Genomic DNA, 118,613 nt, shown 5'->3' on the forward strand with positions numbered 1-118,613 from the left:
TTCCCACCCAATTAGTTCCCCTTGAAACCTGAAAAAACTGTTTCACTTTCAGAGCTGAAAATAACAAAAGTTCCTACAAAGCTCACGTGTAGCAGCACTAGATCATTTTTTCCTTTGAGTGTGTTATCATAGTAGCAAAGATTTAATTACATTCAGGGGATAATTAATGACGACTTGGGTCTTATTTTTAATTGCGCAAACACAGCGAGGTGCAGACGAGTGCAAGCTGGTACAGTTAAGATCTTCATGAAAGATTGTATTTGCTCAGGAATATTCTGAGAAGACAGTTTATTATATGTTTTGTACTTATACTTCACTTACCTTCTTTCTTTATCATCTGTGGGTAAAAGTAAACAAGATATTTTGTAAAAAGTATATATTTTTTCAAATGATGATGATAATGTTGTTTTGTATCCATGGTGATCTGTAAGTTAGATGACTTATCAATGAATTGATGAAGGCAAGATAGCCAAAAACCAGTGGTGCACTGGAAAACACTGCAAAAGATCCCTCTTGGATCCCTTTATGGTAGATAAAACATGATTAAGTGCCCTCTACGGTGGTCCAATGTGCAAGAAAATGAGTTGGCCTCCACGTGCCTTTAAATCAGTGGTTCCCAACCTGGGGGTCAGGACCCCTACTAGATGTAAGAAAACTTAAGAAATATAAACAGTAGGTCTATATCTTAGCGTCCTGTTCATTTCTGTGAAGAAAAAATTTTTTTAAAAGTTTTTTTAGGTTCATTTCATTGTCCAACCTTATATTGTATAAAGATAAACACATTTCCTTGATGCTTAATCCTTTATGTGAATTGCTGATATCTCAGGATTCAGCAACATCACTAAAACGAACAACAAGTTAAGTATAACAAGATGATCAAACACTGTTTAACAAAGGTTAGTCAAACTTATTTGGGAAAAAGTGTAAAATTATTATTCCATCCATCCTTCATAAACATCCAAAGAGAGACCTGCTTCAGCTTTGCTCATACTGTACTTGCCGCAGGTACTGTTACAGACATTACAATAATCGGGCTAAAGTGTTGGTGTTGGTGACTGAAAATGATTGTTTCAGGATTAGAGGGGGAAAGATGGCGCTTTGAAAAGACACTGATCTGGGTGAAACTGGATTGGTGGCCTGGGAGTGATGATGGGTATATGGCTATTATTACAATGCAGCCAATATAATTACATTCAACTACAACATCCCTGAGAGACTCTGGGTGATTAACTGAAAAGAGTGGAAAAAAGTAGAGAGTGTAAACGAGACGAGGGGAAGGCAATACAGATGTAGATATAAATAAAAACAAGAGAGGGAGAAGACAAGAGCAGAGCCAGGAGAAAAAAGGGAGAGCCAGTGGAGACCCAAGAGAGGAGGAGAGAGGAGTTGCAGCATTGTGGTTTGTTGTTCAGAGTGATTAACTCCAGAGAAAGAAGCCTGCTGGAGGACTTACCGAAATAGCTGCTCCCTATTAAAATCAACTACTGCGACTGCCACTCACCTGTCTGCTGCTTAGCATTGCAAATGACAAGGTGGTACATTACAGCTTCTATAGGAAGCCTGATGCACAGTCAGGAAGAGTTCGTCCTTGTTCCAGTCAGATGGTGAATGCAAAGGTGAACCTTTACTTTCTCTGATTTATAGGTGTAGAATATTATACTGGGTTTATCTTGACTCATTAGTATAATTTCTGAGTGAAAGAGACAAAGTGAATCAGTTTTGGAGGGAAAATACGTAGGATTACTATACAGCACAGAACAGAAAGAAGTTCTTGTAGTGCAGGTTTAATCTGTTAAACAGCTACAGACAAAGCGAAACAGTTGAAATGTTAATGTAATACTGTATAAGCTATCTATCTATCTAAGTAAAGTTTCACCTGAAAATAAGATTTTTTTGGTCATATGTGACTCAGATCTGTTTTTTTCATGACAGTGTGAACAGCACAAATCACATGAATCTGATCTTTTCAATTCAGATTCAGGCCTGTTTCATATGCGGTCCTAAATCAGATTTTTTTTGCAATGTGACCATTCTGTTTTTGTTACTCGTTTTTATCTACATGCTGGGCCGCCATGTTTCTACAGTAGCTCAAAATAGACAATCCAAACGCCAGCTCTATATAGGGCCTTTTGTGTTTTTTACCAAGGGGTACTACACTGCTAGATGCCACTGAATCCTACACACTGGTCCTTTAAGGAACCGGGTTACAGTCGGCTTTTCCCAGTAAGCTGTTCCTATCCAAAATAGGCAAAAATCCCCCCGTCAAAGAAAACAAATCTATTAAAAAAAACAGAACAAATTCCATACAAAGTCCCACTAAAACTGAAACCAACACAAAGTAGCCTCTAGAAGTTTAAATCACATGGATTCTACAGCTGAACAGATTCACTCTGTGAAGAAAAGCTGCTCTGTCTATCTGTCTGTCTGTTTTCACACTTCCCCGACACACACACACACACATAGAAATAAAAAGAATAAGCGGTGTCTTGCATAACTACAGTTAAAATTAATGCTTTCACAATAAGGTCATGGGCAGGAGAGAAATCTGATTCCTGACCTGCTGAATGTACACAGGTTTTGTTTGGATCTATGATTGATATTAAGTAGTTATTGTATTTTAAACTTATATTTGTAGTCATTGCATTTGTTGTATTAGTTGTGTGCGTCTCCCAGGACTGCAGATGGAAATGAGCTAAATCTGATACAATCTGAACAATCTCTTCTCCTTGAATGAGATTACACACACACACACACACACACACACACACACACACAAACACACACACACACACACACACACACACACACACACACACACACACACACAGACACACACACACACAAACACACGCACATACACACACACTCACACACTGCATGAGAATATTTTTTGCACAGGTTATGTTTTCTGAGTTTTAGACAGAAGTAGCAAATCTCTTGTCTGGAGTTTCTATAGGTTTTAGGGTTCCTGCTTCTTCACTTTTTCATTCGTCGTCACAATGTGCTCCGTCACAGATATCAAAGCTTTGCATTCATCTACTAAGCTATCCCTCATTCTTCTGCTATATTTTCACTCCTTTTCTTTCTCTTCCTCCCACGAGTTGCTTTCAGACGCGCCTGTGTGTATATCCTTGTGAGGAGATTTATTTCAAGAATTATGTGGTTTAGATGATGCCCCATCCTAATATTTACATAAAATGTTTAACATTTTTACAGGATAAATTAATATCATATATAATCTAATCCAAGATGCCATTGTTATATGGCTGCACCGTTACATAATAAATAGAAGAACTTTACCATTTCCGACACACAAACACATACTGCCCTGTCTGTTCTTCCTCTATACAAAACAACATTTTTCTGCACCGACAAAAAGAAGCTCTGTGATTGGTTGATGAAATGGACAGTGTTGAAACCATGACCTTTTACAGCTACAGGTTAGAAAAGTCTCTGGCTGAGTAGAAATCGATGGCTTGACTTCATCAATGGATTTTATGTCTCTTGCTGTAAGGTTGTAAGGTCTTTTTTCCCCTCTGACATTCAAAATTAAACTTTGGTTGATCCATGTGGGGAAAGCAGAAACTCAAGCAGTGTCTAATTCATGAAAAGAAACAAAAGAGAAGAAAGGAATAAATATAAAATGTACGGGGTACATCATAAAAAAAACTCCAGATTTGGTCTTGAGTTTATGTCTTCCTTGTACAGCAGTGTTTTGTCTTTGATCCATCTATTATCTGTCTGTCCATCTATCCATTTATCTATCTGCCCCTTCATCTAGCCGTCTCTGTCTCACACACACACAACAACATACTAGAGGCCACCGGGTCAATGACATCTGAATATGTGTACTGGATATGATATGTGTGTGTGCTAACAACGTATTTGTTGGAGAACTGTAAAGCAACTGTCATGCAGGTAACACTTATCACAATATACTGTAGCTCCATTCACCTCTAGGCACCTGCAGGTGAGTCCTTCCAGCCCATTCAAATGTTTTTTTGGTTTGTTTTTTCTTTATACTTTATACCAGCATTGTATTGGATGTTGTGAAACTGTTAACTAACTGAAGTTGAAATCAGACATTACTCATTGAGAACAGGGTTGGGAGGGTTACTTTAAAAATTTGAATCCGATACAATTACTAAAATGTAGTCAGTAACCTAATCTAAGTATCATAATATTAAAATAACGTAACTTTATTACTTTTGGATTACCTCAACATCAAATACGAAACAAAAACAAGAGAAAAGAAATGTCAATAAGCAGTATTACTGTAAGTGTATTCTATAAGACAACAGAACTATGTAACTTTGGTACAAGTGTATTTTAAAATTGTAAACCTAATAAATAATCCCCATTTTTACTAAATGTAATTGTAATTACGTCTTTTTTCGGATTACAGTTACCTTTTTTTATATCCTGATTACGTAACTCAGTTACATGTAATCTATTACTCCCCAAGCCAGTTTGAGAAACACAACTCCTTCTCCTGGAGCTGCGTTTCTTGTGTGGTTTGATGTTAACATACAGTAACTGTTTAGCCCAAAAATACTCTGTGCCCAGTCAAAGTCATTTACGGCGCTGTTATGCACATCCATGGCGGCATAGGGTGTTTATTTAAATTTATGGTGATATAAAGACTTGATATGTAGATTTATGTTGAGGTAGTACTTTTATGTCTAGCGCTCGTGATTGTGGCCTTGCAGAACAGAATTATATTCAGTTCTCTGACCGGTAATGCTATGATATTGATAATTAATTTTGACCTGCATTTGGTATCAAAATAACTAGAAATGTGTGTAGCAACTTTAAAGTCACAGGTCCATCTTTTAGAGTATGATAATCATATAGTAGTGTGTTTTTTATATGGTGTCTTTTTTTTGGTAAAAATAAAAAACAGGACATGAAAGCTGTGGAAGGCGATAGAAGCAGAGCGGGGAGACACAAAGACTGTGGGGAAATGAGATTCATTACAATTCTCTGTAGAAATGATGCCATTAATGGACGAGGCAGCGTCAGGGCTGATTTGTATCTGTTGAGGAGAGTCGGGGCCGGGGAGAGGCCCTTCAAATTACTAATCAAAGCCGGCCGAGAAGACTGACAGGTAGTCTCACTGGGTGTCTGCACAGAGCTCATTCGCTCCTATAAGTCACTGTGTGTGGAGTTGTAATAGGCCCAAATGAAGCTGGATATTTGCATCTCCTTTGATTTGGTAAAGGTCACTGCTGACAGGGATGTCCAGAGGGGGAAGACACACACACATGCACACACACAAGTTACTCTGATTGGAGACAATACTGTTACACCCTTTCCTCTCCCTGTCTTGTGTCTAAATCATCCAAATGGAGACGCTTAATTTCTCTCCTTTTCTTTTGTACTCTTTGTACTTTTCAGTTTCCAAATAGCATATAATAATAGTGTGTGTCAGGGGAGGTTGTGGGTGGTAGCCCTGTGCTCAGATTCAGGCCCTCTGGGCTCTGCTGCCCTCTTTGTCTTTGTTTTTCTAATTGGCAGACTGAGTGCAGACAAACAGTCAGAGGAACATTACTAATCATTCACCTAACCGACTCTAATAACTCCGCTGTCCCTCTCTGTCGCTTTGTCTCATTCCACAACATGTTCTTTTAGAGATCATAGGGGCCACATTTGAAAGCCAGACTTCTACCTCATTGAGCATTTCTGGTGAGAAATTTGTTGAAATAAAAAATTGAGACCTGTGGGAATCCAGAGGCATAATTTGATGTTCCATGTATTTTGAACCCCAATATTGAATTGGATTGGGTTTTGAACCCTGGTATTGTGGCTCAAACATATTCCAACTATGCTTTTATAAAAAAATAAAAATATGAGTTCATCCCAGTCTTTGCAACAGGATGCAGTTTACATGCACCAACCTTTACTCCAATAGAAGGGTAAATGCACTTAGCAAAACAATCAATGTCACAGTTGTTTTATGGATTATGTGTGCAGCCATTCTGCAAGTTTTGCCTGGTATTACCCCACAAGTGACAGACATACTAGCCAGTCAGTGATCAATATGGAGCTGGGTAACCCTCAACTTAAAGGTCATGCTGTACCAATTAATATCTCAATTAATAATTGCACAATGTCACTAAGAGGGAAGAAATATCACAAGTTGAAGTCATTTTAGCAGCTGAAAGTTAAAAGTCCACCTTCATTCAAACATGTCTTTCAGTTGGTGTTGCTTCATGGTGATATGTGCAGAGTTTGACATTAGAAAGCTGTTTTCTCATTCACCTGCTGAGAGGACAATGTTCTCTGTGCTCGCCTTGAATTTCAGTTTAAACCTGTATGTAGGAGCATAATTTGTGACATCACACAAGCATGATGTGGAAACTTTTCAGTGAAGTAGCAGACATATTGTGTCCAGCAGTGAAACCTTTGCAATGAATGTTTTTAAATTAACAAGGTCATTTATCTATAATGTGGAAAACTTATTTAACACAAATGACCAGAATATTCTTATGTCTTGAAACACCTTATCAAACCTGTACCAACTTTGCATAATGGCAGTTTCCTAAAGGTAAATGTTTGAAATTTGTGAGATGTAAACTTTATAAAAATTGTGTATAAATGAAAAGTTCAAGCTATGCACGACCTTTGCTTTTTAATATTTGTGGTTGCACCTTTTATCTTGATAATCCCACCTTCAATAGGCAGAGATCATACAGCAAGACATCAATAAATGGCACGCTGGATGCTCATGTTTGCCAACTATATACTGTTAGTGTTCTGTCACAATCAAAGAAAACCAAATGAAAAAAATATATAATGTTGCTTTTTCTATGTGTCTCTGGTGCTTAGGGGACATTTTTCTAAACCTCTGAACAGTCATCTGCTGTGGACAGAAAAGTGACAATACAACATATAGACATGGATGACAAATGCTCAATTAGTGTAAAAGTGACACTTTTCTATGTTGCACTTAAAATAGTCTGGATTTACATGAAACCTTAGCTTATGCAAAGAATTTTCTTCAGCCCTCAAAATATGATGCATAAACACTAAATGCAAGAACTGAGAATTCTACAACGACCACCTTTTGGTGCATAATGACCATGACGCGATGTGTCACCTCAAGCTCCCTTATTAGAGCAGCAGCCAACGTATGACCTTATATGTACTGTGCTGTGTTACTGCATGAGGGAGCAGACAACGACGGAGGGAGAGGTTTAAATTATTCTCCAGGCAAACACAATGGAGTCGGGGCAAACATTTCCCAACGTCACATCTCATATCAACAAATCAAAGCCCACAACCCCAAGGAGAGCTGTGAAGTCAGCAACATTTACTCTGGTCAAAACATGCAGGGCGCTAAATGTCTTTGACTCTAAACATTGTGTCAGTCTGTCAGATTCTCTGCTGTGTTGTTGTGTGGATGTGCCGTCAAATGGGTTCAGTCCTGCAGCATCAGAAACATCAGACTCACTCATTAGCTCTGTGCTGTGAACTCACAGCGTGGGCTGACAGGGTGTACATACGCACACACACACTTCGCACATATGAATACACACATAGGCCGTATGAGATAATAGATAAAAGGATTGACAGCCGACGCCTCAAAATCAAGCATTTACTGTAAGCCAATGCAAGAGAGATAAGAGAATAAACCTCACACACACACAAACATCACTATGATGTAGCATCGCCACAACAGTGCAAGTCATACCATCACATTCCCTACCAAACGTCTCTCTATATGTGTGTTTGCGCGTGATCACAAGCACACACGTGCACACCGCTGCACAAACATGACAGGACATACATACCCCACCCCACCCCCCCCCATCCAATGCCTCACCAGGTAATTAGTAATTACCTTTTCCAGCTCCCTGGAGTATAAACTCTTTATATTAGAATGTGGTCCAATGAGACCTGCACAAATGAGCGCACAAACACACACACACACACACACACACACACACACACACACACACACACACACACACACACACACACACACACACATGCTGCACCCTGAGAAAAACACAGACTGCCGTGCGCACTCGTGACCATATAAATGCAGATAAGCAATGCCTGAATTAACATATGTAATTGGTATTCATTAAAAGTCCCTTGCACGAGCAAAGGCATTATCAAACCGAGTCCAGTAGAATAATATCGTTGGAGTTTTACTGAGAAGTAAAATCAGCCCTTTGACTTATGTGACTTATTGCACACAATATTCACTAAATATTACAATATAGGCCTATTTAAAACCAATAGATCATTAAATCAGGTGAATTATGAGACACAGATGCACATTGAGACCATCAGAAGACTGACAGCTTGGGTGTTTTTACATTGCAACACTGTCTGAGCTTCAAGTGAACACAGATGGTAATAGTAGTGAATGACTGGAGGAAAAATCACCTCTAAACTTATTATTATTCATCAGGGTTTATCAGAAATGTGCTCTTAACAAGTGCCTGCATTACCACAGAGGCTACATATCATCTCCACTGTGGTCTCATTTGTTTACAGTCGTTTTCATTCATCGATTCTCATCCATCGATATACTGTAAAAACATGCAAATGTATCTCCCAGGACACTCACACAAACCCTTAGTACTGTAGAGCTACTGAATACATTATTCCACACACACAGGCACGCAGAGCCCCAGTCATGATGCGGTTGCATGACATTACACTCTATAAGTAGAGATCGATGGGCTGATGTTAGTGATCCATCTGCTTCCTGTTTGAAGTGTGCAGGCAGTTTGTCCCGGAGGAGCTGACCTTATAATCGCCTGACCCAAAGCCCTGCGCCCTGTCAGACCAGCTGAGAGATACATCTGTCAGGAGACACTAATGCTACTCTCTCTCTGTGTGTGTGTGTGTTTGTGTGTGTGTTTGTGTGTGTGTGTGTGTGTGTGTGTGTGTGTGTGTGTGTGTGTGTGTGTGTGTGTGTGTGTGTGTGTGTGCATATGCCACATGTTCTTAACACTGTTGCTTAGACCTACAGTATGCTGCTGATAAATTCATCTGTTTCTTTCTACAAAATCTGACCTTTCAGTTCCAGGTTCCAGCTCCAGGAGAAGCGAGAACATCTAAAGGTTTTTTTGGTGAAATCAATTATAACACCTTTGTGGCTCTCAGTTTTTCTAAAATGAGTTACAGTTAGAGTTTTCCCATTTCAGTTCACTGTTGTGAAGCCACGGTGCGGCAATAGGACAGCAGAGTTGTTAAAAATAGGACTTTTATGATAACTGCATCTCCAAAGGCGCATAAAGTAGAATTTACTGGCCCGAGCAGACAGTGGAATGTGCACGATGGTGGCTAACACTCAGAATAACCTTTGATCTTTACGCACACACGTTGAGACTCGGCTGTGTTAGTCACCTGTAAATGTCGGGATGCACAATCATCACTCATGCAATGAAAAAGAAATGCCAGGTACAACGAGTGCCCTGAGACGGTCACAGAGAGGCACTCACACACACTCTGGTCTTACCTGTGGCTGTAACTGAACAAAACAACAGAAAACATCTTACAACACTGACTCATGTGAGGTAGTATACTGGCATCCTTGTAAGTACTTTTATCACTGTATAACAGTATATTAATAAGGAGTTAATTCATAATATAAGGATTAAAGCTAACTCATAGTGTCGTTTTTTAAATTTTACTTTTTCTCTTCAGTTGTTAGTATTTCCCAAACCAAGCTGAATTTTTCTCTATACTTTTTCTATCCATAGCCTAATGATGAGATAATCAATGCTCATTCAAAACCAGCTCAGAAATTAATCAAATATATTTTTAAGTGTCCTTCTACACATTTGTGCATCCATACAGTCAGACATTTTGTCTTAAAAATATAATTTCCTAGATCTGGAACCGTATTCCAAGAAATAATTTCCATTTACCACCTTAAAAAAGTGACCCATGCTTGCTAAAACACAAGTTTACAGAGTTCTACCACCACGCTAGCAGCTTTGTGAGGCTGTAGTGTAAATGCTAATGACAGCATGCTAAGATGCTTGCCGTGACAATGTTAACATGCTGATGTTTAGCAGGTGTAATGTTGACCATGTTAACACTCACACAGTGAGCATTAGCACAGAACACAGCTGGGGCTGATAGGGATATGTTGTAGATCAATGGTCAGAAATCAAAGTAAGCTCTTGGACAAATTGAAACCTTGACCTGGTGATGGTGCTAGAGCCTATATGAAAAGTTAATGAGTCACCAAAATGATTACAATTTAATCTGAGGGCAACATGAAGGTCTGAACCGAATTGTATCACAATCCATCCGATAGTTATTGAGAAATTTCAGTCTGGACCAAAGTGGTGGAGTGACCAACCCTGCCATGCCACTAGCATGGCGAAAAAATACAAACATTTTGAAGTGACAGAATGTGTTTACATATATTAGCATAAGAAAACATTTATTATATAAAAGACAGAATGGCAGCACATTCCTTTCACATTTTATAGCAAAATTTGGCAAGCCTGTCACACGAGGTAATCTCTGGACTTTTTGTAATGTTACCCAGTAGCACAAGTTTTATTTACTGATTGTAAAAGTTTAAAGGTCATTCTGCCATCCCACCTCCTCCCTTTGATTTCCCTGGATCCCCTGAGAAGAGCAGCATCAAAGCCTCGCCTAGATCAACTCATTAAGGGGCTTCCCTCTGATCACAGCCCTGCACAGCTCTTCAGCTTCAAGTGGAGCACTCGCTCTCTCATGCAAACACACTGAAAACATTCAACACACACATACACATCATCCACGAAGACAGAGACAACCCGGCGTTCAAAAGCACCAATTTAGAATTGCCCGGTTTTAGCAAAAGACATGTTATCTGAAAATGCTTTTTAATAGAGGCAAGATGTAATCTTATCTCCGCTTCCTGTACCTCTGTTTTATATCTGCTTAGCTGTCATGTTTAAATTAATAAGACATATATGTATTTAAATGACTGTAGTTATCTGTATAGTCTCCTCTAGATGAGAAACACTTACACTTCAACTTATTTTAAGGTAACAAAAACATCACGATTCTTATTTCCAGGTGATTTTACACTAATTAATTCATACCTATGAATATTATATTCCATTTCTAGATTCTCCTAAATGTAACACACTGGACCTTTAAGGTTCATTTTTTAAAACTTTTTCTGGGGTTTTGTATCTCTTCAGGACCAAACTTTGTCTTCTGAATAATTCCATTGGATGTGAAGCTATGGAAAAAGCCAGTAAGTGGACCTTGAGATTTTATTATTTATTTTTTCATTTTACTGTACTTTTTTGTTGGTCCCAGTTTCTCTCAACCTTCCTTATTGACTTGACTTCAGTTAGTGATTAAAGCTACTCCCAGAATGCCAAATTATTTAAGTTTGGTAGTGAAATACTAATATGAGAGGTACGTAGAAGTGATAAACATAATAACAGAAAAATAACCTGTTCTATTACAAAAAAATGCTAAAGTTGTGTCTGATTCTTCCCTCATTATTCACAAATGTACACTGACACGCTGCAGTGCTGCATCGCCTCGTCTACAACAGTTTTCTGTCTGTATGATTGGTGCGAAGAAAGAAGCACTTTGTTTTCATAGACTGACACCAACATCTGACACTTGCTGTTGATGTTTCAGGTCACTGACACTTTCTCCTGCGTCACACTCCTGCCGGAAATATTGTGATGTTACACCATCTCTGTTTGTCCATGGATGAGGATGAAGTTTAACAAAAAGGAGCACAGACTGCAACGTACGCCACCAGTAGCTGATGTGAACATGTGTTTTAGGATTAAGATTTTTTCCATTAACACTTATCAGTGGAAGCACACAAAGCCAAAATATGAATATTCATAGACGCTGTGAAGTCATCAAATGAAATATTCAACACATTCGGGATATTCAAAGAGTCTCCTAATGAAGGGGGCAACATTGCTCTGGTAAATCAGAGACCTGCAGGCACTTTGTGAATCTAGTTCAAGATGAACATTAATTCATCAGGATTATTTAGAATTCATGTGGCGACAACAGCCCCTCTGCATTTAAACCGTACCGACACTCACAAACACACACACACACACACACACACACACACACACACACACACACAAACACGTCATCTTTATTTTCCTGTTTCTATTAAATGCTACACAATAACACACCATGCTTTCTCATTTGGACACCTTGACCTCCATTTTCGCGAAGGTGCTAAGTTGGTAAAAACAGGAATGCAAAAGCGACATTTTCATCGGACATTTTTTGCACTCTCCATTTAGGATGAGAAGGCAATTTGTGCGTGTAAACTGTGAACGCTGCCAGAGCTATTGTACGCTGCCACAAAACAAGACGGTGTTGTACGGAAAACATATTAAATAAATAGAAGTCAAAAGCATCTGCACACTCATCCTTTCTGCAGACAATTTATTTCTGAAGGTTTTTTCGGTCAAAGTGGCATCATCAATTATCTATCAGCACTCCTGACGTGATGGAAGATAACTGCAAACACTCAAGAATAGCAGCGCATTAGATAAAAATGTGCACACTTCCAAATGTTTCCTAGAAAGGTAATGTAATGCAACTGTAGGACTTCACCAAGAGAGACAAAACATAGAAATGTATAATGAAAGCCCCAAAAACGTGGTTTCTGACCTTAAATATTTCTCTGTAACAATAAATATATATGACTAAATAAACAACCATCAAAGTTAAAGTTGGGGATAAAACTTCATTCTTTATTAAAGGGGCACAAAGGGGAAGTTCAATGTACTGAGAAAAAATCTTCTTGGACTCAACCTGAGACAACAAATTTACAACAGAACTTGGGGTGCAGAGTTTGAAAGACACAGTCGGTTACCAGACAGGGGAGGGTCTAGTTAAAGACACTATCCAGTTGCATTGTAGGAAATGTAGGATCCAGTGTTTTTGAGCCACTGAAGTCAGTATGAGCCAAGCTAGCAGCTCTGTGAGGCTCTACTTCAGCACACAGTTATGCTTCAAGCTACTGTCAACCATAATAGTATGCTGATGTTTATGTTTACCATGTTCATCATATTAGTTCAGGTTGTTAGTATGTTAACATTCACCGATTAGCACTAAACGCAAAGTATAGCTGAGGCCGATGGAAATGTCATTAGTTACTACATACTGCACGTATTTGGTTAAAGTAGTTCATGGTAATCCATCGGTTATCATGTCATGGATCAAAGTGGTGCACTGACTGACATTGCCATCCGTAGAGCAGCATAGTGTGGCTAAATGCTAATAAAGAAACATAATTGGCATGAGATCGAGCAGAATGTCTTGAAAAGTTTGTTTATTGCCCATCAAGAACGTCACTAGAACATCAGAGAGACCCAAGACTTTCATATTCCATATTTGCATGTAATGTCATGAACACTACTAATTGATTGTCTGATTGATTGATAAGTTGTGCTGTACACTCTGAATTTCCCTTCATAAAAGAGTCTCCTCGGCATAAAATGGTAAAAAAAAAAAAGCTTCCCTTCATCACCACCTCACTTTCTGAACACCTCTAATTCCTACCTGTCGCCTCTCTGCTCCCACCATCCTCACCCCCAAACTCTCTCCTCACACTCTTTCTGTCTCCTGCTTCTTCCTTCCTCTAAACCCATCTCTCTCTCTTTGTGTGTCTCTCCTCTCTCATCTTTGGTCCTCAGCCAATCGTTTCTCCCCCACTGTTCCACCTCTCCCTCCCCCACTTCCTTCCTTTCTTTCCTCCTTTCTTTCTTTTCTTGTCGGCCTCCTCCCCACTGCCCTACATTTACTCTCTTCTTTTCATTCTCTCTATTACACTTTCCCTCGCTCCGTCTCTCTCGCTCTCACTGATATCCAGCACGCAATAGAGTGAAAATCAGAGGAAAGTGGAGGAAGTGTTGAGTTTGCTCCGGAATGACAAGACATAAAGGAGGGGATTTTGGGAGAGGCGATTAGCGGAAAGCAAAACAAAAAGCCCCTTGTCAATCTAGCTTATAATTCCATTAAAAATGTACATGTGGTCGTTTACTTTGAGAAAAGCTCTTATAATTGGCCCCAGCAGTGGCATTGGGAGTGTGTGTGTGTGTGTGTGTGTGTGTGTGTGTGTGTGTGTGTGTGTGTGAGGGGAAGGAAAATACAGTTTATGCACACATGAGCAGGTGTTTATCTGCACTTTGTAAATTTTTTCTATGTGCATGTTTACTGATTTTTGTCTTTGTGGATCTGGTGTGTGCATGCGTGTGTGTGTGTGTGTGTGTGTGTGTGTGTGTGTGTGTGTGTGTGTGTGTGTGTGTGTGTGTGTGTGTGTGTGTGTCCGTAGGCTGCATGCTTCAGGAGTGTGTGTCAGTCTCAGCTTTCGGTTTTGGCATCCCCTGTGCAGGTTGGGATTTAAACAAAAGAGGAGGCGAAGCTGGAGTTGGACCCTGCTGACACCTGAATCCTTCTGATGCAAACAGAGACTCACACACACACACACACACACACACACACACACACACACACACACACAGACACACACATACACACATACAAACACATACATACACAGAAATCTGCAAACAAGTGTGTTATCTATGCCCAAGGCGCAAGGGGAGGGCTGGGAAGACACGCTAAGAGACGGGAGAAGATGGCGAAGTGGGAGATGAGCAATTGGGAGGGGGAAGAAGAAGGCGTGTGTGTGTGTGTGTGTGTGTGTGTGTGTGTGTGTGTTTGTGTGTGATTGTGCAGGAAAAGCAGGAGACAGAGACAGACGGGGACGAAGAGAGCAATAAGTAGATGATGAGCAGGAGTGACCGCAGCAGATGTTGACTGTCCTCCATCTGCCACATAACTACATCCGACATACAGTAAAACACACACACACTGACATCACACACACACACACACACACACACACACACACACACACACACACACACAGGAATGGAAAGAGAGAGGGATATACAACAAAACAAAAAAAAATATTTTAAAAAAGTGACTCCAATCACTTAGTGACAGTCCACATTTCTGTTTTTCATCCACTTTTCATTTTTTCCCCATCTCTCTCCTCCCGGGCTTTTTTCCTCTGGGAATGATGAGAGATGCAGCTGGATATACTCCCCCCCCCCATTACACACATGCACAAACACTCTCTCCCTCTCCTCCCTCCTCTCTCTCTCTCTCTCTCTCTGTCTATCTGGCACCGAGGAGAGGTAAACAGGGGAGGAGATCTCATTTGGTTCCTGAACTGTTGCAGCACTCAGTGCTGCCACACACACTCTCTCTCTCATTCAATTTCTCTCATAGACACATACACACACACACACACACATATATATATATGCACACACACACACTCACACAGGGGTCTTGGCAGCAGAAGATCCCTAACAGTCCTGGATTGGTCTGGACTCACACCTGCCAGCACAGACTGAGCAGCGCTTAAAGAAGAAGAAGAAGAAGAAGAGAAGAAGAAGAAGAGGTGATACGGGAGGAGAAAAGAGGGCGAAGAGGATAAGACGAGCGTGTCGTTTTCTGTTTGTTGAATCCCCTGGATCGAGCCCCCAGCTGACGATGGAGAACACATGAGGAAGAGAGAGAGATCTGTGGGGACACATTCAGGGGAAAAATGCTGCTGAGTAAAGTTTGTGGATATTTCTAGAGGGAATTATTAGCCCTTGAACTTTGGGGAAGAATCACAGAGGAAGGTCGACTGTGTGCAGATTGCCAAGAGAAAAAGGTGAGAACGCTTTTAGAAAATTCTCAACGAGTCTTGTTTGTTATTTCGAAAGAAAAAAGGGGATAATGTCTTATTTTGAAGGTAAGAGCATGTTGTGCTATTTTTGATACTTTTCCATTTTAAGAGAGCAAATAATCTATTACAATCATTTCTCAGTAGGACAGCTTTCTGAACATTTGCTCTTTTCAGTCCAGAAAGTTGGATAATGATCACGTCTCACTGTATGTTACAGTCTCCAACAGTGATTCTGGCTGACCTGTTTGGAACGCCCTCTACCGCTCTTTTCAATATTGATTCCATAAGCATGTAAGATCAATAGATACATCATGTGTTTAATCAGTCTAGCTAAAATCAATGAGATTTCCAGGAACTGTCAGGAAACGTCTGCTTGCTTTTGATTGGTCTCATACATGGAGCTTTGCATCTCTGAAACTTTGTGATGACTATAATGGACGTTACATTTGGAAATAACTTCAACTTTGCTTTAATGAGTTTGAAAAAGTAAAGTAAGGCTTCTGAAAGTAATTGAATTTTTTTCCGTTTCCAATCGTCTCTGTTTCCTGTCCAAAACCAGCAGGTGAGACGTCGGGCAGACGGGCAGCAGCATGGCAGCCACCAACCATTCTTCCTGCCACCTTTTCCTCTTCTTCCTCCTCCCTTTCCTTGTAACTCAACCTGCCCTTACCCAGGACGCATCTGTCACCACGGTGACAGTAACTGAAGGTGACCAGTTCGTCGTCCCCACCACACTGGCCAACCAGACAACTCCCAGCTATGTGGAGACCACTCAGAACACTCCTGCAGAGACAGGTCTGTCCACTCCCACCAGTGGCGGAGACGCAGACGACGAGGACGTCCCCCCATCTGGCGGTACACGTTGCCAGGGTTACTACGATGTGATGGGCCAATGGGACCCACCGTTCAACTGCAACGCCGGCGTCTTTCTGTACTGCTGTGGTACCTGCTTCTATCGCTTCTGCTGCCAGTTCCGCCAGCAGCGGCTGGACCAGAGAATCTGCTCCAACTACGACACACCAATCTGGGCCAACACCGGCAAGCCTGTGGCCACCATCACCGAGGGCCAGGAGGACCAGGAACGGGACCGCACACACCTCATCGTCTACATCATCTGTGGAGTGGTGGCCATCATGGTGCTGGTGGGCATCTTCACCAAACTGGGCCTGGAGAAGAGCCGTGGAGGAAGTGGAGGAGGAGGAGGAGGAGGAGCGGGGGCGGGGCACACTGACCTTAACTCCAGGTGAGGAGCATGAGGGTGTGTTTAAGTGTGTGTGTGTGTGGAGGCGGTCTGTACTGTCAACAACGTTTCATATAGATAATAGTTTTAAGCAGAGGTGGATAAAAGTTTGTGTGTTTGTGAATGCATGTATGTGTGTATTTGCATGCATGTGTTTTCTGATGCATTGAAGGGATGTTGGAAAGTTGGAAATTCTGACTCAGAACAAAATTTGTGAACACAGAGTAGAACATTTTCAAGATGCAGTTTCGTGTTTCATCAACATGTGAACACAAAACCTGCCAGCTTGGAATTTACAACTTCCAACTTTGAATGTGTGTCTGTCGGCCTACTAACGTGTGGCGTGTGTATGTTTGCTTGCGAATTAACCTCTAAGCCTTTTCTAACAACAAGTAACCAAGTGTGATGAGCTTATCCCAACCTCTCAAAGCCTTTTAGAGCAGAAGTTGATCACTTTGTCCTGGAGGTGTAACTGAAATGTTTGTCGACTTTGTGTCGGAGAGAAGGAGGACTGAATAACTGACAGAGAAAGTTGGTTGATCTTAACATGGTAATTTAAGATAAGTGTGTAACGCGTTGTGCTCTTACAAGCCATGTCTGAGTCACTGATCCAGTGTGTGTGTGTGTGTGTGTGTGTGTGTGTGTGTGTGTGCATGTTGTGGGTGAGACCATACCTGTATGGTACAAGCTCATATGTACCCCTACATCACATATATATAATACCCTTATTTTGATTTTTCTCATATTTTTTAATGTTTCTAATTTTGCATTGTTCTTCATTTTCATTTCCTTGTGCTTGTTTCTCTCAATTTTCTTTTCTTTTTCATATGCTTTTGTATTTCACCCCTTCTGTACCATTTGCTTTGCTTGTAAGCATGACTTATATTTGAAATAAACAAAAAAAATGAAAAAGAAAAATCAAGTTTTTGCTGCAGCAGGTGTACAGTAAGTGTAAAGCACTCTTGAAGGATGATCGTCTTTGTGCAAGAATCCCATCTTCCTGTTTCAAGTTTGCCTCACAAGGTTTTCCAGTGAGCACGGGTCAAATCACGTCTTACACTTTTGGATGTGAAACAAATAATTAATGGACTGAGCTGTCACTACATTTTGTCTCCATTAGCTGACAAAAAGATTATTTTCCACTTCAATGAACTCACAACCTTGTATTGAAAAAAAACATTTAGCATTTATACTCCCTCTATTGTAAACGTAATCTCTTGCTCTCAAGCATGCACACACACATGTAAACACACACTCTCGCTGCAGTGGGGTTCGATATGTGGTCCGGGGTTCAATCTGTTCGCCTCAGGAAATCATTACAGCAAACAGCGCACAGCATGGGCTCAAATTTCCCCGCTTTCATTCCAAACTATCTAACCCTCGCTGGCTGCCTCTCCTTATTCTCTTTCTAGAGCTATTTCTTCTTATCTCACCAAGCTTCTTGTTTTTGATCTCATTTTCTTCCACGAATCTCTGTTTCATCACGCGCCACTTGTTTCCCTCATGCTGGGTTTTCTTTCTCACAAATTACAATGTTCATGTTACTCAAAGTCCTCCTCACTGGCCTCCCTCTACGTCTCCTCTGTCCCTCCTCCTCCAGCTATCATCCATCCTCTTTCTTTTCATACCTTTTGTCTCTCCTCTGGGGCCCAAAAAGCTGAGGCAGGGGTCAGTTTCAACCACTCACATCTCTCTTTTTCTTATGCCTGTGTGCCGGCAATAGCTGTGGCCGGAGGCATTATGTTTCCGCGTTGTCTGTTGGTCTGTACGTCCCATTATTGTGAACGCAATGTCTCAGGAACGCCTCGAGGGAATTTCTTCAGATTTGGCACAAACATCCACTTGGACTCAAAGATGAACTGAGTAGAATATGGTGGTCAAAGGTGACCTTACAAAACACATTTATGGCCATAACTCAAGAATTGATGCTGTAATTATGACAATTTCACACAGATGCTTAATGGGACATGAAGGGAACGATGAAGTGATGAGATTTTTTTCCCCAGGACATCATAATGTCCAAAAACACTTTCTGGCCATTATTCAACACCATAACTCAGGAACAGAAGGGGAGATTGTGACCATATTTTACAGTTGGTCGGACACTAAATTGTGACCTCATAATAGTTCTTTTAAAAATAATTGAAAAGACCAGTGTGTAGGATTTAGTGACATCTAGCGGTGAAGTTGCAGATTGCAACTAACTGAACACCCCTCCCGTCTGAATAGCTGGTAATGAGAACAGACTGTGAAGTGTGTAGGAGAAACTACGGTGGCCATTAAAATCAAGAAAAACACGAAAGGCCATATCTACAGCCAGTGTTTGGTCCCTTCGGTTGGACTCTATTGAAGGAGACCTGCAGTGTCTGTAGATAAAGTAAAAAAAAAAACACAATTCCTATATTCAGCTGATTATACACTAAGGAAAACATTCCCATGAATATTATACTCAATTTCTGCCAATAGATCCTCCTAAATGTCACACACTGGACTGTTAAGAATGAATTGGGGAATTCCAGATTTCACACACATGGTGACTGGGACGACACGATAAAACAATAAGTAGGACATTACGCACTTTCATCTTTTCCAACACCTCCATTCTTCCTTTCACTTACTGCCTCATTCTGAATTTAAAGCGACTCCAAACAAGGTACTGGAGCGGACCTTGTTAGTTGTGATACACCTACAGCTCATATAGCCGTTGCCTCTAAAAATGCCAGGAGAGAACAAAAGCACCACATTTTGTATAGCTATACTATAAGAATCCATCTTTATATACAGTACATGTTTATCTATTTAGCCAATACATCTATGATAATCCTTCATCAGTCAGTTCAAACATGTACATTCACAGAAATTAACTCTTTAAAGTCTTCAGTACATACATTATGAGTCTGGACAGACATGGATATAAACTGGAACTTAACTGGTTGGTACAGGCATACAACCGCGAGGCGGTAATTCTGGTTTCTCCATCTCTTCCTCTGTTTCACTCTTCACTCACTATTTCACCTTTCTTGTCTCCTCCGCTCCTCCTTCCCATATTATTTTGTGGTTTCTTTGGGCCTTTTAAATTGAGAAAGTGGACACACTCCTCCGTCGACCAGCAGCTCTGCCTGTGCGTCTACCATTAACCTGAGCAACAAGAACTCATTCGGCGGATAACACACAGCCAGGATTAATATTTCCTGCAGGGTAGCACCTCACTGAAATAGAAACACTCCGGCTGCATAAACACCCTCCCTCTGTGAGCCCATCTCAACAGATTACCGCTCCTCCTTGCGATTAAACAAATTTCACCAAGATTACAGCTTTACCGTTTCTGGACTGCTCTGCCTGCACGCTCATTTAGTTATTAGCACGCTGACATAAATCCCTGGTCCAAAAGTATACGTGCAACTAAGACCTCATGTACTTGCACGCACTTCATGAGGTGAAATACATAAATGTGTACATATGCCCACCCCTATTCGAGTTGGATATTGATGTGGCGAAGCTCAAAAAGCAACTTCTGCACTCTGCCATGCACCTGCTCTTTTTTTAAAACTCCTTTCTTTCCTTCCCACCGTCTTTTTCTTCGAGCAGAGGATGATTAACACTCTGAAATCCCACCAGTTCTTCCGAATCAGCTTTGAAAGTTAAAATCCAAAGTGATCCTCCTCTCAGATTACCCTCCTCCTGCGCACACATACACCTTCTAATACACGCCCCCCCACCCCACCTCTTCTTCCAACCAAACCAGGTTCAGTGTGTTTGCATGCTGCAATAATCTTCAGCCAACAAAAGGAACGGAGAGCGCCGCCTTAGGTCACACATGTCACGTCTAATGAAAGGCCTCAACCGGAGAGGGGCTGGCTTTACACCCAGAGAGTAAACAAACACAGATGACCTTCATGATATTACACACACACATACACACACACTTGCACTCACAGTGATTTATAGTTCAATTAACAACAAGAATGATAGTGGTGGCATTTAGGCTGCGTGAGTATGGTTCAGATCACCACAGTGCGAGGTCAGGATAGCCAGCAGGCGACATGAACTGCAATACAATTTTCAAGTGTGAGAGGCCAAAGAGCAACATGGTGGCAGCGGAGGTCACATGGTTCAAAGAAAGTGTGTGTGTAAATGTGGGCAAGTACATTAATGCGAGAGAGTCAGAGAGAGAGAGTGTGTGTGTGTGTGTGTGTGTGTGTGTGTGTGTGTGTGCGTGCGTGCGTGCGTGCGTGCGTGCGTGCGTGCGTGTGTGTGAATGTATGTATCTGGCCATTTGTGTGCCCCAGCACTCATGATGCTGTCAACAGGAAAACCTTGTATCTCCAATTATTAGACAAATATTCACAAACTTCTTGGTTTGGTAATGTCCAAAATTTCTCTTCTTGAAGCTAAAACTACTATGTTTTTTTAACCGCATCACACTACATGCATATAGATCTGCATGTGTGTCTGCATTGGCAGTTTATCTCCAGTCTGTGTGTGTGTGTGTGTGTGTGTGTGTGTGTGTGTGTGTGTGTGTGTGTGCAGTGCAGTGGGCTTTTTAGCCATCATGTTATGTAATGAAGGACACTGTCACTTAAAGGGTTTGACTGCTCTGCCCTGATTCAAGTCAGACAGATAAGCAATACTCAATATAGTGGGTGCAAACATATGGGCCACAATTGCACGCAACAAATGGGATCCCTTTTCCATTTCACCCTCTCTCTTTCTCTCTGAAACACACATCATAATGACACCAGGATATGGTGTTATGGATAATATATCAAGGGCATTTTGGGCCTGTTGATGTGATTTTAAGCGACAGTTTGGTCCTTTTGGGGAAAATGGTGCAATTCTATTGAGCTGGAAAATCATACTTTTGCACTGACTATACCCTTAAATATATCAGTTCAATGCATTCACTCACCACATCTTCAGGCTGTGTTTTCATATGGTGATTCCACTTTCTAATATGACATGCTTTATAAAGGTTAATTAATGCAACGTTTGGTCATAGGAAATCCCTTTAGCTGGCGCAGAACCTTGCCCAGTACAACTTGCTTTGTTTTTTTGATAGCTCTTTAATCTCTCTTGATGGCTTATTAGAAAGCGAGAAACTCATGACTCTTCATAATGACTTCCATTTATAACTGCAGACTTGATGACTTATTAGAAAGTGATAAAGTCATTGACAAAGGGTCATGAGTCTCCCAGTTTTCAATTCGATATCATTAGGTCTGCAGTTACAGAAGTTAGTAAATCATAGTAAAGAGTTCTTCCATTACCGCAATCTGCGGGGGACTGCAATTATAGGGATTTATGGTAATAACTCTTTAATAAAGGGGTTTTGTTAGGCTGGTCTACAGCCCTGTAAGTGGTTGAACAATTACTGTATGATGAATTTAAAACAAAATCACAGGAAGTTATGCTTGAAGATAATACACACCAGCAAGAGGGATTTTTCACAACCTGGCAACCATAAACCTGTCAATAATAATGGCTAACTATTAATATATCATTAAAAGATCATTCATTAACCATTGATGAAGCCACTTAACTAATTAACCCTTTGTAAGGGTCTTAGGAAGTAATTTCTTCTCTCTCAGAATGCACTAGAGACACCACAGCATTGTTATCAAATATGAAGTTTAATTAAGTTTTCTGTTGTATGAAATGGTCGGGAACATTTTGTGGGGATGTGTACTTAACAGCTCCAGCTCAGTACTGGACTACAAGATCCCTAAGGTGGATCCACAGACATCAAATCAATATAAAACCTCCAGTTTGGGGAATAGCGACATTATCCTATACTCAAGTGACAGAGAGCAGAGACTGAGTTAGTGTGTCTTCAAGCATTTTTTAGATGTTAATTATTACAAATAACATTTGTAAATAGGAGGTCGGGTGTGCTTACAGTGCCATGTAATGATGATGTTCTCCATAATTTTACTGTGACTTCCTCTAGTTTTAAGTAAGAGTGAAAAAAGACACTCCAGGCAGGAAGCAAATCACACCAGTGTAAGCCTTAAACACCTGCCATGTGAGAAAATACGTTTGCACTAAGAAAGCAAGTTTCCTCCACAACTTTCTTAGCTCCCCTCCGTCTCCCCTACCTTCTGATCACCTCCAGGTCGAGTTGTCACTCTCTATCAACTCCTACCTGTCACCAGTGTGTGTGTGTGTGTGTGTGTGTGTGTGTGTGTGTGTGTGTGTGTGAGCATGTCTGCATGCATGTACGCTTGCAAGTAAATGTGTTCAAGTGTGCACACGTATGCATCTCCATCACCACTTGCCGCAATTCCTCCCAAAGTGAAAGGACATATAAGTTGACAGCTTCCTGCTTGCATCAGATGTGACAATTCCCTCCCTCCAGCTGCTTTACCTTCCTCTCTCCTCTTCTACTTGCTCCTCCTCAGTCCTGCCGGGCTTCACTGGGCCCACACACACTTAACTTTGGGTCAGCGCCCACTGACTCAAGGGGTTTGGCTGTGTGTTGTTTCTGTGTTTGTCTGTTTATCAGGGTGATGCTGAAAGCGTTGACATATGAGAAGTTGAAAGATTGGCAGCTTTTTATCTGTCACAACTTGAAGGTGCCATTTCCATTTTTAAGTCTGTGTAAAATAGTTGATTTCAAGATAGAAGTTTTGTCTGTCATAGTCAAACCCATATCAGTCACTAGTGAAGTTCATAAGACCAGCAGACACACAGTGAGTTGGCCCCTGTAGCTCCATTTCATCCTTCTTCCAAACTTCTAATGGGCCATCTGTCTACAGCTTCAAGCAGGCATGAAAACCAGCTAAAAACAACCCAGATAACTCTGTTAGCTACTTGGAAACTTTGAATTTAGCACAAAACTGCATTTCTTCCATTTTCAAGGTGGCTGAAAAAAGGAAAAATCACTTGGCAGCCTCTGTGCCAGAGGGAAAGGCTAAGTGAGCTTGTTAGTATGAAAACACTCAGATGATACCTGGATCAAACTGCTGAATAATACCCTAGAAATCTACAGTATATAGTAGGATACTTGAGGGCTGAAAATCACCATTCCACGTTTCTTTCATTTTCAACGTGGTGTAAGAAAAGAAAAAACAGCTCAATATACTTTAAGACCTTTCAAAGTGTTTTATGTTCTCAGCGATGTTTTTTCGGTCAAATGTTTAATGTATGTTTTCTGGGTATCAGTGGCTGAACTGATAGTTACCATTCAAACTGCATTTGAAGCGTCCACCTCCCGTATTCTTTAACCGTTTGAACTGTAAAGATAGCCCTTACTCATTACCAAAGTCACATCAAGGGATATACCCTGAGAACATAGGGATTTTTCAAGGTAACTGAAAAAATCAGAAGGGGAAAGCTTTTTTTTTTTTTTTAGCATAAAACCACAAACACTGGGATTCTGCCTGCATGGCGACTGTGGCTCAGAGGCAGAGCGGGTCGTTCCTTAATCGGAAGGTTGTGGGTTCGAAGTATCCTTGAGCAAGATACAGAACCCCAAATTGCTCTTGATCATGTTATGTGCCGTGCATCGGTGTGTGAGTGTGTATGAATGTTAGTTTCTGTTCGATGTTGTTCTGTTTCAGACTTTGCCATCAATGAGTAAATGTGTGTGAAAGGGTGAATGTGGCATGTAGTGTAAAAGCGCTTTGAGTGGTCGGAAGACTAGAAAGGCGCTATACAAGTACAGGTCTATTTACCATTTACCATCTAAGAGCTGAACAATAACCCATGTAGCTATGTAAGCTACTTGAAAACTGAAAAATCATTACATGTGTCTCCATTAATCCTGTTTGTCATGCATATTACAATCACAGCTCTCTATGTCTTGAGAAATGAGCAGTCAGATGTAAATGTAGGTGTAAATGCACATGAAAAGCATGTTTGACTTTCATTTATTTGGTGCACAATTAGAGTGTACAAGCAGAAAGGTTTCCATCAAACTAATTGTCAACCTTGTTTTTTAAAATAAATGTTTGCTACAGACTGGCTGTATAGCAGCAGTTTTAATTACTTCATCAGTTTAGTTGTGTTAACCTTCCCTTGGGCTAAGGCTACCAGTAGTCAACATTATTTTTTTAGAAAATTATCTCACCTAAATGCTGAATGTTAAAACATGTATAATTAATTTCCGAAGTATCATCTTAGTGCAGAAACACAAAACTACTTCTGTGTCCACTGTTCACAGGGTGTGCGTGCGTGCGTGTGTGTGTGTGTGCGGTTAAGATGTAAGCTGTCATCTTCTCAGTCTTTATCAGTAATCGTCAGTGACAGCGAAGCTGATTTTAACTGTATCTTTGATGAAAAGAGGAACGATGATTGACACGGGAGCAATGACAACAGAGGGGAAATAAAGAGATTGTGACACGGAGATATCTGACACAGTCTTTTTACTTTCGGGTGGATTATCTGAAAGCTTTGTTTTCATAGATAAACCTCATGAATGATGGTGTCTGGAGAAACTGGGATGTGGTTTTGGCCTGAACACGCGTATACACGCATCAGCCATTACATTATGACCACCTGCCATTTTGTGTAGTTCCCCTTTTTGCCACCAAAACAGCCCTGACCCGTAGAGGCATGGACTCCACTAGACCTCTGAAGGTGTGCTGTAGTATCTGGTACCAACACGTTAGCAGCAGATTCTTTAAGTCCTGTAAATTGTGAGGCGGGGCCTCCATGGATCGGAACAATGAAACAATGCTTAGGTAGGTGGTACGTGTCAAAGTAACATCCACATGAATGGCAGGACCCAAGGTTTCCCAGCAGAACATAGCCCAAAGCACCACACTGCCTCCGCCAGCTTGCCTTCTTCCCATAGTGCATCCTGGTGCCATGTGTTCCCAAGTTAGCCATGCACACGCATCCGGCCATCCACAAGATGTAAAGTAAAACGTGATTCATAAGACCAGGCCACCTTCTTCCATTGGTCCGTGGTCCAGCTCTGATGCTCACCATTGTAGGCGCTTTCGGCAGTAGACGGGTCAACATGGGCACCCTGACTGGTCTGCAGCTACACAGCCCCATACGCAACAAACTGCTCTGCACTTTGTGTTCTGACACCTTTCTATCAAAACCAGCATTAACTGTTTCAGCAGTTTGAGCTACAATATCTCGTCTGTTGGATCTGACCAGCCGGGCCAGCCTTCGCTCCCCACGTGCTATTGTATCCCACCAACTGACAGGTGCCATGATAACCAGATAATCAGTGTTATTCACTTCACCTATCAGTGGTCATAATGTTATGGCTGATCGGTGTAGTACGGAGATGAGAAAAACTAGAAAGGAGGAAGGAGACAATCACAGGCTGATGGATTGATGAGTCCAGTGGAGGGACTTCACTGACCTGTCCCCATGTGTTTTTATGTTCTGTGGCGGATAGTAGTGACTTTTATTGAGTGTAAACAGTGGTGCCAATTTTGAAAACTGTACTGGGATTTTGTCAGAAAAATTAAAAAAAATTTAATTTAACTGGAAGGCCAGAGACAAAACGATTATCTGTGAAAGTGCATCCACATGTGTAGTTACAGGATCAATACTGTGTGCATTAATGCATGAACAGGACATGAGAATGTACAGGAAACATGTACTGTGCTTAATGTATTCAGGACATTTTACATTTGAGTAATCAATAGTCATGCTGCAGAGACAGAGAGTGGATTCCTCTGTTTGGAGAGTTACACTAATATTAGTTGGAACTAATCACTGAGTGTGTGTTCTGATCTGGGTGGACTAATTGATTGTTACAGGACATTAGCAAAGTCTCATCTCAGTGTGGCTGTAATGTGATGGGAGAGCCGACGACCTCGCTGTTATATAACATGTTATCAAGTAATAAGGAATCGTGGGAGAAGTAACCTGGAGGTAACTTATGGAACATCAAGACCTACATATTTTATATAGGGCAAGTTTTTCTTGTTGCAGAAAAATTGAAATCATACAAATGCGTTTGTAATAATTACAGGACAAATTATACAATTTTCAGCAAAAACAAACCAAAACCGTCTTCTTGTTTGATTTTCATATCACGGGGAACCCTGGTAGCTGACAGTAGAGCGCCTATATTCGAGGGACCAGCCCTTACCACAGGGTCAAATCCAACCTGTGACCCTTTGCTGGTTTCATCCCCCCTCCCCTTTTATGTCTGTCTTCAGCTGTATCAAATTAAAGTCCAAAACAATTATTTAAAAAAAAAGTACTTTAACAGAGTAAAACATGGATATTTAAGGCCGTTATAGGAATGTTGGCTTGAATTGGACCCTTTTATGAGAAGAACTGTCTCAAAATATTTCAGGGACTGGAACTAATGTGTGCAAACTGGAGAATGATGTGAGAGCTGATTGAATTTGTGGTTATTGTTACAACTGAAATATCTCCAATTCCTGGAGGACTGATTATTGATTGATTTGATGGGACAAAGCATATCATTTTCTACATTTTGGCAGGATGTGATGTCAGCAACAAGCTGTCTGTTTATGATATATTGTGAGTGAAGCTAACAACATCTTGGAGATAAATGGCTCTAAGATGGTTAAAAAAAGCAGCAGCAGGATGACAAATTGACAGTATATAAAAACTGACCCAGTTCATTGATAATATCACTTCGTCATTGGCGGTCTCCACAAGCTATTTCTGTCAATCTACCCCACCCTGTCAGTGATAATCTTTTAACCAGCAGCGCGGCCATCTTCGCTCTTTCAAAGGCATCCGCAGAAACTCTCATGAAGCTCAGCCAATGCTCCATAAACACTACATAGCCTGGAGACAGGTGAAGTTTTTGTTGCAGATTAAAAGTCCAAATCAGCAAGTTGTTTGAGCGGCGAGCCAAGAGAAGAGTGCGTGGAGGCCCGAGGCGCTGTGCTGCAATGAGTCAGAGAGGGGATGAGGAGCAGAGAGATACTGGAGGAGAGGAAGACAAACGATATGATTTAAAGAGGGCGGGGGGGGCGATTTAGGGCTGAGTTTAGGTAAGGAGGGGGCAGAGAGAGAAAGAATAAAAAGACTGAAAGGAGAAATATTTAGAAAAATGAGATTTAGAAGGAGACAATTTCACGTCGTAATCTAATGCAGACTTTCACAAAGACACGCATGCACAGTGTATATAAAAGGATTGACAATAAGATGATTATCTGAATTGATTAGAATGAATGAATGAGTGAATATAATATTCTGCTGCAAAATAAGGATCCAGAAATAGAGTAAATGTAGCACAGTTTTTAGGCTCTTTTTCTTGTTGTACTTTATGTTTTTGGTGCTCCTTCCTTTGACATGTCTCCTTTACTTATTCTTTAGTTAATGATGATTTCCTACGTTTGCCAGAATTTCTTCCCTGAAACCCAAAAATGCTCCCAGAAAGACACAATCTGTAGCTATATTTTTAACAGAACTAAGGTGGATTACACACTCAAACAAACTGTACACACAAATACACCATTTTTGTACATGAGATACTTGTGGCTGATAAAACAAGCATGATTATAATATCTGACACCGAAAGTACTTCATGCCATCACCAAAGCCCCTGCAGGAGACACTTTGTGTGGCACCGTTACTCCCTGAGATCATCACACCCACAAACATTTTGTAGATGAGCAGAGAAGTGGCCAAAGGGACTCACTTTTCCATTTGGCAGGTTGAGTGTGAACAAGCTGCCCCTGGCTGTCGCTGTCAGGTCAGTCATACTTTAGGTTGTGTGTGTTTTGTGTACCTGTCCATATGTGTGTGTGTTTGTGTGTGTGTGTGTGTGTGTGTGTGTGTGTGTGTGATAGTAGGGGCTAAACACATGAGCCTTGTTAGCGAAACAGAGGCACCAGTGTTTGAATTATTGATCAAGGGAGTGAATACCATCAACACTGTAAATTCAGCAAATGCACAGGGAGCAGACACGTGTTTATTCAAAGTGATGAGTTTGCCTGTGTGTGTGTGTGTGTGTGTGTGTGTGTGTGCAGGTGTGCATATGTGTGTATGAGTATAGGTGTGAATGTGTGTGTATGTGCATGTATGCGTGAGTTGGTTGTGAGAAAAAAAGGGAGTTGTCAACAGCTGTGGGAAGGAGGTTGTAATCGTCGAGTGTGTTTTCAGCTAATAGTCAAATAAGATATATAGATGAGTGAATGTGTGTGTGTGTGTGTGTGTGTGTGTGTGCGCGCGTGTGTATGTGTATGTGTGTGTGTGTGTATGTAATGCTGTCATTCCTTTGCATTTCTTGCATCCAAACACAACAAGCCCTGGGTCCAAACATGACCATATTGCAGGAAATCTTGCCCGTATGTCGTTCAGCAAAAATGCCGCTAGTCAAATACAGCTGAGTGGAATGTATCGCAGAGGACACACACAACAAAACACACATAAACACACAGAAGGGAGATGAGCCGCTTTGAATAAAAAATTTGTCTCAGCAAGCACAAACTGACTAAATTAAAAGCAGTAATTCAGGAAGCTGACTATAAAATGCATGAAAAACATGAATGAACATAGAATTCTGTGATTCAATTTTATGGGTGTATTGAAATCAAACCTCTCTCAAATTTAAGGTCACATGACACTAATAGTTTAACTTCATCTTAACAAAGGCAGTGGCTCCAGTTGTCTCATATTGGAACTACAACACCTGAATTTGCGAGTGCATGTGTTCAGGATCAAGCTCAAGGTTATGGCTCAAACAGCCCTGCTTCATGCTAACACACTGTAACAGTCATATTAAAACCTATAACCAATCAATAATGGTTTTACAATAGGAAACTATGAAATTTAAATTGAACATCAAGTTCAAAATCATCCCAAAACTGGAACATGTTCATATTCAAGTATGTGGAAATCACAACCATTATGACAAGTGTCACTATTACTCTGCTAAACTTATATTATTTTTTAGCAGCTCCTTAAACCACCACTACCTTCTCTCTATGTGTTTAGTTTTTGGTAGTGTAGATTTAACAAAGATTTCATGTTCATATATTTTTTTTTAAGGCAGGATTCATTCTCCCAGCGGATTCTTGGAAAGCTTTCTCAAAGAGCAGAGCTTTTCCTGCCAAATCTAACTGCATAACTAGCTGAACAGCCCTAGAAACGATGGAAACCAAAAACCAAAGAAATCCTATCAAGATGGCTGTAAAAGGTCACTGAATATTGATATGACTGCAAGTGATGATTTCTGGTTATGTCTATTAACCTCTGTTAACCCAAACTCCACCACATACCCAACAAATGTAGAATTACACACTACCATCTCTTTTCACACGTACATAACTGCCTCCTGGGATGAAGGGATGTACTGTAACTGAACTGCGTGCGTTTGTGTGTGTGTGTGGAGGGGGGGGTTCCAGCTGTTCAGGAAAACCCTCACAGGGGACCAACAATGCACATCTTGCTAACAGAGGATGTTTGTTGTCTCATTCACTGACAGACTGATGTTTCAGAATCCAGCTGTGCAGCTACTCCAGTGTCAACAATTAGTCAGCAATGTTTCCGCTTCTTTTCTGTCAACCATTTGTTTGGGATTCAAACAAGTACAACATATCAAAAATTGGTGAAGCAATGCAATTTCATCTAAATGTGTAACCTTGATTCAGCCTGGTCTATCACTGGAGAGCAAACTACATGTTGAGCACTAATTTACATTCGTGTGTGTGTGTGTGTGTGTGTGTGTGTGTGTGTGTGTGTGTGTGTGTGTGTGTGTGTGTGTGTGTGTGTGTGTGTGTGTTGTTCTCCAGGACACTGACAGACCTGCTGAAGCAGCAGGGAGGTGAGGCGAGCACGGTGGAAAACGCCACGGCCAGTTCGCCCAACGGAGGGAGAGCCAACGGCATATCGGCCAGGATGCTGCGCAGCAGGAGTGGTGAGTGCTGAGAGAGAGAGCACATACACATACATAATACACAGGTACCTCCGGGATAACGCAGTACACTCGCAGTACTACTATCTGCATTAGAAAATCTCTACAGGTTGGCGTGAGAAAAACACAGTGAAATTGTGTGTGTGTGGTCAGTCATAAAACACAACTTTAGAGGAGCTCAACAAATGCAGGTTGGGTTCAGCTTGTTTTGCATGTTTCTCTTTTTAACAGAGGAGTTTTGAATCTACAGTTAAGGCTAAAACATTTACCCAGGATCAACAAATTAACCATCTCATATATCCATCCATCCATTATCCACACCCATCTAATGCAGGGTTGCAGGGCCGTAGCAACCAGAGATATAGAAACATAGATACCACATTCTCAATTTGATGTGTGTCTGCATATTCGCCATATTGGGGAGGTCTGCAGGCTCCCTACTGAGAAATCCAGGAGGAAATTTGTCCAGCATTAATATCTCTAAAAAGACATCTTCTACTTCTACCCAAATAAACATTTCAGAATCTATAAAAAATATGCAGATTTCAGGTTTCTTAAAATATCCCCAAACTGCTGACATTGCTCCTCCTTCATGTTGGGTCTGATACTGGTATCAGTATTGGTGCATCTCTAATTTTAAATGTTATGTCTGGGATACATTATTGGTGCTGGCTGCCTAGACGTATTTTAGGCAGGGCTTAGGGAAGAATGCAGAGTGAACAATAGAACTCCTCATCTGTAAGTAGAACACATGCTTGTTGCACGTGCAAAACTGGTGCACCACACACACGCACGCACGCACGCACGCACGCACGCACGCACGCACGCACACACACACACACACACACACACACACACACACACACACACACACACACACAGACATTAACTGTTTAATTAGTATGTTAATGTAAGCAGGCTGCACCCCTATAGGCAGCATGTGGTGTTTTCCATACGTCCTCTATACGTGCAGATACAGCGGTCTGAATATAACATTTTGACCAGGTGCACGCCACTCTATAGTATCACATTGTTAAGAGTGTCATCAGATTTTTTAAGTTTGAACCGTTGTTCAATTTGATTGTGATTGTGTGAATGTGTGTCCCCATGTGTATGCATGCTTGTGTGCCTGCAGATGAACAAGCAAGCGTGCATGTGTGTGTGTGTGTGTGTGTGTGTGTGTGTGTGTGTGTGTGTGTGTGTGTGTGTGTGTGTGTGTGTGTCACAGGGAGAGAATGGGGTGGAGTGTGTGATATGAGAGCACGCCTGCAGCGTCTACCTCTGATCTCTTGCAATGTAGAATTTCACACACTGCTAATGACATGATACGACATACTCAATGTGAGGGACGCTTTAATCCAGAGTGTTTCATTGATCGTATTCACTTGAAAAAAGGGCAACACACAGACGAGCTGGAACTAACAATAAAAAAAGAGGAAAACAGATGTTTGTGGGCAAACCAGCCACACTGGCAGAAGCCTTATTATTTCATCTCCAAGTTGCTGAGTAAATGTTGTTTGTGGCCAGAGAGCACAGAGTAGGCCTACAGTTAGAAGTGCATGCGCAAGAAATCTATAAAGCTGTGATGGAGTGAATGGAAGAAGGGAGTTACAGCAGTTCAATTCACAGCATAACCTACGTGGCTGGTTTGTATTCATCAGATACTACAGAACTTGATGGCCCTGCAGTTATCAAATCATTAATATTTATGGACACATATCAGTTGATCTCAGTAGATAACATGATCTCTGCTGGCTGACTGTTGCTGAAATTATCTGCTTGTTATGCTCGGTTGGAAATCTGCAGTTTTGTGTCTTGGCAGCGTGACTGACTACTACTGCTGCTAGTCAAAATAAAATGCACACACACACCCATGTACAGTGGCTGTCCAACTAGTACTGTAAATGATGTATTATGTAATTTGGTAAGATTTATGCAGGTTGTCATTTGGATTTGGATCCCTTGAATGGCTTAATTTAGACAGTTTTTAGACTTGAAACAATACTTCACTACAATACATATCAATCATTGAAAATATAATTACATTACTTTAGTCACTCAACGGAAAAGTAATTACTTAGGCTACATTACATTTTACTTTTATTACTCAGCAGCACAGCTCCTTTATCATACATACATACATATATAAAATCTCACATATTCTGTATTTAACGTGTAGAAACACATAAAGGAAAAAGAGGTGTTGGGGTAGAGGTGGATTGCAAAACGGCTTGTAGAGGAAGCAGCAAAGATAGGCAGGCTAAAGCAGCTTAAATAAGGCGCCATGAATGATATTTGCCAATTGGATGCTTGAGGGAATCAGCTGAGCTGTCAGCTGACTGTGTGTTTACGACTAGCTGTGATCATATGATATAGCTGGAATTGAGAGCTGAGCCTGACTTCGTGGCCTGCCTGAACTAACGCTATGCTTAATTTTTGGCCCTCCAGGGGAAAATGCCTCTAGGTTTAGAACAGTGGAGTAAGCCAGCTTTTCAAGTATACCCTAACCCTAACCCTGACCTTAAGAACACACAATATACAATTACCTCAACTTTGGAGTTACTAGGAAATGCATTTTGGTAGAGGATAGCCACCTCCACACACCACTACAGCTCCTGCACCATCAATATGAATCGGACCACTCTGTCCTCTAATATGCAGGGACCAAACTGATATCCATCAAACTAATTACTTAATATCAAATTATAAATATCAGATTACCAGATATAGGGTGTTGCCAACCCTGGATTTAGATCATATCTCAGTGTGCTTTCTGTCCCCTCTCTCCTCTCCTTCTCTTCCCAAATAATTACTACATATTTCAATCAGTCCTACAGGCTGAGCTCACTCCTGCTGTTCCTCCTGTTGCTGCCTTCAAAAAGGTTTAAGTCTTAAGGAATTTTAAATCTCCCACTGCTGAGAACCACCAACTGCTTGGGGATTGACACAATCATCCAGCAGCCCCTGGAGGGCCAGACGTCCTACAACTACTGGATGTTTTTCAAGCACATGGTAGAGTCTTGCAAAGTAAACAGCATGTGGCAGAAAATACTGAGTGAATGAAAAAAAAATATAAGTAAGTAAATGTAGGTGCACGAGTTAGTCCACTTCTTAATGTCTGTCACAGTAATGAAAGGCAGTGAAATCAATGTTGATGATGATACCTATTGATGCTAATGTGTTCCATATTTATTATTAATTATTACACCTACTTCTTGCCAGTGGAGGAAAAACAAAAATCCTCATCGAATCACATCGCTGTCACTATGACAGGTAGTTTGGGAGAAAAAGTTAAGTTCGAACTCAGAACTTTGCCTGAAGACTGGCTTACAACACGTCACCTAAGCTGTCTACACATGTATTCTCTTTGGTTGTAACATGATTTTAAGAAACAGGTTGACATTTGAGGGTTGACACGTCAGCGCTTCACATCATGAATCACCTCCCTCTGTCCCAGATCTTCATTCTCTGTTCACCCTAATATACTTGTTTCTGAACTGTGCAGGAGTCGTAGGAATCTCTTTGCTTTATTTGTGCCTTGAAGATACTGTGAATTTAAGCTGGCACACACTGTATGAAAATACAAAATGTAACAAAATATGTTCCCTAATTGAACCACGGGACAAAGTGGAACACTACATAGATTGCCTGGGCAAAAAACAGATGAACGGTATTGGTTTTTCCACAGTAGACAAGATGGCAGACAGAGGCCTTCGGAAAAAGTAATGCTCATTACACACACAGTAATTGAACACATTTGAACTTACTGGGTGCAAGTGTTAAAAGGCCTGCTGCCATTTTCTCTGGGGCTGACATTCACTTTAAAGTGAGAATGTCACACCAGTGTCTTCCTCTCACAAATGAAAAGTTGAATTCATAAGCATAAATTACACGCTTAATTCAATACACTCAGGGGTTTTGCTGCTACGACTGTTAGCTGATGTTGGCAAACTTTAAATGTCTATTGGTGTGTAATTGACATTACTCAGTCAGTTTGACGACTTTGTGAATCTCTTATTTATGATTTAGCACACATTATCCTATTAGATGTTATAGTGGTAATACTGGAACAAAGTTACATAGGCTCGCTAGAAAGACACAGAAATTAAATGAATAATACATTTTCCACCTTGTAATCCTGTCTCCCCATGTTGATTATTCATTTATCTCATTTATCATCAGGCTACCTTCAAATGCTTTCACATTCACAATTCACAATAATACGGAGGTCACCTCCCACGATGACTTGTGGAGCCTTCAAATTCAACGCAAGAGGGGTGATTATTTCTGCCGCTCGGGACAATGCATCAAGCATAAACCTAGCTTTATCGTCCTCCTCATGATCTTCTAATCATCCGAGGCATTTGATTTAAATTCCTCTGGTAAATATACCCCACCCACATATTCTGTTACTCTTAGAAGACTTTCTAACTTCTGTTTCACTGTGACTTTAAATTTTAGAAATGTCAAAAAGTCAGAAGCTTTAAAGTCAGAGACAGTTTTTGAGATTTACATGAACCATCAGCAGTTGATGTTAACTGAGGACAGGAGGCAAATATTTAGTCTCCAACAAACATGACTCATTGCAGAAAGAAAGCTTGAAGCAAAAAGGCGATGACCTATTTATCAAAGACGACTGCAGAAGTACTGTAGCATGACCCAGTAACAAATCACTCTTCCTAACACAAATTTCACCTTTTCTTCTCTCACTTTTTTTCTTCTACCCTAGCTGTCAGAGGAGTTGCTTTATGAGTGCTTGTCTCCTCCAAAATGTTTTCATGCACTCTTAACTCTTCCCTGGGGTCATGAGAGGCAAACTACTTATTCTTGTAAATTAATGATCTCAGGATGAATCTTTGCTCCCCTGCTCGTGTCATGTTGATTATTCTGACAAAAGGCATGTGTACGACCAACTCAGCAGATCGCACAGAGCGCGGATTATAAAGCGCGAGGGGGTGGGAGAGGGTTGTGTTTGTCTGCTTTGACTCTGCTGCAGATGGTAAAGGATGATGCACACAGACTTTCACATATGATCTCACTGATGACAGACGTGGTAAGAACTCCGATTCTTGCTTTATTCTCGTACCGCCGCTCACTCTCACACAGACTCACGGGGGGGACGTTCACATTTCATCTTGGTGATGACAGACGCCATGCAATGCACTCTCTCCTTCATCACTTTCCCCACAGCACTTAAGGCTCCTTTTATGTATCGTTTCACCCACAAACACACACACTCAGAGATGCACATTTATACACAAAACACACAGTATATACTGAAACACGTGTCGGCCTCACTGCTTTTCTTGGTGTTTTTCACGGTCATGAGCACTCACAATAGCAGGCCAGTGCAAACAGCAGGCAGATGGTATACCTGTGTGTACTTGTATGTGTGTGTGTGTGTGTGTGTGTGTGTGTGTGTGTGTGTGTGTGTTGAGAGAGAGAGAGAGAAAGAAGAACGAGAAGAAGAAAATGGACTAGAAGAAGAAGAATAAGGGCCTTTCAGTCGTTATTGCCATTTACTTTCAGTAATTTTACATGGACTGATTTGAACTTTGTCCTCTGCATTTGACCCTTCCTATACACTAGGAACAGTAGGAAGCCATGGTTCAGTGGAGTGTCTGGGTAACCAGGGAATCAAACCACCGACCTCATGGTTAGTGAATGACCTGCTCTGAGCCACGGCCACCCAAATCACATTATATCAAACGCTCCTTTAACTCCTCCTAAAAACTTGAACTCCTCTTAAGTTGCTGACCTGAAAATGGATCTAAATGTAAATGCTGGTGCATCATTAGTGTTTCTGCTAAAACTCACTTAACTGCTTCCAGATCAGCTGGGAAGTCAAAATTTCAGGCACATTATAAGCCTGTGCTTCTTATTTTATTGATAGCCTGGTATTTCCCATAATGAGAGAAAAATCTTTTTCATCTCAAAAAACTGCTAACCAGGGAATGTTTCGTGTCTCCATAGCATTGCTTTATTATTTATTATAAAGTTTTGTTATCAACTAAGAAAATCAAAAGGAAGAAATAGAGTAGCCAACAGTTCAGCCATTGTCATTATGGCACAATGAGAGGAATACTCTCCTTTGGTTTTCTGATTCTCTCTTTATTCTTTATAACTCTCATAAAGAAAATATGGCCACCATTAGAGAGCATTGCTGAGTTGCAGAGGAATTGTCTCATAGGGCATAATTATATAGAAATTGATATTGAATGCCATTTTGTTCAAGTTAAATCACTTCTAAAATAAATACATATATATATATATATATATATATATTCAAAACATGAATATAGCAGCAAACAACTATTTTCTATGTAAAGATATAGTGGAGTCATGGTTAGGAGAGAATGTCTACTGGGTAGAGTGACTGAAACTGCTGTTTTTCTTATACATCTGTAAATTAAGGATTTGTTTTAACATCTGACTCAGTGAATAATGGGTTTATTTCAACCAAGCTGGGGTTGGTGATTGTTGGAAAGACTGTGGAAGGACAAAGTCAGTTTTGCTGAGTTTTAATTTTTTTCTATCCTCTTATTTTGGTCTGAGGAGCTGGTGCTCTAGTGTGACATCCAGTGCCAAGTAGATTTTGTATGTATAAGCTTTAAGCAATATTTAAACTAATTAACATACTTTTCATTAGGTGGGATATGTGAATTGTACTAGGGGGTACAATAGAAATGTCAGACTAACACACACACACGTGACCACCTCCACTCTGGACCAATTCATTCTCTTTGTCCCTCAGATCCAACAGCTCGTTTCCAAACTCCTGAACTGTTCAGACAAATCAAACAAAGGAATCCCGATCTTCACCTTAATTGTCTGCTGCCTGCAATTCCCACTGAGAGAGAAGATATTACGTAACTCATTAAGCAGCCTTCCTGTCCTCTTGTTCTGCGCTTAAAAGATCCTGATGCTAGACATTCACTAGGTAGTGCTTAATGGAAAAATTAATATGGGCAAGCATGCTGCAGTTTTAACATCAACAACCCCCAAACCAGAACCTCTCCTAATTCCCTCAGTTCCTGTTTAATGTATTGGCTTGCACACACACGCACATAGCCTTACATACTTACTCCATTATGCAATCACTGAAACCTTGTACCCTAAAAAGGGTTTGGCCAAGCAGATGGGCTCATTAAATGGTATTGTTTGTATTTCTGTGTGAGTGAGAGTATATGCACATGCGCATGGAGACATCAGCACGAGTATTTTGTATTTAGGTTTTGGTTTGTGTACCATTTCCTGTGAATTTATTCATAGAGCCTGTGGCTTAAAATAGTAAAAATGTTAGTTATTTTTTGGAGGCATGTAAAGTCTTAATGTCCTAATTTTATCCAATCGTCAGAATCACGAGAATCCATCTTTCCAGGCTTCAATCCGTGTGTTTGTGGACAGTATAGTGGTACCGATCCAATCAGTGTCCTTCGAGTAGTACTTGCAGCTATGGAGGTGGGCGCTAGGTGTGACACAGCAAGAAGACACTGTTGGTTTAACAACAATGATGGCTTGCCTGTAGACGGTGATAGACAGATGATTCATCCAATCAAGTGCCTGCCCTTTCCTAAACAGTTTCCAATAGCGACTTCCCAGAGGGCTCTGTGTAATAAACGTCTGGCGTAGTCAGGTCATTACTCCAATGAAAAGTTCTTAAATATTCTGTGAGGGAGAGTCCTGTTGGCTCACCTCGTAGAGCTGGCTCCCCATGTACCAAAGTTGAGTCCTTGCTGCAGCGGCTTCGACTCTGACCTGTGGCCCTTTGCTGCTTGTCATCCCCTCTGTCTCTCCGGCTTTGCTGTCACTCTTCGGCTGTCTCTATCGATTAAAGGCAATATAGCCCCCCCTCCCCCAATCTTTTCTTTTTTTAGAAAGAAATATATTATGGGACTTTGAGTACAGCTATCTTACATGCTAGCCATGGCTATCCTATCGATAAAGGATGACTATATGGGAACCTTTTTGTATTTTACCAGAAACTCCACAAGTTACAGACATCAAAAACACTGGAAAAGTGGGATTTCATATCTCCATCATGGTCAAGAAAAATTATATTAAATGTAAAAAGTAAAAATCTCCAAAGGACAACCAGTTGTTTTTCCACCATTGATCAGTTAAGTGGAGTTATTAAATGTGAAGAGCATTGACATCAGTGCTATCAGACAGTGAGTTGACACACACACACACACACACACACACACAGTCCAAGCTTTTCATGACAGCCAGTGAATATACAGTAGGGTAGCAGCGTGTCTTGATCTATTAGTCATTTACTGTTGCTCCAACGACGTAAAATATAGGAAGAAGATGACGAGAAGATGGTAGTAGAAGATGATGATGAAGAAGATAGTGATAATGATGATGATGACCGTGTGAAAAGAACTATTTCCACATAATCCGCTAATCTGGCACATGCTGAAAGGTCAGCACGACTGAATCACAGACAGATCACACACACACTCTCCGTAGCTAAACAGCTTAAACTACAGCGCACAGCACATTAATGTTTGTGTGTGTGAACAGTGATTAAGGTAGAGGCTCAGAGTTGTAAGTTTAAATGTTGTTACTGTAAAGACTTACTCTTGACATTTCTCCACCCATCTGGCTTCAGCATCATTTTCTAATTTATTCCACCAAAACATCCAGGCATCCTCCATGTTTCTCCACTCTCTCTCTCTCTCTCTCTCTCTTTCACCAGCTCTTTTTCTCTGTTCATCATCTAAACCACACAAGTCTCCCAAACTCTCTTCCGTGAGTGTGCGTGCAATGATTAGTATTCAGAAGTTGTGTCGTGTACACCTCTTTCTCAGCACTGACAGCCACAGATGTGATGAAATCTTCTGTCTCTGATGCTGTGCTTCTCGCAGTGTGACACTGCTACACACATACACACTTGCGTACAAATAGACTTGACTTGTGCATGGCAAATCAGTTTGGCGAGCATATCAATATGCTTTACAGTTTCATTCAGTCAAAAGAGCTGTCAATTGAACACACATAGAGGCACTGACACACACATAAACATACATTTTAAAGGTTGATGATGTTAAAACAATGATGGCAATTACCACTGATTTTGCTGCTCTCATCCAGATTACCTTATAAAGCATATTGTCTGGTTGTGTGTGAGTCAGTGAGGACATTCGTGAGCAGTGCATGTGTGTCCATCCATCCCTGGGGCTGACATCAAGTGCGCTGGCTGCATCAGTGGACTTCATTAATGCTAATAGCCAAGGCTTCACTCTCTCAGCTAGTTTGTTCCATTGTTCATTAACCTCAGTTCATTTAGCATGGGGCTGGCTGGCTGGCAGGGTTGGGGCCGCTGTCTCACCCAAACTCACCGGCCTCGAGGTAAAAGAGAGATGCTTTTTAACTCATGTTAATCCAGTGTTTATGTGATACTTCCACAGTACACATTACCACCTGAGAGATTCCCAGTACAACTAATGATGAGCTTTAGGGCCATGACACACCGAGCTGAGGCAATGACAAAGTCCAAGTGATATTCCATCTTATGTCACCATTTAACTTCTGTTTAAAGTCGCATTTGAGTGGTTTAGATTCCAACCATGAACCGCAATGTTCCCAGTTCAAATCTGACCTGATAAAATCTCTTGCCACTGTCGCTAATAGTATTAAGTTTCACTGCAGAGAAAGCTAATGGCCAGTTGATTGCCAATATGCACGCATCTGCACCTGCTTGACAGCAAAATAGCTATTCAGTGTTCTGTATTATATAAAATGGGTAAAATGTTTTTACCAATAACCCCTTAGAGCAGGGTTAGGGTTCATCCATCTTGCCCCTCTCTATGATTGCCAGCTTTTCTCCCTCCAAAAAGTAGCCTTAGAGAGCAGCAACAACACTTTTTCCCATCAGTATAATGGGTATTTCCCATATAACATTTCATTAAACCTAGCTTGTTTCAATCATAGTATATCAGCCTTAAGCTCACCAGTTTTCTTGCAGTTTACCACGTTCACTGAAATCTTATCACCACATCTATGGCTGACTGGACAGTTGGAAAATTCTGCAAAAGCCTGTATTCTGTTCAGTGACGATGTCTCTGATTGTCCTAGATTCCTGATCAAAACAGGCAGCTGGACCCAGGCCCCAGACTCTGGAATAGGTCCCTAGATGTCCTTTTTACTGGAATAGTTCTTTATAAACGTAAAGCATTACAAAAGTGAAACTGAAATGGTAAGGGCCCAAAGACCCAGATTGTTAAAACAATGTCTTATGAAGTCATGTGTCACAATGTAGTTTTTCTAACTTTTTTCAGTTTATATTGTGGTCACATGTTGCTTATTCCCAAACAAATATGTGTAATCAAATTACCACAAATCAACTGGCGCACATCCAACTTTGGGCAGACAGTTCTATAGGAGCACTGGTTGGGCCTAGGGCTATAGGCCACTTATAATGAAGCTGCCATGTGTAGTCTGCTTTGTGCCTTGTACACGCTGGGTACTTGAAGGTGACAGGGTGCTTACAGACTGCACAGAGTGGAAGGGACTGGTCAGTAGGGCCGCACAGCTTACTTGTTCTCCCAGGCTACCCAAGGGGTTAATTCAGCCATGCTTCAATGCCAGTGTTATTTAATTGTATTTATCATCTGCATATAGCAACCACAGTATGGTTACGTAATTTCTAGAACTCTAAAGAAGGTTGTGGTTATGGTTGAAAAAAGCAAACATGAACTGTATGTATGGGACAGAACGCACACACTCTGGACTCTGGATCCCTTCTTCAAAAGAATATGACTGATTTCTGTGTTTTGTTTATTTTTCTTATCCGCACCAACTGACACTGCCTCTCTCTCTGCTTGTCTCTCACCAGAACAGTACCATCTGAATAACTCAGCTTACGGGCCGTTTGGACAAGGGCTTCCACACCCGCACAGCAACCACAGCACAGTGGGGCTCAACAAATATACATCCCTTAAAGCTGTGGGTAAGTCGAACACACAAGCACACACTAAATGATGCTGACTCCAACTGACACAGTAACCTTTAAAGTACAGTAAGCTGGCAGTACAGGAGCTGTCGACTGATGAGGGACTCTTTGCCTGTTGGCATACAGCGAGTTGATCTTAAAGAGGAGCCCACGCACGGTAACTGACCCTAAGTAAGATTGATGTAAACTGGGTTTCCTATACAGTCCTCCACAGTTCCTACACTGAAATATAATACTTATAAAAACCTTTTTTTGTTTGAATTCGCAAATATAATGAAAGCTATGTGACTGGTCTATGTCCTTACTTTGATTTTAACTACACCAAAATAAACTTAAATAAAATAACTTAAAGGTTATATACTACAAGAAAATAAACTTGTCACTGGATGGGACACCAGCATCTCAGACCAAAACAACAGGGCAAAAATAAAATGAAACTCACCAAAAATGACTTTGTAAGTCCTCTCACAGTCTTTCCAAAAATTACCAACTCTGGTTTGGTCAAAATAAACTTTTAATTCACAGAGTTAGATGTGAAAATATCCATGAAAAGGGCTGCAATGGCCGCAACGTAATCTAACACCAAAGTACGTCCACTAAAAGGTGCTTTTTTGTCTGATAAAATTAAGAAAAGAATCCCTACAGAAATAGACTTTTTGATTACCACTGCACTTTTATGATTCCTTAGATGGGGTTTTGTAAGAGATGCATGGTTGTTTGTTTGTCTGTGAGCAGGATTACGGAAAATAAAACCTGGTGGAGGGGTGTAGAATGGGTCATGGAAGAACCCATAAAATTTTGGAGTGGATCCGAATCACAGGGGAAATAAATGAATTATTTTTCACTTTTGATAACTTTGCAAGATCGGTTCAATGGTAACGCCAGTAGAAACACTGTTAGTGTGCTCTCCGTGTGCCCATCTAGCTCACTGTTGCAATGCTTATCAAGCTTTAAATATCAGGTGCCATGTAAGTTGCCATGTACATACAGTCCATTTACAGTTTTATCTGGCAACCATCAATTTTATGTGTATGCTTGACTTTAAAATGGCAATATTGATTTGTTGTTTGTACATAAAATCAGTAAGTTTCATCACTTTGTTTATGTGTAATAAATATAAAAATAAACATTCAGTAACTTTTTTTACTGCAATCTTTATTCTCTTAATGTTACTATGAATTACTTTATTTTATGTTTTATTCCCTGTTAATATGACAAAGAATTGTAAGCTCAAAAACATTAATTATTTCATTGTGTGAATAAAACAATTCCTCTGAAATTTCGAGTCAGATTTGGGTCATGTGATGCAGTTATTTTGTGTCTGTACCACACTAAAAGTTTGGTGTTCAAGCAAATTATATAAACTTTTAAGTGAATTGGGCTTTACAGCACAAACAACCTTCCAAAATTGTCTGCAAACAGGACATTCCGATATAATACAACTTCATATGACCATTTATTTACATTTTGGTTTGTATGAGTTTTAGTACCTATTTTTGAATAAAATCAAATGGGTAAAAAATAGTAGCTTTTGAAAAACAGCTGAAAACAAACAGCTGTTGTTAGTGGACTACGACAAAAGCATAAAGACACACACAGAGACAAGGTTACTGTTCATGTAGCCAGGACGCTGGCGGCAATGACCTCAGTTTTTAGTTTATTTAAATAATTCTCTGTGACATTCATGCAGGCCCATGACACACACACACACACACACACACACACACACACACACACACACACACACACACACACACATACATGCACACGCATTCACATACACGTGCACACTCCGGACTCAGGGCGAGGGTATTTATAAACCCTCACTGCTATGTCCCCACATCCTGACACACATACCTTTACCTCCATCATCTCCATAGAACTCCTCATTGTGCTCCCTGTCTTCTTCCCTCTCATACCACAGCAAAGGAGGAATACCGCCAGTATTTACCCTGAGGGCATACACCAATTGGAAATACTTAAATCACCAGCTTTCCCCTTTGATCTTCTTCAAACCCTCCCTCTCATCCTGACCGTCCTTCACCTTCTTCTGATTCTCTCTATATCTAATCTTTCCACTCGTTCAAAGTAATTTTTTTCAGAATTTCACATTTCCGGGACAATTTATTTGTAATGAAAGAAAGACTTTGGTGGCCCTTCCTACTAGGCACTGCTTTTGTACTTTAATTATTTTGTCACTCAACTTTGTTTTCTATACTATGTTATCAATGCATCCAATGTTTTACGTCTTCTTCCTCCTCCTACTACTACTCAGTATTTACTTACTCCTCGCTGTGCCACTAGTTTTACAACCTAACTCGTGTCTCTGTTCACTTCTGATCATAATGTGAACTGTTTTACTGTTGATGGTTGTTATAATAAAGCGGTAAGCTAACATTACCAACCATAAGCTACTGGTCACTCGAGACCAACTGAGGCTGAAGCAGCAAAACCCCTGACTTCACTAAATTTAGCAAGTGTCATGGTTTTACTTCATAAGAATTGAAGTTTTCATTTATAAGAAAAAGAATGTATAATTTCTTCCTTTAAAAGTTGCATGGTCTGGAAGTTTCTAAAATACTTTGAGGAGCAGAAGAAGATGACATTGCTGACAGTTTGGAGCCGGAAGGTCCAAGCATAAATGCAATCTTGGATTAAGTGTGATTCAGTCGTCAGCGTTCCTACAATGACAGACTCTGTGTTTGCACATTGACAGTTTGTTTTAGGCTACTTCTGCGTGTGACTCAGAACTGCATCAGACTGTGACAAATTGAAAATGACTCTATAAAGTATAAACAAGTTTAAAGAGGCTAAATTTGGCAGGTTTTTGCTTTACTGGCCTAATTGTTAAAGGTTATTTTTTAAAAAAGCCTTCTACCATAACTTAAATGATTATTCTCTGTAAATCCAAGTTCGGTTTTATTTTTGTATCTTTGGCAATCACTGCTATCAACGTGCTATCATCAGCAACAATGGGGCAAGACAGCAGCAGTCAGATGATCAGACATAATAGAAAATAATACCAGATTATCTAAATCATTTTATTTGGAGGTAAAACAAAAGTGAGCGTACCTAAAACATCTGTCTCCTTCAATGCACTTCCTGTGCAATGAGGTACAACTATAGTTAAGTATGGTAGGTCAGAGTTGGACCAGGACGTTGGCTAATGTGACAAACCTGCTCATGTTTCTTGTCTCATATGATTTCTTTTTGGCAATTCCGCCATGTTAAGAGATTTTTGCAATTATTTGAGATAGAAATTATGTCTGAAACTATGAAAAGATCCAAGTTGTAATAAAACAAATTTAAGTAAATAATCGATTGTACACTTTTTCTCACATGCTATTTTCACCCACCCTTTCCTTTGTTGCAGCACACAGTGCATCCCGTAGCTACTACAAGAGCTTCCCGCTAATGGACTTCTCCCAGTACCAGCCTGTGGCACCTCCAGCCTTCCAGCCAGTTCCCGTACAGCCTAAAGAGAAGTCATACATCCACCAGCCTGTGTCGGCACACCACGACCTCCACGCCCCCCTCTCCATCTCCATCCCCTCCAGTCACCTGGAGCAATCGCGCCTCCCCAAGACCACAACACACCCGCAGCTCTCCAGCTCGGCCTTCAAAGCCTGGGAGCCGACCGGCCGCCACGTCCACAGGCAGGCTTCTGCCCCGGGGCACACCTCCTCCTCCATGCACAGCTCAAGCCGGAGACATGGTTACTCGACCCGGAGGCAGCAGAGCATAGAGAACATGCCAGATCTCTTTAGCCAGCCTTATGGGGGCATGTATGGAGGAGCTGGAGCGGGTGCAGGGCAGGGGCAGCATATACAGGGGCAGCATGTACAGGGGCAGCATGTACAAGGGCAACATGTACATGGGCAACATGTACATGGGCAGCATCCATCTCAACCCCCCTACTACCACCACACTAGGCAGAAGAGCTACTCCACCCACAGTACGACTGAGGTGACCGTCTGAACACCAGCGGCCTGCTGCAATGTTAAACACACACGCAAAAAGTCTTTGGTGTTAGCTAAATGCCAGAGTTTGGACCAGATGGCCCAACAGGTGGGGGATATTAAACGTGAAGACACATTCAGATTTATCAGATGAAAAGGAATGAAATTCAGGAGGAAACTCTTACAGATAATGGGCTCAGCTGGTAAAGGTTATTATTGGCCTACAGCAAGGGTCTTGTACATTGATCATATAAAGTATGTATAGACTGTACCTGAAAGGTAATCTACCATGGTTGCTTAAAACCACTCTCAGGCTCCTATAGGTCACACAGTGTTCACAGATTCTTAACCACTACAGTTTGGGCGCTACAGTGTGGTTTCATTGTACAGGCTTTATAGCAATAGGGATAGGACAAGAGAAAAACAAAGATCTTACTTGCACCAGGGCAGGGGGCAAGCTTGATTTTGTCTGCGAAAAGGTTTTATATGTTAGTTTCCTGGCAGGAAGGAACAGTGAGTTTGTGTTCGCCAAGTTACTCCGGTTAGGTTTAGGTACAGTAGGTCATCAGTACATGTGGCTGCAAGACAACAGCCTGACTCATGGTCAGGTACGGTTGTTAAAAACATTTCACAATGAGCCTGAAGCTGACAAAAACTGCATCCAGGTCCCTCACAGGGCTCACACTATTTGATGTAAATGTGGGTCATAACCTTCAAGATCCATTTCTGTGGTTCACCTATGGGCTCAAGAGTTAGACCTCAGGAACCATAAACATAAATTTGGGGGGTAGAAAATCTTTCACCTTTATTGGCAACCACTGCTCCCTCCCCCTTAAAGGAATAAATTGAGAGATAGTTGAGAAATGTACATACTTTCTGGCAGAGAGTCAGATGAGAATATTTATACCACTCTAATATCTGTAAGCTAGGCTCCCGCCAGCAACAAGTTAGCTTAGCAACAGTGACAAAATACTGCACTGAGTCTTGTTGTATCATTATTACAATTTGGTTTTGCACAGATCAAACAAACAATATATAACGTGTTCATTAATGGACTTCAGAGGTGCTGGTCGGTGGATTTTGTTACCTTTAAACAGAGCTAGGCTAGTTGTTTCCCTATGTTTCAAGTCTTTATGCTAAGCTAGGCTAACTGGGTGCTGGGTGCAGTTCCATATTTACTGTACAGACATTTTAGTTACATCTATCTGCTCATCTAACTCTCTGTGAGAAAGCAAATAGGATAGGGTGACCATATTTCCAAATTCCCAAACCCTTAAATGTACCTAACGTTCATGCACGTGAATGTGCTAATGCACGCACCTTTCAACAGCATGGGCACCATGAGTGCAACAATTTAATCGCCAGATACTTTATAAAGGAGTAAGCCTCCTGGAGCTCTTTAGAAAAGACCAACTTTGTCTTAGGCACGACAGCTCCCCGCATACCGACACTAGCAACAGCCTCCAGAATGAAACATCAGTTGAATTGAGACGCATGGTGCATTGTTTATGTTTTCATATTGTGTTAGGTCATATTGAGCGCGAGACAGAACATGATAAACATCTATGTTAAGTCCTGAAAATAAGTAGAATATATTTTAGTGTTGTACAGATATTTGTCGGGACTCAGGACACCCAGTTTAAAACCAGACATTCCTGGACTAATCGGGACTTCTGGTCATTGTAGAACAGCCATTTTCCAAAATGTTGCACTGTTCCAGACATTCAACAGAAACATTAAGTAAAAAAGTTAATATATTGTTATGATAAATACTAGACTATAATAAGCTTCTTACCATTTTGGCACAAACATGACATTTATAGTATTTTCACTCAAATGCTTTGCAGTAGTGGTTGAGAAATATAACTCCCGTGAATGGGAGGTAAAAATCCAACTTATGTTTTGCATTAATGGAGCATAAGGGTTAAGAGTGATACCCCAGTTGGTGATAATATTTAAATTATATAACTATATCTTCGAAGGCTGATAAATTTACATTTCTCCCCTTATTTAACTGCATCACGGAAAAAATCATTCAGAAAAGGCATTAAATTAAGATTTAATTTAGAAGATTTAAGAATTAAGTTAGATAAACTCCATGTAATTTATATAATATAAGATTTTGTTTCAGTGTAATCATAAATCATCTCAAGGTAACACAGTTCAGGTCATTTCTTGGCCCTTTAGATGCCTTTTTGTGCAGTTCTTGTAAAAACAGTTCTACTATTTTGCATCTCTCGGTCTACCTCTGTGCACAGCTGTATTCTCCTCATTTCTCACCCCTTTCGGCCTTTCCCACCCTCTTTCCACGATGAAGCGCTTTGCATTCTGTGCCATCAGGCCAAGCATACAGGGACAGCATCCCTGGGGTCACATTAACTCGACGGTGAGGACAATGCCACCATCATGTCAGCTCCCATCAGCCTCCATCCCGACCAGAGAGAGGGAGAGGAGGAAAGAGAGGGACAGAGGAAGAGCCAGAGGCTGGGACTCTTTAGAAAAGAAGAGAAAGGGAGGAGAGAGAAGAGAAAAAATAGAAAAACAAACGTACATGGCTGCATGCTTTCCTTCCTCGGGGGAAGGAAAGAGAAGGAGTCACTGTAGATCTGGGTCTCTCACTACTGAACTGTCTGGGTCATAACTCAGAGTGTATGGACGTGTGTGGATGCCTGTGCGTAATTTCCAACCCCCAGGCACCATTGCAGGGGGATTCGCTGAGGCATTTCCAGGCCTAGAGCGTGAGACATTTCTCATCTTGTCTCAGAAGCCTGGACAGCAAAGGACACTGTGCAGAGCTGCTGCTATGAATGTGCAACAGTTAATGCAACACTTCCACTGTACTAGCTGATGAAAGTTTATGGCTGTAACACCCTCAGGAACTGCACAATGAAGTGAAGTGTTGATGATCGCACATGTGTCCAGAGACGCTTCAATGAGGTTCTGAGAAGAGATGATTTTATGATGTTAAACCTTTAATTTTTAAAGTGTGAGGTCCTGTGTATAGGTGAATTAAGAGTCAAATGAAAAGATAAAACAGGTAAAACAGAACCAAGAACAAACACAATTAATGGACAAATCACACAATATAACACAGCTCTACCAAATGAGCACTGGCTAAACATCTCTTTCCACATATTCCACATTCTCTACACATATAAACGCAAAAAAACACACTGTGGTTGCAGCAAAAAAGCACGTCTCTTTGTCACTGATGGCATGTAAATTCACCATACTTTTACCATACTAGCTTTGGAGACTGCAGTGCAGTGTGATTTACTGCCATCTAGTGGTGAAGTTGTGAATTGCAACCATCTGAACGCAGCTCAGCTTCCTAAGAGTGTAGGAGAAACTACGGTGGCCACAAAACTTGCCCTATTTAGAGTCAGTGTTTAGCTTGTCCATTCTAGGCTTCTGTAGATACATGGGGGTTCAACATGGCGGCCTCCATCAAATAGGACCCGCTCCCTCTGTAGATAAAACAGCTCATTCTAAAGTAACAAAACAACAACAATTCTTATTTTCAGGTGATTATACACTAATGAAAACAAAACATTATGTTCCATTTTTTACCAATAGGTCCTCCTAAATGTTACACACTGGACCTTTAAGTGCAATCGATATTCAATTTGTTCTAATAGTAGAAAGTGAGTGTTGTTTCCAGAAAAAGCTGGACTCACCAACATTTAGTAAACATTACATTTTTAGCATCTCTCTGTAACACACATGCAGAAGTGTAAGCTTAGACTTCACAATCCCACACGGTCACAAAAGTTATGCAGAAAATAATGTGTATGAGATGTCAAACTAAATTCAAAATGTCCTGTTAAGATACAAACCGCTTAAGTCTGAACTGCAGGCTTTTGATATAATGTTGTATATTAATGAAGTACAACAATAGAACATTGTTAGGTTTCTATGAATGATTGTAAGCAGCTCCCTGTTTACACATCAGATACAACGCAACATTATCATTCATCCAGCTCCTTAGTTGCTAAATGCTCCACTATGTTCAATCAGCTTCCTGCTGATAGCCTAATATGATGCTATGCGAGCAGTGAGAGTGAACCAGAACTATAAAGTTGTTGGTTACACTAGTCATCTGATTATTGGTTAAAAACATCGATTACAGCCCCTTTAAAAACGTACACAGTTGTTTTGAAAGAAGTTCTGATTCCTCCCTGAAGAAATCTTTGGAGTATAGCTCTCGAGTGCATAAAAGAGTCCATACTTTTTTTATTTTTTGGATTAAAACACCTCAATCAGATTAACATTATCAAAGTAAAGCTAGGCTAATAAAGTTCTTTTCATGACTCTGGCTACAACACATGTAGAAATAAAATTAATCTTAACTACACACCTCTTAAACCTTTGCTGCAGTTTGCTTTGTAGGGATAAATCCCATTTTGTTATTTTTTTCATGAATAGTTTCACGAGTAGAGGAAGGTATTAACACTCTCAGCTATATAAAGACTGCAACTAAAAGCATTTACTATAAAGTGCATCCTTGTGAAAGTTGTCATAAACTCAATGGACACAATCACTGATTTTTATATTTGAACAATGCCACTGGAAAAAATGAGTTCAATGGAAGACAATGGAATAAGATGAGTTCCACTGCCAAAATGTTTAACCTTACACAAAGAAATGTCTCTAAATCCCAGTAATTGACCAGCATGAATATATATATAGATAAACCAAATACCAAAAATGTTTTCCAGTTGTGGTTGAAGCCAAATAGTTTGGAGGTCCCGCAGATTAATCACCCAGATATCGAACGTAACTGTACATTCCATATTTACCCTCGTGACATCCAAGTCTCTCACAGTGCACCACACAGGGTCTCATCAAAGACTGATCTCAAGAGGTGATGTTTTATGAGCGCCTTGCTGCATGCCGAGCCCAATGCTCTCATCCATAAACATATAAACAAACATACTGTACCCGTTTCTTAGATTTTGACTTTCTATACAGTCACAAGTTCAATGGAGCATTAACAAATCGAATTCACTACGACTGATGCTGTGGTTAAGAAACCAAACACCTGTCTCTCTTCCACATAACACGTTGCTTATTCTTTGTTGGCTCATAATTTAACTCAAAAGTTGTCTGTAATTACTCACTGTCTCTCATTACCAATGCAGCAAAGCATCCTGGGCAGGCATCATTTCCTCTCCATGCTTTATGTTGTGAGTTAGAAATGTTGAGATCGGCTGGTTTAGAGACACAAAATCTGTATTTTTAAGCAATAGAAGATTGGCATTTCAGAATAATTGTTTTTGTGTTGAGAACCTGAACAAGCGCTTCCAGTGATTTTCTCCACCTCGAACAACGGTCCCCTTTGTTCTTTGTAGGTAAAACACATATTTCTTCAGACAAATGTTTCTGATTATGATTATGATTTAATCTTTTTGAACACATGACAACAACATGATGATTTTTTTATGTTTTATGTAGTGCAAACCATCTGAAATCATGTGTTCTGCTTTATGAATAATGTGTAAATTTGTTTATTTAATGGAATTTCCTATATATTTTGTTTGAATAAGGGCTGTATGAACTAAGTCATTTTAATTCTAAGAGTATTTATAATTGCTGTTGATGTCAGATTTTAACAGAATATTATTTAATGAAACATGATGCATAGAGATATATATTAGCTGAGTTGTGCAATTTCTAATGTGCAATAGAAGAGGATAAAGCAGGCCTACTGTACTGTACTATACTGTATGTCACATTATTGCAGTGGGTTTTTAACATTAGTGGAAAAAACAGTGGCACAAATTAAGTGTAGTGTTGGACAAAGTGACTATAAAGCAGACAGGTTGTCTAAAGCATTGATAATGTTTCTATAGTGTGATTACACAACACTGACTGGTGAATGGGACAATGTGCAAAAACAAGTAGTGTGAAAATTAGTGAGTATGAATTTGATTTGCAGTGAAACATTTGTGAGAATGCAGCAATTTGTTTCCAACTGGTTTGCACATGTGATATTTAGATGTGTATGGATACTGGACTGGACAGCAGAGAGAGATAGAAATAATTTCTTTGCACCAAGTGAAAGGAGGGAAGTCATCCCACTTTGGCACTATGAACCTCTGCAGGTTACCGTCTTGGAGTACTTTATATTATCTGTTTAACAAAAGATTATATAAGACAACAGAGCTATGATACATGTATAAATGCAAATATGATAGCCAAGTAAATCCAAAGTGTATTGGTGTGATATACAGTATGTAGCAAAAATTTGTATATACTGTATGTACCTTTATTTCTTATTACAACAAAACAACTAATTTATACCCCAAATGTTCTAGAAATATTCTTTGCAGAGGATTGTTTAGTAACTGGTGCCACTTTTGAAGATGAAACATTAAAGATTGTAAAATTCATACATGGTTTGGTTTGACTTGTGTTTGTATCAAAGAAAATTGGACCTGGGAGGACCATGTTGGAGAGGGGAAGTAACAAAGTACAAATATTTTGTTTCTGTACTTAAGTAGTTTTTTGCATACATCTTTGCATGGTTGCATATTTCCTGAATCTCAAGCCCGGTGCATAATACGTATGGCACAACATGATAAAACAGAAAAGTGAGGAATACTTGACACTGTTTAAAGTTTCGGTTAGCTTTGGAGTGTTTTTTACTTTTATGCGCTGACTACGTTTCAGAGCCTGTACTTTTTCACTTTTACTTGAGTAAAGAAGTTGAATCAGTACTTCTACATTTACTGGAGTCTCTTTTTTTCTTACACAAGTATCTGTACTTCTACTTGAGTAAAGAATGTGTGTACTTTTGCGAACTCTGACATCAAGACACCTCTTGATCTGCAATTCAGCAAATGAGTGTTTTCCTGACTTCATGATGAACAAGAAAGAACTCAATTTCTCATTCTACATAACCCAATTCATATTACAGGAAATAAATATTCCTACATAATGCTGGTGACATGAAATTTGCATTTTAGAACATGTCCTCATTTCACACAAAAAAACACCACAGAAGGAATGAACAAGTATCTGTACTTCTACTTCAGTAAAGAATGTGTGTACTTTTGCCACCTCTGTCGGTAAATACTGAACACACTGAACCAACAAAACAAACTAAAACAAGTTCCCTGTGGGATCAAGTTCATCGGTAAAGCAGTAACACATAATTAGTCAATATGGCTTTAAGATTGCCATTTGGAAAAAAACTATTACCAATTCTTTGTTAATAGTAAATAGTTTGTGTGTCTGTGTCTGTGTCTCATTGATTGGAATAAACCCCCAAACTGCTATAATTACCAGCCATCTATCGACAGGAGATTGAGAGCTCATGTGCTGTCTCACTGTCAGCCACAGAGCAGCTCCTCCTGCACTCAGGGACCATCTGACAGTACTTACAGTACATGAACCCAGCTGGGATCCCAAGCAGCAACAATCACAAACATGTCCCACTAACCACCAATTCACCCGGTAATTTTAGAAATGTAAACACACTGGAGATTTATGGGCTGCCTTGTTTTTATTGTGGCATGAACTAGCTGCCACCGCTGTAGTGAGCCTGTAGCGTCACCCTGTGGCTGCTCTTGATACTGCATGTACCCAAAGCACGTGGAGTCGGCGTCCTGAAATATTAACCGAATGGAAGATCATTACAAAACAGTTCACCGCACAATTTTAAGAAATAAAGGATATTTTATTGTCACAACTTCAGTTAGGTGTCACACATTTAACAAAGTGCAGGGTTTCAAAGTAATTTAGTACTGATAAGCCCTTTTTATTAATAAGTTTACAATGTTTGTATAAATAATGATAAAGGTTTCTATTGATTTCTCTCCACAGGTTAGTGTGACAGGTTGTTAAAAAGTTTAGTTTAGTTTATCTAGAACCTTTACCCAACAGGTTTACTTAATTTAAATGAAATCAGATTAAATATTTAAATAAAAACTTAAAATCCAAATATAAGCAAATTATCAGTGACTTTAGAGGCTTTCTGCTTATATATCAAATTCGTTTTTACACAATTCAATTCACTGTTAAACTACCTGCAGACGTCCTTTAAGCATGATAAAGTAGGCTTAATAGCAATAGGTTAAACAAAATAACAATTAATAATTTCAAGGAACCTTTTCAGGAAGGTAACTGTCTTGATACTAGAATAAACACTGATGGCATCAACAATATATATTTTTTTCTTAAGGAAGCACTAATGGCCCTGCAGTAATGCAGGTTAAGTGGCTGTTGGCATAACACGCTGTATTTAAAATGTACTGTGCCAGGCTTAGTCAAGTAAATACAAACTATAGAAAACTTCAGTACTGAAAGTCTTGGCAAGTGAAGAAACTGAACAATGTACACGATTGGTCCTGTATTTAAATAACACAATCCTATGCTCTGTGGTCATTAGATGTTCCTGAGTGAAGCAAGCATCTACACACACGTACACTAAAGATAACCCTTTAGATTTAAAACACTGAAAACAAAGAAAGGCCAGCACAACTGTGTAATTAAGAGTGGTTTTCTTCCTTTTAACTTTCACGTACTCTGGCCTTGCCCTTGGAGTGCAGTCCTTTCATATTAATGACACAAAAAATATGTTAAAAAGAAGAATGATTAGGATAATATTCAACTATGTGTATTTTGATACAGCTCCAGATGGAGAAAAATAGCTCTTAAAGTATGCATAGCCCTAGAGATATTATAAGACCCATTAACACACGTGAAAAAAAGCTAAATAAAGTATAATCTTTTCCTAAATATCGGAAGATTTGTGATAAATTGTGATGAACAGTAGGGCTACACAACTGATCGAAATATAATCCAAATCGCAATATGGCCAAGTGCAGAAGCTACAGTTTCTGATAAAGATGAATTTTGAATTTGAATTTTGGTATAGGTTTTTCTTTTAACGATATCGAGCAGCCCTAATGAACAGCATCCCTGATGTAGTGATGTGATCTAAACTCAGAAGTCCAGATGTACATGGCAAACAAAATCATATTAAGCCTGTGTGAATGGCCACAAGGAGGTGAAGTGACGAGGGGATACGGGGCATCTTATTAGAGGCATTAAACTCCACTCTCAGACACTGATATATTGAAAAAAGGGTGAAAGACAAGGCTGATGTTTGGTAAGAGCACGATAAGGCTAAGGAATGATAGGATTAGTCAGGCTTTGATGGATTTATAAGTTAATATACTGAGAAAACTAGAAAGGTTGTCCTTTTTTTAACAGGTTAACATTTTAAACAGCTAAGATGACACACATTCTTCTCATATCTGATTCTGTACATGTCAGTCAATTTCTGTTCTGGTTATCTAATCGTAACACACATCCTAATAGGCCGTCATTAAGAAGCACATTAGGATGAAGGTGTATATTTAAAACCAGTGCAGGAAAGGATGAATTCAGCCTCTAAAATAAAAATCTGGAGGATATATAATATATATATATATATATTTATAATGATTTGGTTAAACCAGGTAAAGTACTCTTTCTTTATGAACACACAAATGCGTAGCTGCATCTGATTTATCACATCCAGAGTAGAAATCTACTCTTTTTAGTCCCCTGTCCCCCAGTGGCTGGCACACCTTAAACCCTGTAACTGAATAGAGAAGACCATCCAAATGATGGCTGGTTAGCTAGAAAAGTGACTTATAGCAAAGATCAACCTGTCAACCACAGGTACAGATGTTATCAGGGTCTGGCTGGTGAGGGTGAGTGTCCCACTCTCGCCCCAACCCTTAAATTATTTTCTTGTACACAGCTCGGTCTATCGCTGTCCAGTTATGTTGTTGCCTCCAGGACTTATGACGATGGAATCCAGTAAGGGACGGAGAGCCTGGCCAAAAGGCCTAAAGAGGAGACACAGCAGACAGTACACTTACACTGACATTAAAGGCAAAAATAAAGTCTAAACAAATAACAGTATGTCAGCTAGGCAAGGGGTAGGGGATATAAACAGATAGAGCACAACAAGTCAACTGAGAATAAGACACACACAGGGTGTGTAGCTTGAAAATGTTTTCTCCATCTCTCTGCAATTGATTTCTCTCTGTATCAGGAAATGTTGGTGCAATACAGTGTGTAAAACAAACCCTCTCTATTTCCGAGAAAATACCTCTAAGTGACTCAAAGCAGTATACATTGCAGATGACACTGACTTTGACAATTTCAAAACTGTATCTGTATGTTTTCTCCACCTAGACTCAATCCGTGTTTTGTCAGCTATTCACGAGGAAGGTACCGACCAACAGAATGAACGCACAATGTGTGCTCAAGAACTGTTTTCTGATGTTTTAATGTACTCATCTGACAGACTCATCATGTCCTAACCACTTAAACTAAGTGACAGGGGCCAAATATAAAAAGGTTCTTGTTTTTATCAATTAAATATACATTATAAATTAAATATTTCAAATATTGTGACATCAGCATAGGCAGAGATACAGCTTAACTACTAATACAGAGAATAAGAGCATTGGTGACATAGGATCAGCTGTAAGGCGTTTATTAAGTTGACTCACGTGGCTAGTACTTCAGATGGAAGGTCTGTGATGTACGATGGGATCTTCTTGCCCGTGAGGAACTGAGCCACCTCGTTGCTGAAAGAGTTGCAGTTGTGCTCAAACAGGTTGTACTTGTCACGTCTGTGCACCAGGAGAACGAAGGAGAGCGAGAGAGAGAGAGAGAGAGAGAGCAGAGAGAGATGTAAATTCAGAGAAATGACAGAGAGGCCAGACAGGGTGGAGAGGGGTGGGTGAGCAGCAGGAAACGAAAAGATAGAGACATTTTGACGGAGAGATAACAGAAAGAACTAAGGGTTGTGAGACGTCTTCTTGGTTACTGCCTTTCCTCACCTGCATCTCTTCTAAAAACTGGGGTTAACGTGCATTTTTTCAATATGAAAGAACTATAGGCCAAAGTGAAATTTCAGTTAAGCGATGTATCACAATTGTTATTATCACTTATAAAAACCTAATTTGGAGTATGTTGAGGGTGTCTCAATGTATTGAAAGGTTTTTAAAAAAGGAAGTTGTAGGCTACATCCAAACTATAAGCAATAAGCAATTACAACATGTTTATTAAGAGCCAAAGTCCTGTTGTGGTAAAGTGACCCCTGCCTACTCTGACCTGGTCCCACTGGTATTTAAATCTGTGTTGTGAGTCTGAACCATTACCCGTATGTGGACTCTGCCAGTGAAGTCAGGTACTCCATAAAGATCTCTGCAGGCACCTCAGTGGAGCCCAGGTCCACTATGGAGTCAGGCTCACCCAAAGGGGTGCCGCTCTAGGACGCGACACACATACACACATCAGTGGATGCCTTGTTCCAGACACTGTTCTTCATCCATTATTGTCCAAGTATTTGCATTTTCCATTATAATAGTAAAAGTGGCAAAGGGCTAAATACTGTATGTGCTTTGTATTTGAGGAAAGGATGAAACTGATTCTTACAGGTGAACAACTGTTGACGCCTTCTCCTACAAAGAAGAACTCCTTCCCATGGACCACAATAGCAGTGTGCCTATAAGACACCAAAACACCTTATTCCAATAAAACCAAGGCAGTGAGTGTAGTTAACCACATGATCTTTAGTGAGAAGACTATAAGAAGGTGCACTCACCATATCCCATCAAGCTGTTTCCCTGTAATGATAAAAAAAAACTGAATTTAATGAGAAATACTTATTCTAACTTTATCTATGTAACAAGTTGACAGAAAATCACACATCTCAGGCCCGGTTTCGGCTTTCATGAAGCTATTCAACAGGTAGCTCGTCAGTCCAATCCAATCCACTTTATTTACATAGCACGATTTTAACAAACACAAGGTTTCCAAAGTGAAACTCACCTAGCATGAGGGGACTCAGTTGGCGGGCCATGCCTCTGGACAGATCGTAAATGTACAGTTTCACTGGGTAAGAGACACTTTGGTCCATGATGACACAAAGGGATTTCTTCAAAATGACAGCTGTAGCTAGCCTAGCACAAAGTTAGCTGACTCACATCCACCAGGAGCTGGCCGCCGGCGAGAAAACAAAACTTTAATAAAAAGCGGGACTGTCACAGATATAAACACAGGCTACACACCACTTATAAAGAAAAGTAATAAATAAGGCAGCAAATATAAATCTCCTAGTAACAGGCCGAGGTCTCCGGGTGTTGACAGCCGGTGCTGTGTCACTGTTAAACTGTAAACAATAACATGTCACAAAGTGCTTTGGCATGGAGGAGACCCTTCTTCCGGAGTTGAGCCTCGCTACAAACAAGCCCCGCCTACTGCACTAGGATTGGTCAGTTTCTTAGCTCGTCAGAGAAACGTCCAATAGACGACGAGCCGTCCCGTACGCTTCTCGGCGTGCTCGTTCACGCACCGTGCTCGTTCACGCACCAGCCTTTGAAACTAGTGTGGACTTGTAACGTTAGTGAGAAAGAAGCACCGTAAGTGACTGAATGCTCCTGTAATGACTTAACCTTCTTCAGGTTATTGTTGTAATGTGTTTAATTTAGTTATATAGTTTGCGTGCATTAGTGGAAACTCACCGAGCCCACAATACGATTGAAACGGACAGTTGCTGATGACAGGCTAAGCTAGCTTCGTAACGCCCGAGTAAAGTTGAAATCTTAATTAATTAAACATTAATAATTTAACATTATTAATTGTTGAGAATGGCTAAGTCCCTTGCACAATTATTATAACAATCATACTCATGTATGTTTGCTTTGTGGCTGAAGGGGCAGTAACATTACAAATGGCAGAGTGGAACGCCTACTACCAGAATGAGGATGAGGATGAAGAGCAAGAGGAAGGAGAGCAATCTGGAGGTGAGATGAAAGCCTCTATATAACTTTATCTTAAGTGTAAATGGCGCAAGATTGTCAGCTACCATCAAGCACTCTGATTTGCTCATTATTCCCCTCTATTAGATGTTTCCTCCACATTGCACTGTATATGGAAACTTTGATGTGATCACACTTTATTATGCCATGCAAATTGTTGTTATGGACTACAGTTATTATCATGTAATTTAACATAGGAGTTTAAATGTGTAAGTAAGACACAATAACCAATCAGGGCCTCTGTCTTTGTTAGGAGATTACAAGGTCACAGGGAGAGACAGTTTGGTCTTCTTGGTTGATGCCTCCAAGGAAATGTTCATCAAAGGAGAAGACGGAGAGCCCTCTAACTTTGACATGACCATGCAGGTAAGATAGCCATTTATTTTAGTCTCCTGGTACTGTAATAACTTGACATGTATGGAAATTAAATTGGGTAATTCATAATTGATCCAAACTTATTTGGAGAAAAGGAAACGTTTTTTGACTGAAATTGAAAACCTAAAACCACTTAATCTTAGCTACGACATGTGAGTATTAGATAATCGCCTCATTTGTTGTTTTTGTTCTCAGATACGTCCAATGACTTATGATAATAAGTGTCTGTGTTTTTCCCTTGTAGGTCGTGCGCAGTGTGTACACCAGTAAGATCATTAGTAGTCACAGGGACCTGGTGGCTTTGGTTTTCTACGGCACAGAGCAGAGTAAAAATCCCAGGAACTCATTCAAGTATGTCTATGTGTACCACGACCTAGATGAACCTGGTAAGACACTGCACTTTTTAAACTAACACATGACACTGTAAATAATGTTTGACATTGCTAAACATGTCTTTTTTCGTCCCTGTTTAATCTGTTTTCCCTCATCTTTTCATTTGTCTGTATGCTCCTTTATTTTCTTCAGGTGCAAAGCGAGTGCAGGAAGTGGACGCTCTGCGGGGAGAAAAAGGTGCCAGGCTAGCGGCAGAAACCATGGGCAGCGGGGAGACGTCATTAGGAGACGCCCTGTGGTGCTGTGCCAACCTCTACAGTGACATCAAGCTTCGCCTCTCACATAAACGGCTCATGATCTTCACCTGCAGGGATGAACCACACAGGGGCGACAGTGCAAAGGACCGACAGGCTCGCACCAAGGCCAGTGACCTCAAAGAGACCGGTATGACTGAAGCAAAGGCAACTGTAATGAAGTTTTGGATTAAAGCTCAAGGCTGACAGCGGAGACTTTACAGCTGTAAACTGCACACAGAAAGGTTCTTTACCAACCCAACCAGTCTTTAAAATGTAAAACTTGTCTGTGATAGGAGCTATACCTAACACTATAATTCCACTTCATAATTCCTAATCAGCCACCCTCTAAAGACGTCTGGCTTTACAATTATGATACAGCTGCAGTTTTACATAAAAAAAAAGCCTGTATGTCATGGTCGCATTTGACCTATCTCTTCTTTCTCAGGTGTCATCATTGATTTAATGCATCTGATGAAACCGGGGGGCTTCGATGTCGCGCCCTTCTTTCGGGACATTGTAAGTCAACCTGAGGATGAGAGCGAGTTGGGTTTGCACCTGGAGCCTTGTGACAAACTGGAGGACCTCCAGAAGAGAGTGCGGGCCAAGGAGCAGAAGAAGAGAGCCATGGCCAGGTAGAGATCAGTGACATGTTGGCGTTTACAGGCAGATAAAAGCTGCTGTTTTGCTCTCTGCAGTTTATCCATTGCTCTTTGTTTTGCTTTCTTCTTCCTTTGTTGTTCAACTCCTCCTCTCTCCTCCCCTCTTCTCCACGCCAACCTTTCCTCTCTAGGTTAAACCTGTGTCTTGGCGAGGGCATAAATGTAGCTGTGGGGATTTATGCAACTGCTGTGACAGCTCGGAAGCCAGCCGCCATCAGACTTTACAGGGAAACCAACGAGCCGGTCCGCAGCAAAACCCGAACCTTCCACATGCAGACTGGCAGCCTGCTGCTGCCTAGTGAGATAAAGAAAGCCCAGGTAAGAGCGGACTAAATATATGCTATTTATTAGTTTGGTTGTTTCATAAAAGTGTGTATTGTGAAATATTTAAATTGTCATATATACTGTACTCTGTAAATTAGGTTAGTCTTATTAGTAATACATCCTAAATTATGGTTCATTACTCACCAGAATGAGCTGATGAGAGCCAAGCTGAGAAATGTATCAGCCACAGTAAAATTGACCTGAATTACGTCGACAATCAACATTAAGTTCAGTGATTATTCAGTGATTTTGTTGGTGTTCTTTTTTTTTCTCATTTGTTCTCGTGTGTCTGCTGTAGACGTACGGTAAGAAGCAGATAGTGATGGAGAGGGACGAGGTGGATTCCATCAAGAAGTTTCAAGATCCCGGACTCTATCTGATCGGATTTAAACCAATGGAAAAGCTCAAAACTCACCACCACATCCGACCTGCTGTGTTCCTCTATCCTGAGGAGGGAGAGGTGAAAGGTATCGTTTGTCTGTCTGCAGCCATTTGGCTTCCAACCCAATAGGAAGAAGTATTAAAACCAAATAAAAAAAAATAATTAGGAAATTGTGATGTGAATTTTCCACTATTTTCTATCATTTAATCAAAATAATTTTTAGTTATAACCCTACTTATTTAAAGACCATTAGTGTAAGTAACTCAAGTGTTTTTTTATGATGTGTGTTTGAACATGGATGCTAATGTGCTTAGTTTTGAATATAAAATGTTCACTTCTACTGTCGAGTCTTTAATAATGTTCAGTTTATTGGACAGATGAGAAGTGTCTTACAGAAGCATGAGTGAATACTGGCCCAGTGGGACTGAACCCCTCTTCTTTCTCTGCTCTAATATATCCTGTGTTTTCCACCTCAGGCAGCGCGTGTCTGTTCTCTGCCTTATTGATGAAGTGCAGCGAGAGGAACGTGTTCGCTCTGTGCCGCTGCGTCTCTCGACGAAACTACCCGCCTCGATTTGTTGCTCTTGTGCCCCAGAGAGAGGAGGTCGACGAGGGAAAAGTACAGTTTACACCACCAGGTAATACCCCGCTGGGCTCAGCAGTAGTTTTACTGGGTTTAATTAAAGAGTCTGACTTTACAGGCAAACAAACTGCAGCTCCTTTTGCAGTACCTACTACTGTATTTGTTTAGTTTGTATGAGGCATGATGTCATCTTGTCCTGTTTCAGGTTTCAATGTCATCTACCTGCCATACGCTGACGACCTGCGCACTCTGGATCCCCCTCAGTGCCCATCGGCCTCACAAATACAGGTGGACAAAATGAAAGAGATTGTCTCAAAGCTGCGCTTCAAGTACAGGTAGCTGCACATGTTCACTGCTTTACAGAGATCTAAGTTAAGAGATGACTAATAAATGGTTTGAAATACACTGCATGCTAAAAGTAATACTGTCTCTCTGATGTTATTTTGCCACTTCAAGGGGATATTTTTCTGTGTGAACATACATTTAATTTACAAAATGTAACTAATTTATAGCTTTGCAGTGACAAAAGGAAAAGCAAGTGTGATCTCTGCTTATAACGAAGTCATTCAGTTTCTTTCTGTAAAATGTTTTCATTCTTTGTAATGTAATGCAGGAGTGAGGCTTTTGAGAATCCAGTCATCCAGCAGCATTACAGGAACCTGGAGGCCTTGGCTCTTGATATGATGGCTCCAGAGGACACAGAGGACCTCATTAGTAAGATGCAGACAAACAAACAAATATTCAGACATTCTGGTTCCTCTTGTAGCTTGTACAACCTCTTTTTCTGTAACTAACACCTCTTTCTCTGTGTCTCAGTGCCAAAGGTGGATCAAATTAACCACCGTCTGGGTCCCCTGGCTGAGGAGTTTAAAGATCTGGTCTACCCTGCTGGCTACAACCCTGAGAGCAAATCAGTTGCCAAACGCAAAACAGGTCAGAGGTGGAGTCATCACAGAAGCTAAGCAAAATAGCTTTTAACTGTATTTAGTTAGTTGCTTTGGGTTTTTGAATGTCTAAATCTAAAGGTTTTCTCCATGAATGAACTTGCAGCTATTGTCGGAGGCGTAGCTGAGAAGAAGCCCAAAGCGGAGGTGCCGGAAGACGAGCTAAGGGCCCATGTGCAGAACGGCACCCTGGGAAAGCTGACCGTGCCCGTGTTGAAGGAGGCCTGCAAACAATTCGGGGTTCGGACCACTGGGACCAAGAAACAGGAGCTGATAGATGCTCTGACCACCCGACTGGCCGCATGAGGAATTACATGTGCACCTCACTGTGCCTTCGTGAGCTTATTCAGATCAGTGTCTTAGTTAGACTTGATTCCAGGACATGTCTTCAGCCACTTTGCAAACCAATTTCTGGTAAATTTGGTTTTAAAAGCAGGTAACAAGTTTTAAATTTACTGCGTGGCCTGTGCATTTTGGGACAGACCGACACTGTTTAGTTTTCTCTTGTACTTGATGACTTGAAAACTGTTGATTTACCCTTTTTTTTACAAGGCAGCACGGTTCAGTGCAGCTTAGTGCTTATGTCTGCGGTGTGTCTGTCCCACATTACATGAATAATGTATTAATGTAAGAAAAAAACAACCAAGTCATTTTTTCATGATATAAAACTAGTTGACTATTTGGGTTATAATGTCATAAAAAAGTCTGCGTTGGCATATACTGTTCAGTCATAAAATTACTGTAACTACTTGGGACTGTTGTTGATAATCTTGTATTTGCATTAATAAAGCCTTTTATAGCCCTGCATCTCTATTTTATTTCAATAACTGCATGTGAGTCAGTAGACTGTACATCTTAAGCAGCATTTCCAGTTCGTCTTGTAGCAAGAAAAAGAAGGTGTGTCCTTCCAAAGTAAGACCGCAGCATTATCAGCATACCTGGACCTTTTCACTGCATTGTTTTGCCACACGGCACAATAAAGTAAGGGCAGTGTTCCTGCTGGGGGCAGGCCTACACAGGAAAAATGTTTCTGCTCAACAGCAGGAAGAAGGAATCACATACAACTTTGACCTCATCAGAATTGCGTCAGGTTTTCATGGACTGAAAGTAGATGGCATTCCTCAGAGAGGATTATCTGACTACACACCAGGTAATGGAGCTTTAGGAACAGTTTGACATTTCTTTGGTTTAAAATAGACTTTTTAACTACATTAGATTGTATGTTTTTAGTTTCCAGTGTAGGCTTTATGTTTTGGTATACATTGTCATGAAACCCTGTTACATGTCAACATACAGCTGATTATGGAGCCTGCTAGATCTGAATTGACTTTGACATGTTAAAATGATATCCAGGCAGATTTAATCTTCATATTAGTCCTAGTTTTAGTTTCAGTTGCTTGTATAATCACATCAACGTTGCAAAACATTTGTCAACACCGATGTTTTGTTGAACTTTTAGGGCTTTTATATTGAAAATTGTGAGCAGAAGTGCTGCCACTTATTTTCACTACCTTGACGCTGACTGGAGGTCAGTGAACTGCAGAGAAATGGAGTGTCAATGTGAAAAGGACAACTCTGAGGATGCTCTTACAGGTGAGAAGAAATGTTTAACAATTAACCACAACTTTAAAGATGTCTGTGCTACGTCATAGAAGATGAAGAGTGTATTGTTTGTGTGCCCATTGCTTGAAAATACAGTTTAAGTATGGACATGTTCTTACTCACTCAATTGACTTCTTGTGATACCATGTGACATTTTGTCTTCATGGTTGCAAAGTACATAGTCTGTTACTTCAATTTAGTGGCAAAATCGTTGTGACTTCCGGGATGGTTTTTCAAAATAAAATATAAGTTATCAAGAGCTTGTTACTTTTCAGTTTGACAATTTCATAAAATTGCACAAAAACAGTTTTAGCTGTTTTATTAAATAATCAATTTGAACCCATTTTCTACAAAGCAACTACAATATTATATAACTGTGCTAAAGTTTCCCGCCATTAAAACAATCCTGGAATTAAAGAGATTGTGATGTTTTACATATAATGATTAAAACCAAAGCTTTGAATGTAAACCTTGATATGCCTACAGGGACACACCCACAGTGACCTGTATTGAACAATAGGGGATTTGGAGTATTTCACACATAGGGGAAAGGTAAACCCCATGATAAGTTGTGGACAACACTTCAATACTAATGTCATGCTTTCCTCCCTCCACTCTCTGTTCAGGCTGGTGGATGAATGGCAACAGTGTCCAGATGGGAGTTTTTACTGTGGTGGGGTATCTTCTCTACAGATTCTCACAGAGTCAGTAACTCACCAACATATGTTCATATTCATTTGGACAATTCCCAATACACACAGGCCATATTGTTTTATTGTTGTGAGTCTGGAAACTAGAAAATCTGAAACGGATTAAACTTGTTTGAATTCATCAGAAATGGCTTTGATCAGAACAATGGTATTATCAGGAGTGTAGCCAGGAATCATGGGTCCTACTTACGGAGGGTGACCCTAACCTCCCTCCATTTTCAGTGACAAATATCAACATACCTCTGCAGATTAATTTATTTATCAGAAACACACATAGCTAGAGAATAAAGCAGGCGATACTGTATATTTTCCTCCATTGTTCAAAATATGAAAAATACTTAAAACAACACCATGGTATTTGTGATCTGTTTAAAATCTTTACGTCTTCAGTACGGACAAACTGGCTTAGGGCCACAGACTCCAAGTAAAAAAGTAATATGAATTAATTATAGATACACACTGGTATTTAATTCAGAGGTCGGTATCCTCTTATCCTAAATGCAGTCCTCCAGAATTTTTAGGTTGAAGAAACAAGTTAGCAGGCAAAGGTTTCATCTAATGGAAATTAAAAATGTATGAGTATGAGGGCGTTTTCACATTTATAGTATCCAACCCACTCAATTTAGGGTCTAACTAAACTATATTTAAAAACAAAAATGTTGGCCCATAAATAATTCGAATAACTTTAAGCAATACTTAAATGGTCTTTCTTGACCACTGCTTTAATCTGTAGTCTGTTTTTCCTGCAGCACTCCCAGCTCTGATCCGATGGCCGATTCGTCTTTTCTGTTCTCTAACTGGTAAGTTTAGTTCCAGTGGTATATCAGGGGTCAAAGGTCTGGGGTCAAAGTCTGATTTTTAACTGACAGTACACAAAACTAGCGTTGCCATCAGTATGCTTGATTAAAAACCAATAATGATCTAACATGACCGTCACTGTGTGTTTCTGCTTCAGGTCTGTCAGCTCTTTGGGGCTGGGTGAGCCACCTCGTGGGAACCCTTCGTGGTACAAAATATACATCCCTTATTTCTTACCCATAAAATGTATTTAAAAAATGAATAAGAAAAAGTCAAATAAGCTAACTTCTCTATTTATTGTTTCTTGTTTCTCAGGAATCCAGAGCCTGTTTAAATGGCTGTCTCGAATTTGGCGGTTTTTCGTAGGTGAGCGCTGCCTGAATTTGTGCTAGATGTTGTTTACTCTTCACTGTGTGCTTCAAATTGACTTTTTAAGTGAAGGTAAACGGGTCTGGAAAAGTTTACAATTTGAGTTGGTATGTTGGAGTAGTCAGAGGAAGTGACTCAGAAATTCAGCAGACACATGACGGCAATTTAGTATCTCAAGGGAGTGGTGCTATTTTAGTGATAGATCTACATAATAATTATAGGTCTGTAATTAACAGTTAAACCAGCTGACTTACAATCTGCTCCTCCATCAGGATTTTCCTCCAAGTTCAAGTGGTTGGCTGCTGTCATCAAAGCAAGCTCAGGTCAGCTCACCTTAATCTTCCTTCTTGTTTTTTTCTGTCCACTCACTCAGGCCCAGTTCAGTTTGGACTGAGAATCACATTTTTTCTGTAAAATGCTTCATTATTTAACTAATAAAAACTCTGCAGTGTCATCCACAGACGAAGAACTGGATTTAAACAGTCCCAACAAACCAGGCCTGAGGCTGATCCTCCTGGAGTATAACAGTGAAGGATGGACCTCCCTGGAAGAGACTTTGTTGGGCAACAGTGGGACAAGGGCACCCACGAGTCCCCTAATTGAGAGCACCAAGAGTAGGACCGTATTAGATGGTAGAGAGGTTACAGTGATCAACACCCCAGATCTTTTGGGGCCGTCATTGGGGAACAACAAGAGAGCCAGGGAAGCTTTGAGGAGCCTTCAGCTCGCCAGTCCTGGACCACACGCCTTCCTGCTGGTGATCCGAGCTGCGGGCTCCAGCATGGGGATTGACCAGGATGCAGCTCAGGCAATCCGAGCCACCCTTGACGTGTTTGGAGACGGGGTCGCAGGGTACATCATCCCAGTGCTCGCCCACGCACACCGTCGGGGTCGAAGGCATACTGTAGATCAGCTGCTGGATGCAGATGATGGGGGTCTGAGAAGGGCTCTGTCTCAATGCGACCAGAGTCCAGAGCTGGTGGATGACAGGCCAGACTGCCCTCCAGAGGTGCAGGGTGTGATGCGCAGGCAGCTGGTGGGGCGTGTGATGGAGATGAAAACACTGAGGGGGCATTTTGTCCACGAGCTGCAGAGAAGAGAAGACCGCATCAGGGAGGAGCTTCTGACTGACATGGCCTCTGCACTGGCTATAAAACTAGGACACATGTAAATAAGAGAGGGAGAGCTGCTGTTGGTCTGTGTGAAAGAGTTGTTGGGGCAGTGAAAAAATAAGGAGGCAAGATTCATTCAAGTGTTGAACATGCAATTTTGAGTTTAGGTGCAAGGGTGATTCTTTGCCTGAGGTATTTTTGTCACTCTGCTGGTTTACCACTGTCCAAATGAATTTACTACCACTGGCCGCCTTTTGGTTTTCAACATGCCACAGATGCTTTTGGTTAGATATCACGCTCACACACTTAATTTTCCCATTGTGATGTGTTGTGTACTTCTTTGCCGTCTGTTTATTCCTTTGCATAGGCCTGTGCCTCGTGTTTTCTTACCCTGCTCCAGTGCTTAGCCCTCCCTTATCATTCATAATTTATAAGCTATATCAAAATTTAAAGATGGTCAGGGAAAATAAACTGAAGTCATATTGGGACTAAAGTTCAGCAGTGCTGTCCACGTATTCTGTGCTTTCTCCAGAAGCCTCCGAAAACACCATTTAGACCAAAAACTGTTACTTAAATATGAACAAGCTCACATTTAATTGCAGGTTTTTATTGACTGTATTTATGTAGCTGTGACATCTGGCAACAGATGAAAGTGACAAGTCTATTTATGGTATAATAATATCAGTCGAGCTTTAATTGTGAAATATTAACATCATCTCAAGTATATGTTGTATACTTTTATTTTCAGAGGTGACCCACTAACCCACATTATTTGTAGTCTTAATGACCTGAAACACTACTGATACTGATAAAGCAGAGTGACCCTGTGGTTAAAGAGACAATTCAACATCAGTACATACCTCCAAAAGACCAATCAGGTTCCTCGTGGGCATGATGATGGAAACACACAGCATAAGAAGAAATAACAACCACTGGTCTACTGGTATTTTTCTAATTTTCTAATTTTTTTTTAAGTCTGACTTCTGACCTAAGAAAAAGAAAAAAAAGTAGTAGAAAAAGTCAATCATTACCAATATACACTAGCATCTGTTAGCACATTATATTTTACTGTTTAAGGGTTTAGACATCTTAAGCAGCATGATCTGCTGTGCTTTGCAGTCAATTAAATGTACACAAGAGTGGTTCAAAATCTAATATTTACCTCATTAGCTTTCCATAATTTTCCAGTGTCAGTATTGGGTAATATGTTTCTGTTCAGTAAACTAATTCTGAAGAACTGAGGGGAAAACAGGATATGATTGGGAAATGCATGTTTGGATCTGTTTAGCTGAAAAACATTACCTTTCTCTCCAGCAGTCTTACATTTGAAGACTGCTGTCAAAAACCCTTTGGCAGTGCAGGAAGGCCACAACGAAATAAAAGATAATCTCTTTCAAATGTATCTGCATGATCCACATTATTGTGGACATATACTGAGATTACACTGGCCAAGGTCTGTTACACTTTATTAAACATGAAGAAATATTTTTTATATCAACGCTGAATCAAATGATCCATCAAATTTTAAATTATTATTCATAGTGTCAAACCCACTGGGAATTAACACCAAACTCTGGAGCTATTTGCAGGTTTTCAGCCACTTTTAGCTCTTTGATTTTGTTTTTCTGCCTACAAAACATTTGCATACCAAAGTGGAGCTCAATAAAAGTGAAGAATATTCATCAAATGGACTGAAACTCCACACATAATGTTGATAATGTGTTCTTGTGTCTGCTGAATGTTTTGGTCATAACAACTTTTTAAGCTGAGGGCTGTGTTTGTTTTGCCCCCTAGTGGTCAAAAATGACTAAAGGCAGCTTTAAAGTCACAAACCTGGCTGATTTGGTAACACATGGGGTGATAACTGCGAGTGTGTAATTGAAAAAGTGTGTCAGTTTGAGCTCACAAAACTCAGCAGAAGAGAAACAACTCCTGTATGCGTTTATAGCATAGCCAAACAAACCATGGGCTGAGGTGATTCATTGTGTCACACTGTTTCAATAAAGGAGAGACCATCAACAATGTCATTCTTATGTTAAGCTCTTGTGTTCCACATCATGTCCATACATGATTCACTGTTTCCTGTGAATCCCTTGTGCATAGTATTCAATTCTTGATAGCTATAAATCTTAAAGATGTAATTCATAAATATTGTTATTGTTATACATTACTTTTTGTTGTGGCGGGTGGTTTAGTAAACAGTTGCCTATTTACACATCAAGCAGGCGCAAAATAAATGGAATTTATTTGTGGCCGTGTCTCTGGCTGTCTGATGAATGTAAGTCCAATATTCACTCTCCTTTAAGCTCTGTTTTAGTCCCCACCAACTGAAAAATATCTCTTCAGCTGCTAAATGTTCATCAGCTAGTTGCTAACTTTGTTAGCTACATTCAGAGTAAATCACAAGAATAAAGTTGCGGCATAAAACCAAAACAATTGGGTGATAATTATCTGTGGGTTTGTCACTAGAAGCGACTCCTTGGTCATGTGATCCCTCCAGGTGTAAACCCACTGTGACTTCTACTATTGTTTTGTGGACTACAGTTATGAAGCTTCAGGATTGGCATTATGCCATCTTGGTTTTTTAGATCCAGAAGTGACCATATAAGAGTGTGGAGCTGCCTCTATCCTGACTGGATCTGACTGAGAACCTAAGGACAGGTCTTGGTAATGGCTTATCAATCACAAGGTAATCACACCCTAAATTTTACTCTAAATGGGACCATAATGTACCAAATGCTGCATGGAAGCCGACTCAAAACTAGCAACTAACCATAAACTTATTTGCAAACTATTTACTGAGGTAATAAATCAAGTGAGAAGTACAATCAAAAGTCAAAATCAAGACTTCTTATTGCAATGTGTAGGGGTGCCTCCTGCTGGACATTAGAAAGAAAGCAGGTTCAAGGCGCTTCCACATCAGCTTCAATGTTCATACCCCAAATCTCCATCCACTATTTATTATACTATGGATCCATTGTTGACATTAAAATATATTGGTTATAGCCACTTCAAGTATTCAGCAGTCAATAAAGCAAGCTAAAGTTTGAGCCAGCCTAAAAGTCATAAACTTTTACATTTACTTTTACATTACATGTACATCACTGCTGCAAACGGGGTGTAAAGCAGCACTGTGATATTTATTCATTATGTCTTTTAAACATGCCCACTGTGAATAAAGTGGAAAATCCAGGGTTTCGCAGTCTCAGGGGAGGGACTGCTCAACTGTCTACTGACGCAGGCGGTGACAGCAATATGGAGCCAGGGAGACGCTACTGCGCATGTCCGCGTCTGCACGGACGGAGAGAGAGACAGACCATAGACAGAGAGAGGGAGAGAGAGAGAGAGAGAGAGAGAGAGAGCTGTACCAGGGAAAAATTGTCAAGACAAAGGACTGAACAGTCTTTAGGGAAACAGCGGAGAGTAGATTGAGTTTTTATACCGGTTTATGGTAGCCGAGCTGTGACACTAGCGGCGGGAAGCGGCCAGGTAAGTGTTCGGTCAGAGAAAACGAAGTTATAAGACGCGAAGGAAGCGCTGTGGTTGTGTTTGCTGTAGACACGGGAGTCACGTCGAGCAGCCAGAAGATTAACGCCAGATATCTGTTACTATCACGGATTATTTGCATCTGTACATGTAGGGTTTCGGAGTACGACAGCGGCTGTGCCTCCTTAACGGACTGTACGCTCTCTGGTGTGTGTGTGTGTGTGTGTGTGTGTGTGTCCTGGTTTGTACGGGGCTGTTATCATATTCTGCTAGCTCACTTACAACAGCCTGCTTCCTCTATCCAGTCCAAGCTGCTGGATATGTTTACCTTCTTCTCATTTGGGGGGGGGGTCTGCTGATCAAGAGGGGATTGTAGCAGCTTATTATGTGATCTCAGCTATCGATCAGCATTGACTACCTGATCACTATTGTTTTTTTAAGTGTTGTTTAAGGTGTTTGGCTGTTGTTAACCTTAAGTAAGCAGTTTGTAAGATGTCATTTTGGGCTCTGCTAACTTGTGGTGGGAATTGTTTGTTATTTTAAATGAGCTTTTATTAGCTTTTCTTTTTCTTTCTTTCTTTCTTTCTTTCAGGGGTTATTCAGGCACCCGTCACTGCTGGGCATCACATCTCCGTTGTCTGTTCCAGTGGAAGTGAGGCTTCATGGTCAGCAGCCTGGTGATGGAAAGAACTGCACAGCTATAAGCTCGGTGACTGGATGGAAAGAGCTGTCAACGCGCTCGCAGAAGATGGAGGAAGTGGAAATGCACAGACAGCAGCGGCACTTTGATTGACGACACCACTGTGGTGTTGTTGGAGGAGCGATCTTTCATTTGGGATCATCTGGAGTATCTTTGTTGTGAGACTTCTGCTGGCAATCCGGTTTTGACTTCCAGTTTTTTCCTCCTTCCTGCTGACCTTTTTTCACATCTCTACTTTAGAGCGAGCAGGTGTTGCTGTGTTAAACAGCCACAGGTCTCCAATTTACCCTGCAACCCCCTCCCCTCCCTCGAACGTACACAGAGACACACAAGCTCCTCTCTTCCAAGCGGCTGAGAGGTTGCTATGGAAATGGTTGTCATGATGCTGATGTAGCGTCCTGAAGGTGGTAGTTGTGGAGGTAGTGGTGGAGCCGGAGGAGGTGGTGCCGGCGGCGGCAGCGGTGGTGGTGAACGTCCAGGGATGGGAAGCGCTCCGTATCCAGCCGGTGAGTGGAAGGGGAAGGGGCGAGGCGGCCTGCAAGAGCTGGGCTGCATGCGCTGGAAGGTCAGCAAGCAGAAAGGAGGAGGAGGAGGAGGAGGAGGAGGAGGAGGGGAGGTGGTGGTGGGAGCGGAGGAGAGGAGGTCCAGGGATCCCACGGACTCTCAACAGCAGCAACAGCAGGATCTCTCATCCTCCTCTTCCTCCCTCACCCCCCCACTGCCTCCTCAACCCTCTCTGACACCTCCGGCCATTTATCATGAGAAGCAGCGGAGGGAGCTGTGCGCCCTGCACGCGCTCAATAACGTCTTCCAGGACGGGACAGCCTTCAGTAAGGACACCTTGCAGGAGATATACCAGAGGTGGGGGGAGCTGGTATACCAGTCTACATTAATATTTAGTCTGTGCACATGAAATATTGTAGATAATCTGTTAATCTTTCTTGTCAACTTGTTACAGGCTTTCTCCCAGCACTCTGGTGACACCTCACAAGAAGAGCATGCTGGGAAATGGGAACTATGATGTAAATGTCATTATGGCAGCCCTGCAGACCCGAGGGTTTGAGGCAGTTTGGTGGGATAAAAGAAGGTAAATAGGGCGTTTGTCTTTGTTCTTGCACTAGACAATGTAGTTGAAGGAGGTAAAGCTTTTATTTATTTTTAGACTTTCACATCAGTTTCTCATATCAGAGCTGCAGTCTATCTTTTCCCTGCTGTCCTTCGTTGTTTTCCTAAATTATCAGTATGAAACTCAAACAGATGGAGCCTATAACCCAAAGCAAACCTGTCTTCATCCTGCCTGTCTTGCTTCTTTTGTTCTACATGTGGCGAATAGAACGTTAACACAAGGTAAATGTTGCAAGAGGCTTCCCTGTGTCCTCATCTGGACCTCCATTGGCTAATCAGCAGGGCCTCGAATGATCTCTTTGATTAGTCAGCAGTTTCATCAGTTGACAAAGTCTAGGAGACAGTTTTATCAGCATTCCTGATTCCCTCATTAACAAGCTTACATGACTGTTGACAACAACAGCCGCCACAGACTTGCTTGTATCAGTAAAAGGTTAGTGTTATCAGAAAAGCCGTATTCCTGTTTTGTATGTCTTTACCAGAACAGGAACAAAATCATAGCAACCACTAATCTACTGACAGAAACAACAATGGTACTCTGTTGCTGATTGATACAACCACAGTTTTAAAAACTATAGCCTGTGATTAAAGCCTTTCCGTTTTTGTCATTGTTAATATTCAGTATTGATTCGTTTTTGGGTTCCACCCAAAGACAAATAATTGTACAAATAATAAGCCGCTTTGTACAATATACTGTAGATTTCCTGTCATAGGGTAAGACATGTTTATCAAATATATCAAAGCTATGTTTGTGATGTTGTTATGAAGGCCTGGGACTGTTTTTATAACTCCTTGTTGGTGCATTCAAGCACTTTTGGGAAACTGACAGCCAAGTTTGAAAGTTTTCTACATGTTGCTATTTGTTAACAACAAGAAACCTCTTTACAGTTTGGTACAGGCCGCTTCATCTCAGTCAGCAAAATTGGAATAGAAGGGAATAGAAATGGCTGGCAGTAGTTTATATAATTAATCTTAAACATATAGTGTGCTAGAGAAAATAGTTAATGGCAATGTAAGGTAAGGATGGGAAAAATAATCAATTCACTTAAGTATCGTTATTTGTAAAAAATCCTGAATCAGTATCATTTAAATTCAATTTCCTTTATTTTAGTTCAGCTTGTATATGAAGGATGTTAATTTAAAGGCTCACATTTGTGCTGTGTGCAGTTTTCAGGGGCTCTATTAATTCTGGCCCAACATCGTATTTTATTTACCACTTTTATATGCAGTACAGCAAAGATGGTGCTCAAATAAAAACTGACTGACCTGCATTGTTTTTGGAAATATGAGTCATGATAGACAGGCTCCAGAAGTAAATGATCTAACTTTTTCCCATGGTCTAGTGTTGAAAAAGTGAACAATAATGCCAGTAAATCGTAGTATCGAATTGCAATACATGCCTTAATTGGCAGCCAGTCCTCTGCCTCCTTGCTCCGACACAAAAGGGAAGTTCACAAGCCATAAATGTTGCCTCTCTTCCTCCAGGGATGTAGGCAGCATCGAGCTGTCCAACGTGACGGGCTTCATTCTGAACGTGCCATCCAACCTGCGCTGGGGGCCTCTCCGGCTGCCGCTCAAACGCCAGCACTGGATAGGAGTCAGAGAGGTGGGAGGGGTCTACTACAACCTGGACTCTAAGCTGCGTAGCCCTCAACCCATCGGCAACCCGGATGAGCTCAGGTGAGAGTGATGGGGTGTGTGTGTGTGTTGTGTGTGTGTGTGTGTGTGTGTTTCTACTATGACCAGAAATATTGTTAAACTACCACATGTGGGAATACACCACTTTTCTCCCTTTTAAGCTGCAGGGGGTTGATGATGTTGGTGTATCTGTCTAACACTCTAGACTAAGATTTATTTACAACTATAGTATTGGACAGGTTGCTTTGAAATGCGATATTCAGTCGGGCACTAACCTCTGTGACTTAATGAACACTTTCTGCAACTGTTCCCCAGTAAAAGCTTTCACATCTGGAAGGCTTTTTTTTTTCGTTTACTGTGAAGCAGCTGCAGGAAGTGTTGAGTTTGCAATAGATTAACACTGCAGCACAAATCATTACAGCTCTGATAACAAAGAAAAGGATCGCGGAGCAGAAAATAGCTCAGCTCCTGTCTTTTAGATTTAGAGTACCGACTGCTACATTAAAGAAGAGCCACCGAACTGAACATACTTATAGCAAATTCTCTGTTGTAGCCTGATTGACAGGTCATTTTAATGTTATGATTTTTAACTTGGACTGTTTTCTTAATCCTGCTCCCACTGGATTTCTGACCATTCATGGCCGCAGAAAATAGATTTAGTATCTTCTTCCGTCCTCCAGGGGAAAAGACAAAAGTCAGTATCACTTGAGAAATTTCTCCAAATGTCATACCTGCCTTGCTTTGCTTTTGTTTTGTAAAAACCCACTTAAATCTTCTTTTAAACTTTATTTGTCTCCATCCATCCCGGAAGCTGCAGTTTATCTTTTGGCTACGCATTCCCACCCGCAGCAGAATCCAAACCGCCTGTTCCCGCGAGATTTGCTTGGGTACCACAGGATCCCAATACAGCCCTCTGCTTGGTGTATCCCTTTACAGAGTTGTTGTTCAACATGAGTTGTTCAAGCTTTTGGGTGGAGCTGCCCACATAAAGTTGATGATTTGAGTCAAATTTTATCAGTGCATTATTGTACACAGGCTGACGCAAGAGGAACAGTATGTTGCAAACCTTGCAAACAGAATCAAACCACAAACCTAACTGTAATTGAAGTAGAGCTGGAAACTATAACCATGATGCTGATTCTCTAAAATCTGATGTTTGCACATCACAGTTGAGTGTGGGGGTGGGTGTGAGGACTGTGAAGTAAGTGTAAAGTAAAGCTAACGTTAGCCAACTAACATGTCCACTCAGACAGTATTTTGCTAGCGATAACATTAGCGAGCAAGCAAGCTAAGGTTAGTCAGCCAGCTGCAACCCAGCTACACTGAAAAGCGTTATCTGGCGTTGGCTGCCCCACAACGCCAGATAACAAAACTGAAAACCATCAGTCCAAAGGCAACCAAAAAGTAGGAGAGGGTCTCATTTATTAAGTTTTGTTTCAACCTGTTTACATATTGGCAATTTAAAGTGATTAGTACATACAAACCTTTTAAAGGAGAGTTAATATTGGTTTCACATTTATCAGGCGTGTATGTGTAAGTAAGCGTAATAATAATAAGTGATAATATGTTAATGTTGCATATTTGCTGCCCCTAAGTGGCCAAAAAATGAATTAACAGCCCTACCATTTCAAATTGTGACACTGTGTATTGTCAGGGTTTGCCTTTTTTTTTTTTTTTTTTTAAACAAATATGCATAACTGTGATTGTTCATTTTACCGCATCCCAGGAAGTTTCTCCGCCAGCAGCTGCGAGGGAAGAACTGTGAACTCCTATTGGTCGTCTCGGAGGAAGTGGAGGCACACCAAACATGGCGGTCTGACGGCTAAGGGTTTAACCAGCCAATCACAGCGCCACCTGGGCCAGCGGGCCGATGACAGAGAAAGTAGAAGAAGTTGTGTGCAGCCAATCACATGGATGCACATTTGCAGATGTATTTTTTCCCACCTTTTTGGGTTTTGTTTACACAACCGTTGCTGGACTCTTTTCTGATTAGATGCAAAGCAATGACGGAGGCAAACACTTTACAGGGAGAATCAACGAATCACAGTCCTTTACTCACAACACAGTTAAGACTTATAAAAAGTTACTATTCTGTTTCTGCTATTCTTGTGTTTTTATATATGACTATTTTTCAATGTCAGTTTGGATCTGTTTTATTTTTATTTTTTCCTTTTTACTGTTCAGATTTCCAAAGTCATGGGATATCAGGCTTTATGAAAAATGCTGTGTATATCTGCCTGTCTCCCTCAGTGATCCTCCCTGCTTCAACCAAGATGTTCACTGATGTGTCTTTGTGTTTCTGTCCCTCCCGTCATGTCTTGAATCTCTCACTATCCGTATCCACCGTCCTTCACTTTCACCAAAGCGTGCCCTTCCTTGCCTCAGCGTGACTCCACTCACTCCTGCTCTCTGTCCCTTCTACATATCACGAGTCAAAATCGGTGATTTATCACGTTGCCAACTTTGTATTTCATCCACTTCCCAAACTCTTCTGGCACAGTCTGAGCCTATACTGTACAGAGGCTGTGCTGACACAACAGTTTTATATGCAACAAAGCAATGCAACACTCGGGCCAAGCACTCCCTCTAGTGGATGTTTGCCTCAGTTTCCTTTCAAGGAAGAAGTAACGGCATCATTCATCCAGTTGTTTTTTTTTTATATATAGAGTGCTAGTCATCGACGAAGTAATGCAATAGTAACAATTAGCATCTCTCAGTAGAATTATACTGTATTATGATATCATATTTATCAAATTAGGGTGATAAGGAAACCTGTTGTCTAAATTGTTTATAAAATCAAACTCGAAATCTTCCCCAAAATAATATTACAGATATTGGCCATTCGTCTGCACAGTCAGAGCATCACAGTTCATGTTTGACTTTGGAAAAAGCAGTCAACAGAACCATCTCAACTCAAGGTCTGCTTGTTCTGGAGCTTTCAGCTTCATCACACAGTTCTCATGCCTCAGAAGATTAAGTGATGTTCAACTTTTGAGTAGTGCTAAAACTTTATTAACTATTGCGAGTGTGTCATTTTCTCAACAAATATGGGGTTTTGGACTGTGAGTCAGACAAAACAACCAATATAAACATGGAAACTAGAGCTCTAAGGAATTGTGATTGACATTTTTCTAGAACTTTCCACTTTCTACTTTCCATACGGTTCTAAGACAAATTTAATCAGCTGATGAGGGCTGTGTGATTCAAAAGTCAAAAGCTCCAGGGCAAGCGAGTAAGTGACCGTTTAGATGGTCAATAATAATCTAAATATTTAATGAGTTACTGTTACAGTCGTCATATCGATAAAGAAATATTTTTTATTTGCCCATATTGTTTAATTAGAGTCACAATAGTGTGTTGCTCAGTGGTAAAATGACACCACACAGAATAAGGGACGATACTTTCATTGTTGTTCATTGTTTTCTTTTCTCTCCGGCTCCACTCTGGTCCAAAGGGTCACCACCACAGCAGCCCTCTGTAGCACAGGAGCTCAGCTGATGCAGGGCTCTTCTTCTTCTTCTTCTTCTTCTTCTTCTTCTTCTTCTTCTTCTTCTTCTTCTTCTTCTTCTTCTTCTTCTTCTTCTTCTTCTTCTTCTTCTTCTTCTTCTTCTTCTTCTTCTTCTTCTTCTTCTTCTTCAACATGTCTTGTCAAAACTGCCAAACACAGCTCTGAGAGGTTGTCACAGATTGTGTCTGAGGAGGGGTCTGGTGGTTGGTTTGCTCAGAGGGAAGTTGTTAGAGATGGAGCGCAGTGTGCCTGGGTAGAGAATAACGTAGAAAAAGAAAAGTGAAAGTTGGCGGGCCGGCTAGTGAACACATGTCCAATCGGACGTGTGCTGTGGTTTATTATTGTGAAATGCGCCTTATGAGAGAGTTTGTAGCTTTCAGATCTATCAGTTTAAGAGATACTATACATGTATTGTCTGCTAAAGACAATATTGGCCTTAACTTGTTTACATAAGAAAATATTTGTTTCTCTGAAAGATTAAGAGGGGCTGTGCAGTTGGACGCCATTACAGGAGATTTATTCCAAAGCACCGATTTATCGTAAATATAGAGGAGAAACGGCTGAAGCTCATCAGATATGATGTTTTCACTTTTGCAGCCAAGGGCTTTATGTTATTTACAATTGTTTATGATTTTATAAAGACTAGATCACATGTTTTTTCCAATGGTGCGTGTCTCATTTTGGAATGAAACTCCAGCCCGGTCTGTATACCTTTAATGTCATATCCAAGTGAACCTGCATTGAAACATCAGAGCGCTTGTCATTCATTTGCTGAGATCTTTGGACCCAATCACATCATGACTAGTGTCTCACAATTGCATTCAACATTTGCTCTTTTTTTTGCCACGACAATCTCTAAGCCCATCCTACTTAAGGAATACTGATTGTCACTGTATTTTGTTTTTGTTTGTTTTTTTATTTTTTTTTGCATAGAAATAAAATGCTTATAATGGCACTTTATGTATAAGATACAGTGTGGGTGTTTTACATGGGTCAATATTTGCTCGGAACGGGTCCATGTTGAGTTTGTTCATCTTCTTGGCCTGGTTGGGGATTTTGGTCAGTAGTGGAAAGTAATTAAATACATTTACTTAAGTACTGTACCTCAGTGCAGTTTTGAGATACTTGCACTTTACTTTAGTCCTGTCATTTTATGCTTCTTTTTAGTCGACTGACACTGATATGACAGCATTTCAACTTAAGATTGTACATTCAAAAAAGCATGTGAAAAGCTTATAAGATACAACGCATTGTTAAACATAAACATTTTTAGATAGTGAGCCCTTGTTGAGGCCACATGTCAGGTCTTTATGAGTTGTCTGGAGGTCCATCAATGAGTTATTTACCCTCTAAACTTAGAAGTACCAGTAGAGTATATACATTTGTGAAGCAGAAATTATTTTTCCTCACCCGTTTAATCATCTCCCAAACTCCTGAGATCAGGGCTGGCCAAGATATTTCTAGCAAAAAAGAAAACCATATAAATCAATGTTTAAGCTTTTAAAATGCTTTTTAAATATGTAGGATCCCTAATCATTGATCATTTTTCATAACTGAGCATAACAGGCAGTTACACAAAGTGGGCCATTTAAGGGAACTTGGGATCCTAGTACCATTTTGCCTGAATCAATACAATATGTGTTTGCTTTTGGCGTTTGGGTCCTTGAAGGGAAAAAACTTTGGACTTGTGACTCTTTGGGTTGGGGGGTGGGCAACCCCAGTGTTGGGACCACTGGACTGTAGTAGGTCAAACTATAGCCCCCCCCCTTTAAAATGCCACCTTTCCAATGCAATAATACCATATTTAATAATACAGCAGTAACAGACGCCATTGTGCACAGTGAGGCTACTTTCTGCTCTTACTTTAGTCAGGCTTTAAGTGTCAGACTCTTTCACTGCCTGTATATTTACCGCCGTAGTATTTCCATTCACTCCACTGTTTGAGTTTTTGGTTTCCATCCGTGATGATGGTGAGGCAGCCGGTGGCGCGCGCGGACTCATTGTAAAAAAAAAAGGGAGCGCGCTTTCTCCCGGGCGGGTGCACGCGAAGCGGTGTGCAGATGTGTCGCAGATTTTGTAAAGTCACTGGACGAAAGATCCAGCCAGAGGAAGTCGCTCCGGATAAATGTCAGGGAAACAAAGCGGCTGAAGGGAGCAGCGAGAGGAAGAGAGGACGGGACCGCGGGACCGCTGTCAGAAGCAGTTAACGTTAGCTTAGTTTGTAACGGAGAAATATCGTTACTTTGACAGTCAGAAGCGAGCGGACGGCGGCGTGCGCAGAGATGGAGCTGTCAGCGATTGGAGAGCAAGTGTTCGCTGTGGAATCAATCGTCAAGAAAAGAGTTAGAAAGGTAACCCCGATACATTGTGCCCGATATGTGTCAGTCCGCTTAGACGTTGTCAGCATTTGGAGGAGGCACGTTTTGTTTTTTTTAGGGGGGAGGAAAGGGATGCTACTTTGGATGCTAATGAAAGCTTGAGAGATTAAATGAGCAGAATTGCGCGGCTAATCTGGTTATCTAATTGCAGGGCTGTATAAACAGGGGGGCGGGTTAGAGGAGGATGTCCCTTTAATGTAACGTGGAGAGTGTTGTCATTACACTACAGCTTAACATGTCAGGTGTTTGGATAAAGAGGCTGGCAGAGGACACGGCATGATGATAAATAAATCAAACACCTTCATTTCGGGCCCGTTTTCTTGCTAATTGGATTTAGGTGTAAGTTACCATATGGTGTTGACAGAGGAGGTGCGCAGCTACAAATGATTGTTCCCCCGGAGCTACAGGACCCCCCCCCCCGAAACTCCTCTGTTTACTAGCGGTCCCCCCACCCCTCTTACTCCTGGTGGAAACTATTCAAATGTACAGGGGTATAAATAATTTAAACACTGAGTGATAAAAGGAAGGTAGGTTATAAGACCAGATACAAAGGTATGGTACATTAGCCTTTATGCCAATAAGCTGCATTTTCTGTCTATTAGTAGTAGTTAGAGACAATAAGCCCGTTCCCCAAATTGAAATAGCATCTGATTTGATGAAATATAACCCCTTACAACATGATTACCAATTATTATTTTGATTATTGGTTAATCTTTCTGCAATTGTTTGGATTAATTAGTTTGTAGTTTAGTCTAAAATGGCCAAAAGTAACTTCTTCTTTTTAAATTTCTTCCCAGCAGTTCAAAAGTATTTAATTTACAATAATGTAAGAGAAAATCTTCGACATGCAGCAGATGTTTGGTGTTTTGCTTGAAAATTAGTTGAACTATTAATCAATTATCAGAGTCAATCAACCAATTAATTAATTAAATACAAATGTTATCACTAATATACAGATTATACAGATGAAGTGCATAACACTGACACACTGCATCTACTAACTGCATTCACAAAGTGTATGCCTGTAAAGGCAATATGGTAAAACATTGTATAAGGAGTAGAAAGATACAGATAATTACAACCTAACTTGAACTTCTATTTTATTAGTGCTTGTAATGTAGATTTACTTGATATTAATTTGTCTACACTCTGTACAGATGGTTTGAAGTTAAGCCTGAAGTGAGGGTTCATAGATTGAAAGTTTAGCAGACACAGAATATACATAGGCTAATGTTAAAACCACATGTAGTACTCAGTGGACTATATCTGTCCATCCACAGCTCAGACATGCAACATTACTCATGTTGCTATTAACTGTTAAACTGTGTTAATATGTGACATATTGGGTGAGACCCTGATATTGTTGTTAGAGCACTGTACTTATAACAATGTATTTTGAATTGAATCAAACCCAAATATGTTCTTTATGCTATGACTGTTTTCCTAAAATTTTATTTTTTAAATTAAATCGCAATATATCGCCTAGCTTACAGTATCGCAATCGATTTGTAACTCTTGTATCGTGATACGTATCGCCAGATTCTTTCCAATACACAGCCCTACCTATTATATTCCATTTCTGTCAATTGATCTTCTTAAATGCTACACACTGGACCTTTAATCTCACCCAATACACAATATTCATTAAGTTTCTTTTACTGTAACTGGGTGAGTAAAAGGAATTCGGGAAAAGTGGTGACTTCACCCGCTGAGAATACCTTTTAGGGCTTGGAGGATATTAGTGGATGATGTCACCATGGGTGACTAACTCTGAGAGGCTTGGCTGGTTATATGGAAAACATACTGTATGTTTTACATTAGCAGTTAATTATAGAAATTGTCTGATGGCATGGCAGTATCCTCCTACACATAAACTCCATTCAGCAGCAAGAATATAATAGAATATATACATTCAGTGGATGAGAAGATGAAGGTAAGTATCACCTACAACCATTGACGTCAGGTGAGAAAAACCTCAAATTTACAGTGGTGAGTTACGTTTTCAGAGAAAAGTGAGAGAGTTTTACTTACACTGTTTATTTTCATATAACAGACTTGTATGAGACTATAAATATATAATTCATGCAGATGTGTGTCTGCCTCAGGAGGTGAGTGAAATCAAATGATGCAAACACCTTTTGATAGATGTAGATGGTGATACATGTGTGATGCATCACACATGTAATAAGCTACAGAATAATCTGTGATGGCGTTTATCATGTTAACTTCTTGGCTGATACAGCTCTTAAACTTTATGTCTCCGCAGGGGAATGTGGAGTATCTGTTGAAGTGGAAAGGATGGCCACCAAAGTAAGTAAACTTAATCAGAAGGATGGCTGGAGAGTTTAACACTGATGACTGTATTCACGTTGACATGTACAACAGATTGTACATGTGCACAGAAAAGTACCATAGCCATATAAAATATCACAATACATGCTCATTAACAAAGATAACAACATATACACAGAATGCTGCTGGATGAGCTAATGTGAAACATCATTTGACAGATTTATTTATTTACAATTACTATTTATGTTTTTTTTTATCATGCAACAGAAACACCACATTTCCTTTCACATTTTTCAAATCAAAAGTTAATGCTTGGTTGACCCTCTGTAGAAGATCAGCACATAGTTACCGTTTGAGTGTGAGTGAAGAAGATGGAGCCGTTGCGTGAGCTCCTTTCTCAGCCAACACATAGGAACTGTTTTCAATAAGAATCTTTTTAAGATGGAAAATGTTAAACACCAATGCAGCAACAGACACACTGATTTAATTACCTGATTGAATGCAGTAACAAATTAATGATGAAAATGAATAGAAAAATAAAGGAGGCTTGTATATACTGTTGTTTATGTGTTGCAGGTACAGCACATGGGAACCTGAGGAACACATTCTGGACCAGCGCTTGGTGCTGGCCTACGAAGAGAAGTAAGGCTCCACTCTACATGTAATACTTTCCTAATGAAAAGCTTTTGCCTGAATCCAGGAAAGCACGGCGGGTTTGACACATAGTGGAGCAGGAATGTGCACAATAAATCAGTTTTTCTTCTTACATTATATTGATCATAAAGAGATTATGATTCAGCAGACCAAGACCCAGATCCAAGACCTCTCTCCAGCTGGCATTAGCATGTGTTCTAGGTTGTGGATCGTAACTAGATATGCCAAAACACATCAAATCCACATCTAAAGAAATCAAAGCTGCACGGAGGATGCTGCCTCCCAAATCATCTCCAAAGGTGGTCAGACACACATCCGGCCATATTAATAATGGTGGTGTTACTGCACTGCATCTCTCATCTGGATGTAAACAGTCGGTGTTGTTTACTCTGGTGGGCTGATAAGTGGTGCTAGTTGTTTACTTTCAGTTTTAAAAGATGTCATTAATTTGTTTAAAGTGACATCATGCAAGTCTTATTTTCTTAAAAGGTGCCCTGTGGAGTTTTCTTGTAAACAAAGTTTCTGTTTACATTCAGTGTCACTCACCAAAACACATTGTGTGTATCATTGTAGTCTAACGAACATGCTGAATGCATTTCATTCCTTTTTTTATTTTATTTAGCGAACTGAAAATACAAATGTTTCAAGCTTGAAAGCTACATATATATTGCCTTTAATAGATAGTGACAGCAGTAGAGTGACAGGAAAGGGAGTAGAGAGAGGGGATGACACACAGCAGAGGGCCACAGGTCGTATTAGAACCCACGGCTGCTGCAGCAAGGACTTAGCCTTGGTACATGGGACGCTCTACCAGGTGAACTGTCAGGGCGCACAGGAAGCTATAGACTCCTGATAGGCTGTGCAATGAGTTTTCTTCTATTTTCATCTTCTTCTTCTTCTTCTTCTTCTTCTTTCATCTGACTGATGTCGCCTTGCTTCACCAAGTTTCTCCTTTAGGGAGATTGATAATGAAACATTTGCAAAGCCAGTTTTTCTTAAATGTCTGAAACTCTCATTGTTTACATAGAAACATCTACACACAAATAAGCGTTCAAACAGCCTAAGAACAGGTCTCGATCAGCGAACATATGCACAGACATTTTAAAGTCAGAAGACATTTTGCCATCGGCCTCTTTTTAACAGTGTGCTTGGCTTTTTAGAGCGCAGAGAGACAGAGCTCTGGGTCACAGGAGAAAAGGATCCAAAGCCAAAAGACTCCTTCTGCAGGTAAAGTTTGGAGTTTAATAAAAAAGGTGAAGAGTTTTTTTCTGATCTCATAATTTGTACATTATATAAATAATATAATTTATACTTGATGATACAACTCTCTTTCCTTTGCCTTTGTTGGCCCCATCCAGTGATTGTGCTCTATACCATAGTTCATTTGTATCCTGCCACCTTGCCACCCTCTTCTATAACTAGTTTCGTTCTGAAATGATTGAATTTTCCAGCAATTCAAGTTTGTATTTTTAAAGTGTTTCCTCTTTGATCTTTATTCAGAACACTGTCTACACCATGGATCTCCGCAGCGCTCACAAGACTCCAGAGAAGCCTCCGCCTCGCCTGCATCTCTCCCTGACACGCTCTCTGCTCTCCGAGGACGAGGATCAGCCGTACAGCGCCTGCAGGCAGGACCCGCAACTGGCACGTCGAAAAAGCGAACCCAGGAGGTCACAGTTCAAGTGCCTTGATTCAAATCCTTCAAGTCCCACACAAGAGGACTGGGAAAGTCGGGGAGAGGAAGAAGAGGAGGAGGACAATATAGAATATGAAGAGGATATAGACGAGGAGGAGGAGAAAGAGGAGGCTCTAAAGGAGACAACAGAGAAGAGCGGAGGCATTTTAAGTGGTAAGTGTGTCAGTCGGTCAGCTAGTAGATCCTAATCAGCGTCACGACCCAGTTTACTTGACTCTTTGTGAACCTTCTAGTGGGCATGCACATACACAGGCTTTTCTTTTCACTGGGCATGCAACCAGAAACATAAAACGGCCTCCGTCCAGAGCTGATTAAAGAGCAAATCATGCAGAGGTCAAAATATAGACTCATTAAAGAGTTACAGGTACTGTAGAGTCTCTATGGAGATCTGTGTCTCTCTCAGATCTACTGAACACACAGTCTGTCGCTAATGTAGCATCCTTCTGCTTGAAAGTTTGACACCGTAGCAGATGTAAATCTTCAATAAATGAATAATGACAGTTACAAGACAGAGTGGTAAAGCACATTGAAATGATTTAAAGGTGAGACATTACTAAATCTTGTCAAAATAATGATGTGGAGTGCAAAACGGGGCACCTCTGTCCTCCCTATCACCTCAGAAGCACTCAGATACCTCCTATCTGTCAGTTTATAACATCTATCAGAGCACAGATAATCTATCCAGGCCACTTCAGGGAGGTTAACTCAATAACAGTACACATGTGATAGGCTTGATGCAATGCAACTCTACCCTTTTCTCCCTCCGCCTTTCTCTCCCCATGCTCCCGTCTCACTCAGGACAGGACAGTACAGACGAGTGGAGCTCCGCTATTGGACCGGACGAGGTCATCGCATCCGAGAAGCCGGACGACGGCGTCTGGAGACCCATCATCGGCCCGGGGGAGGTGACCGTCACGGACGTCACCCTCAACTCGCTCACAGTGACTTTCCGAGAGTCGAGAGTGGCCAAAGGCTTCTTCAGAGACTGGGGCCTGGAGGTCTGAAATGAGATGAGGTCTGAGTAGGTTGGTGGGGAGGGCGCTTCAAGAGGGAGGAGGAGGCTTCATCACAGCGTGTGAATGGTGGTTGAGGGCCAGGGTTGGTGTTTTCACTCCCTCTGCTCTTCCTCTCACCAGCTACTTCCAGCCTAGTCAGTGGTATGTTTACATGCACAGAGTCACCTGGATACAATCCAAACTCCAGTTAATGTTATATTTAGGTTAACTCTAACTGGTCGTGACTTCCATTTTAGACCCAAGTCGCCAGGTGGATTGAGGTGCAAACACTGGCACTGGAGGTGAGCGAGCTGTGGCCCGTATATGGCTGTCAGATTCAGGTTGATTTTGGAGGTCCACACTTTGGCTAAGGCCTAGTTGTAGTTAGCAGTACTCGGGCTAGTTGAGGGCCCCCATTGTTGGCCCCTTGTCCAGTGTCAGTGTCAGTGAACAGTTAAAATAGGCGAGTCAGGTGAAGTGAGTCATAGAGTCTCACACCTACATTAGGAATCTGTGACTTGCTGGGATCAGTTAAAATGTGCTGATACAGAGATATAATGATTTTATTGGTTTTCATTTTTTCCACTTTAAAGGTTCCCTGTAGAGTTATGTTTACATTCAGTGTTACTCACCAAAAGTATTTAGCCTATCCTCAAGGTTTAATAATCGATCTAATGCATTCCAATCCAATTAAAACCTTTGCAAAGCCAAGGTAACTATTTATATAGAACATTTCATACACCAGGGGAATTCAATGTGCTGTTACAGGGTAATACAAGTACAGCAAGGATACAGTTTGATCAAATTCAAAACAAAAAACTTAATTAAAGCTCATTTCTAAAAATGAATTGGACCCTGCATTGCGTTGTTTGCTAGCTTGCAGTCTTATTCTTCCTTTCCTTCTGCTAGGGCATTAATGCCACCTGTAGATCAGCGGAATAGTGTGAAACCTGCAGCAGGAATGTGCATCACATCGCCCAGGAACTAATAAACTGGGACCCACTCATCAAAACATTGCTCCATAGCGCTACTAGTGGCCAAAAACAGCACAGGGAACCTTAAAAGCAGTTAACAGAAGGGGCCTCATGTATGAAAATGTTGATCTTGGCTCCTGTCATACCGTACCAGTTTTCCATGTCAGATTCAGCAAACGTAGTAAAATAAACAGTTCCTACAGTCATCACATGACTGTAGTGGTAGAAGAGTATAAAGTAGCATAGTAGCAGAGTTATGACATCCACGTTTTGTGACCTAAAAGCAACTAATGTGAGTAATCAGGTGAAGGAAAGAAAGTTCTCTGTGCATGTAAACACGGCCACTGTTTCTGTCTCTTCCACACTAAACAAACCGTTCAGTACTGGACTCTGGATACGTATTGTACATACTCCAAAACTACAGTGAAGTGGGCATAGCTGTCAGTCCCATACTAACATGCAGTGCTGTACCTGTAACCTGTGAACACATAGACTGTTACTACTGTACAACATGTGTCTTAGTCTTGTATGCGTTTCCAAATCCTCGGAGAGATGATTTGATCCGCCTGCATGGCTTTCTCCTTCGGTACAGTTATATTAATGCAAACACACACACAGTGTAGTTCTCTCTGTCCATCCAGCTCTTCATCTCACAACGTACGACACACCACAAACGATATGACTGAGTACCAAAATCAGAAAACTAGATGAGACTTGATGACAGAATGTACTGTGGAATTGCACTCTTTACTGTACATCATAAAGGTTAGTGTGTCTATCAGGAGCCTCATTGTAGAGTTTGACCGACAGGGTTAGTCACATATTTTAAATGACTGACAGCTGTTTTATAAAACATACCTAAAGGTTTTATTGATTTCCTACCTTCCAGTTACCTCTCACAAAGGCACAAAAATCCACTTGCACTCTTAAAGATAATCTATCACAGCTAACAATGTAAAAGTTTAGCTTTATGGATTTATTAAGCTGTGTTATAGTAATGTTACTATCGTTATTAAATCAAACCAAAAATCAAGACAAAGCGTAAGCAACATGGAAAACGATCATGTTAATTTTTGTGTTGCTCAGGAGGGGTCTGCATCCCTAAAGGGGTTGCAAGAGCAGTCAAGTCGGTCGCAGGATGATTGTCCAGGACTTAGGAAAAGTTTGTCTTTTAGACGTTTGTCTGATCTTTGCTTTTATCTTGTGAAATACTTTAGTTTCAACCTTTCAGGCCTTATAAAAATAGTCGGATAAACCTATCAGCTCACAACTGATGAGCTGATTGGTTACTATGACGAGGGGGTTGCAAGGAGATATTTCCTTATATTAAAGGATAGGTTCACAATTTTTCCAGTCCTATCATTCCTGTTGATACCGGCCATTAAGAGACCCCTTCCTAATGTGCTTTCATGTGTAAGTGATGAAATGCACAGTCCCAGTTCTGTGCAAAAATATACTCCAAAGTTTATCTTATGCTAATATGAGCATTAGCTGTCTAAGTTCAACAAATCAAATGAATGTCCTCCAGAGTTAGTTGTCTTTTTGGTATAAAATTCCCTCTTCGTGCTTCCTGTTTTCTTGGTCAACTGGAGAAATTCTACTGACAAGAAGACTACAGAAGCCTCATATTAGCTTCAGACAACATTTTGAATACATTCTTGCACAAAAAGGCGCCTGTGAATTTGGAAAATGTGGATTTCATTTGAGCTTTTAGCTCCGTTATCAGAGAACTGTAGATTGTAGAAATATCAAGTTCATTTCAGACTTTGGAAACAGCAGTTAAAAGTAAAGTCTATTACAAATAGAATAATTATTAGTAGGTTAATAATAATAGATTCTAATGACAGAAATACAAATAGATGAATACCACTAATAATAATATAATGATTAAATATCTAGAATAAAATTCAAGATTTAAGTCAGAAAAATTGGAAAATGGGAATTTCCGAATGTACAGTTCCATGACACCTGAGCAAACTCAATCTGAAATAAACTGTTGCTGCCTGGAAGTTGGGAGGTTAATCTTAAAACCTGCAGCATGCTTTAGAAAATGGTTAGCAGAGCTATAAAGTATGTGCAATGTGTAGTTAATGGGCTGAAACATGAGAAATATGATCTTTAACGCAGGGTGACCCAGCCCCTGTCCACCAAACACATGGTTAGAAAACTAAATAATCATTTAATTACCCAAAATACTTACAAATCCGAAGTTTCCCCACAGCTTTACAGACTTATTTTATGTAACTGTGTTCAGGGATAACATCGATTAATAAAATAAAAGCCCAACTCTGAACCCAGTATGTCGGCCCAACCCTGCTGGCTTCCTGACCAGTGGACACAGGAGCTGATGTGATGTGTCAAGTCTGTGGAATCTCCCACAGTGGCGTCCCATTGGTCCACGTGTTGTTTATCCTACACTGAGGATGATGGGTCAGCGTCTCGTGATCTCAAACCTGTCTCTGTGTGACAATGAAGCTGCAGGGAATGGAAGTGCCTGATGTTGCATAATTTTGTTGTTGTTTCGTCTGTAGGGCTAATGCCTCTCTCTATCCTTTACACACACACACACACACACACTATTACTGTCCCAGCTTATTTGGTTTCTGTCTCTCTGAATGCACGACCCTCCACTGATGTTATTAAGACTTGAAATATGAGGAGACTTGAAAGGGGAGGAACATGGAGGGGACAGTAGGGAATAATCTGTATTTTTTAAGTCGTTATTTTTCTACATTGACCTGAATGTATATTTATTCTTTAAAGATACCTGTGTATTTGTCATGCAGATGACTGAACAGAGTAGTTTTTATACAGTTTGTGATAACTACTGAGCTGATGCCATATTTAAATGTACTGAAACAAGCACCTGGATTTGACATTGCCTAATGTGGTTGCTTGTGCTGCTTCTGTCCACCATTGAGCGAAGAACCTTGCACTTTATCGTGACGTAAACCTGCACCTTACCTGCTCCAGTCTATGAAGTGTCATCATGTAAAGAATATTTCTATGGTAATACTAAAATAAATGTTGCTTATGTTTAATATCATTTTAATCAAACTTGTTCAGTTCCTTATTGACATATAAAAACAGCTTGTTTCTTGCTCGTAGATGCAACGTCGTGTTCAGTCATCAATGCGTTTGGAAGAGCCGTATGTTTAACACTATAAGTGAACTTTTTAATGCCCCGATAGCATACATTTTAAGTGAGGAACTGTAAGAAGGCCACTAACACTAATTTTACAAATAAACAGCACACCAATGGACAGCTCTCACCTTAAGCCTTTCAGTACATTCAGAAATTGTACAAAAAGGATTATGGGAGATAAGAAAAGGTGGAGGGCTTTGTATTCTGTATTTTTGTGGAAAGGAGGGACTGACTATTTTGGGTGAGCATGAGAAGATTGATCAATTTTTACTCACTCCAAAGTTATAGTACACCCTTCTACCCTATACCCTACTTATACAAGAATTAAATGGTCACAAATGTTGGCTTTAGTGTGTGCCAGGAACAAATTAACTTTATATGTGTCATATAAAGTTGGCCTGTGTTAAGCCTTTTATTTACAATCTCTTTGTCTAAAACAGTAAAGCTGGAATACTTATTTTTGTTATGCTTGCATTAAATTTAGGAATGTCTAATTCCACTTTTTACTAAGTAATGGTCAAACGAGTACTATACATCGCAGATATATAACTGAGATATATGGGGAAGGGTATTGCAGTCAGTCGGAGGGGTCCAAAGAAAATATCAACTCTTATAACACATATTAACATTAACACAAGTTAAATATAAGCTACCACACAGACCCTTGTTTACATGCGTTTAAACTACATCCTGACTGATAATTTTAAGTTTCAGGCCAATACTAAGAGCAATAGTTGAGTTTTAAAAAATCATATATATATATATATATATATATATATAAATAAATAAAATCACTTACATCTATTTGTAGATGTAGACAGATATATTAGCCTGGCCACTTTATCGGTCTAGCTCTAATTCAAACAAATTACATAGTTTAGAAAATTGATATTTCCTGAGTCTACAAATACCACACATATCCACTGAATAATGCTCATATGTGTGTTAAATTGTTAAATAGTCATTTATTCACCTGCAGAAAATATCTCGCACAAATATGAAAAAAGAGGAAACAGTTGAGTATTTTTCCAATGGTACAAACATACTTTATTGTACAATTAATTTATTGGCAAAAAAAAAAAAACAATCAGACCACCAAAATAACTTAAAAAAAGAAACTAATGAAAATGGAGCAACAGTTATTTTTGCTTTCTCTCAGCAAGCACCAAAATTGTTAACAAGAACGAAAAAGTGGTCAAAGATTCCATTTGAATACTAAACAAATATTTAAATAGTCTTATTTCCAGTCTCTTTTTAGGAGAAGAAATGATTAAAACAAAACTATTTGTTCAGTTGCCATCAGTTTGTACAGTGATTCAGTATGTTTACAACTATATTCATGTACATGAAACATTTCTTAAAAAGGATGGTATAATATACTCCACGGCCTCCCCAGGGCAAACTGAATGACTGTCTGCAGTGTCTTTTTGCATCACCATAACATCTTTAATACAAAACAAAACGTTTTTATCTAATAATTCCTGTAGCTTCAAGTTTTATTTCCAAAAAATAAAATTAAATAATATATCTATATATAAAAGACAGTTTTTCCTTGTTTTTTTCTTATAAAATAAGTCTCAAGATATATTGCCACCTGGTTCTGATGCATCCCCTCCCCATACCCAGCAAGCCCAACCTTTTGAGAAAAATAGTGAGCATGTGAATATTGTGTCTTCAGTCCTCTCCATAAAAAGCTAAATGACCAAATTTAAACTCTTTCAGATCACACCTCTAATCAACCTCGGCCTCGGCTCTACTTCGTGCGGGATTCACGTCTAAGTTTTGAGATTGTTCAGGTGTGTGACTTGTTGCAATAACCCCCTCCCTCCCTAAAACCTTGTCAAAAATACACAGAAAAAGGCGCATTGGTGCTTGTGACCTTCTACACCCCATACTGTACCTTTTAGAAAAAATCTCAATACTGTACAGTAGCTCAGGAGTATGTTTGTAGTTTTATACAGATACAGCAAATATCCAATCAAACAAGAGGGGAAACAAGCAGCAGAAAATCATTTCTCTGCTCATAAGGTTTTAAAGTATATACAGTTGTTGTTTTTTTGTTTTTTTTTTACATCTTTCACTTTCATTACAAAAAAACAGTATCTAAGTCCACCATTTCTTACTTTGTACAGTACTAACATTGAATTAAATCTTGTGGCTGAGAGGCAGTCATGAGGATGAGGAACAAAAAGGGACAGGAGAGAAAAGCTTACTGAAAAGGGAAACCGTTGGGGGGTGAGGATACAGGCAGGATTTTCATAAACCTCTGCAGCCCAAAAAAAAAATGAAAAAAAAAACAGACAACTTTCTCCATGTCACAGTTCATAAACAAGGCTGTAATATTATGTACACGGCACGCACAACCTTTTAACATCAGCCAGCTCCAAACAGGGGCACAGTACGCCTCTGACAGCTAGACGATCGGGCAACAGTTCATCCCTCCATTTTCAGCAGGGGTAGGGGGGGGGGTGAGGGTCAGGGTAAGGAAGGTGTGCACATTCATAGGAGAACCAAAGATGGAGGGTGGAGAGGTGGCCCATGGGTGCAAGTATTTGTTCTGCGGATCTGGCCATTGTTTGCAGAAAAAAAAATATGACCAAACCCATGGTCGGTGTCACCCACTCCCCAAAACACTGTTGAGGTTTAATTCCAACCTATAAAGCCTGTCAAAAAACAAACAAAAAAAATAGAAACCTGGCAAAATCTAAATGCATTTAACGCACCCTCCCCCCAGCCCATCAAATAAAATAAAGTCTATATATTTGAATTGTTGCAGTCTTTGTAAAATGTACATTTCTGTGAAAACTGTCCAGGAGAAGGCTCCTGTAACAGAAGATATGTTGATGCTTGTTTTACGATCCATTGAGGGGGGGAAAAAAGAATAATTCAGAAATAAAATATACTTACTCTCTGCAAAATACATACAATTATGACTGGGTATTTGAGGAGGAAAACAAAACAATAAAAAAGGTACATCGTGTCAACTCACTTTAATTTTTAGCCACATTTAAAATCTTAAAAATATTCATAAAAAGGCAAAATTCTCAGTCCCCAAAAATATTGTGTCATAGACTAAGGAAGAAATATCTTCAACCTGAAACACTGCCCTTCCACCTTTTTGTACACAATTGGCAAAAATATATAGATATATATTAACAGCAATAACTTACCATTGTTTTAATTTATTCATTTATTGACTTCTAAGATTTATGTTGCATCTCCCATAGGAAGGAAGCTTCAGTTCTTATTTATACATCACAAAAATATTTAAATAAAAAATAAAAACTTCTAAAACCCCAAAGCTGTAGTCCCGCCTCGCTCTCCTTTCATGGCAGTTTGTCGTTTGGGGCAACTGATCAGAGCATCAAGACAGACAGTATGGAGTCAAGGCTACATTAGCTCTAAACTGTGGTTAATGTTCGTTCCCAGCTCCTGGTTGTTGTTGCTGCTGTTATTATTCCCACCCAACATGTCCGACTGTCCCCCCTGCCCACCATGCATCCCTGTCATCCCACTCAGCTGGGACATGATGGAGTTCTGATCTGAACTGAACTGACCGGGATCTACAGAACTACCTGGTTGCTGCTGCTGCTGGGATAGCGCCTGCTGTTGGGGTTGTGGAGGTTGGGGTGGTGCCATACTGGGGTGATGTTGGCTTAGGTGGCTCGGGTGGGGTGAGCCGGTCTGGGTCTGCGGGGAAATGCGATGAGGTGAGGGCTGGGGCTGAGGTTGGGAGGAGGGCTGCATGCGTGGGGACGGGCTGGAGTGTGGAGGTTGCGACTGCGGCCTTGGCGAGGGCTGAGGTGACCTGACCTGACTGCTGAGAGACCCTGCTGGACCAAGTCCTCCTTGTCCTTGGAGATGGGGGTGGGGGGACTGCGCCATCTGCTGTTGGGGGCTCATGGGACTGCTGTGCTGGGCTGGAGAGCCCCCACCAAGGTGCTGCTGCTGCAGGAGCCTCTGGTGGATGTTCTGGTGCAGCATGCCTTGTGGCGTCTGCGCCAGTGTGGGCCCACCACCCCCTCCACCAACTCCACCTTGTGGTTGTTGCCCCTGCCCTGGTCCGCCTTGTCCAGGCTGGAGTGGAGGTCCTCCTGGTCCACCAGCGCTTCCACCAGGCCCTCCGTCTTGTCCTTGAAGCCCACCCATTGAATTCTGCTGCTGCTGTTGTTGCTGCTGTTGTTGCTTTTGCTGCTGCTGCATCTGATATCTTTTGTGGAGCACTGCAGCTACTTGTGCCATGGAGTTGGGGTAGCCCTGCTGCTGGCCTAGCTGTCCTGGCCCACCCTGTGGTCCTCCTTGCTGCTGCTGGGGACCCCCTACGCCTCCACCCCCAGGCTGGGGTTGGGATGAGGGGGGTATCCCTGGCTGTCCCTGGCCAGGCTGCATGAACCCTTGCTGGCCTTGCTGCTGCTGGAGTCCTTGAGGCTGCTGAAACTGTCCATGGTTTCCCATCTGCTGCTGCTGTTGTTGCTGTTGCTGTTGTTGTTGTTGTTGTTGTTGCTGCTGCTGCTGCAGATGTCTTCTCATCAACTCTCTGAACTGTGGCGACATATTGGTCATGTTGCCTTGTTGCCCCGCTTGCATTGCTCCCTGTTGTTGTTGCTGCTGTTGCTGTTGTTGTTGCTGCTGCTGCTGTTGTTGTAATGCAGCCAATTGCTGTTGCTGTAGATTCCCAGGCAACATTGGGCGCTGTTGTTGCTGTTGTTGTAACTGCTGAAGCTGAGCCATGGTGGGCATGTTCCCTCCCCCTGCTCCACCCTGAGCCATGTTCATCCCTGGCTGTCCTGCCTGGTTCACATTGACCTGCTGTTGTCCATCCATGTTACCAAGCTGGTTAGCCCCAGGTCCTCCTATACCAGGCAGCCCTCCAGGAGCCCCCTGGAACCTCACACCTCCAGGGCCCCCAGGTGGAGGCCCTCCTCCTCCAGGGCCACCCTGACCACCTTGATACCTGGCTGCTCTCTGTCTGATAAAAGCGGCCATAAGGGTTGGGTTGGAACGAAGGATGTTGAGGACTTGTTGCTGTTGAAGGGGGGAGCTTGGAGAGCGCAGTGTCCTCAGGAGGTCTTGTAGTGCTGCCTGGGGTAGGTTTCCTGATGCTGCTGCACTTGCTATCGAAGCAGGAACCCCTGCTGCCCCTCCTGATACACCCATTACCTGCATCAGTCCGCGGTTTCCTGGTTGTTGCGGATTCATCGTCTGCTGCTGTTGCTGAGCAACTGCTGGCTGCTGCTGTGGTGCCATGTGGCCCATCATGCCTGGCCGTTGTTGTGGGTTAATGGCTGGTCCCCCAGCACCCCACTGCTGGTTTGCTGACTGAAGTTGTCCACCACCTCCCTGCTGGAGCTGCTGCTGAACTTGAGGGGGCAACTGCGTCTGAGGGCCACCTTGCTGCATCCCTGCTAACATTCCCTGTTGCTGTGGGTCTAACATAGTCCTGCCAACAACTCCCTGAGCCTGGGGGGGCATGCCCTGGGCCCCAATGTGGGGCATGCCCATCTGGGCCTGGTTGTTCTGGTGGTGAGGATGTTGGGGTAACATGCCCCCTTGTCCCAGGCCACGTATCTGGGCTTGGGCCTGGGCCTGAGCCATCTGTCTCTGGGTCTCTGCTAGGCGCTGGATTTTTAGAGCTGTCTCTACAGCAGCCAAAGGGGGCCCTGGCTGCTGGCCTTGTACAGGCATGGACCCCTGGCCCTGGTTGGGTTGTTGCTGCTGCTGGGGTGGGGTAGCTGGACCCAGTCCAGGTTTTCCCAGGGACTGGTGGAGAGGAGAGGCTCCAGGGGGTCTGGGATTGTATGGAGGCAAACCAGTGTGCTGCTGTTGCTGGAGTTGCTGGACATTGGTAGGCTGCTGCTGGTGCTGAGGCACCATATGCTGCTGAGGAGAGTTCATCATACCCCCTCCACCTCCACCACCCACTTGCTGAAACTGATGGAGATGGTGTTGAGGGGGCATGGTACCACCTTGCTGCTGAACCTGCTGTTGCTGGACTGGAGTTCCCATTCCACCCATCCCAACTCCCTGCTGCTGCGGAAGTGCAGGCATGTTCCCCTGAGTGGGTGTCTGGGGAGTAGGAGGCTGCGTGCCCACAGATGTAGGCGTACCAGGACCAGTTGCTCCATTGTTGGCTCCTGGAGAGGGCAGGCCATTGCCTCCAGGACCTCCTCCAGGGGTGGGCTGACCCACTCTCTGCATGCTGGCCATCCTCCTTCTTAGCATCTGGGCTTGCTGGAGCCTGTGCTGCAGCTGCTGCTGGCGGAGCTTGTGCTTGATGTTTAGGCAGAACGGGACTGGGCACTTGTTCTCCTGACAGTGCTTGGCGTGGTAACAGCACAACGCAATAAGTTGCTTGCAAATGGGGCAGCCACCATTGGTTTTTCTCTTGCAACTTTTTGTGTGCTGAACAACACGTTTCATCTTCTGGCAGGACGGCAGAGAGCAGTTTGCGTTTCGACACTGGCAGGCATGGACAAGGGACTGGATGCAGCGCTGGATGCTGAGGCGACGCGAGTCTCCAGGGCTCTGAGTGGTAGCGGCAGCCTGGTTGCTGCTCTCATCATCCAAACCAAGGCCTAACTTCTCCATCTTGTGCTCGTGGGTCTTAGTGTTGTAACATGTGATGCAGAGGTCGTAATCCTAAGAGGGATGGCATGAATGACAGTTAAAAATGTTTAGAACTGATGTGTAGCAGGTTTTACAGTAAGACAACAAATGCTACTATTTATGCATTTTCTTTCGTCATCACCTGTTACCACATACACATACACCAAAACAATCTTTCCCAAACTCACCTCACAGACGGTACAGTGGAAACGAGTCTCCACGTGGTGCTTGCACTCGTTACAAGTGTAGACAAAGCGGTCCTGGCTTTGGTTGTGCAACTCCACCAACATGCACATGGAGCTCCACTTGGATCTCCTCAGCGAGCTAAACTCAAGGTGTTTGTCCCGGGCAATTGTCAGGAAAGCATCACGGCCATCCATGAGGTCACATGCCATCAGGGGATCTGGGTCTGAAATAGGGGGCAGGGCATTTGCCATGGGGCCTGCAATCAGCCGGATCACAAAGAACACCTAGGACAGGAAAAAGAGAGGCGAACAGATGACAAACGGGTGAGATGTGGCCTTAATTAATTTAACTTTGTGCCAGCACTGATGCCAGAATGTAGTAAAATCTGGAAAATCAAAAAATAATTCATTCAACAATTCAGCTATCTTCTACTACACTCCTTCAGTAAGTTGCTTGAGAGTGATGAGATGCAGATTCTCATACCTCTTTGTGTTTTTCCATAGTGGCATAGAGTTTCTGCGAAAGGTCATTGGAGACATTGGGCATCCCTGGCTTCTTCTTATTGGCTCGGCTCAGGCTGCTCTTGTTCTTACTTGTCTTCTTGTTGTTCTTCTTCTTTGCGTTTTTACTGTCACCTTTTGTGTCCTGCACAAGAAAGAAGAGGGGGATATCAATGATCTCATGTGTTAACACACACTGAGAAGAAACTTTTGCTTTCTTCAACCTTTTTTCCCCCACCCCTCTGCCACACACCAAAACATATACGTAAACTCTTAAGGACCATAGTGATAGATCATAGCATTCTTACATCAATACTCTCATTGGACGTGCTGTTCTCCTCCCTTTTCCTCTCCTCCTCCTCCTGCTCCAGCTCTTTGATGCTCTCCTCCAACACATTGGGCCAAAAGTCACCCTCAAAGTAAGGCAACTCCTTGGCACTGGTCAAACGATCCTCTGTTGCCTGCTTGAAGACATCCTTTCGGGGGAAAATTGAAAATAAAGTTAGTGTTGGGGTGGAGATCTAAAAAGATTACCATTCCTCCAACACATAAGAATAAAGTTGAATACTGCCTTTCTACCTTGTAGTCGTGCACTATCCGCTCTGCCACAGCTTTGTCTAACATCTTCTTGTACCACTCCTGGAGGCGTTTGGGCTTTGGGATCTTCTGATCTGCAGGGTGACAGTGGAAGATGTAGTCGTCCCCTTCACTAGGTGGGCAGGCCCAGATGTGACCAGTGACGTACCTGAGGAGAACACACAAGACAGCACAAAATGACCAAAATTCATTTACAGCAACAGTCACTAGCAAAAGTAATCTTTGTAATGTGACATAGTGAGCTAAAAGTTGCATTCAGCACTCAGATAGTTATGACCAAAATAAATAAGCAGCAGCACTCACCCCAACCTCTTGACATACTCCAAGTAGCCAATGAGGACTTCATGGTAGACTGCTGTTCTTAGACTGCGAGGCCGGAAAAAATGTACACTGTCCAGGTAGGAGATGTACACTCGCCTGAATGGGTGACAGAGAAAATGTTTATAGCTGAAAAAAGTCTATTTTTAAAAGAGCACTCTTTTTTTTGTTGTGTCCTTACCTCTGGTTGGGCTGAGGGCAGTCGGATCCGTACTCTTGAACATGCATACCAAAGAAGCAGACTTCTGCTCCATCAATGTCCTCAAACGCAAAAAGGGCTTTTGTCCTGTATGGGAAAGACTCTGACATCTCTCCACTGTCCACAAATCTGTAGAAAAAAACACAAGTCTAAACTTACTGACTGCAAAATAGAGAAACTGAAAAAAGATCTGCTTTCATAGCCTGTTACACAATTACTCTGTCCTTTTTAGATCAACAAATTCTTAGCTGGATTAAAGAATTCTTCTATTTAATATGTATCCATGTTCTCACTTGCTGGCAGAACAGAAACAGAATATACATTTCCTCTGCATTGACATAAAATTATCAAAAATTCTTAAACTACAGAGGCCACATTTCATGATTCAACACATTGAATGTGATGATACAGATTTTATTTTGCTGCAAGGTTCCAAATAAATAAATGAAGTTATCTGCAAACAAAACATCTCCAAGGATATGTTCATGTTGAAGTCTGACAATGTCGCCTGTTCTTGTACCTGGACTTCATGCCTGGTTTAACCTCCACCACTTTGTCAGAGACGTGGACGACACGAATGGTAACTTCTCCAGACTCTGGGTGGTTCTGACGCTTCAGGAAGTCATTAACCCTTGTCTCTAGGTAAGAGCCCAACCTTGTCTGGGGCAACCCTGTGGGAGGGAAAGGCAGGCAATGCATTTCTAATTTTAGTTTTGTTAATTTGACAACTACTAAAAAAACAGAGAAAAATAACATTAAGCTATTAGAAACATGGTTTAAACTTGTGTTTAATAAAAAATACTATGTAGGTGTACTTATGACATATTGTGCAAAGCCATAGAGCAACAGATAAAGTGATCGAGTTAGTGTGTCAGGGGAAAACTAAACTGAACTATAATTTTATTTGGTAATGGTTTTATGTAATTATTTGGTTAACCAGTAATGCATATGGAATTATAGTTTAAGACTAAAGTCTTGAGTCGCTAAATGACAACAAGAAATGAATCGTGACAGTGGTCTAATATGAATAGTTAAAATGACAATTAAACACACGTTGAGTATACCAGTTTCCTATAAGAAAGGGGTATACAAGTATGGAACAGAACATTGGGATAAAATGGTATCGGACAAGAAGCATTGCCACTTACTTTTGGCAGAATACTTGTTCTCTTTCCTCGTCTTATTTGCCTTCTTTAAGCACCCCTCACATACAAAACTGTGAAAAAAAGAGGTTGAATTGGTTGAGTTACATTAAAAAGAAAAACAATATTTAGCAAATGGCAGGAAGGATTTCACATGTACCTTGAGAATATATGGATACAAACACTGCTACTCACCCCGATGGCCAGATTGTGTCATTGTGCAAGACACAAATCTGATGCATCCTGCGTCCACAGTCCATACATTCAACAAGCCTGAAAAGAGGTACAAAGATGAAGATAAAAAATACACACTTAAACCCTCAAAACAAATTTTATTAAATCTTCTTTCCCAATGCTTAGATTTGACATTTGCTGAGCTACTTACAGTTCAGGGTCCAGTGTGTCATTCTTCTTCTTCTCAAACTGATCCTTGTTAATTGATCTGAAATTGATTAAGAGGGAGTATGACTATATGTAGAACAAGAGGAAACTGTCAAGATACAACAATACAAACACAACTGTTGAGTACGGATGTACAGGCTACATCATCTCTCCCTGCTAATATTATCAGGATTGTGGCTGGAATAGGACTGGAGCTAGTTAATTCATGAAAATGAATGCCGGTATCATCACTTTTAAAAGGAAAGTACAAGAAAATTTAACTTGAGTTATCTTCCGTATTAAATAGAACAATACTCACGTCTGTGGCTGGGTGGGGTCATCGCCCAAGGAAACCGTCTCTCCCTGGATCTCGTTGAAACACTTCTCGCAGAAGTGGTACCTGTTAGCAATAAGCCCAAATTTTGGTGAACTACACCGTTCCCCACCGCACAGTCAATCACAGACAGCGCACGGGAGGGCAGTCACCAATTGGTACAGGACATGGGCAAGGTAGGGTGCCACAAGTGGAGCAAGCAGGAAGTAGGAGCGCAGGATAGCAGGACAGCAGGACAGCAGGACAGCAGGACAGCAGGAAGTCGTCATCGCAACAGCCAGTCATGATTTTGAGGGGTGAGGGTGAGGGGATGGGTTTGGAGGTGCATGGTTGGTCAAGGCAAAAGCAAGCCAATGTTGATATCACAGCCATTGGAAGGGAAGACAGACAGACAGTCATATGGACCAGAAACAAGACGAGACGAACATTCAAGACAACACACAGCAGAGAGCCGAGGCAGAGCACAGATTAGCAATTTGGACATGAGAGGATGAGCAACAACAACCACCATCACAGCTAGCAGAGCAGAAGAAGATTCAACAAGAGCTAAACGGGAGGAGGGAACTGGAGCAGGAAGTTGCAACACAGGACATAATACAAACACTGAACAAATGTGAACAAGAAGGTACAGACAACTGCTCAGCTGTTCATTCATTCAAGCAGTTCATTTTAAAGTCAGTCCTTTCACATTCCAGCAAGGCTTTCATAGGTGTGTAAAAAACTCAAGATAGAAAGAAATAAAAAAGAAATGTAGCATGGATTTAAAAATCGACAAGGAATGGCCCATAGTGTTGGAAGAGCAATAATAAAACAAGATATTTGCTTTAGTGTTGTTCCTTCTTAAAAGAAAATGAACTTTTACTGTGCGATAGTGGAGTGTTCAAAAGATAATTTTATGCAAATGCACAAATTAAAGAACAAAACATTTTCTTTGCTTTGTCTGTGCAGCATTTTCTGTAAACAGTCACATTTATTTGTTTCAAACATTCTGTGCTGAGGTGTTATTTATATATTTGTTTAATGACACCAAGAACAACTTAAAGAATGTGAGAAGAGAGGACCAACTGTTAAAATGCCAGTGCATTAAGCACCGTATGGAGGTATAAAAACGGGGATCATGAAGTGAAGGGAAGCGTTTAGGGAAACAAAATTAATCAGGTGATACAACATTGCGGCACATACTAAGTACGATTAAACTTGACATATACTTTTATAGGCTGTCTGCATACATATTTCTCTATCTTTACTATAATCCCTTCCTCTTTAACTGGTCCATCCAGTCATCCCTCCTCCTTTACCAGACGGACGTTTCCCTCCCTTCATACCTGTTCTGGTAGCTGAAGTAAGCAGCATCTCGTGGAATAGTGCACAGCTGCTTTCCATAGCAGCACAGTGTCTGAGGAGAGAACTCCAACTGGTGGACAGAAAACAAACAGATAAAGAACATATTAATCTCCTGACCATAAACAATTGTACCTTTAGTCACACCCACGTCGGCTAATGAAGGGTCAACACACACTTAGCATGAAAAAAGGATGGGGTTCCACTGCTAGTTTACATTTGCTGGTACTTTGATTCAATTAAAGTGAAACATAAACATGGTTTCCCCAAGAAGACCTGCAGTTTGTGGACATGGAGTGGAATTGAATCGTTATGATATGATTATATTCCAAATTGTTGTTGGCTAAATAAATGATTACAAGCAACATATAAATATCGACTCAGACATGAACATCACAAAATATGTGAATTAAAAAAAAAGAACTATATTAATGAGGACAGTGGGAGCCCTACTGTGTGAGATGAACAGATGTCCACATTATAACTCCCCAAAACTCCCCTAGTGGAATGGAGTTGAACTCATTTCTGTTTGGCTTAGTTTTGTAAAAAGTCATTAAAAGGTAACGTGAAGAGCTACTTTGCTTTGTCTCATTGTCAGAAGTAACCCTTCAGCCAGGCTTTCATAATAAGAGCCAATCAGTTTTGTTATTTGTCTGCAAAACCAAAAATAGCAGAGTCTAATGAGAGCTGAAATGTGATATGGCGGCGGTATGACCAAGGCCAAATTTAGCTATGAACCCACTTCACTGCTTGTGAATGATGCGAGTTAATTTCTGCATCTGAAACATACATAAAACATTCATACAGCCCTTCTCCAGACATATTTCAATGCACACACATACACAGTATATCTCATATGAAGGCTCAGTTCACTTGAAGTTTACAGGTGGAGCGTTACTAAAAAATAATTGGTTTAAGTTGGCTTCAAATGTTTGAAACTGGAAAGATTTACACTTCTTTGGTGCTTCAGCCTGTAACATTATCAAGTAAAGCTTTAATGTGGGGAAAAGAGCAGTCCTACACAAAGAGTACTGACAAGTGTAATGGCATACAAAGGCATACCAAAAGGTAACATTAAAAAACAACAAAATGTATCCTTCAACTTCAACCAACAGTCCTGCATGTTCACTTCAAAATATTATCCTTCATTTTTACAATAACATTATATTAATTTCCAATTCCACCCATCTAGCCATAGATGTAGCACTCTGTCTCACCTTCCTCCCGCAACAGTAGCCGAGGCTCTGCATCACAGGATCAATCTCCTGCTCAAAAACCTCTGCCAGCTTGGAGCAGTACTTGTAGACTCTGGATGTTTTGCGATTGTACAGCCAGGCGTTGTTGAACATCAGCCAGATGTCATCCACATACTGCCAGGGATCCTGGTACTGACCTACAACCAAAACACAAAGCACAAGATAATGGAATGAAAAAAATAATCCAAACGAAGAAGAGCCTCACTGGAGCATTTCCTTTTAACGGGGAAGCAGCCAATTGTACAGGTCTCCAACACAAATCTAAAGAATTAATTATCAAATCGGCACATCATGTCAAATAAAAAAAGAGACTGAACACTATTCTTTGTAACACAGCATGACAAAATGGTGCAGTACAATGGCAAAAAGTTTATTATTGTGTAATATAGAGCAACAAATACAAACCTGTGTCTAGCTTTCGCTTGATAGTAGACAAGTCCATGGGGTTCTTCACAATGTCAAAGTAGTCCTTCAAGAAAACAATGAGCATGTATTAAAGTTGAGCAGCTTTGATTGTTTTTGTGAGTCAATTATATACACATGTAAAGCAACACTTATGGAAACTACATTGTGGTAAGTATATCACAAGCAACAGCAGTCAATAAATGTTGGATTTCAACCCAAGTTCTCAAAAAGTGAGTGAACTACACCAAAGAGGATTCAGACTGTGGCAGTTTCAATTAAGCAAGCGAGGAGAAGAACACACGCAGAGACATGGGGGACACTGACAGAAACAGCGCAGTTTAGAACAAGGCCAGGAAAAAACACATCAACCTCAGAAGGGATACATACAGGTATGCACAGCAGTTGTGGGTCTACAGGCATTCTGAAAGGCAGAGACTCTGGATCTTGTCTGTAGAGGGATTCGAGTGTGGGCATCAGGGCCTGGCGTAGCTCCTCTGGCTTGAAGACTGGAAAGAAATAGAGATCAGAGAGGACAAAGAGATGAAAGGGTAACCCAAAAAAAACCATTGGAATCCATTACAAAAAATGTAAAGCCACCATATTATTTAGATCAATAATAATCATATACAAGGAGGTGATAAAAAAAACTCCATACTCTTCTTTTTCACTGGGGCCTGTGGCGTAGCTGTCTCCGATGTTTCCTCTTCCTCTTTCACCTCCTTCTTAACCTCCGGTTTCCTGTCTTCTGTCTTGATGCCCGCTGACGGTTTTGTTGTCGATGTATCCATGGGAATCGCTTTACCTCCCTCTCCAGAACACGCTTCCTTTTTCACTTCTAATTTCACAGGCTTTTCCTCTGTTTTGAGGTTGCTGAGCTTCCCTCCTTTGGAGCAGCTGCCTGTATCACTTTCCTCCTCCTCATCCTGCTGCTTGACCTCCATCTTGGGGTCGAGGTTGCCGGCTGAAGTGTCCGACTGTGGCTGCTGGGAGGACGTGTCCAGGCTACTGACAGAGGCTGGAGTCAGGGCCTGACTGTCCCCTGGGAATGAACCCTTTTGTGACAGCTAGAGAGGGACATAGAAACAATCAGGAGCATGGAAATAGTGAATATAACATAGTGATGCATGAAAGTGAACAACCAATTAAATGTTAGGATACACTGAAGAGAAGAAGGTTCTGAGCAGCTCAACAGATAAAGCCAAACCCCAAACACTGACAATGCACAGTATAGTAATAACTGAGGCAATGGTAAAACGTTTGGTCTCATGAATGAGACTAACTTATGTATACAGAAACAGGATATCAAAATAAACCTTATGGACAACTGTTACTGCTACAGGACCTACGGAATCTGTGGAATAAGGTCAATTGGTCTTTATGTTAAAAAGTGTAAAAGGCTAAATCCCACTGACCGGAGTGCGTGGCAGCTGAGCACTGTGCGGCGTTGAGCTGGAGGCCATTCCAGGGTGAGATGGAGTGGTCGAACCAGCTGACCCCATGTGTTGCTGCTGGAGGGACTTGTTTGAGCCGGGGCCCTGGCTAAGTTGATTCTGCTGGGGGACTGAAGGTGGCGCCAGCTGTGGTGCATTAGGGGTATGTGGCTGTGGGGTCTGGGACCCGGCTAGTCTGGGGGGTGTTTGGTGAGGAGTAGGAGATCGGCTGTGAGCAGGGGAGGGCGAGCTGCCGCGCATGGCTGCCAAATGGGGGATGGAGTTGGGCTGCTGGTTTGTGTTAGATGGAGTCATTGAGGAAGCAGGGGCTCCAACAGCTGAGTTAGGACCTCCACTACCCACACTCTGAGGACCCATGGGTCCCACTGCGGAGACACTACCGGGACCACTGGCTGAACCTGGTTGTGCTAGAGGACTAGCAACTGGAAGAGATGGAGGAGTGCCCATCTGCGTCTTAGGATAGACGATTAGGGTAAAGAGAGGGGTGACACACAGGAAAGGTGCACAGGAACAGGGTCAATAAAATGTATAGTTCAAGAAGAAAATGAAGCATGTATGACAAGGTCATTCTCAGGATAAACTATATTTATACATTGTACTATAAAAATTGAGATGCTACAATTTTTTAACAACAATGCCCAAAGAGGAGAAGTTGTTTCGCTCAATGCCTCAACAATTTAATTTTAGCCATTGTTACTGCACAAACAAAGAACACTTTGTCTTGGTTAAGATTTAAGCGCCCAGGCTGTCGCGAGACAACGTGACGTCAAAATAACGTAGATCTCGCTGGCGCGCCAGGATTTTGGCAAAGAGGAGGACATATGCTGGAAAATTTGGAAGAACCTCCGCGACCGATTTGGAAAAAAAACAGTCGAGTATACCGGGGGCTTTAACTTGCCACACATCTACTAATAAGATATTTCTGACAAACATGAAAAAGAACTTCAGGCCTGCTTACCTGTGGCAGGCCTGCCTGTGCCCCAGGTTGGGCCATCCCAGGCTGAGCTGTTCCAACTCCTGGTCCTGAACCAGGAAACTGTCCCTGGGACAGATACTGGTTCTGAAGTTGGTTCACACTGGGCTGCCCCATCCTGGGTCCAACCATTCCCATCTAGAGGTATAGAAGGGAATAGGCAGGGGTCTTAAAAAATGTTTCTTCTGCAAAGCCATTTGACTGGTTCAAAGTAGTATTTTTGTGAGCTAGTTTGTAACAGTGGATTTTCTCCCCATTCAAATTGTGTTTTGATATGCATACTTCTGTCCTTTCAAACAATACACTCTAGTAGCAAAGATACATATCACTTTAGTGAATTTATCATTGTCTTCATGAACATATTAAAAACTGTGAGATACATGTGGAGTTCAGTGCTGACCTGGTTGCCAGATGCTCCCATGGGGAGAGGAGGCGTGGACCTCTGTCCCAAAGACTGCATCCCCATCTGATTGAACTGATTCATACCTGACAAAACAAAGACTGTTACGATACAACACATGACATTTTATGTGGAAACCACACTATATATTGTATTTAGTTCTTAAATAGCTCCTTTACATGTCCAATTATAAGGTTTCTATGTTGTTGTGTCAAAGTGTGAAGTGTCCTAAACACAATGCAGTGTCAACACCAGTGCAAAAAATATTACAAGCTTCCAGTCTTAGTACTAGCAAACCATTCCTGTAAAAAGGGTTTCAATCTTTTTGGCTTAAAAATAACATTTGGGCTGGTACAACAAATACAACGTGTCACATTTTTGAAAAAAACTGTTGAATTAAAATAATGCATCCTTGTTCCCTGTGGTTCTTTACCTGGGCCTTGCATCCTGTTGACCATCTGATTTGGTCCAGCTGGTCGCACCATTGATGGTTCAGGGAGGGGGCCGTCTGTAACAGAGACAAAAGATGAAGAATATCAATATCCAATGTGGACAGAAGAGAGTGAGCTGTGGAAATGCTCCAACCAAGCACGTGTGGAGAGGTTTTGTACAAACTCTGGAATGTCATCTTTTTTGCTTTGTTTGGTTAGGAAAGATTAGTGGCATTTGGAGTCATGTGGCAACAAATGACTCAGCAGAGATACATGGAAATGCAGTTTGAGCCTCTTTCACAAGATCCGTCCAACACTTATTAATTATGTGTGTAGAATCTGAACCAACACAAGAAACAGAAAGTACCCCCATAAGTATGAGGAGACCACTGACACAAGCTACTCTAGTCAGAAGACCTAGCATGACAAAATTTAACTGGTGCAAAAAAAATGTAATGCAGGGCAATAGTAACAGAAGAACGAATCAGATTCACATTAACTCCCCTTATCAACTAATATTTCACAGCAGGTAGGATGACCGATTACCTAAACTGTTCAATAAATATTATTTGACCAAGGTTGCAGGATCATGGCTTGCTTAAAATCTCAATGCATGAGGTAAGAGACACAAAACAATGCTAAAATGTCAGAATGTCACATTCCACTGGATTAAATTATCATGCACATGAATGCCTGCAGCCCAACATTAGCTCATCCAAGTCTACATATGCTGCATGTCCACTCACTTAGAGGCAGTCCAGTAGGGGGTTGACCCATGCTGGCAGGCCCAAGGCCTAGACCCTGCTTCTGGAGTCGAGTTCTCCTCTTCTCCTCCAGCTCCTTCTGGATCTTATAGATCTTCTCCGCTAGCAGGTGATAGTACTCAGCCTGTCAAAAAGAGAGTAACAAATGAGGAAAACGAGGGTACACGTCTTAAACATTGAAGAGCAGCAGAAAAAACAACCAAGGAAATAAAGACAAGTTACCAACAGTATAATGCACAGGAGGGGCTTTACCAGCTGCACTAAAATTAAACTAATTCATCAGGCTCATACTAGGTTTTCACCCACGTCCCACAATGGCAGATGAATTGTGAAATATTAACTTTTGAGACCAATCTATGATGGAACAAGTGACTGCCTACAGCCGCAACATTACAGGCAAACCTCCCAGCTGTTTTCCCTTCTTGTCTGAGTAACAGTGAGCTAGAGGAGAGTGCAACTTACTCTACTGTTAGCTGACTCATACATGTCTCCCTCAACTTTTCTGGCATAGGCCACCAGGTTCTCCATTCGACGGTCTTTGAGGGCTGCAGGATCTGGAGTCGGAAAGATGGCCTGAACACTGTGGGTGGAAGAACAAACAGGGAGTTGAGGCAAAAGGAGGAAGGAAGTGAAAAATAACATAATTATTGCTGTATTTGTGTTGATATGGCACCTATACCCTAATCACAGACCCCCCCCCCCATTAAGTGTCTGTATGGATACCTATGTTGTAGCTGAGCTAGTGGCAAACTACCAGTGTGTGACTGCATTGTCATAGCTCTGCTGTTTATTGTGGTCAAGTTAATGTTAGTCAGCAATAAATATCTTGTCAAACTCTGAATATAGTACAGTTATTGGCAGGCCCATGTGTTACGTTTACTGCCACAGAGGAAAAATAAATCTCTTGTTCATGTACAACTTCATCCTCTGCCAGAGCTTATAAAGACTTGCTAATTTTACTAGCAGTTGTGTGTGAGAGGCACAAACAACCAGCTTAACTGAAGTTTCAAATCCAAGCAGAAATACACTGGATATGCATAATGTTGGACAAATTACTTGCATTAACATAATACACCAGTAAGATCACATTCTTGTTGGCATAAATGTACAGCGCAAACAAAAATGCAGTGTGGGCTCTTCTTTAATACTTACAGTTTGTGTACCAAGTGGTTTCGTAGGTCCTGCGTGATATCCTCATGCCAGCTTTTCCTCATGCCTGTGGCGGAGGGAGGGCCAGCTGTGGGCATGGAGCCGACCCCGCTGGCATCATTCATCAGACTGGAAGAGATAGGAAGGCATAATTTTAATGATTAACTTCTTTAAAAAATATTATTGTATGTGCCCTGGTCTGGAGTACAATGCTGAAAATCTAAAGCTCTTAGCCACTGTAGGTGCTTCTAAGTTTTTGTGTTCCTTCTTACCCTTGGCTGTTCACATTGAGGTGCATCATAGTGTCCTGCAGTAGGTTGGATGGTTGGCTCTGAGTAGAAGCTGCCACACCTCCATTGACTCCCATAGGATTGGCACCTACGCATCGAAAGGACGGGACATTATAGGTTTGTATTCCTTGTGTTCCCCTACCAATTATAACACTGTGATATACCTTGTTGTAGGGGATGTACCTTTTAATGTGTTCAGTCTACATTGTATTAAAAGCCTATTCTTGGAAGTGCTGATCAGACTGTCTATGGGGTGTCTATATTTTTTAACCTGGAGCCCTCTCAAAAATGCTGTTGGTAGGTAGTGGTGGTTCCTTCTGGCAATAAAACACTGAAAGGCCATTTGATTTCATCTAATTATTTACATAATTTTTAACTATTCTACTTAAATTAAGTCCGTTTTAAATGTATTGTCTGGGCTTTGGAAAAAATACTATGCTCTCAGTGCTATCAGGAGGTAGAAGTATATTTCTTCCCTGAAAATACCTGGAGAGTGAAGGAACTGAACATACAAACAAACTCACCCATTGGGTTCAGAGGCCTTAGGCCAGCCTGGCCTTGGAGGCCTTGGTTGGGCATATTGGGCTGGGCAGTCTGAGTCTGGATCTGGTTGCCCTGGTAGGTGAGGCCCAGGGCAGCGTAGGCTCTTTCTATGGAGCTGGGATCAATCTGGCTCGGTGGGTTGAGATTGGGAGTACTTGGTTGGCCACCGGGTACTGCCCCAAGGGAGCTGCCCAGACCTGCAGCCACCCCACCAAGTAAAGCTGTAAGGACATAAGAAAAAGAGAGGACAGGGTCATTAATACATCTGATCTGTCAAACAGAATTTTAAAAAAGACTAATCATTAGAAACTGTGACTGAATATTTATGCAAAACTAAGCTAAAAATCATTCTGCAAATCAAATTAATCCACTATAGATTATGTTTAGCTCATTAATACTGTCAAGGTTGTGGGTTCCAATCCAGCAACATATTCACAAAACCATAAAAAATGTATTTACAAAAATGATGATATAACAATAAGACTATAAGACATCAGTAAGTAGGCATGCATGATCTGAGGAAAGTCTACCATGTGCGATTAGATGGTTCAATATTATGATGATGATGATGTGATTGCGATAAATTAACAAATACTGAAGTGTGCGTATAAGCTGTTACAGTTCCTATGTCAACCTGGTTGTCTCCAAATTCAGTACTGGGTTACTATTGAATATTTTAAATATAACTTAATTTTCTTTCTAGAGCAGCAGCAGTGTTTACAACGGCAAAGTCACTATATAAACTCTATAACGTCTCACTGGAGACAAATCTAAAACATCAATAAAATAAGTTTAGAAAGAATAAAGAACACATCAGTCCGTAGCAGCCTGTAGGTAACGCTAGAGAGAGACAGCTATGTTTGCAATAATTTGCCAGTTTGTAAGATACACGGTAAACTGAGCTAAAAACAGCTTTCGTTTGAGCTTGTTTGTAACAATTTGCTATTCACAGCTAGCGCGCTGTGCTTAAACATAGCAGAAGTGGATGAGAGACTGCAGATGGAGCAGATAGCTTTTCTACATGTTTACACTTGAACAGGTATATGGATAAAGCATTGCCTTTTTACTTGCAAAGGTTTTACTGCACTTACTTACAGTAATGAACATAATTGTTGTCAATTCGAGTACTTTTTTAGTTATTGCCACTTCGTTCACTTTAGTGTCTTCACCACGGACTCGCTGATCAGCTGTCTGCTGACTACGCTCCGTTTGTGAGTGTTTTTGTCGGTGTATGTATGCAGAGGTGTTCAGCCTCGACAAATAGCAAACAGAGAGGCTGCAGTGTGGTAATTAATACTACATTCTTTAGATCCAGGACTCGTTTAATGCTGGGTTTCTCTACCCATCCCTATACAAAATATTTTTTCCTTTCTCATCTCGTTTCATGCAGTCTTTTGCGATGTGTTCACTGCGCATGTTCATATTGCGATGACAATGAAAATACAATGTTTTGGTCAGCCCCATCAGTAAGTACAGTGTAGTGTGAAAAAGTATAGCGTTGTTTGGTCAGATACAGACACTCACACTGCGGGTTCCTCTTGTCCCCAGCATTCTTCAGTGGCAGGCAGACAGGACAGTCATGTCGCGTGCAGTTCTTCCAATGGGAGATGATCTGCCTTGATGATGCACAGTGAGCAACTGAGGATGAAAAGGGGCAGAAAGACAGGAATGGGGAAACACAGAGGTATATGAGGGAATGAGAGAGGGGAAAGAGGCAGAAGAACAAGAATGAAACAAAGTGAGGTAAAGGATGAAAATGAAAGACTAAATTAGAGATGCCTCAACAGGACATAGAAAACTGGTAAACTAGTGCTAAACTAGCTTATTATTGTTACCCAAAACAACTAACAATTTTCAAACAAGTATTTTCTGTGTAGCTTATGCCTCCTGTCCCATTTACTTAAGAGCTATACCATTGCATTGGTTAACATATACCTCCATTAGAAGGGACAGCCAGTGTTGTTAATCAAACTAGAAAATTAGTGTAAACATTGAACCTCATCCCTGAACATGCACGGTGACATCTGTCTAACACAGAGCTACTCTATAGAAAGTAAATCACAATTATCACTGTGTTGTTGATTATAGTATAAAAAGATAATATAACTTAATATCTCTGTAAAAAAAGCCTGCTTGTCACAGAAACACATCACACTATCCACAGAGTGCAGGGGCATGCAGCATGCCTTCAACTCACCCTGACAGGACTTGCCAGCCTGGCAGTGAGTCATGTGGTTGAGGACGTTCTTCATAGTGCGGCAGTGGGGAAGGTTGCACTGCCGGACTTCACCGTTGGCCTGTTCCCGCCGCTGGCACTTGTGTGCATGAAGCAGGAGAACCAGTTGCTGCTGGATTAGCTTGCGCTTCTCAGGGTCAGCTGTGGGTGGTGCTCCGGCTGCAGCAGATGCTGCCGAAACCTGGGTACCAGGACCCACCAGACCTGCCTGAGCGTTGGGCACCATACCTGGGGCCCCTGCCACAGGTGCACCAGAGGGACCGCCCACACCTGTTTGAGACTGCTGGGAGCCCTGGATAGTAGAGGTAAGGAAGAAAGTACCGGAGTGGTTAGGTAGAAAGTAACGGAGAGGTTAGGAAGAAAGTAACGGAGAGGTTAGGAAGAAAGTAACGGAGAGAAGGGAGGGGAGAGGAAGAAGAACATAAAAAGAGAGGAGGTGGTGTTTAATTTACAGTTAAGTAAAAAATAAACAGGGAATACAGAGCAGTAAAACAGTTACACAGTGGGGCGAAAGGTAGGAGGGAGAATGTAAGAAATAAGGGAATAATTGATGCTTAAATTTGTCAACTTGGTAAAAGAATTATAGTACAGCTCATTCTTGCATCTGACACGCAAACATTTTTTCAGTCAGTTGGTATTTGTTTCCTACCATGGTGGCCATTCCTTGCATTGGCTGGCTCTTCTTGTCCACATTGAACTGGGCCAGGCTGTTAGCCATGGGACCTTTGTTCTGGAGTTGAGGGCCCAGCCCTGCACCTCCAAGACCTTGATTCCCCTGCCCTGCATACGGACCTCCAAAAGGGCCCCCTGGGTTTCCCATCATCCCCATCTGAGAGGGAAAAAAAGGAAAAGGACACAGAGAAGTTGTTGATGAAGAGATATAAAGAGTAGAAGAGAGTGATGTTGGATACATCAGGCAAAGTAAGAAGATCATAACTCACTTTTGTTATCAGTGATAGCATTTGAACTACACATGTAACAGTATTTTGTGTTCTAACAGTTTGCAACATAATCTTCCAACACAATCTTAGCTGTTAAATGAGAATGACATGTGGTTATTTCCTCACAACATGAACTCCATCAAAACCAAAGTTAAAGGGAACTTTTCATTTCCCAAAAGGACATTAGATCATCTGTTTTTACCACTTGCACTTGCTCAACAGAAATGAAGTGACCAACTAATGTAATGTGAAAATGATTAGAAAAATCATCTAAAAACATATGCAAACCAAAATGTAACATCAACAGCAGTAACAGTAGCCAGCAACGTGTGTAACAGCAATCTGACATGAATACCGGTAGTTCCCTTTTTCGGCCTGCACAGTGAAGGGGTTAATCTAACTTTTTTAATCACTTATCTACTCCTAATCACTACCCCTGTGTCGTTTCTCTCCTTATTCCTTCCATTGCATTTTTCTTTTACGGCTTTCAATAACTCTCACTGCTTTTGATCTCAAACTCAAACATCAGTGTCTCCACTGCATTCATTCAGCAGAATCACCCTGCCACTGCAACATTTTACTGTCACTCCTGTGGGTCTGTCAATCACACAAGTAGAGCAGTTTCCTGCCACTTCAGTTCCAAGCATAAGCGTGCTCTGCATCTCTTGTGGTTGTTAAAATACATAGATACGGTCATGGACCCAAAGCACTACTCTGTGGTTACATATTGGGCAAAATAGCATCCCCTTCTGAGTGGAGAACCAATCTAGAGCATTCAGTAAAGTAGCTTAAGTTAAAGGGAAAACAACAGCAACATATCATTTGTGAATAGGGTTTGCACATAAACATACAGTCTTCACCTACAGTAAATCATCAGTCATGTGCAAAAATAATTGCTGCCCTTAACTAATTAATTACTGCAATCATATACTGATTTTTCCTAAATTAGTTCATGTTTCTTTTTCAAAAGTTAGGGTAGGTAGGTTTTGGGTAGAAGTAAATGTTTTTTAGCATTAGCTAGATGATAATGTGAGTTCTAAATGACAATTGGCAAGTACTTGAAATACAGGATTTTATTTTGACCTAATATGGCATTTACTACGTTCCTGTTCCATATTAATCAAACTTTAAAAAACGGTTCATATGCAATGTAAAACTATGTCTACGGGAAAAAAACCGCACTTCTATAACTCAAGAAGTCATTACCTTGTTCATTGCCCCAGGTTGCTGGCCTCTCATCCCGGCCTGGCCCCCAGCTCCCTGCTGCTGTAGGGTCTCAGCCAACAGGTTGCTGTTGCCACCCATCCCCTGATTCCCAAAGCCCATCCTGGGGGAGCCATTCATCACTTGGTTCCCAATCATGCCGGGCTGCTGCTGTCCATTATTGCCTTTCTGTTGCGCTCCCATCATGGCCCTGTTCATGCCACCCATCATTCCAGCTGCAGCATTCTGCTGCTGCTGCATCATGTTGGCCTGCTGCTGAGGGGAAAGGTGCTGCTGCCCCTGGCCCATCATCTGCGGAGGCCCCTGGCCAGGGGATGCTTTCATGTTCGCCAAGTGTTGCCCCATGGCAGTGGGGCCTCCTGGGCTTCCCATGGCTGCTTGGTGCCCTTGTTGGGTTGTGGTGGGTGCCCCGGAACGCAAAAGCTCAGACAGCTGTTTGTGCTTGGCCACCGCATCCTGGCCTCCGCCAACACCCCCAGGACCCCCTCCAGGGCCAAGGCCAAGACCCATTCCCCCTGGCCCTCCACTGCCTCCTCCAGGACCCAGCCCTGCAGGTCCTGCTCCCAGTGTGGTGTGCAACTGGCTGAGGTCCCCACCATTGATCAGGCCTGGTTCATTAGAGCTGATGAGCTCGTCTGGGAGATCATGCTCCAAGTCAAACAGTGAGCCGAAATCTAAAATGGAAAAGAAATGCAAAGTTTAGGAGGGGAGACAATGAGATGGGAGACAAAACAGGGAAAGAGTGATAGGAGGACAAAAAGGGCCACAGCCATGTTAAGCTGGCATAATCCTTCATTTTTCAGCATGACTGGGTGAAAATACAATTGCATGCTTGACAATAAAAACTGATAAAAGCTGTTTAGAGGTGTATGATCATTTTTCTCCCATCAGAAATTAATAACATGCCATTAAGCACAACACAACAGAGTATTAAACAACAGGTGAGACGTAGAAGAACTTCTGTGTGTGCAGGTTGCCTGCAAAAACATATAAGCAAACACACACGCCCACATGGCCTTCTTGCACAGAGAACCCCTGACCAGTAAAGTGATTCAACATGTTGCAAATACAGGTTTATGCAGACAAGGTGACAAACGGACCATTTCATAGAAAGCACAAAATGGAGCCAAGACGGTAGAGACGCATTCCCGGTTTAAGTTCGACAGCACACAGCTCAGGCAATCAAGAAAGATACATAATGGACACTGTGTATCTTTAAGATGGATATCAAGACCAAAAGGCACACATCCCCAAATTTACAGATGTACAACAGAATGTAGTCTTGGTTTTTGTTCTTCCATAAATCAATGTTATTTTTAACACCGTAAGCTACACATATACTAATTGTTCAAGTCAGTTTTACAAGTAACAACACATTTACTCATTGCTGATCACAAAAGTTTTTTTTTACTGCTTCATATTACTACAAACTGAATACTTTAGATTTCTGGTTGCAGGTCAGACTAAGTAAGCTATGAAAACATCACTTTCAGCTCAGGTCACTTGTCCTGGTTTTTCTTTTACTTTTTGAAGAGTGACTGATTAATCTACAATGAAAATAATATGCATTTGCAGCCCTAAACTTTAATGAACTCATGAACTCAATGAAATTAACTAATTGAAATCATAAGCAGCAAAGATGATTTACAAACTCATTTTTGAAGATTACGTTACAAGCCACAAGAAGACACAAGTAATACTGGGCAAGACACACATTTCTCGTCATATGCTTTCATTTCTCAAATGAATTACACCACTCTGCATTCCGATGTTATAAATGATCTTTGAGCGCAATAAACTGCATCCCTTATATACAGATCATTTCCAGCACTGGCAGCACTGATCTGATCCACAAAATACCTCATGCAATGTAACGTTAAAGCAAATGTGTGCAACGTCTGTATAATTTAACCGTAAAAGTCCCTTCCCACAGATGTTGACTGCCACCTTAGCCGAGTGGCCAGCCTAATATGAGGCTGTTGGTGGTATAATGATTGAGTGGATGATTAAGTATTGAAATCTCGGTGACTATTTCGTGTTCGGAGCCGTATTTGCTTCCTAATTTGACTCGCTGGTGAATATCGCAGTGGCTGGGCATGGCGTTGTCCATGCTCCACAGTTTTGTTCGCAGGCCACTATTCCAGCTGCTGTCACACGACATCCACAGAAAACACACACCAACAATGGCAAATTGAGCTTAACAATCAGCCGGACCCGTGGGCCTAAAATTAGCTCCCCAACAAGGCTATCCACCATCGTTGGCAACCTCTGCTTTCACGAACACTATCTACGGTAGCTAACGTTGGTCGGTAATGGGTCCGAGTTATGATGGGGCAACACAACAGATTGTTTTAGACGTTACAAGCCTGGAAACTTAACAGAAAGGGACTAGCTGAGGCTGACCGACGATTTAACACAGCTCTAACACACCAAAAACTTTATCATAAGTTGACTTGGCGTTGAGTTTATTATCAGTCGGGCTAAAGTACCCACAGACACGGGACCGTCAGTTGAGGACCCGCAGTCAGTTAGCTAGCGTTAGCCGAGTGGCTAACAGAGCTACCTCCGGCTAAAATGGCTGTTAGCATGCGAGCTAGCTGGGGGAGCTCCTCTTCACGTCCGACATACACTCACTACTAGCAAGCTAACATTAGCAAGCTACGACAAAAACAGAGGAGTAATCCCGCGTCTTCTTCCTCTTTCAAGTAAACCCAAGCCGCCGAAAAATAACAAACTTAACGTATAACATCGTAACAAATGATATCATAAAACAATACTTGCCATTTCCATCGCTGGCGGAGGCGGAAAGTGCCGGAGAGGAGAGTTTAGGCCTCTTGGCTAAAGGCGGGCCACCCTCCAGAACGTTCTCGGCCATATTTTTTCGAAATAAAAATATATAAAGTATCCACAATTGCAGACGTTTTCACGCCCTTAGAAGCTCATTCCTTTTCGTTTCCAATATTGCGACTTTTCCCCCTCCTTTGGGGGGACTAAGAGGGGGAAAGTCCCGTGTACAAATTACTCCTCTTTCCCTGGGTTCGCCTCTCGATTTCAGCCTCGGCGTATATCAACCCCCCTCCCTCCCTCGTCGGATTTTTTGTTCTTTATAAATTTCTGCCAGCGGAGGAGGGGGTCGGTGAAAGTAAAGAGGGAGACACACGCAGCGGCTTCCCTCTAAACTTACACAGCCTCTTCGGATGTAAATAAACTGTCCCCCGGTCTCTCTCCCATGGTTGCATCCGTCATTTCAACCTCCTTTCCAGCGGAGTCTGGATGGAGATAATGTCGGGCAGAAAAGGCTTGTTTGCCTGCGAAGTGATGGTGGTGCTGCTGGTGGCAGCGGGTAAGGATGAGGGGATGCAAATAAAAAAATAAAGCTGACAAATGTGCAGCTGCAATGGTGGATAAAGTATAATGCCTATCCGCTGGGCTGTGCATGTTAAAGAAAATAAAAATAAAAGTTATTTATTATGAAACTCGTGCATCGACCTGAACTTGCATCTGCTTTTTTTTTTTTTTGCTGAGGTTTAGTTGCAAAGATTAAAGTTGGATTATGTTAAACAGTTATCTTAAATGCAAGTATTTACTGCTAATGGAGTTTGCAACAGTAAAAAGGTCGAATTAAACATTTACAATAACTTCCAGTGCAGCAGACAAAAACTGTATTTATATCTGGAAGGACTTGATCTGGAACTTGATTCCTCAATAACTGACATTCAATTAAGACCCAGTCCTGTCATCATTAGTTTGTTTGCTTTAGTCTAAATGTTGTATCTATGCATAAACGTCAAAATCCTCTATCACACAGCAAAGAAAATACAATTTCCTCAGCTGTCCTGGTGTTGGCTCTGCAAGTTGGCTCCATGGCCAGTCTCACTCATTAAGCCTCAGTCAAAAAGATTCTTCCTGTCTTGTTCCTGCACCAACACAGTCACCAGCCTTAACTCTGACAGTTGTTGTGAGTTTTTATTCAGCCTGTAAAAGCAAATCTTGTGCTTGAGTCTCACCTTCATTTGTTTTCTTCTATGGAACACACTAAATAATTTACCCCATGAAAAGTGTTCAAAACCAGTCCATAGTTTTTCCCCACTTGGTTTCCAACTGCAAAGCAATGACCAGTTTGAAAATCCAACATTTCCCTCTCATCCTACACAGCACAGGAGCTGTCAGCCCACACTGCTCAATATGCAGATGTAACGGCTTTACACCCATTCATTCTCGGTTTTATTCACCACAGTTAAGCTTAACTTATCAACCCTCAGTGTTCGCAAAGTTTCCGCAAACCATTATTCATTTTAAAGTTTGATTTAAAAATCCCACATTGCATGACAGTGTCACACTTACTGTATCTGACTAATATTATGCTCATATTGAGTTAGTTAAACAAAATATGTAATTTTCAATAACTGTATCATTCCATCAAATTAAGACATGTAGAATTGAGAATACATGTACTTTCTGAAATGTTTCTTTGTAATACAGCATGATTTTATGTTTTTAAACTGATCTGCACAAGAAATTAGAAATGGTTTTAAGAATCTGAAATGTCATCAAGTATTCCTAATAACTGGCCATAAGCAGTAAAAGAAGAAACCAAATGTGTTTGTTGTCTTCAGTGGGAAAGAGTGGGATTTTACACCTAGAGATGCACAATGAGGAGTAAAGGACTCACGTACTTTATATAAACTGTATGTATTTCTAAACCTGTTTGATTGAGGCCTTTTGGGAATGCACATTCATATGAGTTATCATATGGCTAACATGAGTATAAAATATACACTGCATGTAGCCATTATTTGAGAAAACATGGACTTATATCACTCTTCCACATTTTTTGCATCCATAATATGTATGACAATATTTTTTAAATCACTTAGGGGGCATAGTCAAAAGGAAGACTGTAAATCCTACTAACTGAAAACTGATCCCTTACAGGTCGTAGGTTTTTATTAAAAATAATAGTGTATCTAATCTGACCACTAGGCCTCATAGGTCCTCTGGCCATAGATTTTAAAAAGTCCATCTTTGTAAAGAAAAAAAAATGGTTGCCAACAGATTACAACGAGAAGTCTAGTTCATGAGAAAAATCTTACATATTTTCCAGATATCTTCCTGCTCTACATTGCTGAATGCACTGTCATTTGTTTTAATATTTTAATAAGTTGACACATACATTGACCTGCTTTTTTTTTTTTTGGGGGGCTTTTATTGCCTTTAATCTGTAGTAAAAGATGAAGATAGACAGGAAGGGGGTAGAGAGAGGGGATGACACGCAGCAAGGAGCCACAGGTTGCATTTGAAACCCATGGCCACTGCAGCAAGGACTCAGCTTTGGTACATGGGGAGCCAGCTCTACCAGG

At 41.2% G+C, this 118,613-nt stretch overlaps 7 protein-coding genes and 1 long non-coding RNA gene across 15 annotated transcripts; 6 read left to right on the forward strand and 2 right to left on the reverse strand.

Annotated features, from left to right (window-relative positions):
• The first annotated feature begins 9,307 nt into the window (after window positions 1-9,307).
• Window positions 9,308-12,376, forward strand: LOC127373396 (uncharacterized). Its single transcript, XR_007886905.1, has 2 exons — window positions 9,308-11,224; window positions 11,623-12,376. It is a non-coding gene; the product is annotated as an uncharacterized LOC127373396 (long non-coding RNA).
• A 2,801-nt stretch (window positions 12,377-15,177) lies between these two features.
• Window positions 15,178-52,070, forward strand: shisa8b (shisa family member 8b). Of its 2 annotated transcripts, none has more exons than XM_051418101.1 (5): window positions 15,178-15,697; window positions 16,272-16,955; window positions 30,638-30,762; window positions 41,603-41,716; window positions 45,093-52,070. In XM_051418101.1, the coding sequence occupies exons 2-5, from the start codon at window positions 16,303-16,305 to the stop codon at window positions 45,695-45,697; spliced, it is 1,497 nt and encodes a 498-aa protein (XP_051274061.1). In that variant the 5' UTR covers window positions 15,178-15,697; window positions 16,272-16,302; the 3' UTR covers window positions 45,698-52,070. The 2 variants fall into 2 exon arrangements, with proteins under 2 accessions (XP_051274061.1, XP_051274062.1); XM_051418102.1 differs by having other exon boundaries at window positions 16,275-16,955.
• A 1,268-nt stretch (window positions 52,071-53,338) lies between these two features.
• On the reverse strand, window positions 53,339-57,915 carry desi1b (desumoylating isopeptidase 1b). Its single transcript, XM_051418104.1, has 6 exons — window positions 57,520-57,915; window positions 57,293-57,314; window positions 57,124-57,193; window positions 56,847-56,956; window positions 56,193-56,315; window positions 53,339-55,520 (listed from the first exon to the last, which is right to left on the reverse strand). The coding sequence occupies exons 1-6, from the start codon at window positions 57,605-57,607 to the stop codon at window positions 55,439-55,441; spliced, it is 495 nt and encodes a 164-aa protein (XP_051274064.1). The 5' UTR covers window positions 57,608-57,915; the 3' UTR covers window positions 53,339-55,438.
• Window positions 57,916-58,012: 97 nt separating this feature from the next.
• On the forward strand, window positions 58,013-63,209 carry xrcc6 (X-ray repair complementing defective repair in Chinese hamster cells 6). 2 transcript variants are annotated; one of them, XM_051418286.1, is made up of 13 exons: window positions 58,013-58,109; window positions 58,404-58,493; window positions 58,762-58,874; window positions 59,128-59,269; window positions 59,409-59,660; window positions 59,958-60,144; window positions 60,303-60,489; window positions 60,794-60,962; window positions 61,354-61,515; window positions 61,666-61,795; window positions 62,074-62,174; window positions 62,277-62,393; window positions 62,511-63,209. In XM_051418286.1, the coding sequence occupies exons 2-13, from the start codon at window positions 58,421-58,423 to the stop codon at window positions 62,708-62,710; spliced, it is 1,833 nt and encodes a 610-aa protein (XP_051274246.1). In that variant the 5' UTR covers window positions 58,013-58,109; window positions 58,404-58,420; the 3' UTR covers window positions 62,711-63,209. The 2 variants fall into 2 exon arrangements, with proteins under 2 accessions (XP_051274246.1, XP_051274247.1); XM_051418287.1 differs by lacking the exon at window positions 58,013-58,109 and adding an exon at window positions 58,123-58,278.
• A 179-nt stretch (window positions 63,210-63,388) lies between these two features.
• Window positions 63,389-69,247, forward strand: LOC127373663 (GTPase IMAP family member 4). 2 transcript variants are annotated; one of them, XM_051418329.1, is made up of 8 exons: window positions 63,389-63,554; window positions 63,864-63,997; window positions 64,633-64,710; window positions 65,466-65,516; window positions 65,672-65,722; window positions 65,830-65,880; window positions 66,156-66,206; window positions 66,345-69,247. In XM_051418329.1, exons 2-8 carry the CDS (start codon window positions 63,952-63,954, stop codon window positions 67,052-67,054), a joined length of 1,038 nt encoding a protein of 345 aa, XP_051274289.1. In that variant the 5' UTR covers window positions 63,389-63,554; window positions 63,864-63,951; the 3' UTR covers window positions 67,055-69,247. The 2 variants fall into 2 exon arrangements, with proteins under 2 accessions (XP_051274289.1, XP_051274288.1); XM_051418328.1 differs by having other exon boundaries at window positions 63,391-63,554; window positions 66,333-69,247.
• Window positions 69,248-70,295: 1,048 nt separating this feature from the next.
• Window positions 70,296-78,421, forward strand: josd1 (Josephin domain containing 1). Of its 2 annotated transcripts, none has more exons than XM_051417916.1 (5): window positions 70,296-70,484; window positions 71,074-72,042; window positions 72,140-72,268; window positions 73,792-73,986; window positions 75,671-78,421. In XM_051417916.1, the coding sequence occupies exons 2-5, from the start codon at window positions 71,663-71,665 to the stop codon at window positions 75,768-75,770; spliced, it is 804 nt and encodes a 267-aa protein (XP_051273876.1). In that variant the 5' UTR covers window positions 70,296-70,484; window positions 71,074-71,662; the 3' UTR covers window positions 75,771-78,421. The 2 variants fall into 2 exon arrangements, with proteins under 2 accessions (XP_051273876.1, XP_051273877.1); XM_051417917.1 differs by lacking the exon at window positions 70,296-70,484 and adding an exon at window positions 70,491-70,688.
• Window positions 78,422-78,620: 199 nt separating this feature from the next.
• Window positions 78,621-89,498, forward strand: cbx7b (chromobox homolog 7b). Its single transcript, XM_051417918.1, has 6 exons — window positions 78,621-79,803; window positions 82,097-82,140; window positions 82,699-82,764; window positions 83,937-84,003; window positions 84,277-84,625; window positions 85,271-89,498. The coding sequence occupies exons 1-6, from the start codon at window positions 79,735-79,737 to the stop codon at window positions 85,474-85,476; spliced, it is 801 nt and encodes a 266-aa protein (XP_051273878.1). The 5' UTR covers window positions 78,621-79,734; the 3' UTR covers window positions 85,477-89,498.
• A 1,109-nt stretch (window positions 89,499-90,607) lies between these two features.
• Window positions 90,608-116,566, reverse strand: ep300a (E1A binding protein p300 a). Of its 4 annotated transcripts, none has more exons than XM_051417281.1 (31): window positions 116,035-116,566; window positions 113,236-113,927; window positions 111,738-111,917; window positions 111,050-111,380; window positions 110,377-110,490; window positions 108,834-109,073; window positions 108,292-108,397; window positions 108,023-108,148; window positions 107,333-107,450; window positions 106,853-106,994; window positions 106,109-106,183; window positions 105,676-105,761; window positions 105,261-105,413; window positions 104,264-104,755; window positions 103,507-103,915; window positions 103,239-103,357; window positions 102,852-102,915; window positions 102,408-102,583; window positions 101,175-101,263; window positions 99,835-99,915; window positions 99,520-99,576; window positions 99,330-99,407; window positions 99,141-99,208; window positions 98,513-98,663; window positions 97,975-98,121; window positions 97,779-97,892; window positions 97,458-97,623; window positions 97,187-97,354; window positions 96,862-97,023; window positions 96,381-96,662; window positions 90,608-96,225 (listed from the first exon to the last, which is right to left on the reverse strand). In XM_051417281.1, the coding sequence occupies exons 1-31, from the start codon at window positions 116,126-116,128 to the stop codon at window positions 92,977-92,979; spliced, it is 8,529 nt and encodes a 2,842-aa protein (XP_051273241.1). In that variant the 5' UTR covers window positions 116,129-116,566; the 3' UTR covers window positions 90,608-92,976. The 4 variants fall into 4 exon arrangements, with proteins under 4 accessions (XP_051273241.1, XP_051273237.1, XP_051273238.1 ...); XM_051417277.1 differs by having other exon boundaries at window positions 99,835-99,945; XM_051417278.1 differs by having other exon boundaries at window positions 110,371-110,490.
• Window positions 116,567-118,613: the final 2,047 nt, after the last annotated feature.

The sequence above is a fragment of the Dicentrarchus labrax genome, unplaced genomic scaffold (assembly GCF_905237075.1).
Source record: "Dicentrarchus labrax unplaced genomic scaffold, dlabrax2021, whole genome shotgun sequence".
Taxonomy (NCBI): Eukaryota; Metazoa; Chordata; class Actinopteri; family Moronidae; genus Dicentrarchus; species Dicentrarchus labrax.

What these genes read in the sequence shown, in the direction of transcription:
- ep300a (XM_051417276.1), bottom strand. Translation starts at nt 116,128, where the DNA reads ATGGCCGAGAACGTTCTGGAGGGTGGCCCGCCTTTAGCCAAGAGGCCT. An exon ending in TGCAAGGAATGGCCACCATG is followed by an intron (nt 111,381 to 111,737) that starts GTAGGAAACAAA and finishes TCTACTATCCAG; the next exon opens with GGCTCCCAGCAGTCTCAAAC. An exon ending in GACCCCACCCAGCCACAGAC is followed by an intron (nt 99,577 to 99,834) that starts GTGAGTATTGTT and finishes AATCAATTTCAG; the next exon opens with ATCAATTAACAAGGATCAGT.
- desi1b (XM_051418104.1), bottom strand. Translation starts at nt 57,607, where the DNA reads ATGGACCAAAGTGTCTCTTACCCAGTGAAACTGTACATTTACGATCTG. An exon ending in ACTGAGTCCCCTCATGCTAG is followed by an intron (nt 57,315 to 57,519) that starts GTGAGTTTCACT and finishes TTATCATTACAG; the next exon opens with GGAAACAGCTTGATGGGATA. An exon ending in CCATCTGAAGTACTAGCCAC is followed by an intron (nt 55,521 to 56,192) that starts GTGAGTCAACTT and finishes TCTCCTCTTTAG; the next exon opens with GCCTTTTGGCCAGGCTCTCC.
- LOC127373663 (XM_051418328.1), top strand. Translation starts at nt 63,952, where the DNA reads ATGGAGTGTCAATGTGAAAAGGACAACTCTGAGGATGCTCTTACAG. An exon ending in TCTTTTCTGTTCTCTAACTG is followed by an intron (nt 65,517 to 65,671) that starts GTAAGTTTAGTT and finishes TTTCTGCTTCAG; the next exon opens with GTCTGTCAGCTCTTTGGGGC. An exon ending in TGTCATCAAAGCAAGCTCAG is followed by an intron (nt 66,207 to 66,332) that starts GTCAGCTCACCT and finishes AAAACTCTGCAG; the next exon opens with TGTCATCCACAGACGAAGAA.
- josd1 (XM_051417916.1), top strand. Translation starts at nt 71,663, where the DNA reads ATGGGAAGCGCTCCGTATCCAGCCGGTGAGTGGAAGGGGAAGGGGCGA. An exon ending in GTTTGGTGGGATAAAAGAAG is followed by an intron (nt 72,269 to 73,791) that starts GTAAATAGGGCG and finishes CTCTTCCTCCAG; the next exon opens with GGATGTAGGCAGCATCGAGC. An exon ending in GGCAACCCGGATGAGCTCAG is followed by an intron (nt 73,987 to 75,670) that starts GTGAGAGTGATG and finishes ACCGCATCCCAG; the next exon opens with GAAGTTTCTCCGCCAGCAGC.
- xrcc6 (XM_051418286.1), top strand. Translation starts at nt 58,421, where the DNA reads ATGGCAGAGTGGAACGCCTACTACCAGAATGAGGATGAGGATGAAGAG. An exon ending in AGTACAGTTTACACCACCAG is followed by an intron (nt 61,516 to 61,665) that starts GTAATACCCCGC and finishes GTCCTGTTTCAG; the next exon opens with GTTTCAATGTCATCTACCTG. An exon ending in AAGCTGCGCTTCAAGTACAG is followed by an intron (nt 61,796 to 62,073) that starts GTAGCTGCACAT and finishes AATGTAATGCAG; the next exon opens with GAGTGAGGCTTTTGAGAATC.
- cbx7b (XM_051417918.1), top strand. Translation starts at nt 79,735, where the DNA reads ATGGAGCTGTCAGCGATTGGAGAGCAAGTGTTCGCTGTGGAATCAATC. An exon ending in GTGCTGGCCTACGAAGAGAA is followed by an intron (nt 82,765 to 83,936) that starts GTAAGGCTCCAC and finishes TTGGCTTTTTAG; the next exon opens with AGCGCAGAGAGACAGAGCTC. An exon ending in GAGCGGAGGCATTTTAAGTG is followed by an intron (nt 84,626 to 85,270) that starts GTAAGTGTGTCA and finishes CGTCTCACTCAG; the next exon opens with GACAGGACAGTACAGACGAG.
- shisa8b (XM_051418101.1), top strand. Translation starts at nt 16,303, where the DNA reads ATGGCAGCCACCAACCATTCTTCCTGCCACCTTTTCCTCTTCTTCCTC. An exon ending in CACACTGACCTTAACTCCAG is followed by an intron (nt 16,956 to 30,637) that starts GTGAGGAGCATG and finishes GTTGTTCTCCAG; the next exon opens with GACACTGACAGACCTGCTGA. An exon ending in GATGCTGCGCAGCAGGAGTG is followed by an intron (nt 30,763 to 41,602) that starts GTGAGTGCTGAG and finishes GTCTCTCACCAG; the next exon opens with AACAGTACCATCTGAATAAC.